The 128532-nt window shown below is 42.3% G+C and overlaps 2 protein-coding genes and 1 long non-coding RNA gene across 3 annotated transcripts; all 3 read right to left on the reverse strand.

Annotated features, from left to right (window-relative positions):
* Window positions 1–23579: 23579 nt before the first annotated feature.
* On the reverse strand, window positions 23580–89789 carry DCDC2C (doublecortin domain containing 2C). Its single transcript, XM_054971160.1, has 15 exons — window positions 89491–89789; window positions 84695–84746; window positions 81033–81109; window positions 72047–72178; window positions 71299–71436; window positions 66407–66455; window positions 57426–57482; window positions 55748–55859; window positions 46629–46729; window positions 44569–44631; window positions 42166–42207; window positions 38086–38146; window positions 27947–27999; window positions 26673–26772; window positions 23580–23677 (listed from the first exon to the last, which is right to left on the reverse strand). The coding sequence occupies exons 1-15, from the start codon at window positions 89787–89789 to the stop codon at window positions 23580–23582; spliced, it is 1434 nt and encodes a 477-aa protein (XP_054827135.1).
* On the reverse strand, window positions 26689–46679 carry LOC129337966 (uncharacterized). Its single transcript, XR_008597869.1, has 6 exons — window positions 46629–46679; window positions 44569–44631; window positions 42166–42207; window positions 38086–38146; window positions 27947–27999; window positions 26689–26772 (listed from the first exon to the last, which is right to left on the reverse strand). It is a non-coding gene; the product is annotated as an uncharacterized LOC129337966 (long non-coding RNA).
* A 2400-nt stretch (window positions 89790–92189) lies between the features above and the next one.
* On the reverse strand, window positions 92190–116438 carry ALLC (allantoicase). Its single transcript, XM_054993745.1, has 12 exons — window positions 116379–116438; window positions 114835–114974; window positions 113196–113246; window positions 111068–111155; window positions 106883–107008; window positions 104847–104926; window positions 103152–103284; window positions 100120–100275; window positions 96330–96403; window positions 93785–93893; window positions 93281–93408; window positions 92190–92537 (listed from the first exon to the last, which is right to left on the reverse strand). Exons 2-12 carry the CDS (start codon window positions 114922–114924, stop codon window positions 92385–92387), a joined length of 1188 nt encoding a protein of 395 aa, XP_054849720.1. The 5' UTR covers window positions 114925–114974; window positions 116379–116438; the 3' UTR covers window positions 92190–92384.
* Window positions 116439–128532: the final 12094 nt, after the last annotated feature.

Consider the following 128532-nt stretch of genomic DNA (forward strand, 5'->3'; position numbering starts at 1 on the left):
TAAACATTTCCCTCAGATTGGTTTTATTTTTTCTTGCTTGATGGGATTTTGGTTGGGGCTAATCTGAAATGTTTGTTTTGTCTGTGACTGAGCGAGATATCTTGTCATTAAGTAGGTGATGATGTATCTGGCCCTCACCACAAACTGACAGAGTTATCAGTCACACAATGGCCAGTGTTTCAACTGGATTTGAGTGAAACACACACATCACTGAGCAAGGACTCCTGTGTGTTACACGTTAGCAGTTCTATCCTCATCAAGATTAATTGACCGTTTGCAGAACAGACTGTAAAAAATGGAAAATATATCCCATTTGCCTTTATACTTTTATACTGGTAGCTGCTCTTTAATCTGTAATTGGTGACTCATATGTTTATTTTTTTCTCCCACACTAATTTAATATTATCAGAATGTGACCTACTTAATGAATATGAGGAATGTTCTGTTTTATCACATAAATTCTCTAGGGAACTTCCAGCCGTTCCCCAAACTAGTTTTCAGTACTTAGCTTTCCCTTAAAGGTTTGCACTTGGAATGGAATTGCTATACTGCATGATAGCTGTAAGGAACCAAAAGATTCCTCAAAGAACAAATAGGGAACTTGGGGTAGAGGAGAAATAATACACGAAATGTCTTTACTGTAGCTTTTAAGCAGAGGAATGACATCAGCTCACTCTTTTATTTTCTTGTGTCCAGATTAAACAATATATGTGATCACATGCCCTAAACACATTTTAGTATTTGTGTGAAACTCCTGAAGTTTCTTCTGCAGTAACAATAGTATGATAGCCTAGATCAGCAGTGGAGGATTACAATATACCACTTTAAGCATTCTAATAATAACATAATAATAACATTTTATTTATATACCGCCCTTCAGAACAACTTAATCCCCACTCAGAGTGGTTTACAAAGTATGTTATTATTATCCCCACAACTACAATCACCCTGTGAGTTGCGTGGGGTTGAGAGAGCTCTGGAAGAGCTGTGACTGACCCAAGGTCACCCAGCTGGCTTCAAGTGGAGTGGGGAATCAAACCCAGTTCTCCAAATTAGAGTCCTACAGCTCTTAACCACTACACCAAACTGGCTCTGCATATATGGTTACGCCACAGACGTTGGATAAGATGCATGGAATCTGTATTAATGGTACCAATTTTGTGGCTGGGATAATGGCTCTGGCAGCCATCATATCTAAGCTACTTAATGCCATGGGGGGGGGGGGCAGAAAAGACCAGAATGGGTTAGGAGAAAGAATACCAGCAGATGCAGGAAAAGAGAAGGAAAGGGTTCTAGAACAAAGCAGACGATAGGAGGAGAGGGAGCCAACTAGGACCTGGAAAAAATGGTAAATTTAAAATGTCATACTGTAAATTATAAATGGTTCCTAAGATTATCTATCTGAGTTATTTTTGCAAGAGGTAACTCAAGCCTAAAGCCATGTTTTCAAAAGGTGGTCTGGGATCCAAAAGTAGGTTGCAACTCTCTCATAGATGGGTCCCAAGGCCAAGGTTGATGAGGAGCAGCAACATGAGCCAGGAAAGGAGTCTCTTGGAAGCTCAGTGGCAAATTTGGACTGGCTTCTGCATAATGTGCAAAATTATCATGGATTACAGCTTGCTGCTCAGTAATTCTATATATGCATTAATACTAAATATGGAAAATATAAATTTGTTCAGTAATAACTGCTATGAGATTCCTTGACAGTGGAGCATCAGCTGGTTGTACAGCTGCTGAACCAGAGAAAGTCAGTTTCTAATTGACAAATCTCATTGAACTTGATGGCCCCACTTTTCCCATAGGAAAGACTCAGAACTTCATTCTCTCCAAGTGGGACTACGGGATCCTGGGGAATCCTGGCTCTATACCTCTACCATAGTGATTGGTGACTTCTCTGGAGTCCCTGAACTGCTTGGAACTTGAGTATGGCATGGAGAGTGGGGGGAGTCTTCTAATGAGGTTCCATCCCACTGTAATGTGGATGCAAACCTGGTCCTAACAGTATAGACATCCTTCCTTTGAACTTAAAGGAGCATTTTGACTTCAAGGCAACCATGTGAAGCAGTTCAAGGTTGAGAGACAGTGACTTCCTCAAGATCACCAAGTTGAGAGGTGATCTGAACTTCGCTTTTCCACAAATTCCAACCCTACGAGCTTTGTTTTTGCTCAGTACTGGACTGCTCACTTTTACATCACTGTGGAGATCATTCAATTAATACAGAAATATACCATCAGCAGACGCTAGAAGCTGGACAGTATGGCACTTAGACTGCAGTCTCATGGTAATTTCCTATGCTAATCCAGAAGTTAGGCAAAACAGGTATCTAAAACATTTCCTTATGCTGTCAGACAATATATGTTTTTGTTTTAATGAGTGTCTGATGAAGGTCTGTTTACAGTATTAGGAGTGTGCAATCCAGGTCTGGGGTTTGGACAAAAAGCCAGATTTTAGCCAATCCAGCAAAACCCAGCTTTGCTGGATCAAATTAGAGAATCCCAGACCAAGACCCCCAGATAAATCCAGGTTAATCCTGATAAATCCAGGAATTGCAGCTTCAGGTTCTTGGCTGGCTGTTTCCCCTGATATCTCCCATATTTTTTCAAGAGGGAAGGGGGAGGAGTGAGGCACAGGCAGGAGGGAGGGGGAGTGAGTGGCCAATCCATGCAGGAGCTCTCCTTGTCTACCTGACTTCTATGTGTGACACTGATTCAGTTGGGCTAAATTGCAGCAGTGTCCCTAGCTTCAGTTTAGTTTGGATGGAATTCTCTGGTTTGACATGATTCTCTAGTTTGATGTTGGTCCCCTTATTTCCCTTTGGTTCTGGGGGGATTCTATTCCCTCCTTTCAGTTTGGTTGTGGTGGACTTGATGATTCTCTGGTGTGATGTGTTGGTTCCCTTGTTTCTCTTTCGTTCTGGAGGGATTCTATTCCCTTCTTTCAATTTGGTTGTGGTGAAATTGATGATTCTCTGGTGTGATGTGTTGGTTCCCTTGCTGCACTTTGGTTCTGTTGGGCTTTTTCTGAGTTGAGCTTACATTTGGGAGTGTGCCTCTGGCCAGTGACAACCTTGTGTGTTTTGGCCTGAGAGCCTGCTTTGACTTTTCCCCCCATCATAGGAAACAATGGATAGTGCTTGGAGGCACCTTGTTCAGGGGCCCACAGAACTGGTTCCCTTCCTGAAACTTGGAAAGTCTTTAGAAGACAGTCATGAGTAGGCTCCTTGCAAATTTGTTGGAGTTGGCTTGAAAAATGAAACACCCCCCCTCCGAAACCCCTGAGATAGGTTTCCCCATAATAAGTAGATGAACTGGATCAGAGACTCTTTTCCAGATTTCAAGAAAACCCTGGATCCTTGAAACCCAGATTTTGATTTTGCAAATTTGGGGGGAGGGGGGGTACACACCCCTAGACAGTATATTAAACGTTGGTTTATTGGGATGTGTGTCAAGCTATTAGTTCATATATTTCAGTATTATTGACTCTGATTGACCATAGCTCTCCTGGGCCTCAGGTAGAGAAAGGACTTTCTTCAACACCTACTACCCAAAATTCTTTAACAAGACACACCGGAATTTGAACTGAGACATTCTGCATGCAAAGTACTTAGTCATAGCATGCATTTTATCACTAGGCAGTTTGAAAGCATGATGTGCAATTGTCTCGTTTTGCCATTTGGAATGGGGGGCAGTTGGGGGCAAACTGAACATGCTCACATTTGTAAACTGCAGTGAACAATGCCCTGAATGAACATCAATTCCGCTGACAACTACTCCTTTGCTTGAAGAGCAGGAATTGGCATGCTTTGCCATTATATGCTGTCATTTTTTGAAATAACAGTGTAGGAATCCCAGCCCTAGCTGTCATGCATAGGGTTCCCAGATGCCCACTAGTGGCGGGAAAGCTCCCAGGGATTTGCCCTCTTGACCAACGATTGCCCAGTGATTGGCAGGAGGTGGCAAGCTCCCAGAGGATACCTTCCACAGGCAGGCACCTCAGGAATGCATGCTCTGTGTGTGTGCTCCCAACAGGTGTGGCAACATCACTTCCGGAAGTGACATCATGGCGCCGGCCATGGGAGCATTCCTGTGCTTTGTTTGGGGCTGATTTGGGCATGGGCCAATCCCAATCCCACAGAGCGTGGGACTGCTCACACAGCCAGTGCAGTGATGTCACTTCTGGAAGTGACATCACAACAGCCCTGGGCAAAGAAGATCCTTGTGGATGGCACGAGGTGTCAGGTGTCCCTCCCCTCCCAGCAGGAGGTGAGAAGGACCTGGCAACCCTAGTCATGCATCAGGGCCTAATTTGGCTAAACTGCCTTCGCTTGGCCTGAGGACGGCAGGGGTTGGGTATCACCCTAACGCACCTCTTCACTAGCTCTGCTCCTTTCTGAGCTGGGAGCCAGAGCCAACCTGTCCTCTTTGGGCTCCTCCCTCAAGCCTTTAGAAAATCCTAGCCAAGCCTGAAACATGCCCAATGGCCTCCCTCTACCCAGAAGCCATATGGGGGTGTGGCTGAGCCTGTGAGGGACCAGTAATGCCTCCTGAGCCATTTTTGCCTCATTACTCATCTTCCCTGCCCCCAGGAACAAGCTTCCAAAGAGCTGATTATCAGACAGCTAGCTGTCAAAGGGTCCACGGATAGTGGGTACCTGACTCTTAAACAGCCAGATGCCATTGATCAACTGGCTGGTGTGCAGCTCTTTACCACTTGCCTCAGTCACTATACTGGGCCTGGTGGATGCCGGGCTTGACCCTGTAGGAGGATGAGAAGGAAGGCAGCATGGTGTTGTTTCTATCACCCCCTGACAAACTCACTCAATTTAGGTTACATTCGGAGATATGTTAATTTTTGAACATGATTCTTTGAGGGGAAATATATTTAATGCACAGGTGATAGCTTATGAAAGCTCTATTTTTTGAGTTTATTACTTAAAAGTCAGTCTCTAAGCTATATTTTTATATAGGCACACATACACATTCTCTTGGCTTCCTGGATTTAAAAAACCTGAGCATAAATCTCTGTGTATATTGGTTCATGCAAATTGTTTGGCAAACTCTAACATAAAATGTTTGTGTGGGGGGTTTCTCTTGCTTATCCTTCTACATACCATGCTATTGCTTAGAAAAAGCATGCAGAACTTCCCACTGCAACTCAATTTCACAGCTATCAACACTTCAAAACACTTTAATATGCCAGAGTAAGCCATAATTTCAAAATCCATTTCAGAAATCATTGGTAAGCATTCTGATAAATTATTTTCTCTGGAACCAGATTTTCTTGCCCCATTTCTTTGGATCTCGCAGCAATTACTGCTGCATGGTAGAAAGTATTAGGCTGCTCCAGAGAGAATTGCTAGCTGGTGTGCATTGCTTTCAATAATAATAATGAATTGTTAAAATAAAATGGTAAATCAATTATAACTGCCACCAGAAAGTAGTCCTATTTTTAGAACAAGTTCATCAGAACAAGTTCACTGTGGTCATCTTTGAAAGCCCTGGTTCAGGTGCCCTCACCTTCTAGGACTGGTGGGTGGCAACCTGGAAAACAGGGTTAACATACCTGTAACTTATGTTCATCGAGTTCTTCTGTGCTGACACACATGGGGACTGCGCAGGCGCAGGCCAGCCGCCGGAGAATTTTCTAGAGCTTCCAAGGCTCCGAAGGGGCCGTTTGTCGCGCGCCTCAGTGACCGTCTTCCCGCCCAAACGGTCACGTGATCCTACAGCGACCAACGGCCCCTTCCCTCAGTTCTCCTTTGCCGCCGCTTGACCAACACACCTCAGCCATAACACCTTAAAAACACCAATATCCGTTACAGCCATCACAGTATTGTGCATTGGAGTTCACAGCGGGGTAGGAGGGAGGGTTGTGTGTCAGCACAGAAGAACTCGATGAACATAAGTTACAGGTATGTTAACCCTGTTTTCATCTTCGTTCTTCTGTGCCTCCACACATGGGAGTGTACCAAGCTTCACACAATAAGGAAGGCGGGGGTGAAGTCCAACACAATTTTATTGAACAAACAAGAACAACAATAAATAGATATGCATATATACATCTATGTAAAAAACTGTGTAAGGACACATAAATATTCAATATTTACATATATACACACCCCCAGGTACATATATACACACTTTCACTCAAGGGTACCCAGCAGGTACGCCAAGAAAGTCATTCCAAAACTCCCTCAGGAAAAAAGGGAGTGTAAGACAGCCTTAGCCACAGATACATCTTGCTCCGCATTGACATCAACGGCGTAATGCCTGACAAAGGTGTCTGCAGAGGACCATGTGGCGGCTTTACAAATGTTAACCAGGGGCACCCCCCTGAGGAGTGCCGAAGAGGATGCTTGGGACCGCGTGGAGTGGGCTCTGACATGAAGCGGGCAAGCCACCCCTGCCAGGGAATAGGCCTTGCTAACGGCCGCCACAATCCACCTAGACAGGGTCTGTGAGGAAGCCCTGTTACCCTTGTCCTTGGCCCCAAAACATACAAACAGGTGAGGACAGGTGCGGAATTCCTTTGTCCTATCCAGGTAATAGGCTAGGGCCCTCTTCAAGTCTAGAGAATGAAGGGCCTTTTCCCCCTTAGAGGAAGGTTGAGGAAAGAATGCAGGTAGTGAGATATCCTGCGAGAGGTGGAAGGCGGACACCACCTTGGGCAGGAACCCGAGGCAGGGACGCAGGACCACCTTGTTGGGATGAAACACAAGAAAGGGAGGGTCAGACCGCAGTGCAGACAGCTCACTGACCCTTCTGGCCGATGTGACGGCCACCAAGAATGCTACCTTGTAGGACAGCATATCCAAGGGGCATGTAGCCATTGGTTCAAATGGAGGCAACATGAGACGTGAGAGCACCAAGGACAGTGACCACTGAGGCACTGGCGCCGACACAGGTGGGTAAAGATTGTACATGCCCTTTAGGAACTGGCGGGATTGTGGGTGAGAAAACACCGTAGCACCCTCAACTCGGGTGTGAGCAGCTGATATCGCTGCCAGGTGGACCTTGAGGGAGGAAACCTTCAAGCCCAGGCCACGCAAGTGGCACAAATACTCGAACACAACCCCCAAGGGACTGTTGTCAGGCACCACTCCTCTGGCAAGTGCCCAGAGCTCAAACCTGCGCCACTTGGCCGCATAAGCGCGCCTAGTGGATGGCCGACGAGCATTCAGGAGGACCCTCTGTACCTCGTCAGTAAAGCCTATTGGGGAGGAACGATCCGCCAAGCCGTTAGGTGTAGCTTCCTGGGATCGTGGTGGACTAGGCTCCCGTTTAGGAGAAGGTCTTGCCGAGGGGGCAGACTCACATACGTCCGTTGGGACATTCGCAGGAGCTTCGGGAACCAAACCTGCCGTGGCCAGAAGGGGGCCACCAGGATGCAGTCCGTCCCGTCCTCCTCTATCTTGCACAGGACCCTGGGAATCAAGGGGAACGGAGGAAACATGTAGTGCAAGCCCTGCGTCCACGTAAACTGGAAGGCATCCCCAATAGAGAGGGGGTCGCTCCCTGCCCTGGAACAGAACGTGTGGGCCTTGGTGGTCGCCGCAGTGGCGAACACGTCTATCACTGGATGACCCCACATCCGGAAGATCGGCCCAACGCACTCTTCGTTCAGTTCCCACTCGTGGTCTAATAAAGGGGCCCTGCTGAGGGCATCTGCCCGGGCATTGTCTGACCCAGCCACGTGTATAGCACGGAGCGACACGCCGTTCTTGATAGCCCACTACCAAGTGAGTGTGGCCTCCCGGCACAGGGCCATGGACACTGTGCCCCCCTGCTGATTCACGTAGTACATGGCAGTCGTGTTGTCCGTCTGCACCAAGACCTGACGATTTCTCAGCAGTGCTGTAAGAGACACAAGTGCGAAACGAATGGCCCTTAGTTCAAGCACATTGATATGGAGGGTCTTTTCCCTGTCAGACCAGACATCTTGCACAGACACATCACCACAGTAAGCCCCCCATCCCAACAGAGAGGCATCAGTGGTAACCGTGATGTCATGGTGTTGATACCCGAAAGGGGTCCCTCTAAACAAGTTGTCATCAGACAGCCACTAGTCCAAGGAGGAGAGGATGACCCTCGGGATAGAGAATTTGAGGGACGGAGGGTGCAGCAGAGCATCATACCTCCGCACAAACCAGTTCTGGAGAGAGCGCATACGCAGCCTAGCGAAAGGCACCACAGAGGTGGCCGCTGCCATATGCCCTAGTAAGCACTGGATAGTGCGCACAGACTGGAACCGGTTCCTTTTAAACATGGACACTAGACCCTTTAGGGACCGAGCCCTCTCCAAGGGGAGCAGGGCCTTACCCTCCACAGAGTCTAAAAGTGCACCAATGTAGGACACCTTGCAGCTGGGCACCAGCTTGGATTTCTCCAAGTTCACCAGGAGCCCCAGGCGTTGGCAAGTGCTAAGTACCAAGCCAATGTCCTGCACCAGCCTAGACTCCGATTCAGCCACGATGAGCCAGTCATCGAGGTACGGAAAGATGGTACAGCCCTCTTCCCGTAGGAAGGAAACCACAGGGGCCACACATTTAGTGAACACTCGTGGGGCAGTGGACAGGCCAAAGGGGAGCACCTTATACCGGAAAACCCTTTGCCGGTAAACAAAACTCAGGTACTTCCTGTGCTCCTTCCGTATGCCCACGTGAAAGTATGCGTCTTTTAAGTCAAGAACCGCAAACCAATCCCCTTGCTTCAGTAAGGCGATCACCGCCGCCACCGTAACCATTTTGAATTTGGTCACCTTGAGGAAGGCATTAAGGCCCCTCAGATCTAAAATGGGACGTAAGCCCCCATCCTTCTTAGGGACCAGGAAGAACCTAGAGAAGAAACCCTTTACAGAGTCCTCATAGGGTAATTCTTCCACAGCACCCTTGGCCAAGAGCGACACGATCTCCGCATCCAGCTCGGCCATAGTGTTATTGACAGCTGTCAGGGGTGAACTGCATCTAGGCAGCTCAACGAACTCCAGCCCGTATCCCAGTTCAACAATAGTTAAGACCCATGAGTCAGATGTTATTGACTCCCACTCAGAGAGGAGTGGACTAAGTCTGTCCGAAAAGTTCGGGGATACGGCTGGCGCGACCCGTCAGTACTGCCTCCCGGCGCCCTGCTGGTCTTTCTGCTGGGCCGGTTGCTGTGCCTGACGAGGCTTGAAGGGCCGACGCCTCCTCTGCTGTTGTGCGGGAGGGTAAGGCCGCTGCTGGTAGGCAGGATACTGATGGTAGCCCGGCCGCTGCTGTTGGTATCTGCCCTGGTAGTGGTAAGGGCCAGACCGGGGAGCGTACCGTGACCTGGAGGAGGGCTTGTCCGCTGGAGCCAGACCCAAAGACCGCGCCGTCTGCCGGTCCTCCTTCTTTTTCTTCAGGGTCTCGTCGGTCGATTTGGAGAACAGCGAGTCCCCCTCAAATGGCATGCTCTCCACCCTGGAACGTACCTCTTGGGACAGGGCCGTAGACCGCAACCAGGAGTGGCGCCTGAGGACCACCGCCGACGCCATACCTCTAGCAGCAGTGTCAGCAGCGTGGCTCCCAGCGTTCATCTGCTGCTTAGACAGCCTCACAGCCTCCGTCTGCAGCAGGGACACCACAGCCTTCTGCTCAGGAGGGAGGTCTCGTGTATAGGATGCCAACTTCTCCCAGAGGTACAGCTGGTACCCTGCCATGATGGTCTGGTAGTTGGCAATCCTCAGACCCAGGGAAGAAACAATGTACTGGCGCCTGCCCATGGCATCCAGCTTCTTGCCCTCCTTATCGGCAGGCACCGAGGAGTGACCCGATCGCCGGGGGTTGAACTCCTCTGTGACCAAGGAGGAAGGTGGAGGGTGCTTCACCAGCGCCGGCCAGGTACCCTGCTTGATTTTGTAGAGCTGCTCAATCCTCTTGGATGTTGGAGGCTGATCACAGGGCACCTGCCATACCTTCTCCACGATTTCCTCGATACCCTCGAGCATGGGGAAGCCAACGTACGCCGGATTGTCCCCGTAAATGCGTTTGAGGAGCTTGTCCTTGGTCTGGGGGACTGCCGAAGAGATGTCCATCTCGAGAGCCTTGGCCATCCTAGCCATCTGGTCGGCGTAGATGCGGAGGTCCTCGAATGGCGAGTCCGCCGATGGCACTAGCTCCTCAGCCGGCGATGGTTCGGACCAGGATTCCGACTGGTAGCCGCCAAAGCTCCCCACTTCCTCCTCATCGGAACCGAGCTGGGATTCCGGAACCTGGAGCGGAGGGGGAGCCCACGCCGACCTCGATGTCGAAGGCCTCGGTTCCGACACGGAGAAGCCCGCAGGTGCCCCTTCCCATTGGCAACGGTATGGCGAGGGGAGGTAGGAAGCCTGTCGATGCCTGGACGCAGCGGACCGGACAGATCGGACACTGTCCCCGGAACCATGCTGCTCACGACCGACCGGAGGTGGAGACGGACGGGCAGGCGACGGACGGCTCCGACGAGGGGACGGGCTCGGTTCCAGCCTCGGCGACCGAAGGGGAAGCGATGGTCGGCTCCGACGGCGCGGACTCGGCTCCGGTCCCGAGGAGAATTCTGCGGGCACCGTCTCGAAGGCCATCGGATCCGGCACCGGCACAGAGATGTCTTCTGGCTCCGGGGAGCCCAGATGAGGGGAAGGCGTGTGAGGAAGCACGATGACCTCCTCCTGAGGAGCGGGACGCGGCGACCGGTGATGCTTGGTCTTCTTCTTCTTCTTCGCTGGTTCCGAAGAAGACCTCGGAACCGACGCGCTCCTCGCCTTCGAAGGGGACCTCGGCTTCGACCTCTTCGCCTTGATCGGAATCGAACCGGTCGTCGGTTCCGACCGGGGACTCGGTACCAGGACCCTCGGTTCCGAAGCTGGTCTCGGATCCGACCTGGTAGATGACGCGCTACGGGGCGGCCGCACCGGTCCCTGCGCTGGAGAGGCCGCTCTCGACGCCGAGGCACTCGGGGGCAGCGGTTTCGACCCCGACCTCGCGGAGGCCACTGAGCCAGCTCTTGATTGCCGTTCGGCAGAGGGGCTAGGGCCGGCCTTGGACGGACGTAACGGGGTTCCCTCCGACATGACCTTCTGCCACAGCGAGGAATTTAGCCGGGCCTTGCGATCCTGCCGGGCCTTGCTGGTGAAACCCTGGCAGATCCTACAGGCCGAGACATTGTGGGTCTCCCCCAAGCAAAAAAGGCACAAATCATGGCCATCGGATTTGGCCATCTTAGTGTGGCATTTTAGGCAATGCTTGAAGAGAGCCGTAGAGGCCATCTTCAGGGGCACGCGAAAGAAGGGTCAAAAACAGTCCGAGTCAAATTACCGAGTCCACGTCAAAGTCCAAAGCGAGATCCAAAGAATAGTCGAGGTCACGAAGTCCGAAGTCAAAAGCCAAGCAATCAGTTAGAGAAAGGCACGAAGCACAAAAGCACAGAGCAATGAAGCTCACGTTCTCTCCAAGCAGCGGCAAGAAGAGAACTGAGGGAAGGGGCCGTTGGTCGCTGTAGGATCACGTGACCGTTTGGGCGGGAAGACGGTCGCTGAGGCGCGCGACAAACGGCCCCTTCGGAGCCTTGGAAGCTCTAGAAAATTCTCCGGCGGCTGGCCTGCGCCTGCGCAGTCCCCATGTGTGGAGGCACAGAAGAACGAAGATGAAGAGGGCCTTCTCAGTGGTGGCACCAAAATTCTGAAACTCTCCCTAGGGAGATTTGCCTGCTCCATTGTCCCCGCCCTGTCCCCATATCAGCTCTTTCCTCTCCTAGTCACCTGAAGGCCTTTTTAAAATTAGAAATCGAATCCGCATTTTCCTCGCCTTGGGGTATAAGAGACATAATTGGGGTGTAGCCTAAAAGTAGACCCATCCAAATTTGTCAAAATTAATTTCTTAGTACCACTCTAAAATTTTGGGACAAAGAGAGGAAATACCTTGCTCCTGACATTTCCCCCTTATCATCCTTCCTTGGCCAGTTTTGGTTTCTACCTGCCAGAGACATGAACTCTTTTCCTTTACTGAGAGCTCTCCACCTTTCTAGACTCTCTGACATAACTAAAAGGGGCATTCTTCTAGGGAAAAAAGCATATGGAAACTAATTCCTCTATCAGACTACCATGGTTCCAGTACCTACAGACGAAACACCTCCTAAACAACCCTAAGATGAGATCTAACCTTCTACGCAGCCTTACCAGTTTTAAATCTCTCTTGAAATTGCCCAAACTACCCAGAAAAGGCCTTATTTCCTTAATATATAACTCTCTTCTTTCTAAAGACACAGCTGCACAACTGCCTTACCAACATAAATGACACAAGGACCTTTCTATAGCTTTGACAGACTCTCAATGGGACTTAATCTGGCAAGGCAAAACCTTACAATCTAAAGCTATTAATGTTAGATTACTGTGTTTTAAGCTTATGTCAAGGTGGTATCTAACCCCTATTCAGCTCCGCCACATCAAGCCAAATTCTCTACCATTGTACTGGAGACACTGCAGTTAGATCGGTAGCTATTTTCATTGTTGGTGGCAATGTCCTAAAGTGCAATCATTTTGGAAGCTGATTGTTTCTCATGTCAAATCTATAACTAGTTATACTGTTCCTTTACAACCTGAGTTAATACTTTTGGGTCTTTGGGAGGACCCCGCCATCCCTAACATAAGAAAACTGCTAAACTCTGTTATGCTTTCTGCAGCTAAAGTCTTGATCACTACATCTTGGGAGAATGACAAATTGCCAACTATATCAATGTGGAAAAAGAAACTGTGGGACTTTTTTTATTATGGACAAGGTCTCAAGCAGTCTACAAACCATAGAAAATCTGTCATTTCAGTCAACATTTCTGGAACAGTAGTTGCCGTTCTTAGATTACTTTAATAACTTTGATCAGTCTAAACCTTATGACTCATCCATAAATTATTCCTTTGTGCTCTTTTAGAATGTTAATGTATGTTTAATTCTCTTGATATCAAAGTTCATAGACCTAGCAGCTGTTTGATTGTTCCATGACAAGTTTACATGTTTTTTCTTGGTGATTGTTACTGTTATTTCAGAAAAAAACGTTCTACAAATAATTTTTTTAAAAAAAAATAGAAATTGAATATGGTTAATTGCTTTTTTTAAAAAAAACTGAAGTCCTGGTGGTATGGGATGGGTATGAATATTGATGGAGGACCAGTGAAGGGAAACTATGGAGAAACCTGCCACGTGGAAGCCCCATTGTCACTGCGCTTTATCAGCCGCTGCCATAGCAACAAGGAAACTACAGAAGCCTGTCCCCATGTAGAAAACACTAAATATGAGAAAGCAAAATTAATTTTTTTCCTTATGTAAATGCTGTCCTCTCATTCTGGACCTTGTGAACCGTCAAAGGATTTTGTACAATAAACTATTCACCTACCTGTTCAAGGCAAGTATAATACTATCTAGTTGAAGAACTTGCCACACACTAAGAGAGCAACCGTAAACATCTCTACTCAGAAGTAATCCCTATGTCATGCAATAGGGTTTACAACCAGAAAAATACCTTCCAGCTTGCAGCCTAAAATACCACCCATGGCATGACACAAAGCAAAGCTGTTACAAACCTTTAAGAAGTGTGTATTTCACACAAAAATCACTCTGCCTATTTTACTATTAAACAAATATACTAAATTTCTTAGTTCTCTTCTTCTTATAAGTATTAAGAGTATTAACAAGGGGCAGAAAAGAATGACTAGACACCTTAATAAAGCAACATGTAGTAATGATGTAAATAGGAGGTATCAACTGGGAGGGACCCACTAACCCAGCGTGCTGAATCCTTCTGCTCCATGTCAGCATAGTCAACTGAACCCTAAAACAGAACAAATCAAATGTGGAGCAGTGTCCGGCGACACCAGCCTTTTGTCCACCCCCTCCCCCGCAGCAGCAGACACCCCCCTTTAGGCCCTGCAGCACAGCCTCTGGCAGTACCTCAGTTGCAGGAGCCCCTGCAGGCCTCCAGGCCTCGCTCACCCTTAGGCCAGTTGCAGCCGATGCCCAGGCACAACTCTGAGGAACAGCCTGCAGCCACTCAGCAGACTCACCTGTCTCCTGCAGTTGCCCAGATGGCTCCACTTCATCCTGGCTCACAGGAGGTTGCCATCAGCACAAGCCAGGCAGGCGCAGGCCCCAAGATGCCAAGGGAGCCACTAGGGAGAGTTCAGAAGCAGCAGGGGCGAGCCAGGCAGAGAGCAGACCAAATGCCACACCACCCTAGGTGGGGATGGAGGAGGTGGAGCCAGGAGACTACAGAGTCTACCCAGCCCTCTTATCAGATAGGTGGGGAGCAGGGCCAGTCAGGGAGACTGGGTGGCGATTGGGGGCAGAGCCAGGGAGGTGGGGCAAGGGAGGCCTTTAAATTCAGGTTCCTGTGAAGTCCAAGGAGGATTTTTTGGGGAGAGACAGCTGGAGCGTGCTACTACTTCGAGGGCAGGAGAAAGAACAAGGTAGTGCAACCCCCTTCCCTGCCCATCTGAGGCCGGAGGACACGTGCCTGGAGAGCTGGTAGGATGGCAGGCCATCAGGAGAGGGCGCCAGTGAGGCAGGAGCCTCACAAACAGTAACCAGAATCTTCCAGTGGCTTTCTTTTAATGTTACCTCACATTTAAGTGACCCCAGGTTAAGTAACTTAATCGTGCCCCAAAATGTGCTAAAATTTTCTGATGGATATTGTTTTTATTTATTAAAATACATCTACCCCTGCCTTTCAGAGCCTACTATCTATAAAATATCAATGCAAACTCGGATTAGGCCAGTGACCCAGACTTTGAGGGCTCAGAGAAAGAGCCTGAGAACCAGAAGGGTCAGGACGAGCCTGGTGCTGCAGAAGCACCAGCTGACCCCAAACCAGAGACCACTTCGCCAGAGCATGCAAGTGAGGCATCGGCTGACCATAATCCAGCAGGACCCATGACCACCCACCAGAGCCTGCACACAAGTCCAAGATGCCTACCACAGAGATCACCACTAGGGCTAGGGTTGCCAGGACCTTTTCCCCTCCTGGTGGGAGGGGGGTCCTGACACTCATCTTTTTTGATGTCTTTCTGGGATGGCATGATGTCACTTTCGAGAAGTGATGTCATTGAGAGGGGTCTGGGAACGCTCCTGCACTTCACAGTGGGCCAATTTGGGCCACAAATGGGTTTGGGGTCCAAATTGGCCAGCTGCAAAGAGCAGGATTGTTCCTGGGGCAGAGTGATGATGTCAGCCCTGACAATGATGTCATCATGCTGCCCTGGGAGACCTATTCCTCTACCTTTCTCTATCACCAGCTAGGTGACTGGTGGCAGAAGGCAGAAGGTGGGAGTGGGGAATCCGCTGCACCCACTGGGGGATCTGGGATCCCTAACTGGGGCCCTACCAGGCAGGACATGAACTGGGGCTCATAGCCCTTCTGGATCACCTCCCACACAACTGGAACAGCAGCAGCAAAGGACCCAGGCAGAGGTGGCGCAAAGGAGGCAAAGTGTGAGGCAAGCAGTGTGTCACTTCCCTGAAAAATCAGAACAAGACACTGAGGGAGGTACCTCCTCGCAAGTCAGAGTGAAACAGCCTCCTGAGCTCCAACACCTGTTGACAAATGCAGCTGAGCCAGATCACTCCTCAGCTTAATGAAGCTGAGGCTCGAGAGAATGGCGTTGACAGATCAACTAGTCCACTAGGCACAAGCCTGTGCCCCAGCATTCAGCACCAGTCTCAGAGGCCAGCTCCAGCTCCTCCTGTCTCAAAGACCAGCCGGCCAAGTGCCTGATAGACGCCTGAGGAGACTAAGCGCAGGACAGTTTAAACAATTAAAGTATGTGTAACAAGGGACTCCTTAAAACACAAAGTGTCTGAAAGAATAAATCTGTTTTTACAACTTCCAGAACAACCACTAGCAAAGACACCAATGGAGTGTCAATGTGGAGGGAATTCCATAATCTTGGTGCCGCCACTGAAAAGGCATTGTTACTCATCACGGAAAGCAGGGTTTTATTAGATATTAATAGCCAACAGGTCCATACTGGAGAAGGCGGGCCCTTCAGATACCCTGACTTCAAAGTGTTCAGTGGTTTCAAGGTCAAGATCAACACTTTGAATTGCTTAGAAAACTGGAAGACGATGTAGTTTGCCCTAAAGAGGAGAAACGTGATTCCACTAAATGAAGTTTCCAAATACTTTTCTAGAAAATACTTTTCTAGGGCAGCTCCCCACCCAGAGAACATTGCAATAACCTCCTCCGGAAGTTACTAGGGTACATTCCACAAGATTAAACAGCTCCAGGATGGGTTGTTGCAGCTCCATAGGACCATGCAAATGCAAGGCTGGGTCTAGATGTACCCCAAGTTGTGAGCCAGACTCAACAGGGGAAACAAAATCCTGTCTAAAATAGGTTGAACTGCACAACTTTGCTTGAAAGTACCCCAAACCACACCTGTCTGGTCTATATTAAGCTTCTATTTGTTCAGCTGGATCAAGCTTTACTGTATTTATTCACTGGTCCAAACAATTCTCTGCCTCCTTAGAATCAAATGAAAATGAAAGCTACAGTTGGATGTAATTAGCATATTCATTACCTGAAGCCCAAATCTCATGACTGTTAGCTTAAAGCTACCTTGCTCAGCAGAAGGGGGAGATTACTTTAGGAACAATAAAGCACCTACAAGGCTTGTTGCTTTAGAAAAGAAATGGATGTCCTTTGTTATTAAGGAATTCCACACTATGATAGGAAAAAAAGAACAGGCATTCCAGTAATCTATCAGCTAAGATGCAGAGAGATGTTCAGAGCACATGTTGCCCTCAGGGAGATTAGACAAAGGAGCAGGAAGAGGAAGAAGGCAGCAGGAAGGAAGGCATTTTCTAAGAACGGCTATCTGAGTAAACAAAGAGACAGTACCAAGAGGAAGGATGCAAAGGATGCTGACTTGTCAACATTACTACCACTACTGTCCCCTCTGGAATATTGGTGTGCTTGGTACAGACATCACTCAATCCTTCCAACACTGAGAACTTCTTTTAATGGTTCTGAATAGATATTTAACAGCAGAGAAGACAAAATGAGACTATATAATGCCAAAGGCAAACATCAGATGGAAGAACAGCAGTTCTCTAGCACCTCCTTCTGGATCCTAGACTCTGTCCTGCACCTGGTTAGCTGGACTCCTTAGGATTTGGTCAATCACTTGGCTAGCTGGCCTCCATAGCAAGAACATCCTGGTCTTGCAGCCGTAGGCATCCTGGTCTTGCAGCTGTAATGGAGAGCCAAGCTGTAAAACCAGTATGCCTACATTTCCCATCAAAACTTGAGGGAAGCTGACAAGTGGCCAGCCTTGGCTCTCAGTGTTTTGAGTCTGCTGAGAATTCGTGCTCTGTCAGCCTAGCACTTCACCTCCTTTGCTCCACTTCTACCTGGGCCTTCTGCCGCTGCCATTCCTGCAACGTTGGAAGCGATCCTGAGGCGCTATGGACCCAGGTTTGTGTCCTGCCTGGCAGGGGTCTAATGGTGATCTCTGGGGCAGGTGGCTACTTGCTTGCAGGCTCTGGTAGGGTGGTCTCTGGCACCGCTGGGGCATGGTCAACCAGTGCCTCGCTTGCAGGATCCAGCAGAATGGTTGCCAGTGCTGCTGTCATGTGGCCAGCTGGTGACTCTGCATCACCAGGCCCTTCCTGACCCTGCTGGTCCTCAGGTCCTGACCCTATTGGTCCTTTAAGGCAAAATATGGTTGCTCTTACCTATAAGTAATGTTTGTCAAGTATTTTTCTATGCAGGCACACACGGGAACTGCATGTGCACAGGGCTGCTGCACGTTCCAAAAGCTGATTAGCTCACCCTTTAGTGAGCTAAAATGGGGGGGGGGCTCCTTCCCTGAGGGTGCCACAGAGAAGAGGACCAAAAATCAGAATCCAGAGGGTTCGCAGAAGGGACGGAGGGAGGGATTTGTGCTTGCACAGAACACTTGATGAATGTTACACTAAGTGCATGTTTTCTGTGCACTCCCACATGGGAGAGTGGCAAGATCGCTGACCAGAAGAGGTGGATGTGAAGCTCTCAATGATATAGGCTATGGACAACCACTTTCTCCACAGGAGAGTCACTACCTGAGTCCACATCAATGACATGGTGTCTGATGAACGTAGTTGAGGCAGATCAGGTAGCTGCTCTGCAGACATCCAACAAAGTGAATCCACTTCAGAAGGCACAGGGTGAGGCTTAGGCTCTTGTACAGGGGTCCTCAATGTGGTGCCCAGGGGCACTGAAGTACTCATCAATGCCTTTCTTGGTGCCCACCATTTTTAGAAAGTGAGTGGAGTCAGGTGGGGCACTTAACCAGCATGGCTTCTGTCTGGCCACTTGAGATTTGATTAGCTGGACAGATTAAAATAACATTGTTTCAGCAGCAGCTGCCCACCAGTGTTGGTTTTATTCTTTCTCATTCTTCTTTCCCAGTATATTTTAAAATATTATCCCTCTTCTCACATGTAGTCTTCCTTTGTGTCTGTGGCTGTACCTGGGCAGCCATTTTGTGGCTGGCTCCAACTCCTGAGGCAGCCATTTTGTGGTTGCACCCACCACCTTGTGTCAGAATTCCAAAGGTGCCCACAAGCTAAAGAACTTTGGGGAGCCCTGCTATAATAGAATGAGCTGTGACCCCTAAGGGGCAGACAATGTTAGCTTCCTCATAACACACAAGGATGAGTAACACAATCCAGTAAGGTGATGTCTGGATAGAAATTTAGTTTCACCATTCTGGATACGACTTTAATTAAATGGAAACAGCAAATTCCGGGTGTATTCCCAGCACGTTTGTTTTGTTTTGCACACCCCTAGTAGAAACTTCATCAGATCTCTTGACTATCTTCCTTGTTTCCTTTTAAACAAATCTACAAATAATGGGTTAACTCCCTACTTCAATTTTTGTTGACAGAATAGGAATTTTACACATTCCCTACTCCTGCTGCTACCTAGGGGTGCGCACCCGAAAAATCTGAAGCAGAAAATAGATCAGAAAAGCCTGAAATCCGAAGCGGCATGCTGCTTCAGATTCAGGTTTCGGAGTCACTTCGGAATGCTCCGGAAAGATTTGAAGCATTCTGAAGTGACAGGGGAGGGGGAGTTCCACCTCACCCTTAAACTCCCATCCCCACCCTTAAACTCCATCTCCCCACCACATTTACCTGATGGGTGGAACGCTGGAACCACTGCTGCGCTGGCCGGCAGAGAAGGCTTTCCCCGCCGCTACGGCTTGCTGGTTCAGCCAGTGGCCATGTGGACGGAAGGCCTTCCCCACCACCGCTGTGCCTGCTGCGCAGCTGCAGCGGCCAGCACAGCCGGCAGAGAGGGCCCTTTAAACTTCAGCTGGGAGGCGGGGGGGAATTCCCCCCCGAAGCATTCTGAAGCAAGCCGAATTGCTTCGGAAATCCCGAATCTTTCCGAATCTGAAACCCAAAGCGCACAACCCTGCTCCTACCCACTGAGCCAAGTGAAATGGTTCCGTCCTCCAGGAACAGCATTTCAGATTTCACATTTCAGCTGTGATGGGAGTCTATATGAAAATATAGTCTATTTGAAGTATTTAACAAATTCTGTTAAACACCATATTACCTAGATAAGTGCCTGGCCTTCTCTGTCTGCCCACTCACTTTCTGTTAGCGATATACATAAACTCTTTAGGATGACACCCAGCTTTTTCTGTTGATGGACAGCCGGCCAGACACGGCCCCAGACAATCTGGCCAGAGCTCTGGAGGCTGTGACGGCATGGTTGAAACAGAGCAGGCTGAAATTGAACCCAGTGAAGACGGAGGTCCTGCAGCTGGGACGGGGGCTGCCAGATGTTGGGATCCAGCTCCCTGCCCTGGATGGGACACCACTGGCAACTTTGCCAGTGGTGAAGAGTCTGGGCGTGCTCCTGGATGCCTTCCTATCGATGGAGGCCCAGGTCACAGCGGTTGCCAAGTCTGCATTTTTCCATCTTCGTCAGATCAGGCAACTTGTTCCCTACCTGACGCCCCAGGACCTGGCTACAGTGATCCATGCAACGGTCACCTCCAGGCTAGATTACTGTAACTCACTCTACTCTGGGCTACCCCTGGGCCTAATCCGGAAACTACAACTGGTTCAGAATGTGGCAGCGCGGGTCCTGACTGGTATATCTTACCAGTCACATATCACACCTGTCCTGCGCCAGCTGCACTGGCTTCTGGTTGAATTCCGAATCAGGTTCAAGGTGTTGGTTCTTACCTTTAAAGCCCTGAGCGGGTTGGGACCGGCATATCTTCGGGACCGCCTCTTCCTGTACGCTCCCTGGAGACTGCTTCGATCAGCGGATAAATGTTTACTGGTGGTCCCCGGCCCAAAAGAAGCCCGCCTTGCTTCAACCAGGGCCAGGGCCTTTTCAGTTCTGGCCCCAGCCTGGTGGAATGCTCTGTCAATGGACAGCGGGACATATTATCGTTCCACTCGGGCCTGTAAGACAGAGCTGTTCCGCCAGACGTTCGGTGGTTGAAAGGGGCGGTGCCATGTCGGCCTCCCACCTTTGGGGTGGGGGAGGGTTCTCCCCACAATTGCACTTGGTTAATTTATTTCATTATTGTTTTGTATATTGATTTTAGTATTTTTTTTTATTTTTATCGATTTTAAACTGTTCACCGCCCAGAGCCCCTGGGATGGGCGGTATATAAATTGAAATAAAAATAAATAAATGTGAAGTTTTCCAGTGTTACCTTTCTCATTACCTCCTCTCTTGCTAAATTTTTCTTCCTGTTTTTTTTTTTAACCTATGGTCCCCAAGTTCCTGTTTTTTAATTGCATTGCCTCCTTTGGCTATGCCACCACTGGGTTTTCTATCCCCCTGGGTGCAACTAGACATAACATGAGAATGATACGACTGGTTTCTCAGCACTTTGAATTTAATTTAAAAGAAGCAAGGGGGTATTTGGATCAGGGTCATGGCGCTGGTTGTCCCGTTTAAGTGCCTTTTCCATAGTAAAAATTGCCCCCTCCAAGAAGCTATTAGCCCTTGTAAGGAAAAGAAACAGACTCACTATCTTTCCCCCCTACTGAGCTAATAGTAATTAGTAGTCATTGTACTGATTTCTGTCCAAGAAATGGTACAATGGGATTTATTAATTCTCTCATATCCCTGAAACAGCACCTTAACCCCGATCCAAATCAAGGTCTCTATGTGACAGCTTTTAAGTAACACTGAAGGTGCAAAGGGAACCCATTATGGAACTCTCACATCTTAGTCTAGTTGTATCCTTTGCTTTTAGGCCTCCTGTGATATTTTTCCCATTCCTGTTTCCAAACCTAATCCTCTCTCTTCCTTCTTCTCTGAAGGTTTTCCTAGTCTCAATTACATTTCACTTTCCCCCATAAGAACTGGAATCATTCCATGGGCATTTAGAATGTTGGTAAACATTCCATGGCAATTCAAGCTCTCTTTTAGTACCCCAAAATTGGAAGGGCATCTCTGTTTTCTACTTTAGAATGGCAAGACACACAAAGTTAATTTTGAACCTGAAATGTAGACATATCAGGGAAGCACATACCCTAGTGTTACTGTTGTATATGATATGCAACAAAGGTAATCTCTTACAAGCAAGCAGATAACAGAAAGTGCAGAACATCTGAGTTGCAAGACTTCACTTTGCTTGACATAGAAAAATCCCATTTTGCATTTCCTGGCAAAAGTTTTCACCAATGCATGTGTTACTCCAAAACTCACCCTGTTTACAGACTTCATATACTTGTAACTGTCAAAATCCTATGGCTGCCAGAGGTTACACATCAGAAAAGCCTATGGATTTTTCTCTCTACTTTAATACCATCAATGAAGAACTGGATTACAGGAAGTTTTAAGTCTGCCTCTTCCTTCTAGGCACATCGAAAGAACAGGGGGAATGAAACACACGGGCATTCGCCAGATACCAAAGACATTGTCACAGAGCGCTTGAAGAAGAAACAGTTCTAAAAGCGATTCCAAATCTGCAAACTTGGTGTGTTAGTTCTCATCCAGAATTTCCCTGGCTCTACATCAAATATTTGCATTTCATGAAAGCGCAATTAATGGTTCAACACTAATGTGCTATTTAAAAGAAGGCATGAAGGAAAATACTAAACCTTATCATTAAGGAAAATGTGTGTAGGAACAGATCTATATTCTATGTACAAAACAAGAGATAATTCATGTTACTTTCACACAAGTCTGTCTCCTACTGATATGAATGCAGGGCTGCTACCACACTTCAGATCCAGTTTAGTAATTACATTTAGCAGCAAATGTGTTTTCTTATCAGGCTTGGGGTTTTTTTCCCTTCCTTTTTTAACTTGGTAAATTATGTTTTGTTGACCCCAGATCAAGGCTGGTATTTTTAATTCAACTGAGGTGAAATTCCATCATTTACAGAGAATTTAGTTTACCTTAAAAATACAGCTTACCTTTTCTGCTTTGTTATGAGTTGTGTCAAACTGGATTGTTTCTAAAACATTATTCTGTTCTCTAGAAAGGTCATCCAATCATGGCAAAGGGATAGGCATGTGATTTTGTTTGGTTGTTTGAATGTTATTACTTCATTCTACCAAATTTAATCATCAAACTTATTCATCTCGTGAGACGGCAATTTTCCTGAAAGTGCAATTATATTTCACAGCAGGCCTGCTGATTAGGCAGACAGAGAGAAATAATTCATCAGGAAATTACAAAAAAAAAATAATCATCAACAACTTGTACAGTTAAAATCACTATATGTGGCAGTTTCACTAAATAATATAAAATCTTGATCCTCACCAAACTTAATAGGGAGCATGTACACATTCACCCACAAATAAGCAGCACATAACCCATAATTAAAGTTTACATTTCCAATTGAACTAGAATGATGTTATTAAAATCTTCTTTTAAATGATGGAGTAGAAGATATCGCCGACGGTAAACATGTTGTTTCACGGACTGCAATGTTAAAATCCTAAAAACAGAAAAAAATGACATAATGTAGATTACTGCTAGTTAATATTATTACAGTTATAATCAGTATAACCAATTTCCATATAGTATATCTTGGATGCTTCAGTGGTCAGGAGTATCTGTCTATACCCATCATAATTGTTTTTTAGGCTTTGATCATTGTTGCAGATATAAGAGAACATATCTGTATGGGGAAGGCAATGCCAAGGGCTAGTTGTCTGGTATTCAATATCTATCAACATAGGAATAAATTTCTATGGGTTGCATCCAAATAAGTCCTTGTGCAAGCAGAAGGCACTTCTGCTCAGCAAAGACAGGAGGCAGGTCTACAATTGCTGCAAACTGCCCCTCCAGCTGCAGCGTCCCACACCACATCCCAGACCATTCTTAGGACTGGCTGTTCAAAGGGCAAGGGGACGGAGAGGTGGAGAAAAGCCTTACCACAAGCAGTGCCCCACTTACGGTCCTTAAATCCAACCCACTGTTATTTAAATGTGAATTTAGAAAATGAAATCTAGCTAATTTTTGCAAATTGTGTGGTATATACGTGAAAGAGGGTGAATCTATACCAAATAACAGTCTTACAATATACCTTAATAATCACAGATGCCAAAATGAGCAAAATAATCCCTTCAGTAATAATCATTTTCATCGAAAAATTCCCTTTGTTTAATCAACAAACGGTCTCTCCGCTTCACTGCATCTTGTTTTTTCCTTTCTTCTCTCATGCCTACAAAATCAGGTATGTATTTTTCAAATACTAAAGCAAATTCTATACATTTTCTACAGTGTCATTCTTCTCTGAACTTGTATAAACACAGCTTGATATAAACTTTATTGATTCAACTTGATTAAAATGGATGAAGTTGTAAAAAATAAAATACTGGCATATCCTATCACTAAATAAAAGAAGTCAAATATCTATTTTACTATACCTTTCCAAATGATGCATTATGGTTCCATAGGAGACTTACAAATGTCCAAAACAGTGTTTCTAGGGGATCAGAACCAAATTGTGCGAGTTCCTTCTAACACTTGATTCAGTTTGAGATCAGTATTTACTTTACACAAGTATTGTTGCTTCTATTTTGCAGATGTGCAATTTGAATACTAGAACTCCTTCCTTAATACAGGGTTTACAGGAGGCTAAGCAATTTGAGATATCAAGGCAATGGATTTTAGAGTACGTGGCTGTTCACTTTAGCTGGAGCAGCTTCTAGAATTATGAACACTCAACACTGCAAAATATCAGGCCTCTCTCTGCAATCATTTAGGCACCCAGAAAATAAGAAAAAACACAGAAAAATCTGAATTAACTTCATTTTCCTGCAGATTGCAATATTTACTTATCTCTTCTTTCAAAGGGTTCAGGGAGATGTTCAAGGGCCTATCCCATTCTACCATCAAAACAATACTGTGCATTAGGTCAGGCTGAGAGAGAGTTGCTGACCACAGATCCTCAGGGAAAACAGCTAAATTTTACAAGGTAGAGAAAGCCTTTGAAAATGTGAACTCTGTGTCAAGTTCCCTCCCCACTCTCTGTAATATTCCAGTACAGCTTATTCTATGAGCAGAACCACAAGTGACAAAAGGCACAGATTGGACACTTGTCTGCTTCCCTCAAGTTTTGATGGGAAATGTAGGCAGCTTGGCGGAATGTTGGACAACTGACAGTTGAAAAGTCCATTGGATAGCAGTCAGAGAGCCAAGCTGCGAGACCAGGACGCCTACATTTCCCATCAAAACTTGAGGGAAGCAGACAAGTGTCCAATCCTGTGCCTTTTGTCACTTGTGGTTCTGCTCTATGTCAAAAGGCTATGGGTGCCCTAATCTGCCTTCTGCATTACAGGCTGTCATGAGGGGGGCAGAGAAACGCCTGTTCTCATGAAATCAAGCTATGGGGTATTATGTGACACTAAGGGGTCAGAACTCAACACAGCACTGATGTTTTCAACAGCAGCCCTGTCTGCATCTCTCGTGGTGTGTTTCTGTCCCAAGAACATTATGATTAAGTAGGAATTTAAATCTAGGTTTTCATGATCCAAGCCCACCATTGTGTCTAATATATCAGGCTCTCGACAAAGAGGTTTGAATAAAGTTTGGCATAATTTTATTGATATTTCTAACCTATAAACAGCAGCAACCTCTAATTTTCATTCAGTATCTTATTTCATTTGCCACATACCCTCCAGCATGTTCAACAAATGAGGCAGAATCCTACAACTGACAGCTCATTCATTACAAAATGCTAATTCATTCCCAGGTTATTGTCTGTACTTTTTGCTGAATATGTTAGTGTTCCTGTGAGGGGAGGGGGAAATATGATCTCATAATTACAGATACTATCACAGCACACATTGATAAGGATGTTTTGGGCAGCTTAAAGAACAGGCCTCGCTCTATGTAGATCTATGTATTCTTGTCATAAATATGTTTACATCAAAGTCCCCCACATTTTAGTGGGACCGAGTCTTTAGGATAGCAGTCTTTGGGTACACTTTACACCACACATTTTAGTGGGACCGAGTCTTTAGGATAGCAGTCTTTGGGTACACTTTACACCACACCTTGGTTGCACCAAAAGTATTTTTTAAAATGTAACCTTCCTCATGTTCTAGAAAATCAAATGAAATTAATAACACATCTGATCCGATATAGGGACATACTGGATCTTATTGAGGGTAAAAAAGACATGGTTATCTGGATGGATTGAGTTTTATACATAATCTCATTCCTAGCAATGACATAATCATCACTTCTGAGGTTTCTGGCCTAAGGCAAGCCTGAAATTTTTCTGGAATGCAGTGGGAAAAAACCAAACAAAAATAAGGGATTGTAATCAAAAGCTTTAGGCAACTCTACTGGTGTGATGTTACTGCTATGCACTTGCAATATAAACAATATAATACTGCTTGCAATATAAACAAAGTAATAATACATAGGACTTATCCTGCTAACTTCTATAATTATACCTTTCCAGTATCAGAAATAATTGAAAGCACAATGCATTTCCTCATTACATTCATGATACCCCATTATCTACCTAGAGCTAATCAACCAAGAAATTAAATCTACATGCAAAAGGGAGTGTAAATAGGTTGTCATTCTTAGTATATGACTTGGCAATTCTAACACAGCAATGAGATCTTGCATATTATAAATTTAAATTACTCTCGCATCTTCCCCTTAGCCTTTCTATCTGATTACTCATCATAACAGAGAAATTTATGGGAATGAAATTTTTTTAAAGTCTACACAAAAATTGGTGGTGATGGAAAGTGCCATCAAGTCATAGCTGACTTAAGGTCACCCCTGCTGGGGTTTTCAAGACAAGAGGCTAACAGAAGTTGTTAGCCATTGCCTGCCCCTGCAACCGTTGTTTTCGTTGGCGGCCTCTCATCCAATGACTAACCAAGGCTGACCCTACTTCGTTTCCGAGATCTGATAAAATCAGGCTTGCCTGGGCTATCCAGGTCAGGGATGCAGAAAACACCTGTGCCAAAATATAAGACAGTATATTCTGAGAGCTCATTTCTTACACCGCTGTTCTGCTTAAAACACTAGAAATAAAATAAGAACAAAAATGGGGGGTGGGGGCGGATGAATGCATTGCTTCTGTTTCTCAGAGTTCAAAGATGGCTCTCATTAAGTTCTATGGGAGTAAACATTAGAATCAGCAGACATGTATCAATGCCCCAACTGCTTTAACAAATGTCACAACTCACCATTCTGGCTGATGCCCTGAACATTTTTAGCCACCTTCTGCATCGGCTGTAATTGCTGCATGTTGGGAGAGCCCTCGTGTTGATCACTAAGTTCCTCCTCCTTCTCAAATTAGAGACATAAAATTTCCAGAAATGTTGAAGCCATGAGAAAAAAATATGTGATTGGGGGGGGGGGGAATGAAATTTTTTAATGAAAAATGAAATATTTATCAAAATACATGTAAAACTTAATTTCCTATCAAAGCTAATCTTGCTTAACTGCTTTAACAACATAAAATACGCATCATCTATCTTAGCATCTTAAATCGTACTATTTGGCATATTTATGGAATTTAAAAGAATAAATCCTTTTGTTTTCTACAAGCAAAATTGTCAATATACCCAATACTAGAGAAAGCAATGAAAATTGCTACATTCTATGCTATCTTAATACATGTAACTTAATTTCTACCCTCGGCAAGATAGGGGGGGGGGGTTAAAGGTAGAAAATAAATTTTGTAGTAAAGAAATGGAAGTGTATTATTTGGACACAAACATTCTCTACCAGCAGTTTTGGATATCAAGTTAAACTCTGTAACTCTAGAAAAAAATGAACTCTTTAATAATGTATTAGCATTAAACAAATTATAGCATATTAATTGTTGCTAAAATTATTCAAATTAAGGAGAGTGAGCCACGGCTCAGTAGTAGAGCATCTACTTGACAAGCAGAAGGTCTCAGACTCAATTCCTGGCATTTCAAGTGGGGAAAAAAGACTTAGGCAATACGAAAAGACTTCTACCTAAAACCCTGGAGAACTGCTGTCAATCTGAGTAGACAATACTGAATGATGGACCCATGGTCTGATTCGGCATAAGGTGGCATCATGTTATCATGTAAACAATGAACATTTCTCTTAAAGAATGTTGTATATGTCTACAATACATAATTACCATTAATGCCATAGGTTGTCTTACAGAAATGTCTTCACAGTACCCAGTCTGAATGAGTAAAATTTTGTCTTTCAAAGCATTTTACTCATTCCAAAAGGAAAAAAATATATAGTGCTTCTCAGTGCTCTCCCAAATTCCCCAATTTTTCCACTGAGAACATTGGGGGGAGGGAATTCTGTATTTTTCCAGTTTTTCTCCCTAGACTTCCCATCTCTACGAGTGATGGTATGTCATCTCTTTGCATCTACTGGGAATCGATGCCATCCATGGCTTCCCCATTTCCTTATCATCAGTTCTTGGAAGACATCTGAGGAACTTCAACAGCAGAGAACTGTCACTGACCTTGCCAATGTTGCTAACACGTGCTTTTATAATCTTGGATTCCGTTTCTTCATCTGTGGAGAAAAAAATGCAAGGGCATACATGAGAGGCACTCAAAGCCAAAAGGTAGAAATAGTTAAACAAACACTGAGAAGCCACAAGGAGCCACAACAATATTGTAACAAAGTACAAAAGAAATTTAGTCATGTAAGGTGTATACATCAAGTACATTCAAGTAAATATAACATAAGAACATTCATTCATAATAAAGTGACTAGGTGCTTAACACAAGACCACTTGCCTCAACGGATTCTTCCAGTGAATTGAACATTTGCAAATTAATTGAGTCCTTTCATCTATAGTCTCATAATTCACTGGAGAAAATGGTCACAGTTGACCCATCATTGAGGAATCCCTATACAGCTCCAAGTTGGGAAGGGCGGTGCGCGAGATGAAGGGCGCACTATGGAGAATCCAGTCACACTGGGTAACAGGCTGTACCGTCCAACAAGCATCCGGATTAAACAGCTTGTTTCATGGTGGTCCTTTCATCAGGGACGGTGTAATAACAACCCTGGTGTGTTTTCCAAACTGGCAACAAATCTATCCCCTCTCTGGTGCCTAGATTCAGCGCACTCAAAGGAATGGTCGTGAATCAAACCCCACCAATAGTTAGCAATAGTTAAACGGCAGAAAGATGCAAGGCTCGAAAACCCTCACAACTCAGGTTCAGGTACCCCAAGGACGGGTCTGTAATGAGCAACAGCTGGATACTGGTCAGAAATGTCAACCCCTGAAGTCCACGTGAACACTTCATAGATTCCGATATGAAACGGGACAACATGAACACATAGCTAGGTTCTGAAATATCTGAACATGTTATGACAAGCACTCATGATCAGTAGCCAAAAAGAGTTGCAGGATACATAGCTGTCTCGGTTATAAAGGTAGAAATGAGAAATTTCTATCAGCTGATTCACATTTATGCTGTGCCATTGTAGTGATATATTCTTTTGGCATGGTGCAATGTAATAAACCAAACATGCTGCCTCTTTCTCAAGGAAACCAAAATGCAGACTGTGCAGTAGTGAAGATACTGGAACCATTGCTTTAATTGCCCTGGGGCTGTTACATATTCTGCAGTGCACACTGCACATTTCCTTAGCTGCTGAAGCCACTTTTATTGCCTATCACCACTGAATCCAAGTTAGTAACAATCTCACAATCATCTCTCTTGAATTCTTGTTTTTTCTAAGTATTCTTTGCATTGTCCAGCAACCAAACAGGAACACCACATCACTTAACATCCCTTCCTTCCTTGTGGCACAGACTTAGCAAACAGCCAATCGTTCATCAACATGAACAGGGAATTCTAATCCATTTCATTTTGGCGGGAAGGAGATCTGTCCTTCCTGTCAGGATATGATGGCCCAGTATACATCCATTAAGATGAATCACAGGTAGTTGTGCTTATACAGATACTGTTAGCTTGCCACAACTTTTGGGTGTACCGAATATCTGTACAGCAACATAGCCTATGTTTGGAACCTTGTAGATATTCACAACTATATCGGGATGGGAAAAGATGAACACTGAAATGAAGAAGCATGGGATAGTCACAGCACTCTGATTGCTGTGGGATTTCTACAGCTTATTTTGTCTTCCCTTATTTTCCTGGATGGTGTCTGGGCATTTGATAGGTTATCTCACTTTATTAGTTTCCATATCGACAAACCTATCTGCGTTCCTGGAATTCACACCTCAATTCTCTTTTTACAATTATTATTGTCTCCTTTCTTGTGAAGATTTCACCGATCCCCTACTTTTGAATCTCATGTACTGCCTCAGTGGGACAGAAGGTGATAATGGTCCCAGTGTTGTTTGGCTACCAAATCCTTTTGTCATAATGAAATAATGCCGTAAATTAAGGACAAGAGGCAGTGAACAAGTTTTCGCTACTCATATGCCATGGGTATTTGTTGCACTGTGCATGCTGCTGTTGCCTGCTGTTATATTTGTACAATCGGGAGCCTGCAATGCCTTGGCAGGGGGAGGGGATCTCATTTCTCCCTCTATTATTTCCCCATTTCCTCTTCTGCTTCCCTATAAGCACCCATAGCTTCTCCCCTTTTCCTGCCTCTTTCCATCCCACCAACCAGCCAATCTTCCTTTATCACCCTCCTCCCCTGCGTTCAGCTTTCCCTATCCCTGGCAGCCCCTTCCTGGGAAAACTATGGTCCAGTAGCACAAGAGGAAACCCTGCAAGGACTCATTTCTCCCATAGCATCTTACTCACACTATTTCCTCCTTCCCTCCTCCTGGCAACCCCCATATCCTCATCCTTCTCTGCTTCTCATTCACCTAACAACCTTTTATCTACACCCCTCTTCAGCTACATTTATTGTTTATCTCCTTCATATATAACCCACTTTTCTCCATAATGGGGACCCAAAGCAATTTGCATTATTCTCCTTCCAGGGAATAAAATAGAGAACAATCCTGTAAGCAGGTGTGATTGGGAGTGAAAAACCCTGGGAAATTGCCCCCCCCCACTCTGTCCTGGCTTCAAATGAAGGAAGAAGAGACAGAGGCAAACAGCCTGCCCCACCTTTCCAGAAGGAAGAGAGGAGGGATGAAGGAAGAGGCAGCCTGCCTAACCAGTTGGCCTAGTGCCTCTTAGTTACCTTGTGTGAGGTTTGGATTTGGCTGAGTGGGCTATGGTTCAGATCCATGGTGACCCTTATAGCATTGCTGATTTTGCAGAGAAGAGTTAGGATACCAAGCCTGATGCAGATCTGCACATTGCATCCTTTACCTACACACGCAGTAAATTATAAGCAATACCATGAAAGCAGATGACCTATTGCCAGCTGGATTCGTGACAACCATCTACACTTAATACAATAGAAATTTGGAGGGGGTTTTGGCCCAATTTTTAGCTGGCAGAAGTAGTCTGAGCACTGGAAAGCAGTGCCTTTCATTGTCAAACTCTTCCCTGGAGAAGAGTAACATTTTCACAGCATCAGATAAAAAAACTACATCTCTGGAGCTGTTCTCAGATGGGAGAAAAAGGAGTAAGGCAGCCATAACCAAAGGGAATGGCAATTTCAGAGGTCAAGCTCAGTGAAGCTTAAGGCTACTGGGAATAGAACAAGCATCTATTGTTTCACAAAATCGGATGGCAATTAAGCCCTTGCTGAGAGCAACAGAAGAGGTAATTTTGCCTCTCCCTCCCAGAACAAGTCCTGGGCTTATGATAAGCTGCTGAATAACAAGGAGAGTCAATTTCCCTATTCCTTACTAGAGTTAAGAGGAATCAAACTGGAGCTTCTTTAGCTTCATCTTGTTTGCAATTCAACTCACTCAAACTCTCAGTGCTTGGAGTTCACTTCGCATTCAGATACCTACTCCCGCTTTGCTTTGATGCAGGATATGATTTCTCTTTTAACAAAATTTGCTTTTTAGATTTTCAGTTGTACCAGGGCCCTCAGAATTCCTTCCCTGATGGTGCTTTGTCACCAGAGGAGGAATGGGGAGTTAAAATGGCCCAAGAGGAAACCAATGGCCTCTGTGGCATCACAAGCCAGCTCTGCAGAGGCCATGCAGCTCAAACCTGGCCAATAACTGACTTGCCCATCAATCACCACCCGTTTTTGTGTTTAGATTTCTCCCATGTGCTTTCAGTTGTAAGACAGCATTTTCCTTCTGCCTGTGCTCTATAAATACACTGGAATTCTCTTGCACACAAAAATAAGGTTATCAAGATTATTAAGAAAGTCTGCACTGCATTATTTCTCAAATTAACGTCTCTGGTTTTAAAAATTATTTATTCACTAAAAATATTTATGCTACCTCTCTGCAACTATGTACTCAAGGTAGTTTATAATGCATCAAGAATGCAGCTCATAAAACAAATGGCAGCTGATTCAAGCAACCGCACCCCAGAAAATAACCATAAATGTTATATTTAAATGTATGCATTTATTCACTTTACTAAGATTCAAGGCGAATTACAAAATATAAAAAAACACAGTTCAGACACTATAAGACATCCAATGAACAATACAACAGAACTAGAATTACAGAATTAGGTGCAGTTCTGTTGGCAGAGTAAACAAAACATTGTTTAAGGTTTCCTACTCCTATTTAAAGAAATGCTTACTGTTTTGACAATTTTAGCAATCTGCTCCTTAAATTCTTTTTGCCTGCCTTGTTTTCAAATTACATTTGTTTTGCCAGAACCCTGTGCTCTACTCCATTCATCTCATTTGGGAAAACCTACTTTTTGAATGAAGCCTAGCCTTTTATGCTTCCTTGATTTGGGTCTTTAACTATGCAGGCATCCTTTTAGACTCGGTAGTTCCTTTCCTAACTGGAGGTACGCATTCTATCTGGATCTCAGTTAATGGGGTTTTAAACAGTTTCCAAGCATCCTGGAAAGATCTGACTCTTACAGTGCAATCCTAAACAGAGTTACTCCAGTTTAAGCACACTGAAATCAATGGGTTTAGACTGGAGTAACTTTGCTTAGGATTGCACTATTAATTCTCCCTTTTAGCGTCCTTCTCACTAATCCTCTCATTTTGTAAAGTTCCCTCTTTTGAAGTCACATATAATAGTTTTGGATTTAAGGAGCAGCTTTATATTGGCATGAATGCTAACCTTAAAAGCATAGTCACTGTTCCAAAATGGTGCAACAACATGTACATCTTTCACATCTTGTGTCCATTCAGAGCCAAGCCCAGAGTCACTACCCTCTAGTTGGCTCTGTTGCCCACTCTTCCAATGCATAGTAATTTATGGCATTTAGGAACCCTGTTTCTATGGCTCAACCACACATTTGCCCAATTAATGTGAGAGTAGCTGAACATTTCCTGTTTCTGTCACTTCCTTTATTTCCTTCTCCATTTTGATATCTGCCACATGGTTTTCATCAGGCAGGTGATAGTACTCCTACACCTTTAAGTAACCCTTACTGCCCGGTATCTCCATTCTTAGCGATTCCATGGGGGAGTTTATTCCCCTGATGTTTTCTAGCTTAACCTGAAGGCACTGATCATTGCAGTTGGATCAAAGTTAGAAACCTGCAGTAAGTTCTCACCAGAATTAGTTAATGAACAGCAGTTTTTTACCATGTTGTATTTCTTTTCTTCCTTCTTACAAATACATATAATTTAGCTTCCTAGTTGACAAAATGTGTCTTAGCGGCCATGATAGGGACAAAGTTAGCCATTCTCAGAAATGAATAAAACTGATGCAAGACTTGTGTTGAACACCAGATTCTAATACACTTCTGTAACATTTATCAGAAGAAACAAAGAACGTTTAATATTGTTTGAAACAATCTGGATTCATTCTCAAGAGCACATCCACAAATGAGCATTAATGAGAAACTGCTGTATGCTTTTTGTTTAAAATCAAGAGCAAACAAGGGTTCTGCCTATCTTACTGCTGCAGAACATGCACAAGTGAGATCCCTAAATACAGCACAAGTGTTTACTTAGTTATTGCTAGTTGTTTAACATCGTTCCTAATTTTGTTACTCAAAACCTGGTCAGAAATGAAAATGGCAAGACACCCACATCAGAAAAAGAGAGTAAGTTTTGTATTAGAACACATTATAGGAGAATAAAACCTGTTTGGGTTGTGCAGAAGGCCTATAAACACATGGTAGAGAGGCACTGCTCAACCCTTCCTAAGTTTTATGGGGCCATTCACATGCCATAATACTTCCATATCCATTTTGTGATTCTGAATTGTTCTATATGAACATGGCAAAGATGCTATAAACTCAAATGGCCTGAAGGGATGAAAAAGCTTCCCTGAAATAATATGAAAAAGGCAATGAAGTCCAAAGTCCTTCAAATAAAGGTGCAGGTTAGTAGCTCTGCCCTCCCCAAGAATATAAGAGTTACACAATATAATCAAATAGAAGCTATGATTTCAGAATTACCAAGCTATTCAGGTTTCCAAACTGCAGCGGCAATTTCATGTATATCGATTTCACTGCCAGTAAAAACTGTTGATTGTCCACATCACACATTAGAAATTGTGTTTCATAAATATGAACACCTAGGCTGACTGTGTGCATGGCAAAGCTGTTATCAAGTTCATCACATGTCAAAATCCTCATTCAGTTCCAACTTTTAAAAAAACCTGTGAAATCATCCTTGACTGATGATCTGAGTTAGAGGCTGGCTATCAAAACAACCCATGTCCAATGTGAAAACTCAGCCTACATTAATTTAAGCCTCAATTCCACCATGATAACCTGGTCACGGCATGGTAATGGCATACGTTTTCCTACAATACAAGATACCCAGTGTGAAATACATTAAAGCAGGAAAAAAACAAGTTGCTTGTTATTTATTAGGCTGTGTTATCCTCCTGACTTTTTCAGGAATTTCCCTTCAAGTTTCATACCCCCAAAAGCCAAGTAGCCTGCCTCTACCACTCTCCTACATACCCAAAGTGACCATCTGTTTGTCTGAATTCCTGTGTGGTATGTTAATTGGGGGGGGGTCTTAAACAATCCTATTTGGATTATTTAGGTTTCTCTAGTCTGATGTCATGGAGGAATTGAGCTCCTCCAGAATTATCATTCCAAAACATGAAAATGATCTGATTAATGCTCTATTGCCCTAGCTGTCATAGATTATAAAAGAAAATTGAATCCAGGTGAGGCAGTTGAGTGTTGCCAATGTTTTACAGATGAAGCAACTATGCTTGGGTCAAAATTCTATGCTCAGTTATGATATCATCAAAGTCAATAGGATAATGGTCACATATATAGTAAGCATTTTCATACTTTAAAGAGTTGATCAGAAGTTGCTAACTTAATCAGTCCTCTTTCGTGGCTTCATTTATTCCTAAACACCTGTTGTACCTGAATATAATTACACATCTGAATTTTTATTGCCTGAATGATAATCACCAATCAAGCAGACTAATTCAGCTTTTTCCTTTGTAACATATACTGATTTTTATAAAACTACAGTACAAAAAATTATTCTTTGCTAAAAAAGACATTGAACAATCTAATGGAAAATAATGAACTGAACTTGAAAATTATCTTATTGCATTTTAATTTTGAAATGCCTATGCACGATTACAGAAACTAGGGTGGAAACCCACAATCTCAGGGAAGTCTCAAGATAAGACTATAAATCTTTCTAAGATTTCAATAAATATGTATAAATACTTAATAAGTGTAAAGTGACAAGTGCTAACATACATTTAAATACCATCTTACAAAATATCAAAAAGTCTTAAGAATAATTCACAACCCACAATCCATAATAAATAACAATACTCTTACAAAAATGCTATTACAAAAATGAAGGGATGGCCAGTATAGTCCATTCAAGACAGTGCAATGAATATCAATCTAACAGCACATCCGAGTATCTCTTGTTGATTTTTCTCTCTTTTTCTTTATAGATGTGCAGAGCAGAGGTACTGCAAGAGTCTCTTGCAGGTGGAGGGAAAATCATAGGAGAAAAAATCCCGTCACGAACCCAACAAGGGACCAGCTATCAAACTCTTGATTCATATCAAAAAACTTCATCAGGGGTCACGTGCACACGGCCAAGACGTGGGGTGCGCCAAAACTGACACACAGGAGTGTTCCAAGTGTGTCCATGGATGAATAGTGGATTGGGTATGTGACCCCCGATGAAGTTTCCCGGGGAGTTTCTTTTGTTTCTACCTATGCCTGATTACAAGCAAGTCAAAATAAATATCAGAATTTTTCTACCACCTAGTGACAAAGCTCACAGCTATAAAATTGAAAGACTCTGGTTTAAACTTCTTACCATCAAAGATTAATATAATTAGCAATGGTTTCTGAAGCAGTCACAGAGATTAGAAATTGTTACTTTGCTATTGTACATTAGTGAGGTTTTAAAATGTTTTATTATATATAAATATGTACAAATAAGTGCATGTTTTCAAAATTACACAATAAGAAATGAATTATTCAAAATCCAAGTGCAAATGTTTAAATAATATTGGCACAAAAAATAATGGCTTGGATCTTAATCTTGTTTCTGCCTGTACCCAGCCATTACAGAGGTGGTCATCCATTATGGATTGCATTCCTGTATTGCTGGGCATTTTTTTGGCTCACTAAACGACATTGTCTTGCACAAGCAAAGTACCAAACATTGGAGGAATGTGTTCTGTAGTGGGAGACTTCCTTGTCAACTGACAAGTGTGCTGTGCTGCACAAAACAGGATCCAAAACATGACATCTGGATACGAGCATAACTTTGTTCACAAACAGCAAGTTTGCAAAAAAGGACTTTGACCGTACACACCACAGAAGGCTCTTGGGAATATTTTCTGCCTCATCTTCTCCCATCCCCACCCCACAGCAGTCTTCTGTGGCCCACAAAAAGTTCTTCAGGAAGCTTCATGAACAAATTTTATTTATTTACTTCATTTATACCCCGTCTTTCTTTCCAATAGGGACCAAATTGGCTTACATAATTTTCCTCCGTTTTATCCCCACAACAATCCTTTGAGGTAGTGAGGCTAAGACTGTGTGACTGGTCCAAAGTAACCCAGCATACTTCCAACATAGAGTGGGGATCTGAACTTGGGTTTCCTCAGGGCAAGGTTCACTTCAGGAAGAAGGAGAAAATCAGCCAAATTACCTCTCCTCCCTTTTGCGCCACAGGAAGGTTGCTCTGCCACACTTCTGCAGCACAAAAATGGTATGGGGACGATTTTGCCTAATTCCCTCTCCTCACAGCAGTTCCCCCCTGCCCGCTGCAGTATTTTGTCCGTAAGATTTCCTCAACTCCTAGCATCAGCTTTTGAGGCATCGCAGCAGGAAGGGGAGGCAAGAAAGATCCATATTATAGATTCCAAGCTGTGGTCTTTTTATGCATATAGGTAACAGCAGTACAGAGTTTACGGACATCAATTTGCCAGCATTCAGGGAGAGCTATTCTTCTAGTCTACGGCATACAAAACATGCAATGACATTAATTTCATAACTACTTGTGTAAAAAGTAATAAGTAGTACACAGATGTATGAAAGCAAATATAAACTGGAATCTACAGTAGTCTCAAGTTTAGTTTATTTGCTGTTGCCATAAGCCATAACAACAAAGCTTCATAATAAATCAACAAACGTTCATTATTTAAAATTTTTGGAACAAGATAAATAGAAATTATGATAGTCATGGCCACCTATAGAACATTTTTATTTGTTGTTGCAGTTTATAAAATTTGACACAAGTTTGTCCTACCCTTTTCTATATTATCATCACTTTTAAATTAGATCTTAATAGAGCCAGTAAGATTTTTTTCTCTCCGTCTTTACACTTAAAGCATTCTGCATTTTTATTATAATATTTATACGCATGTTCTAACATGTTATAATTGCTTTTAACTTATTATTTGATGACTTATGCATATAAAACTATAAACCTGATATTGAAAATTCAATTCTGATAACAGCATTACCAATCCCTGCCATTTTAGTAAAGTTCAGATTTAAACAAGTTGCTCTGTTAATAAATTATTTAAATATAACAACAACAACGACATTCAATTTATATATTGCCCTTCAAGGTAACTTTACATCCACTCAGAGCAGTTTACAAAGTGTGTTATTATCCTTACGACAATCACCCTGTGAGGTGGGTGGGGCTGTGAAAGCTCCTAGAAGCTGTGACTGACTCAAGGTCACCTAGCTGGCTTCAAGTGGACAAGTGGGGAATCAAACCTGGTTCTCCAGATTAGAGTCATGCCGCTCTTAACCACTACACCAAAAGCATAGTTTTTATAGAACACTCAAAGTGATATATACAGAAGGACAAATTGGGATATTTCTCATTACTCAGAAGTGGCACTCATTTTTTAAAAACTCTGGCAACTCCTCGTTCCAGAGGGTTCTCTGTTCCTCAGAAGTGGCTTTATGGAAGAGCTCAAGAGGCTGCAACAAGAAGGATGGCTCCTAGCAACCTCCTTCTTAGCTTTCCCATACCATATATCTGCTTCTCTATTGCTGGCAGAACAGAAGACTAAAGTAGACAAAGTTTGGGCCTGTCAAACTATGGCAATTCTTACATTCTTCAAAGTAATCCTATCTGTATCACTGCATGTTTATCTCGTAACAAGATATAGCTGAAACAAAAAAGACGGCATACCTTTCTTCTTTGACGGTTTGGATAAGAGCCCTAACATTCTTTTGAAGGAGCCTTTTTTTGCCTGAAACAGAAAACAAGAGTAAGTAGACATTAAAATATTACAGATTGGGACAGAACAAACAAGGTCATCACTATAGAGTCGCCAGATTTAAACAAAGACACACTTTAAGTATATAGGAAAATTCTGATGTGGAATTGTAGAGTTACTCCTAACTACCACCAGAGGAATCATAGATTTTTGCCATGTTCCTCTCCATTCCTTCAGTCCTTCCTGACCCCCAGAAATTAAATTCCTAGTATCATGGGACACATGTGGATTTAGAGCCATGCAGGATGGAAAGTCTTAAGCAGGAACAAGGAAAAATTACCTTTCCTGCCTCTTCCAGCAGCAGAGCTTCACTGGCAGGAGGGCAATTTCATTCCTCTTTCCCTTCCCCAATGCAGGCTATTAATCCACACAGATCTATATTCCTTCCAATAGCAGTATCCTACCATTACTCACTAAACAATAACATAGTCAACTCCAAGCAAATATTCTGGATAGTGCTTTCTTAATAAAGTCAACCAGGATCTTATTTAGATATTTAAAAAAACAGTTTGGTTCAAAAGCTGAGTAATTGTTTCAAATCATGTTTCCTTCTCTGTCTGGACTACATGCAACATCATGGAAACTATGAGACTAAAATGTCAATCGTACTTACTTTCAGCACACTTATTTCACAGTGCTTCTGTGCAAAATAGGCCTATACTGTTCTCTCTCTTGGACTCTACAGCTCAGGTCAGGATGACCCTTATTCTTCTCACATGACCCAAGGTAAGGGAAATCACCACCTTAGAGTCAGGTAGCATTTTCCCCCAAAACAGTTTGGCTATGGATCCTGATAGTGTTTTGCCATCTTCTAGGTATGTACTAAGGGTCACTGGGTGTGTGTGTGGGGGGGGGGGAGGTAATTGTGAATTTCCTGAATTGTGCAAGGGGTTGGACTAGATGACCCTAGAGGTCCCTTCCAGTTCTATGATTCTATGTTTCTTATGATACAACAGGAGAAAAGAACAGCAGCCACCTCCCCAATTGCAGGTATTTAGCATGCACACGTCCAGAAGTATGAGCTCTTAAGCAAGAGCAAAAATGGTCTTGTTCCTTGGCTCTTAGCCCAAAGGCTCTTAGTCTGAAACCTGCAGTAGTCAGCTTACTGACCCATATCATCTCAGATTCATCTATGTTTTCTTTATCTATACCACAGCAAGCTTTGTCTGTGCACTAATCAGACCAGGGGAAATCCTCTTGTTTGTTTTAGACAGGGGAAGCAGCTTAACACATAAGACAGAGGGACACGCGTTCTAAGAATGTGATCAAAAGGTACTTTTTAAAATTGCCAGTTAAGTCATTCCTTAAATACAGATTTTTATATCTAACAGATTTAAATTTGATAAAAAGTAAAACATATTAAAGCAGGCCAAAACAATGCAGTATTCAAATTCTGGTGAAGTACTTCACTTTAAATGTTGTAAGATCTATGCTGAATTTACTGAGGCACCCTTTCTTACAACATGACAAATGACTTATACACATTATGTAATAGCTGAAGACTGTTCTTCAAAGCACAATGACTGATGCAAGGAAGTGAAGGGAGACAACACAGGATTAGAAGTGGTAGAACAATAACAACATTCAATTTATATGCTGCCCGTCAGGACAAGTTAACACTCACGCAGAGCAGTTTACAAAGTATGTTATTGTTATCTCCACAACAATCACCCTGTGAGGTGGGTGGGGCTGAGAGAGCTCTGAAAGAGCTGTGCCTGACCCAAAGGCACCCAGCTAGCTTCAAATGGAGGAGTAGGGAATCAAACCTGGTTCTCCAGATTAGAATCCCGTCGCTCTAAACCACTACACCAAACTGGCTCTCCATATACAAGAGACTGATGAGACTGTGAGCAGAACCACAAGTGACAAAAGGCACAGATTGGACACTTGTCAGCTTCCCTCAAGTTTTGATGGGGAATGTAGGCATCCTAGTCTTGCAGCTTGGCTCTCCGACTGCTGTCCAATGGACTTTTCAACTGTCACTTGTCCAACATTCCGCCAAGCTGCCTACATTTCCCATCAAAACTTGAGGGAAGCTGACAAGTGTCCAATCTGTGCCTTTTGTCACTTGTGGTTCTGCTCTGTGACTCCCTGAAAGCACAGGATCCAGGAGTGTATACGTAAATCCGAACACACTACACTGAAGAGTAAATAATCCTTATCAAATCGTCGCTTCTTGAGATAATGCTATCAGCTTTAAAGCAGTACTGCTTTTCCTTAAACTTTAGCTCAGGCATGCAGGTAAAAGTCCTGGGTTGCAAAGCTGCGCACAGGCTGTCTGCATCCCATTGAGTTCAACCCTGCACCATGTTTCCACAGGTGGAAGGACTTCCGGCCACGAAGCATGGATTTTGTAGTTCCCTCCTCCTGCAGCAGCCTGATATGGCCCTCAAAATCGTGTTCCTGAGGGTTCCCTCTCACACAGCAGGAGGATACAGGAGCCACTATAGGAGGGAGGAAGCTGCAAAATTCATATTCAGCAGGTGGAAGTCCTTGCACCTGTGGAAATGCTGAACTGGATACACTCCATTGTCATTACTGGATCTGTAACTCTACACTGAAAACTGTAGCACAGTGTGACAAAGCTTCCAAAGGCCACCTACAATAATGGCAGGAACATCTCTGAACAGCAATATGAGTACCTAAGAACAATGATCCCCAAAGTGGTGCTGAAGAACACCCCCGTGCCCATTAATGTGGTGACCCCTTCCTTCTTTCCCAAAGGAAAGAGCCAGAGCCAGTTTTCCTTCCTCACAGTGGAGCAGGAGATGCTTCAGAAGAGACCAGGAGGCATCACTTTGACGTCTTTTAAGAACTATTTTTCAGAAATGGCTGCCTCCATCACAGGAGGATACTTGGCTTGGGACTTTCTAACATTTTGTTAGAAATGTTTTGTGAGTGTGTTCAGCCTCTATGGCAGCCATTTGGTGATGGGCCATGTCCATGGCAGAAGTAATTTTGCAGAGATGCTGCTCGGAAGAAGGGCAAGATAAAAATACACTAAAGAAATAACGGTAGCCCAGAACCATATCAAGCAAGTAACTTGAGATATTAGCTTACGGTTGTCATGGGGTCAATGCATAAGAAAATCAATTAGGACATTAAGTTTTGTAAAATCACAACAGGATAGAAAATACTTCACCAAGCAAAATGTACTTGATTGGCAGTTTCAGCATTATTGATTAAAAAGAATTCCTCTAGTGATAGTCATTGTTAAACTTACCAAAATAATAAATTATTGCTATTGATTTTTGCACATATTTGAATCCCACAGCTAGTTTAAGCTATGAGACAGCAGCTAACACTGTGTCTCTAAATATCCAACACGTTTCAATAATTTCCTTTACAGAATGGAAAGCTGTCTTATTTATTTTCAACTACACTTTAGTTCCCGTTTAACCAAAAGTCTGTACTCAGTCCTCAGTCTGTCAGCAGCCTTTGATACACTGGACCACTCTATCCTCTTAAGGGACAAATCCTTAACGACAGCTTTCAAAGTACTTAGGACAGCAACCAATCCCTGCATAAGCAGCCATATGCTGTTATCTCGTGTCTTTATTTTGGGTGTTGGCATGAAATATGTTTTTTTTACGTCATAAACTTGTTCACTGGAACAAATACTATAGTTATACAAACGCATTCACTTTCCACACCACTCAGCTTTTGCCACTTCATGGTTTTTATCCACTGAAAAATCTGGGTATATAATATGCACTTTTATCATATAAATAAGAGTATGGATAAAAAAATGATCCAAGAGGTTCAAATCTCACCTTTGCCCTGAACTCACGAGGCAGTTTTGCAGTGCAATCCTAAGAAGTTATGACCTTTGAAGCCCATTGATTCTATTTAGGATTGCACTGTCAGGCACCCCTCTCTCTCCTACCATCATTTTTAACACGAGGATAAATATATTTTCCCAACTAACATGGCTGTTTTAACGATTACAATAAAAAGAAACAAAAACAAATACTTCACTATGAAATACAGACCGGGTTATCCACATCTTCATAGTGGCCGTCATCGTCCTCTGCCTACATGACGGAAAACCCAACAAACAATTATTATTGCTTCACTTCGCCCGTATCTGAACTTGTAATTAATATGCATAACAATTGCTATGGTTTAAACTTTTCTCATGTGCACAATGAGTACATTAAAACTGGGGGCAGGTGGGTTTCTATTATATCACAAGATCTTCCTTAAGAATATGTTTGCTTCCTACACTTTAGAACAGGATTATTAATAAAAGTACTTTGTTAATAATTAAAGAAAAGAATTAATCAACAAAATTAATAATACTTGTGAATTCAGTTAAAATGACAATCTGACAATCTATGCCAGTCTGGTGTAATGGTTAACAGCAGCAGGACTCTAATCTGGAGAAGCAGGTTTGATTCCCCACTCCTCCACTTGAAGCCAGCTGGGTGACCTTGGGTCAGTCACAGCTCTCCCAGAGCTCTCTCAGCCCCACTCACCTCACAGGGTGATTGTTGTGGGGATAATAATAACACCCTTCATAAACCGCTGAGTGGGCATTAAGTTGTCCTGAAGGGTGGTATATAAATCAAATGTTGTTGTTATCATTGTCATCATCATCATCATCATCATCATCATCATCATCATATTGAACATTCATGTTCAGAGGGCTGATACTGGGTTGGATTCCATGATCTGTCAATGGTCCTCCCCTTCTCTGATGTCCTTTCTAACTTCAGGAAAATTTATTTCCAGAGTTGTGGGAACTTCATGGGTCTAATAGTTACAAAGGTCCAAAGACTACAGTAGGGAGAGGAAAGGAGAGGAAATCATCTTGTCTCTTCTGTCAGTGCAGCTCAACTGACCAACAAGGAAGGGAGTGATTTCACACCCTTCCTTCTCCCCACTGCAGCCTCCCTACTAGCATGATTAGAAATCCATGCAGATCCCACAACCACAGCAATTAACTTGCCCACGTTTGGAAAGGAATGCTGTGGTGACAGCAACACAGGAAAGCTCTGCAATCCTCATGTTCATGGTATCCAGGGTACAACCCATTGTTAATAACAGACATGACACGTCACTTTGTCACAGATACAGCCAGAAATATAGGGGAGCAATTGCTGGATTTGATCAAAAAGATCACAGAGGATGTCCACGCATGCAGGAACAGAGCCAGCTCAGACCCACAGCTAGATACACCACAAAGGGAGTTTAGAGGCCCAGAACAGAACAACCTTGGAGAGGGGAGAGAAACAGAGGAGCAACACAGTTGTATGGCCTTGTGTAGATGAGAACAGCCATCTAACCCACATCAATAGATACTGCATGTTGAGGGCCAGATTCTAAAAGTGCTAAGGGCAGGAACATCTAACTTGATAGAAATAAACATATGATTCAAGGATGGGTATATTGATTGAGAGTCAAAAAAATGGTCATTTGTATAACTTGTAGTTATTATTTTTACATAGACTTCATTAGAATGAAGAATTGGCAAGAATGAAGAATTTTAAGAACACATCTGAAGTACAGATAACCTTGTACAGTGTTCAAAGTTAAGATAATTAGTTATCCAAGAATGTGTTCCCTTAATCAAGAGGCAACTAATGTCAGGAGATGATGCTAAAATCCTATAAATAAGAGAAGCTGAATTGATGAGGAGCTTCTTTTTTGAAGGGGCTCCTTGCTTGTGATCTGCTTATTTGGGAGGGCAAAATACTTTCTTGGACTCAAGTAATTGCTCTGCTTTAATGTTTTATGCAGCAATGAGGGACGGTATAATTTTCTGTTGATTTTGCCAATGTTAAGAACACTGAATAATTACATTCTAATAAAGGCTTAGAATAGAAGCAGAGATTCTGTAATAGTATTTACTTGCGTGCTATACTCAGTTATGAATCTAACACATTATTGAGGTTTCACTCTTGCCAGGCACTGTATGATCTGATATAGGAAAGCTAACTAGATGCTTAGGGCTTCTTAAATGTATGCCTATATCTGAATCAGGCCTGACCAATAGAAGCAAACTGAAGCAAGGGAATGCCTTGTGTTTGGGTACTGCTTGGTTCTGTTCTGTGGTGTTTCTCCACTGGCTGAACCCAGTGTCTGGCTGCTGTGAATGACACTGGTTCTGTTGGGCTAAGTTGCAACAGTGTTGCTTGCTTCCGTTTGATTTGGATGGAACGGAAAAGATTCTTTGATGTGGTGTTGGACTCTTTGTTTCACTTTGGTTCTGGGGGGATTCATTCCTGTCTCTTTTTTTTTTGGTAAAAATTCAGGATTCAGCAAAAAAAAAATGGGGGCATTTAATTGTTAGAACTGATTCTTATTTTTAAAAAACAAGGATATGGGACCAATAATCCATTTTAACTATTGAATAATGTTGTCTAGTAAAGTAAAAACAAAGAGAAGCCAACCTGTTCTTCTACATTCTCTGCAATGGCATAAATATCCTCTTCCTGAACAATCTCAGCTGGAGCCTAGGGTAAAATACATCCAAATTAAAACATAAACAGAACACAAGAAAATACAACAAAAGCCTTCTTTTTTATCACGTCAGCAAAATTAAGAGTCACCTCCCTTTACTTGTTTTACTGAAAACAAACATTAGCCATGTGTAAGAGAGAGAGTGGAAGTCCAAGTATATCTCTGCAACAATGAATCTAAGCACACGATACAGCTGATCAGCTTGTCAAATCAAATTTGAGCTGTACCCATTCAGGCTGCAGGTGGGAGCAGACATGTTGTTACACTTTTTCATACAAAAAAATTAACTTCAGAGAGAAGCCTTGATGTCAAAGGGAATGGTTCTAACCAAGCCTCCCTGTAAATACAAGCTTTCTATCGGCATAATTTTTCCTCCACAAGAGAAAATCCCACTGTGTGAAAACTTCTACCAGCAGTCTTCCAGCAGTCTTGTAAAGACAGACAATTTAACTCATGTACTCTGTGTAAGAACTGGGCCCAAAGTCTCAGTAAGTTGCAATAGTTAGTAAAATTAAACTACATTATCTACATAAGTAAGAAAAACTATAGGTTAGATTCAGCAATCCAAGGGCACAAAAAATAGTACAGAGACAGAGGGAATGAGCATTCACAAGGGGTTGCAGGTAATTTTTAAACAGCTCACAAATTTCTTTGATGAGTCATTATAACAGTATATTTAATCCAGCGCTGTATTCACAAGTGGTCAGCTACAAGCTTATGAAAGCTCAGAAATAGTCAAAGAAGCAGTAAAGTATTATTACTGAACATTTTCCACCCCAAATACCTTTAGGATGCACATTAAGGCAGAAGATTCTGACCTCTTACTAACTCCTCCACCCCCTTATTTGTAAAACCGGTCACTCTGATCTAGCACACATAGTACATTAACACTGGAAGAACAATTGCATGCTAGAACTCTGCCTCTGAAACTTAATCCTTCTTCATATTTGTCTCAATGCTGCACAACTCCTATTTATTTAAAAGCTTTGGGAACAATCAGTAACTTGTTCCCACCCTTAACTCTCATTATAAGAATCGTGTACTTAAATCACGCACTGAAATCCATGGGGTGTAAACTGCTCTCATTTGGCTGGATCGTGCCCATTTTTTAAAAAATCTTGTTGAAAGTAAACATTTATTTACTGTTTCATCATATTGTTACATCAAAACTATTTTTCCCTGTCTCCCTTTCCACAGCAACAGCAGCCCAATTAGCCCAGTTTGGCCTGACTTTGTCAGGGCTGGGAAGCTAAGCAGGGTCACCCACGGTCAGGACTTGGAAGGGAGATCGCAAAGAAAGACTGAGGTTACGAGGAGGAGGAAGGCAACAACAAATCACCTCTGCTCATCTCATCCTTGGAATGCCCCACGGAAGGGGTCACCCGTAAGTCGGTTGCAACTCAACCACACCTCCTTCCCACAGTGCCGCCTCAAAATGATCTCAACGGGGCTCTCTGGATTTCAGTGCAGCATAAGAGGATGTAGCTAGAAGTGAAACTGCACTGTCCAGTATTGTGGTTTTGCTTTCCACTTGTGCAGAGAGCAGTTTGGATCCTAGCCCATGGGAAATGAATACACTTAAATCTGGCAGAACTATTTCCGGTCACTTCTGATTACTTTTTCTTCCTGAGCAGACTGAAACAGAAAGGGAAGTTTTTTAATCCAGTGGTGTTCAGTCACTCCTTGGCTCATAGAGAGCCACATTTGTCATCACACTCAACCTGAAAAACCACATGTATTTGTATCTCTTTGTGAGGCCTGCACCTCATGGAGTTTTGCAGCTTACCTATTCTTCCAGAGGCAGCTGTTTCAAGGTGGGAACCAATTGTCAACCACAAGCCCCACTAGGCAAGGGCCTAACTGACTTTAGGAAACATGTGGCAGATGCCATCTTGGGGAATGGAGCTCAGAAGAACCCCAGGTGGCATGTCAAAGAGTCGCATTACTGTTCTAAGCAAATAAATCAGGAAAAAGAGCTACTTTAATCTACCTTGTCAACAGGTAGATCTACTTGCACTCCTTTGTCTTCTTGAACTTCTTGAGCCCCTTCTGTTTCTTTTCGGTCTTTTACAGCTTTAAAAACACTATGCCCTAAAGAAAGGGATGTCAATTTTTTTCTTTAAAAAAATTTACAATGTTATCCAACATAGTAAAAACCATTGGTGCAAATAAATTCTATACATACATTTAGGCATAACTGAAAAGCAATAATTTGCATATCATTTTAAATGATTGTTTGTACAGAATCATTTGTGTATCATTTTAAATGAAGGGCAGCCTGATGAATTGCATACATTTTAAATTGTTTTATTTTGTCATTACACAACTTCACAGTAATAATAAATTAGAAGGCAGCAGGAAATATCAATTGGTAAACGGAAGCATTAAAATCTGCAAAAACAACGTTGTTTAAATCCAAATCAGTAAAATTACAGCAACTGTCTGTATATCACATAAAATATTCCTTTATACAAAAAAGTTTAGTAAAAGTTGTGCTAGGGATGTTTCCCCAGACAGATTTCTTTTATATTTTTTTGAAATATTAGCTAAAAACCGCCCAGAGATGCAATTATTTGCAATTAGAGCTGCCAACTTTTTGACTTGTCACCCATAATATACTTTTAACAGTAGCTTGAAGTGCCTTCCTGTTCTAACACTTTAAGAACTACAATGCACAGATTCTGATAAGTGTCTCAAATAAAAAACAGCTTTATATTAATTAGTTGTAGATTTTCCGGGCTGTATGGCCATGGTCTTGGCATTGTAGTTCCTGACGTTTCGCCAGCAGCTGTGACTGTCATCTTCAGAGGTGTAGCACCGGAAGACAGAGATCTCTCAGTGTCAATGTGTGGAGAAGATGTTAGTAGGTAATTTATATCTACTCAGGAAGTTGGGTTTGGGCTGAGTCATCCTATGAGTTTCCCAGGGTGTGGAATGCTAATGGGGGGGAAGCCTCACTGTATCCTGAGGAGGTTCTTTTGCATATGGATTGGTGCTTGATATGCTAATCTTAACTGCAGGGCTATTGTAAGATGTAGAGTATTTTGTTAGTCTGGTGTTTTCAGGACTGGAAACCATGCCCTATTCCTTCTTAAACTCTCTTATTTCCTGTTGAAATCGTGCTTATGCTTATGAATTTCAATGGCTTCCCTGTGCAATCTGACAAAGTAGTTGGATGTGTTGTCCAGTATTTTAGTGTCCTGGAATAAGATACTGTGTCCTGTTTGAGTTAGGCTATGTTCAGCCACTGCTGATTTTTCAGGTTGGCCAAGTCTGCAGTGTCTTTCATGTTCTTTTACTCTTCTCTGGATGCTATGCTGTGTGGTCCCAATGTAAACTTGTCCACAGCTGAAGGGTATGCGATATACTCCTGCAGAGGTGAGGGGGTCTCTACTGCCTTTTGCTGATCGTAGCATCTGTTGTATTTTTCTGGTGGGTCTGAATACTGTTTGTAGGTTGTGCTTTTTCATAAGTTTTCCCATCTGATCAGTGATTCCTTTGATATATGGCAAAAACACTTTTCCTGTGGGAGACTGTTTTTCCTTAGTTTTTTTATTTATCCTTGGTTTAATCGCCCTTCTGATTTCATTTCTGGAGTAGCCATTTGCTTGAAATGCGTGGTTTAGATCATTAATTTCCTCGTTGAGAAAGTACGGATCACATATCCGTCTTGCATGGTCTATTAGTGTGTTTATTATGCCTCTTTTCTGTTGAGGGTGGTGATTGAAGTTTTTGCATAAGTACCGATCCGTGTGAGTTGGTTTCCTGTAGGCCTTGTGACCTAATTGAAAGTTTGCTTTGCGGATGACCAAGGTATCTAGAAATGTGAGTTTACCCTCGATTTCTTTTTCCATGGTGAATTGTATGTTCGGGTGGATATTGTTGAGGTGGTTTAAAAACTCCATCAATTCTTCCTCACTATGACTCCAAATGATAAAGTTGTCATCCACAAACCGGAACCAGACTGTAGGTTTGTGGGGTGCTGATTCTAAAGCTGTTTTTCAAAATGTTCCATGTAGAAGTTTGCTATAACCGGGCTGAGATGGCTTCCCATGGCCACCCCATCCATCTGGAAGTAACTGGTTGTCAGACAATGGTGGAATAAGGCTGTTACATCCTCTGGAAAAATCTGATTAATAAGCGTGATTGTCTTTTTTACCGGAACCTTAGTAAAAAGGGATACAACATTAAAACTGACGAGTATGTCCCATGGATTGAGTTTCAGAGGACTGATTTTGTTGATGAAATGTGCTGAATCTTTGATGTAAGATGTGGTTTTTCCAATGTGGTCCTGTAGATTGGCCAGATGTTTAGCTAATTCATATGTCGGTGAACCAATGGCACTCATGATGGGTCGTAGTGGGACTGAATCCTTATGAATTTTAGGGAATCCATATAGTCATAGTGGCTGTGCTTCTGTCTTGCATAGTTTTCTGCGCGTGTTGGGATGAAGTGAGGAATTCCTGATCAGTGCATTTGTTAGCCTGGTGATTTTGCGGGTTGGAGCCTCCTCAGGATACAGTGAAGTTTCCCCCCATTAGCATTCCACACCCTGGGAAACTTTTATAGGATGACTCAGCCCAAATCCATCTTCCTGAGTAGATATAAATTACCTGCTAACATATTTTCCACACATTTACACTGAGAGATCTCTGTCTTTTGGTGCTACACCTCTGAAGATGCCAGTCACAGCTGCTGGCAAAACATCAGGAACTATAATGCCAAGATCACGGCCATACAGCCCGGAAAATCTACAACTAACATTATCCAGCCGTGAAAGCCTTCGACAATATAGCTTTATATTAAACTGCATAAAAACTAAATGGGGTTGAAGAACAAGCTGAGCTGACTCAGGTTGCTTCCAATCACAGTTCTTTTTTTAAAATTTTTTTTTTATTGGATTAGAAATCTCTATAATATCTATTACAATCAATTTCCTTTAAATATTCCAGTTCTAACCCCCTCCCTTTCCCCCCCTTTTGTTGACTTCCAACAGTTTTCCAACCCCTTATCCGTTTTTCCCCCTACTCATTTCAAACTTATTTTATTCTATTAAACATATACTTTCACTCTCTTCTAAGCTTCTATTATAACCCAGTGCTGTCTCTATTCCCTTTCCCACTTAACTTATCGACTAAATGTTACATTCCTGGCATATATTCTTTAATAATAACAGTCATTTGTCTACTTTTGTACTCCATATTCTATCTTATTTCGTCTCGTCAATATGGGGCAAACAATTTGTTCCTTATTCTGCATAACTTTAAGTACTTCTATGAGCATTGTATACATTCACTGTAAGTCAATCAATTTAACTCATACTCTATATGTTGCTCTTTACTTCCTTCTATCTTATATTCATTCTATCTTAATTATATAATTTCTCCATTATACAATTATCTGCCAGAAATAAAATTAGTTAATTTCTATCCTTATAATTCTTATAGTAACACCTCTATTACTTAGTACTATGTATAGTAGTCAAATAAAATATTTGCTTAGAATTTCTCATTTAACTCTCCTCCCCTTGGTAAAGTCACTTCCCTCTTCTTTTGTTGTATTTCAGTAATTTTCAAACTGCCACAGTTCTCCTCCCACCTCCCATTTTTTCACCAAATATTGCTTCAACTTTTCCCAATCCATGTTGAACTGTCCTGGATCAAGGTCTCTCAGTTTCCTTGTCATTTTGTCCATTTCCGCCATGTACAGCAATTTGTAAATCCAGTCCTCGATAGTTGGCACTTCTTGTACTTTCCACTTTTGCGCATACAACAGTCTAGCCGCTGCTGTCATGTAAAATAACAATGTCCTGTATTGTGCCGGAATATCCTCCGTTCCCAAGTTCAGTAGCAGGAGTTTTGGGTTCTTATTAACTTGAAATTGTAAAATCTCACTTATCACTCTTATTATTTCCCCCCAGTACTGCCTAGCTACCTCACAAGTCCACCACATGTGGTACAACGATCCTTCATGCTTTTTACATTTCCAGCATTTATCAGACATGTTCAAATTCCCTAACGCAATTTTCTTTGGCGTCAAATACCAACGATAAATCATTTTATAAACGTTCTCTTTAATGTTAGTGCATGTCGTGATCTTCAATGTATTCTTCCACAAGTATTCCCACGCCTCCATTGTTATTTCTTTATTAAAGTTTATAGCCCACTTCACCATTTGCACTTTAACTGTCTCATCTTCTGTGTACCATTTTAGCAACACTTTGTAAGTCTTAGAGATTTCCTTTTTATCCTCTTGTAAAATTACCTCCTCTAATTCCGAATTCTCCATTCTTACCCCTCCTTTCACACAGTCTGAGTTATAGAGATCTCTAATCTGTCTATATTGAAACCAATCATAGCTTGGAGACAACTCGTCTTGCGTCCTTATTCTTAGTTTGGAAAATTCTATTCGTGTTATCTCCTTATATGTTAAACACTGTTGTTCATTATCGACAGTTCTTGGGTCTATTACTTCATAAGGAACCACCCAGGAGGGAATTCCTTCCTGTAGGTAATCTCTATACTTCTTCCAAATTGTGAAGAGGCTTCTCCGAATGTAATGGTGTAGAAACATAGAGTCTGCTTTTACTTTGTCATACCACAGATATGCATGCCATCCAAATATTTTTTATATCCTTCTAAGGCCAGTAGTTTGCGGTTTTTGAGCGTCATCCAGTCTTTCAGCCACACCAAACAGATTGCATCGTAGTAGAGTCTTAGATTGGGCAGTTGCATTCCCCCTCTCTCTTTTGCGTTTTGTAATACTTTCATTTTCACTCGAGGCTTCTTGCCTGCCCAAACAAAGTCCGATATTTTCCTCTGCCATTTTTCAAACTGCTTAGAGTCCCGAATAATTGGTATTGTTTGTAACAGAAACATCACTCTTGGCAGCACATTCATCTTAACTACTGCAATTCTTCCCAACCATGACAAATTCAATCTATTCCATTTAATCAAATCTTGCTCTATCTGAGTCCACAGTTTCTCATAATTATTCTTGAATAGATCTATATTCTTTGCAGTCAGTTCAATTCCCAAATATTTCACCTTACTTGTTACTTCACAATCTGTTATTTCCGTTAATAACTGTTGTTTTTGTTTGGTCATATTTTTGCATAATATCTTAGACTTCTTTTTATTTACATAGAATCCTGCCAAATCTCCAAATTCCTTGATTTTCTCTATTACCTTTGGCATGTTCTCAATTGGATCTTCCACAATTAACATTATGTCATCCGCAAATGCTCTGACCTTGTAGGAAAAGTCTTTTATTTTTATTCCACGGATGCATTATCTTCTCGAATCTGTATCATCAATATTTCCAAAACCAAAATAAACAACAGTGGAGACAACGGGCAACCTTGTCTTGTACCTTTACCTATAGTCAATTTCTTAGTCACCTCATCATTCACCACAATTGCTGCACTCTGGTCTCTGTAGATTTCTTTCACTGCTCTTATAAATCTTTCCCCCATTTGTAGCTGTTCCATAGTGGCAAACATAAAATCCCAGTTCAAATTGTCAAATGCTTTTTCAGCGTCCACAAAGAAGAAACCAACCTCCTTATAACAACGCTTATCATAGTATTCAATAGCATTTATAACTGTCCTTAAATTGTCTTTAATTTGTCTGTTTGGTAAAAAACCAGCTTGTTCCTCCTCAATAACTTCGGAAAGCCATCCCTTTACTCTTTCCGCCAATATCTTCGCAAAGATTTTATAGTCATTATTAAGTAGTGAAATAGGTCTGTAATTTTTAACATTAGTCAAATCTTGTCCTTCTTTGGGGATCAATGATATATTAGCTTCACTCCAAGTGTCAGGAATCCTCTGATCCCTCAAAACACCATTGATGACTTCTTTTAGGAATGGCACCAGTTCATTGACCATTACCTTGTAAAATTTGGCTGTAAGTCCATCAGGTCCTGGCGCCTTTCCCAGATTTGTTGACTGTATTGCCTTCCTTATCTCTTCCTCCGTTACCTCACTGTTCAGTTTGTCTCTCCATCTTTCCGAAATTACTGGGAGCTTCATTTTCCCCAAGTACGTCGCTATTGAGTCTTTATTCACTTCTTTTTTGTTGTACAGTTTAGCATAAAATTTGTAAAAGGCTCTGCTAATAGCCGTCTGTTCCAGATATACTTTATTGTCCTCACATATTTTATTTATTGTCTTCTTCTCCTTTCTCTTCTTCAGTTGCCACGCCAAATATTTCCCAGGTTTATTTGCACCTTCAAACGACTTTTGGTTCATTCTCTTAAGGTTCCATTCCAGTTCTTTATTATTCATTGCCGTCAACTGCTCTTGTAGGATTTTAATATCCTGGTATATTTTCTTTTTCCCTGGCCTTTTCTTTAATTGTATTTCTTTGGCTTTTATTTTCTCCATAATCTCCTGTCTCTTCTCCTCTTTTTTTTCCCTAGCTCTTCCATTTAAGTCCATTAGTATACCTCTAATTACTGCCTTATAGGTATCCCATACCTTATTAGTTGGTACTTCTCTATTAATGTTGTGTTGTATGAAGAACTTAGTTTCCCTTCTCAACATCTCCATATTTTCTCCCTCTTGTAACAAGTCCTCATTTATTCTCCATCCTTTCCTTTTGGTTCTTTTTCCAAACTTCCACATAATTGGATTATGATCTGAGCCTACCATGGGCATTATTTCTACGTCCTTAGTCCAAAGCGCTAAGTCTTTTGAGGCCCATATCATATCAATTCGTGATAACGTAGAGTGTCTCGCAGAATAAAACGTATATTGTCTGCCTTTAGGATTCTGTCTTCTCCATACATCTTCCAAAATTTCCTGTTGCATTAACACAAAAAAAGTCTTTGGTAGTAATCCTCTTTTCTTTTGTACAGTTGATGATTTTTTGTCCTGTTCCAAGTTTGTAACTCCATTGAAGTCTCCTGCAAGAATTATCTGGTCATAAGAAAGTTCATCTAATTGCTTCCTTAAATCCTCAAAGAAGCTTTCTTTTGCTCCATTAGGTGCATAAATTCCAATCACCAACGCTCTCTTTAAATTCCATGTACATTCCACTGCTAAAAATCTGGCTTCCACATCTCTCATCACTAATTTTGGCTGTAGCTCCTCTTTTATATACAATGCCATTCCCCTTTTTTTCTTTTTTGAGGCCGCTACAAAGTCATTGCCCAATTTGTTCAATTTAAGATATTTTACATCCTGCTTTCTGATATGAGTCTCTTGCAAACACACAATATCACATTTTTGTTTTAATAGCCAGTGGAAAATACTTTTTCTCTTATTCGGTGAGTTAAGTCCATTTACATTCCAAGATAACACTTTACACTCCATATTCATAACCTTGTTGTTGGTAAGTCCTTTTCATTGTCCCTCATAAACTTTTCCATTTCTAATTCAGATCTGATGCGCTTTTTCACTCCTCCAAATTCAAAGGACACTCCTTCTGGTAATTCCCATCTGTACCTTATTTTCATGTCCTTCAGAGTCTGGACTAAGGCTTTGTATTTTTTCCGGTCTAGCAACACCGATCTGGGTAACTCCTTCCACTCACAGTTCTTGCTCCCCTCCCCGCCAGTAGCACATTCACAGCAGCAGTGAGAGCAAAATGGGGAACTGCCTTTGTGTAGAAGCATCCTCAGCAAGCTAAACTACTTCCAGCGCGTGGCAGGTTCTCTGCTGAAATGGCAGCTGATGTGACTAGGCACGTGCAATCTGGATCTTGGATTCAGGAGGAAAAAATAGATTTTTGCCAATCCAGCTTTCCTGAATTAAATCAAAGAATCCCAGATCTGATCCAGGAACTCAGATCCCTGGATAAATATGCGAAATGTGGCTTCAGACTGTGGCTGGCTTCTTCCTGGACTTCTGCTTTTTTCCAAGATGGGAGGGGGAGGAGGGAGGGAGGCAGAGGGAGGAGAAGTGAGGCAAAGAGGGAAGAGTGAGTGGGCAATCTGTGTAGGAGCTCTCCTAGTCTGCCTGGCTTCTGTGAATGACACTGGTTTAGTTGGGCGAAGTTGCAATCATGTCCCTTGCTTCAGTTGGGATGGAATTCTCTGTTTTGACATAATTCTCTGGTTTGATGTTGGTCAAACCAGTTGGGCTAAGTTGCAATCATGTCCCTTGCTTCAGTTTGGCTCTGCTGGGCTTCCTCTTGCATTTGGGAGTGTGCCTTTGGCCACTGACAGCCTTGCTCTGCATGTTTCTGCCTGACATCCTGCTTGGAAACATTTCCTCTATAGGAAACAATGGATAGTGGATAGAGGCACCTTCTTCACAGGCCCAACTGGACCTTGGGGTGGTTTTTAGAGGACCATTAAAAATAGGTGACCTGCAAATTTGGTGGTGTTTCCTTGAAAAATGCCACCCACAGCTCCCCAGATAGCTTTCCCCATAGGGAATAATAGCCAACTAAATTTGGGATTCTCTGATCTGTCTTAATTTTGTTTGGGGGCCCATAAAATTGGGCCCTGGGGTGTCCAATCTTCATGAAACATAGAGGACAGTCAGGAGTAGGCTCCCTCCAAATTTGGTGAAATTAGTTTGAAAAATGATCTCCCCCTCCCCCACCAGAGAGCCCCCAGAGTGATTTTTCTGGCATTGGGCTGGGATGGAGTTGAGGAGTGAAAGAGAAGGTTGATGTTGACGTTGAAGAGAAAACATCTTTTGATCCTGTCTACTTATAATCAATCAAAATACACTATATTTATTAAACTAAAATTTGAACTGATTTTCCGTTTTAAAAAATGAAAGTTTCAATTGTTTTGAGGGACAAAATAACTGTAGTACAAGCATTTCTGGCTTAAGCAACCATTGCATAGAAAAAAAGGAACAAATAGGAGAATAATAAGAACCAACACAAATCAATTATGATGTAGCGTAGAGGTCTGACTGTCAGACTAGGACCTGGGAGACTCAAGTTAAATCACCACTCTGCCATGGAAGTTCACTCAGTAACCATGGTCCAGTCACACTCTCTCAGCCTAACCTACTTCTTAGGGTAAGGAGGAGGGGAAAACAACATAAGCAGCTTTAGGTGCCCACTAGAAAGAAAAGCAGGGTATAAATGAAGTAAAATAAATATGACTACACAGTCTTTATGTACCAGAGACAGTATTTAATGTTACCATCATCAGATGACAGTTCTTTAGGAGCCCTTTCAGGACTTGCCTTCTTGGATCTTGCGTAAAAAACTGAATGTCGATCCCCTTCTCCTTTTTTGGGCGGCTCTACTGGAGACTGCATGAAACACAAGAACATCCAAATGATAGATCTACTTTCTTAAAGAACCAACTGCTAAAATAACATCAGAAAATGAGTGGTAGAAAAGAGCCAGTAGCACCTATAAGACCAACAACATTTGTGGTAGGGTATAAGCTTTTGTGAGCCACAGATTGAGCTGTGAGCCATGAAAGCTCATACCCTACCACAAATTTTGTTAGTTTTATAGGTGCTACTGGAGTCTTTTCTACTGCTACGGACAGACAAACACAGCTACCCATCATGATCTTACTCATGAGTGGTTTCCTTTGGCTGGGATACTATTGGGAAGCAGGGGTTACTGGAGGGGCATTCATGTGGACAAGAAAGTCTGGGTCCTCTTGGTCCTGCCTGTATCAGCACCATTTTCCTTCTCCCAGTCCACTTCAGTGGCCAGGCCAGTATAAACCTCTCTCTACTAATTCTTCAGAATTCTCACCTTTTATTGTCTTTTTTAAAAAGTAGGTCTCTAGCCCCTCTCACTGTGGAAGACATAAGGGTAAAGGCATATTTCCACAATAAAGTGGGCTAGACACTTCTTAAAAATGAAAGCTAGTAATTCAGGGAACATGATAAACAGATTGCTATACCATTATAACTCTGTAACAATCTGTCAATCACAGATTCAAAAAAAAAATCTAAGAGTCCAGTAGCACCTTTAAGACTAACCAACTTTATTGTAGCATAAGCTTTCAAGAATCACAGTTCTCTTCGTCAGATGCATCTGACAAAGAGAACTGTGATTCTCGAAAGCTTATGCTACAATAAAGTTGGTTAGTCTTAAAGGTGCTACTGGACGGTTTTTGATTTTGCTACTACAGACTAACACGGCTAACTCCTCTGAAAAAAAAATCTGAGAGCAGAGGAGGGAGAATGGCTGCTGCAGGAGGTAGGGGCAGGGAAACACAGGGATATATCCCAAGTGGAAGCCCTGTTGCCACTGTGTTGTGCTGACAAGAAGCCACATGGAAACCACAAAAGCCCATCCCCTTGTGGAAAATACCAGATTTCTTAAATTCTTTAGTATGTATTTTTCCACAGATTCTTTTACTTGTACTTCAGTCACTAGATAGTGGTGCCTTAATGTTTCCTTAATGAATCAGTAACTTCAGAAATAATACTGTTACTTTTTAATCATCATTAAGAATGGGATAAAGGCCTACAACTCTTGCCCTTCTATCTTCCAGACCACAAACTCCAAGAGCCAGTCTTAACTGTAATTAACAGAAAAAATCTTAACTGTAGTTGAAGCTAACAAAACAATTCTGCTTTATCAGGATTTAAATTAACTGACTGCCCAACCATAACTGAAAGATAAGTTTCAAATTCTAGTTTAATACTTTTTACCCTTGTGAGACTTGTCCCATTGGACATGCTCAAGTTCAGCCACCTGGGCTAGGAATCCATATTGCTGCATACCTTTAAGTTTGGGGACAGGGGCATTCAACCACTCTGGGCCAATGGGGATCTTACCCACTTCTTCCCCCGTAACCCAAGTACTACCACCACCACCACCCTGCATGTTCTTAATAGGGAGTCAGGTACCTGAACAGGGAGGAGGCGAGGAGATGCCTTGGAACGGCTGGTATGGGTGTCCAGTCTCTTTAAAGGAACAGATAAGAAGTCAATGGGGGGTATACAAGAGAGATGCCAAGCATTTAATTTTATTTGTTACACATCATTAAGCATGATAGGGCATGGTAAGAGAAAGCATCCTCAACTGAGAAAGAGAATAAAGGGGCCAAAAGAGGAGCAGCAGCAGAAAACTGGTTGTAAGAAAGCCTCAAGGAGGAAAGAAGACAGGAAGATGAGAAGGGAGTGGCTGGAACGAAGTTAACCAAAGGCTCACTGCACTAGGAACAGGTGAGGGGCCCTGCAAGAAGTGAGGGGTATCTGTGTAGGCAATGAGGGGATTGGCCAAGCAAACTTGTTAAATAGACAGTTTAAGTGGCAGAACCCCAGCCTAGTTGTCCATGGAGTCCACAAGCTTCAGTGTGCTGCTCTTGCCGGACCCAACAAACAGAGCAATCCTAAGTAGAGTTACTCCCATCAAAGCCCATTGATTTCAATGGGCTTAGACATGTGTAACTCTATTTAGGATTGAGCTGAAAAACAGTGAATTATAGTGTCATTTCAATACTAGAATAAAGGCTGCGGCGGGGTTAGGGTTAGCGTGAGACTGCTTAAGTGTAGTTACATGATGGACACATTGTTATCTGCAGTGCCCTCCCTAAACTGATAGGCTGAATGCCCTAGTCAAATGCTAATTTCTGCCCAGTGACCCTCCAGCAGTCTTCACTTAATCGTGTTAAGGATAATGCCTCTCTTCTGCTTAATACCTGCTCACTCCCTAATATCAGACAAAAGATTTAGTTGCTTACATTCTAGCTTGCAGTTTTCAGTAAGCTCAGCCACACAAGTACATTGTCAAAATGAAAACAATTAAAAATACAATGGTCTGGATCCTACAAATTTGCTAATTATAGCAACGTCCCCAGGCTTAAGATGCCTTTCTTGATGGAAGGGCCTTTTGGGTCTGTGTAAGGCTCCTTACACTACAGGCAAGTGCCTCTGTTAGCAGAACAAATTTAGAGGATCCAACCTCTTAACTGTACAAAAACCAAAACAGCAATTATGAACTAACTGTAGCAAAGCTATCCATTTACCAAAGCTCTAGGTAATGAAAAGGACTTCATCTTTCTTTTAACAGCAAAAATAAATCCAGCCAAATAGGCCACAGTGTATAAAATACTGGGCAACACAACAGAAATGGATTCTGCTCATCATGCATCCAATGGAGGAGGTGTCCAGAACAAGGCATCAACAGATAACTTAAGAAAGCAGCAAAGTTTGTATGGGAAGAGGCACTCCCAGAGGGTCACTGAAGGGGAGAGAATGCTGTTGAACACCGGGCATATTGGTCACCATGGGCAACAAAAGCCAACAAGAATAGAATGCAGTCTTCAGTTCCTATAACAGGGTTCTGAGCAAGAGGATCAAATGGAAGCATGAGAACGAACCAGTCCCCTCAAGAAGCTGTATTAAAAATTCCGAGTATTGGGAAAGGGAGAACCCTTACCTTAGCTGAAAAGCCATGGCCAGTTATTATACAGACTTTTTGCATGAAATTTTACCACATTTTAAAATCTGTAAACTAGCTGAGACACTAGAAATAGAAGCTTTGCAAGAGTCAGCTGGATAAAGTGCTCAGTGAATTTCCACGGAGGAAAGTTCATCATTCCATCTCTAGGCATAATGAAAGTGAAGATGCATGCAAAAGACATTTGGCTGTTTTCCCAAGTGAATCTTATTCATGTGGGAGCCTTAAGTCTCGATCACAGGACACACTTGTGATCTGAACATTTATTAAAATGGAATACTGGCTAACGTATGAACTCTGATGAAGCCTCTTTATGATTTTGATTAATGAAAGGAAATGTTTTACATTTACACAGAGACACTGCCATGTCCTGGAAATTAATGTAAGGTATCAGCTTTGGAGGACACATTCTTCTCTGAACGTTATGTATCTATCTTAATGTATACATTAGAATATTCCATTACGTACTCTTCCCACGTACCAATAAAACAAACACCTCTTAAAATTTCACTTGTGACAGTTTCCATATCACAAATTATTATAAATTATAATTTATTTTAAAAACAACCATCTTATTATGTTCAATTTTGAGCAAAAATATGCATGTAATAAATAAAAGTTTAAAATGCATGTATACTATTTTCATTGCAGTACCTATATTAATATTAACATAGCAACATTGAGATATGAGAATGACATGTAAATAATTCATTCTCTAAATTCTTTTTTTCACTACTGCTTTAGGATTCTACTACTGTACCGCTATGACTTTAATGCCTAGTGCAAAACTGAAATAAGCAGGTAAATAAATCAGGGTGTGATCCAGAAAAATCAGTCTGTGGCATTTATGCTTCACTCCCCATACCAATACAAGTAGGCAATACCAGGCTAACTATGAGCATACTTCGAATCCAGATACAACACAAAGGTCACACAACTATTGTAGCTGCTGTGTTCCTATACTAGTAGCTGATGCAGAATGTGAACTGCCTGGTATTTTGCTTTTAGACAGGCCTGGAATTTGCCCAACCCTTGTTACTTGCTCTGGCATAGAAAGTGGATGTGAACAATACAGTCAATGCTGCAGCACAATTCAGCTTGTAATATGGGAAACGGCATGCAAAAGAGCATCCAGGAAAGGGCAACCATGCATATGAATCACATATACTATAGACAATATAAGCAGCAATCCAAATAATACCGGGAGCAAATCCTGCTGAATAAAATGGGACTGATTTCTGAGTACACTTTCTTGGGATTGCTCCTACATAATTACCTTTGTTCATTATGACTCAACATTTAACAGAGTATACATGTACATACTGCATTCATATACCAAAAAAATGAAGTCAAGGTACCCATTAAAGCCCAATAAATGTATTGTTCCACAGTTGGCTATAAGTCTACTTTATCAGGTGCCTTTTAAGTATCTCTCCATGTTACTACTGTAACAGGCAGCAATTCTTCCAGAATTTGTACACAGATTATTTATGAGCCCACACATATACTCCATAGATGACTTTTGTTCTTCTCATTACAAACTCTTTCTGTAGCAATACTATCCACCTAAACATAATTATCATCTCCGGAAAATCTAATATGTTCACTGTATTGCCACAGTCACACAGTTATTGCAGGTATAAGGACCAACAAGAACCACAATAAAAAGCACACACTTTGGGACTGTATTTGAGTATACTTTTTTCCAAGCTGTCCTCATTCTAGGTGTCAGGTTAGAATAAGCTAAGCAGAGAGACTGCATGTGCAGAAACAGAATTTCGACTTGAGCAAGTAAAGTAGGGATGAGGTAGGACAGAATCATATAAGAATTTCTATTCCCGCTTTCCAGCCACAGTTTAACAAAAAAAAAGTTTTAAATCAACAAAAACAATAAAAAGGCAATTAAAACAAAAGCTAGATCAGAAAACATAACAGAAAAAAATGCATCATCCACTGGGAAAATCTAAATGTCTTAACCTGGCAACTAAAAGTTCTTAAAGTAGACATTGACTGTTTTTAAGTATAGTATTCCAAAACTGGTCTACTACCACCCAAAAAGTTCAAACCCTAATTGTTACACACTTCTCTGAAGTCACAAGCACCTGAAAAAGAGATCTTACAATACTGGCAGGTTCATCCGCCTATAGGGCAACAGAATAGGCACAAAGAAATGTGAGCAGATGGGAAGGAAGCAAGTTTCTTGGCCACTTGTTCTGTTATCTCTGTGTACAATGTTTATTCAAATTTGTTTAGCTTGCCTTCTTTGCTTCCCTTAAATCTGCAATCCAATTCTCACTTATTTGGGTATAAGTCCCACTGAACTGGCAAATGAGGTGGTGGAATGGACTGAACCATTTCAAATTGCTTGTGGAAAAATTCACAGGGTTAATACTTCCCACATAAAAACTCTCTGCAAATAAAAAATAGCCCCTTAGGGAGAATCTACCCTAGCCATTCACATGCTGTACTATTTTGCCCTCCCCTTGCAGTATGAAGTGACAGTGTCCATTCCACCAACTCAGAACCACCTCATTATGCTTCATGTCCAGACCAGGCCTCAGTCCAAGCTTAGTTCTAAAAAAACATGTATATGATCAGACTGCATATTTATTATCTAATTACTAAGCTTTTTTTCAGCAGGAACGCAGTGGAATGGAGTTCGGGCACCTCTTGAAAATGGTCACATGGCCGGTGGCCCCACCCCCGATCTCCAGACAGAGGCGAGTTTAGATTGCCCTCCGTGCTAGCGGTGCAGAGGGCAATCTAAACTCCCCTCTGTCTGGAGTTCAGGGGGCAGGGCCACCGGCCATGTGACCATTTTCTCCTAGGGCAACCCACTGAGTTCCACCACCTCTTTTCCCAGAAAAAAAGGCCTGACTAAGCCCATGATTAGCTAGATATCTTTTTTCCCCAAGGAAGCAAACTGTTGCTTCTCATTCTAAGCACATCTGACAGCAGGGGATATAAATCCAAAGCATACGATTAGCAGACTCTTGACTCCTAACTTCCTTTGTAAGGAAGAGAAAAAACACTTTCACTATTTCTTCATCAAGTACTGTTAATGGAAAGAATCTTCAATAAGGATGCTGTTTACAAATCGCTAAAACTGTCTCTAATTTATGTCAACTGAAGTTCTCTCCACACTAGGATACTGCTGTTCAGTTAATCTTTTTTTGCAATCCGCTGAAAGTATAATTAAAACAATGAGTTTGATCCTGTGATTAGTGGACACAAGGATTGTGGATCTTTCCAGCATCCTTTTTTGAATACAGGGAAGCTTATTCCCAGAGCCGTGAGGACACATGTGGTCTCAGAGCCATTGGGGTCTGGAGGATGTAGAGAGAAGGGGACAAAAATGCTCCCTATTCCATCAACAGATCTACGCTGATGGAAGAGGTAGAAAAGGCAATTTCATCCCCTTCTCCACTGTAGCCTCCCAAGTAGCTATTAGACCACACGGGTACGGCAACTGCAGGCAAAAGTTAGACGGACAGAAATGTGGGAAAGATCCAACACCACCAGTGCCTTCTGCTGACAGACTGCAGGATCCAACTCATTTGTTCCATACAACTCTTAGCCCAATGCTTTATTTCCTTAAAAATTTAGCAATACTCATCCCCACTGGCAAGAATGTAATATATGCTTACTTGGAAATAAGTTCCATTTAGCAAAGGTTTCATCTCACCCTGTACCTGTTCTTTTAAATTTATCTCCTTTGCTCTTCATTGTTCCGTAGTTGCTTCTGTTTCTCAGCTTAACATGCAGGGGCTGCAGCAATACTGAATTGATCCCTCATTTTCCTGATGAAGGGGGGTTTGCAGTAAAAGCCATTATCTTTAAAGATCATAATTGTGCAACTATGAAAAGAAATAAGCAATTGCTTTGATGCAAACAAATGCAGTAACTGAAGCTCTTTCCCTTTTCCAGGAAAAAGAACTGATTAAGGATTGAATGAACACAGTAATTAATTAAGGCGAGAAACAGAATCAATAAAGAGGAAAGGAGGAATAACTTTAAGGGACAGTAGCCCTGAAAAGCCACAACAGTGCTTTGGAAGTCCGCACGGGTTAGGCTAGTCTGCAACTGTGTTTTAAGTAGAGATGGGCACAAACCGAAATACAAACCAAAATTCGGCACAAACCAGGCCAGTTTGTGGTTCGCAAACCAGCAGTTCATCAGAGCCCATTTCTGAAAAACCGCCACAAACTTTAGGCTGATTCATTTTTTGGTTCGTCACTGCAGACAGCCTGGCGCCAATCAATCAGTTTCCTAGGCAACAGGGGATGGACTTTCCGCAGACCTTCTGCTGAGCCGGAAGTGGCCTTCTGCTGGCCCGGAAGTGACATTCTGCTGACCCAGATCTGATGTTTTCACGAACCAAACGAACCAGTTTGCAAACCAGGGCAGGTTCGTGAAAGTTCGTGGTTCGTGAAATGCAATGAACCATGAACCGCACGGTTTGTTTTTTTTCCGGTTCGTGCCCATCTCTAGTTTTAAGTTAAAAAAAAATCACAAATCAGATCTGAAACAGCAAAAAGCAACAGAAAAAAACCCCGAAGTCAGCTGGTTGGCAACAACATCCCTTGATTACCTGATAAAACCTGAGTGAATGAATGCCCATTTCATTCTAAATGAAAAATGTGGAGACAATGTATGCTCAGCCATAACAATTCCAAAACGTTGAAGGTTTTATGTTACTGCTATCCCTGACTGTAGTACATCAGCTCATTTTTTACTTTACCACTGCAGTTTCTGATCCAATTGATTCTGCAGACTTTCTGAGCCCTTTAGAGATTGAGGAAAACCTCATTTCTTCTTCTAAAAAAATGAAGATAATTTTCAGAATTTATTGTGATACCTACTGCTGCACGCTGGCTAATGTTTATGACATAACTAGAACTAAGCATTTCCCCCTCCTCCTCCAATCTCATCTGGGTATAAAAATAGCTTATTTTTAAAAATTACTCTTTCAAAAGCAAGGGAAGTTTCATGCATGTGGGCATGATCCACTAACCCCTGTACACAGTCACATCTTGTAAAGGGCTACAGATGGTATCAAGGGATAGCAAGTCTGGAGTTGTGTGGTGCTGCCACCATATCAAGGGAAAAGAGGTCTGGAGCAGTATAGGGCTACTATATCAGGAAATATAAGAGCCCCATAGGCCAGTTCACCCACTTTACGAACTAGCAAGCAAGGGAAAGTCCCCCAGTTGCTCAATAAAGCTACCACCAGTCCCTTGGTGTTTTCCAAAGCACACGGATGAAGGGACACGCTCTCAGCCTGTAAGGGAATTAAACAAGGCAAAGGCCACTCAGCAAGAATGGTTTTGCAAGATAGTTTTTACAGCAAGATAGTTTTCTGGTAGGTGGTACTCGAGGGTTTACACAAAGGAGGGTTTGATCAACTGGTTTAAAGCTTTGAGACTTCAAAGTTATCAAACCACACAAGAAATATAATAGCTCTAGTTTATTTAAGGTGCAAGGTCATGGTAAAGGCACGAGACAGAATGTGAGGATAAAACAAAAAATATCTATAGCTTTGTAAGCTCTAATTATACATACCAATACATCAACAGAAATAAATCCAAACGTGGTCACAAAGGCAAAAGGCACAGTCTTTAATTAAGAGGCAGAATGGCTAGGCTTCTCAGCAAAGCAAACAGGTGGTCACCTGAGCTTCCATCCAGTCTGAGTCACAAATGAGACCTTTCACAGGACGCACAAACAAAGTCTAGATCTCTGCCTCCAGAGACAAGACTAACCCAAACTAAGTTCCCAGAATCCATTTTGGATCATTGGTTTTTATGCCATTTTGGTGCCTCAGTGGTGCGGGCCCTTACAACCAATCAGGCAGCAAAATGCTGATGTCACTCACAAGAGGTGACTACATGCAAAAAAGGGATGAAACCAAGGCTGCAGTCCTTGGCAACAACCGTCAATCTTGCCAGTGCAAATTAATCAAGAATGTTAATTGGTTCAACACTATACATGGAGGCTCACTCCCTCTAGCAGCAGAGCAGGTAATCTTATCTCCAAGGTCAGAGCAAGTGAAGACTTTGGAGACAGGCTTCCTTCAAACAGCTACTGGCAAGAGAAGCCGGGGGGTGGGGGGTGGGAATTGGGCTAAAGAAATTTTCCTAACAAACAGCTATGCTTCTTGACCAAACCTTTAGGAGACATTGCCTTTGTATAGTTAGAAAAAAACAGTTACTTTCACAATCCTAGTGGCTAAGAATAAGCTATGGACATGGGAAAAGTACCTGGTAGAAACTCAGCTTAGTCTTAAACTTGGGTGGTCTTAGGCAAGTTATGATCTTTCCTAAATGCTGTTTCTTTTTACAATTTTCCATTTCACTTTAAAAAAATCTTTTCCTATTTTCCTTTTTCTTATTACAGATAATTCTAAAGCCAGGCAACTTCTAAATAGTATGATTCACACAGATAAAAGTGGCCCTGAACCAATTATGGCAGAAAACTGGCTTATAAAGTTAAAAATGCATTCGGGTGATAATTGTAAATGATCTCTCTCTCTCTTCCTCCATATTTGCATCTTATCTACTAAAAGAAGCAAAAAAGAAGAAATCAATATTTGAAATGAAACATGATTGTAGTCCCTTGCTCATATTCCATTTTCATGGAGATCTTATTAGAAAATGGACTTTGAGAAAGCCAATCATACAGTGCAGTGGAGAAAATAAAAGAACATGTCTGCTCTAGGCAGAAACAGATTGTTTCCTTTCTCCAGCCATTTAAGATCTTACAGAGATAGGCTCAGAGACAGGCTAAACACAGGAGCTCCCAGAAGGGACTGATCGCTATCCATTGTCTGTCCTCCAGCCACAGTAGCTGAGGGTTGTTCTCCAAATAATCCTATATCCCCCATAGGTGACTCACACCTCTCACTTGCAGATTAAGAACCTAGAATGAAAAGTAACATTTTATATTCAATTGTTAGTGTCAATGGTTGCGACCCAAAGAGGTGCTTGGTACGTCTAGTGGGATTTTTTTTTTATTTTGCTTTTCTTTAACAGGATATTCCTCCTATCACATCACAACCAAACTGTAGAAGTCCTCTCTGACTGAGAAACAGTTTGCCATGGGGCATAGGGACTTGGTCTCTGGCAAGCACAAGGTCAAATGGACGCACAGAATTAGTTCATGGGGTCGCATTCACAACCATTTACAGTTTCTATCATATTGAATATGCAAAGATCAATGAATCTGAACATCAGATGCTGGTGAGACTTTAGACTGGGGTCCAGAGATTGTACTCCATTCCCTGCCTGAATTTGCCAGTTGTTAAATTCTTTTGATGCAGCTGTTGATGCAGACATTTTAAAGACGAAAAGTCAAAATTTAGATCTAGCTAGGTTTCATCTTGTTGGATAAAAACTATGTTTCACATAATTTTTAAATGTCTTCTTACTTTTCTCTTTGGGGACATTGGAGGTTCTGGAGTCCGGTCAGCAAAATTCCTAAAATACAAGATGCAATTTATGTAATTCAAATATTTATCAGTATAAAATGTATTACTTTTTATTATTAAAATTTTATTATTGTTTCTATAATAATATTACAGATTTAAAATACTATAATGAAATACATTACTTCTAAAAGACAATGTACTCTGAAGTTTTGTCTACTTCATATAATAAACATAAAACCAGTATGATAAAGCATATTAATGTTGATACTATGGACTAAAGACTAGCTCTGCCAGATTAGATCAATAATACAGAAAGACTGGTACTCTTTCACCCAAAGCAGGCAGAGCCAGTAGTGCTGTAATATGGAGTATTATCAGAGTATATCATTCTCTGTCGTTCATATATACCATAATTTAGCAGCTGAAGATTTACTAATTGTGATGAACTTGATTGCATTCGCTTGCTTGCTATTTTAACGTGCATTCCCAATAGCTCCAAGCCTCTTCTTAAAGCTGGCAACACAGGATAAGTTGTCAGTCATCATGACAACAAAAACCTAGTGGTTCCCCTTTCCTTCCATTACTCAGACTCAAGTATCTTGGCAGCACTCTAAAACAATTCCCCAGTTCCTGGCCAAGCTGACTTAAAGGTGATAATTCCGTTTTCTTCCTGCTCTGCATTAGCATGCATATATCACAAATTGCCTAATTGCACCATCTTAATAGATAATTTACTACTGAAGACTTGTGGAGCAAGTCAGCTAGAACTGGTGTGGTATAGTTGTTAGAATGTCAAATTATGATCTGGGAGACTTGGGTTCATACCTCCACTCTTATCATGGAAGCTTGCTGGGTGATTTGGGCCAGTCACACACTTTCAGCAGAACCTACCTCAAAGGGTTATTATGAAGATAAAATGGAGGAGAACAACATAAGCTACTCTGGGTTCCCAACTGGGAGAGATGTGGGGTATAAATGAAGTAAATAAATAAATAAATTCAAGACACCTTGGGGCTGAAAATGCCTATAGTTCCCTGCTCTCTCCAACTGTCCCAGTTGCCAAGAAACCAGTACATGCTCTTCTATTAGTGTAATTCCAAACTTGCACCATTCTAATCTCATGGACTTCATTGGGCTTGCAAAGGTGTAACTCTGTTTAGGACTGTATGGTAAGACACTACAGGTTTAAGCCCTGTGTTTGATATTTAGTTTCCATTCTCCACATGATGTATAAAAGCTGAAAAGTCCTTGGTGATACCCAAAAACATGGAAGTACTTATAAAGTTGTTGGCCTAACAAGGAATACCAAATTATCTTGTTTGTTTCTAAAATCATAAATGACACTTGCCACTTAAATATTTGATGAGTATTTCAGGGCATTGCTAGTTTCTTATCCCCTTTGCAACTAGAAATAATCTCACAATATTAGGAAAATCTGTTGTTCATACATTTCTGAGGCAAAATCTTTTTTTTAAATAGGCCTGCTTAGAAAGAGATGAATTCCGAGAGAGAGAGAGAGAGCGAGAGCGAGAGAGAGTCTGAAGCTGCTAATGTTTAGACACCTCTTGGACAGAGTACACATTTTACAAAGTACAAAGGAAAATCAGCAAAGAAAAAAAGAAGTTAATCTACACTGCAATAATTTAAGACACTATATTTTGTAGCTTCAGATATGCGTGAGGCACTGGACCACTCAACCTTCTGATCTGCCTGTCTTTTCTAATGTTGTTAAAGCAGGAAGTGGCTGTGTACAGTTCTGTGCCACCTAATTTCCAAATTTTGTGACAAGGGAGCAGAAATTCCGTATTTATAATCTTATGCAAATTAAGAATATTTGATACCTTCAATTAGGTATGGCATAATTTATTCTCCAGTTACAATTCAAGTTTTCTAAAAACTTGGGGCAAGGAAGGTAGTGACTGAGGGGAGTGGAATGAAAGAATATATACTTCCAAGGGCTTTTTTTCAGTTGGAATGCGGTGGAACCGAGTTCCGGCACCTCTTGAAAATGGTCACATGGCCAGTGACCCCGCCCCTGATCTCCATATCAGGAGGTGGGGCCACTGGCCATGTGACCATTTTCACCAAGGGCAATTTAAACTTTAAAAAACTCCCCCATTGTTCCAGTTGACCCAAAGTGACATCATTGTGTGGTCCTGAGATCCACCACCTCTTTTCCCAGAAAAAAAACCCGGTATACTTCTAAGCTTTTCCATACCATCATGTGTGTGCTAACAAGCTGCTTTATTTTGAAGGCTATGATCCTGAATTTTAAGACAGAGAGCATATTCATAGTTTGGGAAACCCATGAATACATAGAATATATACCTCTCAGATTTTGTTATATATCTGAAAGTGACCTCTGTGTTAGATACATAGCTAATGGAATCAGATTTGATGTCAAGAATTCTGGCAGAAATTCTAAGCACCAATAGAGAAAGAGACAGATAACTCTTACATTTCTTTAAACAAGACCATTTACTACATGAATTGCCATCTTGTCTCCTGTCTCATCTTTATTTCAGTTTCAAAGCAGAGTCTAGATTTAGTTGAAACAAAAGACAACAGCTGAGGCTGCCATTCCACACACTTTTAACTAGCTGAAAATGATAAGATTGTAGGTAGCATAGTCTTGCATAATCCAACCAGTGAAGCAAGCTTCCTAGAATGTTCAGAACTAACGTATGAAAGTTCAGATCACCAAAATTAGGCATTTTTAACACAATCCAGAGTACAAAAAGCCAGTAGCCATTATTTAAAGCAAACAGACGACAGAAAGAATGGATAACCTTTACAGAGAGGTCTATATCAAGATAATAAGGCTTAATGAAAGTATGGGCAGAGCTCCAAGCAGTCAGTCACCTGATGTACCTTAACTTAAGGAATCTGATAAAAAGAGTCTATGGCAGAAGCATTCTAATAAAATGATCTCACTGACCTTCAGGGATGGACATCTTGAGCTAAATCAGAGCAAATGGAAATGCATTAAAGTATGCACTATGACAAGCGTTTCCTGAAAATGAGCTGCCCTTAGCTCTTAACCCCTATAAGTTAGAGGGAAATGAAGAAATTTATAAGAGTGCAGCAGTAAGATCATGTGATATCTATGCCATGACGAACAGCCACAACTTTTGAAAATTAGACTAAGGGATGTACATACTACAAGGATTTGTTCTAAAGTACTTTACAAGAATCCAGCTGGAACATCAGTTTAGAAAGCAGAAACAAAACTCAATTCCACAGCCTAACAAAATAAACCAATGCTGGAAGAATACCAAGAAATGGGGCAAAGAAAGCACATCCGTTCACAGTATCAACTTCATTTTGGTCTCCATGCAGAAGGAAAACTGATCAGATAACTGAGTTTTCATGTGGGATGTATGAAAAGGAGGGAATGACAGAATAGAAAATTAAAAGCATCTGGAAACTGAACTGATTCAAGTCCAGATGTTCCGATTATATTTACCCAAGGACTGAAAGGAAGCTGTTTTGTAAAGAGGTCCTAACCAATATGATGGAAGGCATTAACAGATGCTAAGAAACAGTTTACTAAAATGAGTAAAACATAGTTTGGGTGTAAAAACCTTACACAAGGGAAACTCTGCTTCTCTAATTCTTTCACAGAATGGTTCCTCTTATATTAAAAGGCCTAAAATATGTGTTTACAGGTCTACCTTGGGTTTTGTTGAACAGGTATGTGCTAAGAATTCCATGTCGAAGCTGAACTCTCAGGCAGTTGAAGGGCCCCCGATTCAAACCAGGACCTCTTAAGGCTCTACCCCCAACCCTTTTTTTCCAACCAAAAAAAGCTTTGGAAAACCACTATTCTCCCCCACTTCAGGAAACTTCTAAGTAGCATATCAATACACATGTATCTCAAAGTGCCTAGGTAATTCATCAGTAAAATAAGTATCCCCAAGAGTGAAAAAGCAGCTCCTTGGGACCATTTTAAGTTAGGAAAACAGTGGAGGGCTTAAGCCTGCTTTACCCTGTGGGCTATGGTCCCAATTCAAACTGAATTCCTGCACATGCCTAGGAATTTCAGTTTCAGTTTGGAATTCCAAGTGCACAACTCTTCAACAGGATTGGAGGTGGACCCATAAACAGAATAGCCTTTACTTAGGCCCTTGCCTCTCCATCTGTGTTTTGCTTTCTACGTGGCAAGTTGGAAGGGTTCCCTATTACTTTCCCACAGGGCGCCAGAGTCATAGTGCTGTTTTCTCTACAATACTGAAGCACCCATCAAACATATCTAAATTCTGACAAGTTTTAGGAACATCTGGACAATAGGGGGTATTTGTCATGACTTGGTTAGTTGCCACCACTGATTTCTGAATTTCAATAATTTCTCCATTAGTTTGTAAAATACTATCTTCCATTGCATCTTGACTAACAGTGGCGATAATAGAATTTGTTATAGAAATCATTTTGCCAAGCTTATGCAGATATATTACATAATGCACAGAACAGCAAAGCCAATTGACAGCACTTAAATGGACTGAAAAGGTATGTAAAATAAAGTTCAAGAAAAAAAAATAACATAGCACTGGGGGTAGATAAGAATTGCAAAATTACAACTGTTGCTATGAACCAATAGCATTTCTTTACTTCAACAAACGGCATAATAATTAGAAAATTAGGCCTGTCCAAATACCTTCAAGTTAATAAGGACTCAAACATAACCTACATCTTACTCATTTCAATGACATTTGGGTGCATACTTAACTTTCTTTTCAGTGGGACTTACTTTTGTGGTCATGCCTCAGAACTGCAAACCAAATCAGCAAAACTCTTTACCCTAATAAAATGTTTTTGTGACTCAAGAGCACATTTTCCAGCTTGCCAGCAACAAAACTTCACTTGAGATATGAAGATAAAAAGTCTGAGCTTACCGCCGAATATGTTCTGGAACTTTAGGATTCTGCCAGTAGGGCAAAGACTGAAATTTTTCTTTACTACATGCAACATAAAACTGATTATCTTGTAACTCCTCTGGTCCATGTACAAGCTGGCCATGCAAAGTGTACAGCCTGTGAACAAAACAAACTGAAAATATGTATTATCTTATATATAAATACCTTATAAGCAGAACACAATCATTTCAATATGCAAAATATCATTACATGTTTCAATATTTTTTTAAAAATCATTTAAATATAACTCCAGGAACTCAAAAAGAGGGACATGCACATACAAACAGCTATGTGCAAACCATGGTTCAATGCAAACCATAGTTCCATTGTAAACCATAGTTCAATTCAAATTACGGTTCCATTGTAAACCAGAAGTTGAAATCATGATTGATTTAAACCAGGTTCCATGATACACTCCTACAGTTGGCTGTTAACTGCAGTGTTAATGGCTAAACTGTCATTGAAAGTCTAGCATTTCATTAATACTCAATACTCAAATGTGGTGCGGTGTCTCTGCAAGGAAAACAGAACTATATGTTTATTGTTATAAAAAAGATAGGCATTGTGTGAAAGGATATTTTCTGGTTCCCTTGAAATTTCTTGACATATATAACATTGAAATATTAGGCTATTTTAGTTACCATGGCACTTACACAGAGAGATAATTTAATGTTATAAATCTATTCTATTTTGCTACCTATTTTATGTTTTAGGGTGGATTGCTTACCTCTGAATACCTCCAGAGCGAAGAAGTACTTTTTCATTTATCACTCGAAGGACACAATCCCAATTTGTCAGAGTAAACCTGGGTATGAGAATTTTTATAGGTGCTAACAACATATCTCCATTTGTGAAAACACTGCCAAAGAGACAACAACAAAAAATTTCAACAAGGAATTTATGGAAAATGGAGAGAATATATTAGAAAATCATACTGATAAGATGACGTAATCTGTGACATTAAAGATCTAGCTAGTCAGATGTCACTAATAAGTTTTAAATTTTAACCTGTTATATAAAACATTTAAACTCATCAGACAGTATCATATATTTTTATACATTTCTGCTTGACATGACTAGGGAGCCAAAAGTGAAATATGTCCAGTTGGAAAACCTCAGATACAGCCCTTGAAAATTCAATTACTTTTCTCTCTATACCGACCAAATATGTCCTCACAATTCCCAGAGGAAATAAAGTACAATCCTTTTAAAGAGATAATAGAATCAATTGATTTCTTCACTGAAGCCCATATTAGAAAATGGTTCTTACTCAGCCTACAAGGACATATGGAACCACTTTGGTACTAAAGCTGCAGTCCTAAGTATACTGATGTAGACATTAAGTCCCAGTGAAATCAATGGGACTTACTTCTGACTAAACATGATTAGGACTGGGCTACAAAAAGCCACTCTCTTCAGAAAAATGGAAGTTCAGGTAAATCACAAACCAACATAAGCCTGTTAAAATATCTATACATTTTTGCAATAACGCTATTCTAGGTCCCCAATCATCTTCTGAGTGTGCACCAGGGGCATCTATCATTTCTTCAACAGCTATAACACAACCAAAAGAAGAGCATATATAAGGCAGTCACCTTAAACTTTTAAGGTAAAAAAAAGGCAGGTTAGGGAACATTACTTTTTCTCTTTTTTATCGGTTCTGGCCCCCATACGGCATCAATTTCTCTTCAGAGTTCTACATGCATAGTCAAAATATCCTGATTCACTCTCCAAATGGCTTCCCAGACTTTTTTGCATTCTGCACAAATCTTTCTCCAGCTTTTCTGCAGCTTTTCTCCCTGCACATAAACCCCTGTGGTTTTTTCCCCATCAAAGTCAAACTGGGGATTTTTTGAAGTGCAGAATGCTTACTTCGGTGTGAGGCCTGGCCTTAGCCCTCCCTTTCACCCTCCCCTTTATTCCCCTGCAGACTGATTGGTTGAACAGCAACCATTCATATATTTTCCCTAATTTTTTTTCTTCAAAAAAACTGAATAGCTACTTTGCATCCTTGGCGCCTTAAAGAAGAAAAAATCTTACAACTGCTGGAGGGGGGGGGGGGGAATGCTGCAATATGGCTAACACAAAAACTCTGCAGACAGTCCTAAATCCAACTTGATATTTTAAAGTTCTCACCTGTTTATCCCATACTTTTTAGTTCATTTTTTATTGCCTTAAAAAAATTAAATAGCAACTTTGCAAGGACAATGCCATTAAAAAGAAAAAAAATCCCTTGTAAATTTCCTCAACAATGCATTCGTGATATTGACTTGCTGGAAAAAGAAAGCAGGTTCAGGACCAACAATTTGGACAGGTGTGAATGGGAAGCACTGAATTCACTCAGAATGGATAAGAATATTGTGATAAAGGCAGCTGATAAGGGCGGGGGCATAGTTATACTGGATACCATTCACTATATCCAGGAGGCTAATAGACAGCTTTCTGTCTCCTCAGATTACAAGAAGATTGCTATTAATCCCTTGCCCCATATCCAGAGAATAATTAAGATCGTTCTGGATGAGGGCTTAATGGACAACGAAATAGATAAAAAAACCCATGAAGGCTTGCAAAATAGGAGCCCACGCACCCCATTACTTTATCTGCTGCCAAAGATACATAAAGCAGGCTTCCCACCCCCAGGGAGACCCATCATTTCAGGCTCCAATTCGATACTGGAACCCCTGTCTAATTATCTAGATTACTTTCTCCAGCCTCTTGTGGTCCAAACCGAGGCTTACCTAAGAGATACCATGCACTTGATTTCCATGATAGAACCATTGGTTATTTCCCGCTCAGCATATCTGATGACATTGGACGTAACTTCACTATATACTTCGATTCCCCATGAGGGAGCGAGGATGGTGGTGCAATCAGCCTTATTAACTAGGAGATCACAATGTCCATCTACTCCCTTCCTCCTTAATATCCTTGATACTATATTGGAACGTAACTACTTTAAATTCAATGGGGACTATTACTATCAGGTCAAAGGGGTGGCTATGGGCTGTACCGCCGCCCCTAGCATTGCTAACCTCTATATGGCCCAATTGGAGAAAGACCATATTCTGAATAGGGATTTTAATCCTTATAAGGATCATATTCTGTATTACCGGCGCTACATTGATGACATCATCACAATTGTGGATACACAAGATGTAGCTAGGAACTTTGGCCAGTGGATTAATACCATTAGTGAAGATATTAAGTTTACCTGGCAGGGGAGTGTGGATAATGTTAACTACTTGGACGTGACTATATATAGGATCAATGATCATAAATTGGGTGTACGTCCCCTTAAAAAGACTACAGACAGGTGTTCTTACCTTCATTATACTTCGTTCCATCCTAAACGACTGAGATTTAACATCCCTGTTAGCCAATTTTTAAGACTGAAAAGAAACTCCTCTAACCTGAGGGATTTTTGTGAGAGCAGCACTAAACTTGAGAATGCATTTATAAATAGAGGTTACCCTATGCTTGCAATTTCTGCAGCTAGAGAAAGAGCTGCTAGGACCCCACGGGACAAACTACTCATCCCTAGGACTAAAAGGGGTAACAAACAGATGACGTGGGCAATTGAATATACAGCATTAGCCACTCCAATTTGCAAAATTGTTAGGAAACATTGGCAATTAATTAATAACATTGCGGGCTGTGAAGACAGCCCTGCCATTGGTTTTCGCCGCACTAGGTGCCTTAAAGAGATATTGACCACGTCGGAGTTCAAACAGGAGAGTGAGGTTACCAGTTTGAGTAGACTAGCTCCCTGGGGCCATCACCAACGTGGGGATTGCAATGTATGCTGCCTCATGGTTAAGTTTGAAGAAGTTGTAGAGGGTAGATTAGGCAAATCCAAAGGCTTCTCTACATGTAAAACACCATATGTAGTCTATGTGATTAGATGTAGCTGTCCTTCCATTTACGTGGGCAGCACCACACGCCCCCTCAAAATTAGAATTCAAGAACACATTTCGAGAATTAGGAACAGGGTAGGTGAGGCGCCACTGGTACAACATTACACTGCATGTCAGCACAAATTTCATGAATCTAAGATCACGGTAGTGGATATGATCCAGGAACCTTACACTTTAGATAGCCCCAGAAAGCTGCTCCAATTAGAAACAAAGTGGATATTCAAACTAAAGAGTCTGGCACCATATGGACTCAACAATGAGATTGATTATTCCTGTTTCTTAGGGTAATAAGTCCTAGTGGTTAGATCAGTGTATTTTGCCTCTTTTCATTATGGCCATAGTACAGAGGGTGTTTAGCTATGCAAATTGATTCAATAATATGACTGTTTATTCTGTTTTTTAAGATAGTAAGTCCTAGTGGTTAGATTAGTGTGTTTTGCCTTTTCTCCTAATGGCTGTATCACAGAGAGTATCAAGTCATTCAAACTGAGCCCTTGTTGTATGTTTGTATTCTGATGCTTGTTGGATGATGGATGTAACTGTATCTTTAAGAGATGCTATGTCCTAAAGGGAATCAATTAGCTAGTCAGCTTTTGTATATATTGGAGTCCCCCTTTTGTTGTAATAAATGTCCGTTGCACTGAAATGGTGGTTCATGCCAGTAATGAAAATATCATGTGGTGAGCTGTTCTAATTGAAGACCATTAGGAAGGTGTACAGTGAGTCATATATTTTTAATATGAGATGCAATTTCTGATTGTTTATATGTGATAATATATTTAATACACATTGACTTTATGTCCACAGTCCAATAACTGTGCCCAGGAAGAAGTTGTGTATACGAAACGGGAATGGTATAATATGCAAGCATAATCCCGTCGGCACATCAATATTTTCATTTGATTTGGATTGTGGTCACCCTCCTCTGTGGGACTGTCTGCCTACATTCCTAAGAAGGCTCTACTGCAGCTCTCACCCAGACGTTTCTTTATGAACATTACAAAAACACGGACAAACAACTGTTACCTTGTATAATTGTTACCTTGTATTTATTATAGATTGTATTTATTGTTGACACTTTGCACTTTTGCACCAATATATTGTTATAAAAATCCAAAAATTTTGACTGTATATTCCCGGTATTGTTTCTTGTAGCTTTTAAAAAAATTAAATAGCAACTTTGCAAGGACAATGCCATTAAAAAGAAAAAAAAATCCCTTGTAAATTTCCTCAACAATCAACTGAGGAAACTGACGAGTCCTCAAAGCCTGACCAGTTCTAAAAGCCAGAAGCAGAAAGTGGGTGTTTTTCTAGTGCAGAAATAAAAAACAGAGACCACTTTGGTTGAGCTCCCATGGGGCCAGAACCGATGAATAAAGTGGATCCAGTCCTCATAGACTGAATAACACAAAATGCCTGATGTAAAGTTCACCATATGGAAGAGGCTTTTGGCTTTTATTTCCTACTAGCAACAGCCTGTTGCAGGGAAAAAAACAATGGGCTCTACAAAGCGGAGGGCAGGCAGGCATTCCTTCCTCCTCCGTCACTGATCCCAGGCGGATGAAGGCAGGGGGTGGGTGGACAAGGCCATGCCCTCTGTATCTGATGCCGGCCAAGTGAATGAGGGTGGGTATTGCCACCTGCTCTGTGCCTGATCCCGGCTGGGTGAAGAAGGGACGGGCATTGCCTCCTACTCTACACCTGATTCTGGCTGGGTGAAGGCGGGGGAGGCATTGTTGCCTGCTCCACACCTGATTCCGACAGGCTGAACAGGGGAGGGCGGGCATAGCCTCCTACTCTGCACCTGATCCCAGCGGTGTGAAGGGGGGGGGCAGGCATTGCCTCCTGCTTCGTGCCTGATCCCTGCAGAGTGAAGTTGGGGGCCAGCATTACCTCCTGCTCTGCACCTGTTCCAGGCTGAGGGAAGGGGGATTAGCATTGCCTCATGCTCAGCTACTGATCCCGGTCAGGTGAAATGGCAGGGCATTGTCACCTGCTCCTTGCCTGATCCCAGATGGGTAAAGGGGGGCAGGCACTGCCACCTGCTCTACTCTTGCTACCAGGTGGGTGAAGGCGGGGGCGGGCATTACCACCTCCTCTGCTCCTGATCCCACCTGGTTGATGGTGGGGTGCGGGCATTGCCAACTGCTCTGCTCCTGATCTCGGCTGGGTGATGACGGGGGGCGGGCTTTGCCACCTACTCCATTCCTGATGACAGCTGGTTGAAGATGGAGGGCGGGTATTGCCCTCTGTTCCACAACGTCTAATCACAGCTAAGTAAAGGATGAGCGGACATTGCTACCTGCTCTGCACCTGATCCCAGCTAAGTGAAGGCAACGGGCGAGCACTGTCACCTACTCCACTACTGATCCCAACTGGATGAAGAGGTTCCAGGCATTGCCACCTGCTGCATTCCTGATCCCAGCTAGGCGAATGTGGGGGCGGGCATTGCCACCTGCTCCCTTCCTGATCTCAGCTGGGTGAAGGGCAGGCAGGCATTGCCACCTGCTCCGCTCCCGATCACAGCTGGGTAAAGGCAGAAAACAGGCATTGCCACCTGTTTTGCTTCTTATCCCCACTGGGATAAGGCGGGGTACGTGCATAGCCACCTGCTCCGCTCCTGATCCCAGCTGGGTGAAGGTGGGGGTCAGGCATTGCCACCTGGTCCACTCCTGATCCCAGTGGGTGAAGGGAAGGTGAGCATTGCCATCTGCTCTGCTTCTGATCTCAGCTGGGTGAAGGCGGAGGGTGGGCATTGCCACCTATTCTGTTCCTGATTCCAGCTGGGTGAAGGCGCGGGACAGGCACTGCCACCTGCTCCGTTCCTGATTATTACTATTATTATTTATTAAATTTATAGTCTGGCCTCCCCATGGATGGGCTCAGGGCAGATTACAACATACAGACAAAAACACATTGATAAAATGGTACATTAAATAATGATAAAAGCCAGATTTAACAGCATAAAAACAAACTCTGCACTATGTTCTGACTCTGCACTATGTCCCAGCTGGGTGAAGGCGGGAGACAGGCACTGCCACTTGCTCCGTTCCTGATCCCAGCGGGGTAAAGGCAGGAGGCGGGTTTTGCCACCTGCTCCCCTCCTGATCCCTGCTGGGTGAAGACAGAGAGCGGGTATTGCCACCTGCTCTGCTCCTGATCCCAGCTGGGTGAAGGTAGGAGGCGGGCATTGCTACCTGCTCTGCTCTTGATCCCATCTAGGTGGGGAGCAGTCATTGCTGCCTGCTCCGCATCTGATCCCAGCCTGGGCTTCCCGCCTTTGCACGCTCTCTGGAGTTCTGGCTGCCTCATCTGGGCTTCCCTCCACAGCAGCGCCCTCTGGTGATGCACCAGGGTAGGAAGTGAATTGTCTGGAATACGCTTACCCTTTTTTATAGTAGGATTCTATATGCCCAGCAGCAGCTATCAATACAACTACTGAAGGAGAGAACATAACCAGAAAACATTCCATATTGAGCCTAACTACTCCAACAAGTTAAAGAAAGAAACTGAACATCTATGACTTGCAGGGTTACCATGGGCCAGTCATACACTCAGCTTAACCTACTTCTCAGGGTGGTTGTGAGGATGAAATGGAAAGGAGGAGAAAGATATAAGCTGCTTTGGATCTCCATTGGGGAGGAAGGAGGAGTCTACATTAATTAAAAAATAAATTCAATTAAAATTTCCAATTGCTAGAAGACAACTTTTGGGGGAGATCAGTATGCTTTTTTTAAAAAAAATTAAAGTTTCCATTATATTTGACTTAACTTTTAGAAGTGTTCTAAATCCTTTAAAATACTGGCCTTTGATGGTTGAAGAAGAGTGACAGAGATGAAGAGTTTAGATTCTGTTACATTTTTAGCTGATTTACTCTGATTCCAACTGAATGTTTTATATTCATCTTTCACCTATTAATGTCTGCATCCCAAGCCACAGATAGGTAAGCAGAATGTGGGGACGGTTTATTTTTAGATAGCCAGGGCCACAAATTGGTTAGTTTATAGTGCATTGACTATCTGGATCAGTGACAGAGTATCTGCTTTGTATGCAGAAGGTCCCATGTTTAATCTCCAGCAGCTCCAGTTAAAAGGATCAGGTGGCAGGTGATGTGAAAGACCTCTGCCTAAGATCCTGGAGAGCCGCTGGCAGTCAGAGGAGATAATATTGACCAATGGTTTGACTCTGTATAATGCTACTTCATGTGTATTCAGTTTGGCATCACAGTTCTCAATATCATCTCAACTTTTTACACAAGAGTCAGTTTGCAGGAGTTTGGGTGCTAGTGATGAGTAAAATAAGATTTTTCTCTTGCCTATTTGGGAAATTTCTGAGTGGTTTTATTCATGAATTACTAATACTTACTCTAATCTAAATTTAAATGTCAAAAGTGATGGGATTTCAGCTGATTTCTAATTTACACTGCAATACATTATTCTAAGCATATACACAAAATCTTTATGTGATAATAACATTTATGTAAAATTCATCCTTAGCACAGCAATGTACCACAAATTAAAATATACACATAAATTACTAAATGCATGCTACTTAAAATCAGATTTCAAACCAAATATTTATGTCTTATGGCTTATTTGAAACAATTTTAAATGGGTAGTCAGTTTTCAGAGGATATTTGGAGCCATCTAGTGGAATTCTTAGTATACGGAAATAAAAATACGGATCTTGCACTAAAATGGATTTCATTTATATATGGTCCTAAAATAAATATGAAAAGTGATGGTGCCATAATGTAACAAAACCGAATTATAAAATGAACAAAAACAATTCGTAAGTTTTGTAAGATAGACAAATGTCAAAAAGAAGCATCTCTCAAGGAATTGTTTCAAACTCCCAGAGATATTTTAATAGAATTGAAAAACAACTTGCACAAAGCAATCTAGATCTATAATGAAACAAGAATAGATAATGGAATGTATCATTTCATATACAAGTCTCATTTTCCCATTAGGTGTTTTAGTTCACAGATGACAAACAATGTTCCAGAACTATGTAAATTTGTAGGCTGTACTATCACCACCATCCTTTTTCCTTTGTTAGCTTTTCGATCAATTCAACGCATTATACATGTAAATTCTAGAGCAGGGGTCCCCAACATGGTGCCCAACGCCTTTCCTGGTCCTTGCATGGGGCCAGGTGGGGCTTTTGCCTAGCCACAGATAGGCCGGCAGAATGTGGGGAGGGTTTATTTTTATACAGCCAGGGGCACAATTTGGTTAGTTTATGGTGCACTGACTACCTGGATCAGTGACAGAGTATTTGACTGGCTGTGCAATTTTTTTAAAATATTGCTTTAGCAGCAACTGACACCAAAAATCTTCACTGTGTGATCAAAGATAAGCTGGGTCAGCCATTCTGCGGCTGGCTCCGCCTCCTATGGCAGCCAGTTTGTGGCTGCGCCCACCACAGTTAGCATTCCAAAGGTGCCCAAAGGCTCAAAAAGGTTGGGAACCCGTTCTAGAGAAGTAATGTTAGTCTACTGCAGCTGAGACAGGCTGCTGGTGGCAGCTTAAAGACAGATTTATTGCAGCGTAGGCTTGTGTGAGCCAGAGCCCACTCTGTGAGATGCAAGCTTAGTTGGATAGACAAATATCAAGTAGCAGAATAATCTAATGAAGAATTGTTTCAAATATACTCCTCATACACATAGCAAACTGATTTCTGTAAGTGGCTGGTCACATTTATAAATACTTTTTTAAAATTTCCAATGGACATGTATATCTATGTATACTTTATAAATGCTAGCAATTTAAGAAATCCAGATCACAGTACACTTACTTAATAATGTGTGGCTTATTATACATTGACTGCCATTTGGAAGGTACTTGTATATTACTATGGACTACTGGTCGGATCTGAAAAAAACAACACACATTATGCGATGCAAGGAGTTTTTAAAAATTTCATCCTATGCTAAGGGTATATGAAGACAGATTACATCATTTTAAAGCCACAGTACTTGTTCAACAATCAGTGAATATGACATAATCTACTACAATCTCAAGACTCCAAATTCCCCTCTACTTTATACTACTTATCTCCAGAACAACAGTGTTACAACCAATTTCTTTCAGTGTTACAAAATTAACTTATTTTCAGCATTCTTCTGTCCCTGACACAGTTCAATCAGCAGAGAAGTCATATATGACAATCAGGTCAGTTTTTGTGTGGGTGTATATTAACAACTACCATCACCTTGACAGAAAACACTATCTGGGTAGGGCAAGAAATAGAAGACTCCAAATATTTTATCTGAAAGCTATACCCACATTTGCAAAAGACAGATGACAGTGACTAAGTACTTTTTGACAAAAACAGTATTTTAAAAACTTTAGTTTGAAACCAAATAATCATACATGTACCTAAAATTAGATGTGAAAGGAAGTAATCACTGATTTAATGATTATTTAAAGCTTCAGACTCATTGAAATCCTCATTCCTCATTCAGTTGGAATGTTGAACGCTTATGGAATTTTAGGTTAACAAAAAGAGATTGCTGAAGGTAAGAATTATTTTTAGTTTTCAGCTAACTGGAATCTCTTGAACCCAAACATTCAGTACTGGTATTCTGAAGCTGAGGGAAGTATACAATTGCTTATGTGGAAGGGTAAGGCTTTGTGACTTAGAGCCAAGCTACAAGTGATGCATTACACTTGCCTGGCAAGTGAACAGACTCGCGTGTATTCCTCCCTGTTCACTTGCCATTCACTTGTGCTCTACTTGATCAAATGGAGTGCAAGTGAATGGCAAGTGAACAGGGAGGAATACACGTGAGTCTATTCACTTGCCAGGCAAGTGTAATGCGTCACTTGTAGCTTGGCTCTAAGGTAACAATGCTAATAACAACCACTAACTGGATGAATGGCATGGCAACTTCCAGAAAACACAGGAATAAAAAATTCATTATAGAGACTCATGGATCTATTAAGCAGACCTGAATGACAATTGCTGTACAAAGCTGACTTACACTGAATCAGACCCTTGGTCCATTAAGGTCAGTACTGTCTATTCAGACGGACAACGGCTCTCCACAGTCTCAGGCAGAGGTATTTCACATCTCTTACTACTTATTCACTGGAGATGCCAGAGACTGAGAGCGGGACCACAAGTGATGCCTGACACAGGTTGGACACTAGTCAGCTTCCCTCAAGTTTTGATGGGAAATGTAGGCAACCTGGTCTTGCAGCTTGACTCTCCGACTGCTGTCCAATGGACTTTTCAACTGTCACTTGTCCAACATTCCGCCAAGCTGCCTACATTTCCCATCAAAACTTGAGGGAAGCTGGCAAGTGTCCAACCTGTGTCAGGCGTCACTTGTGGTCCCGCTCTGAACCTTCTGCATTCCAATCTACCACTGACAGTGAAATCCTAAGCAATCTAAGCCCTAAGACTGGAGTAACTTTGGTTAGGATTTCATTGTATGTCTCAGTTCCTACCCAAAAGCCCAGATTCCTTTGGAAGTCGCATATTCTTCATACTCTAAATCAGGAGCTACTTTGGCCAATCTGGTCTCTTTCTTTCCATGACGGACTCTTACAGCATCTTTGTGCCCTAACCAACTTATGGCTGATTCTATGGACCTTTTTTACCTATGGACCAATGGTGAAAAGTTGTACGTTTCTCAAACTGTTAAAATTATTTTCTAGAACCTGCTGCTTTTGACCTGCTTCCACTTGGATTGGGATAAAACTGACTGCTAAAAAAATCTACAAGTATTGGATGGCAGTTGTTTGAAAATCTCAATTATTTCTTCCACAGGGTCATGACAGTTTGAGAACAACTTTTGGTGGATTTATATGTACAGGCACAGGGCAGAATAAAAAAAATATATAAATCTTAATCAATGTATAGGTGGATTGGCAACAAACACTGAATCCACTGGAGAATTTTGTTACATACTGGGGGGAGGACAATTTTTGAGGTTTCCCCCCTCATGGGAGAACTCTGACTCACCCATGCTGTTCCTGGGAGTTCCTAGGAGTAGTATTTTGGGGGCATCTGACTGCAGCAGAAGCAGGGGGGGCGGAATCTGTGTTCCCTTTTCTCTATGGCAACCTTCAACTGGATCCAAGCACGTAGCTTTTATCTTTTTACAACATTATCATGGCAAAAGCATTATTGTCCTGGGCTCTGCAGGCAGACCAGGTCTAGGATCCTCTGAAATAAGGCCTCAGGCTTGGTTGGCTAGGTTTGGGGGTGTAGACTGGAGCTTGGAGAAAGGGGCTGAAGCAGGAGCACAGGGCTTGAACCTAGCGGACCAGTTGATCTGGCCTTTTCATACCTCAGCCTAAATAGGCTGGGAAGTAATCTGGCTCAACTGCATTTGCTGGCAGGTGTTGAGGCTCCTTAGACTGTGCTGTGCCTTGGCCAGGATCCTGTGCAGCAGTACTAGGCTCAGAACCCTGTTCTGGATCAAGGCAGGAGTTGCATGCTGCCAGTCTGGCGCTTCACCTCCTTTGCACTGTCTGAGATGAGGTCTTCTGCCAATGCTGTAGAGCGGGAGCAGGTTCTGAGGGCTACAGGCCTGGGTTTGTGTCCTTCTGACTCGCGGAGGCACAGTGGTTATCTCAGAGGCTGGTTGCAAGGTCTTACTTGCAGGCTCTAGCAGGGTGGCCTCTCGTGCCGCTGGAGCATAGTCTACAGGTGCCTCCGCAGCACCAGGCCCTCCCTGATCCCTCTGGTCCTCCTGTTTCCCTACCCTTGGCTCCTCAGGCTCTTCCTCTGAGCCCAAGTCAGAGTCATTGGGCTGGTCAGAGGGGGTCAAGACAGCGATACATAATAAAATATACAACATACAAAACGGCACCATAAACTCAATTGGTTGAATACTATGCAGAACCAACATAAGAGAACGGAGGAAGCAAATTCCACCCCCACTCCACCATGTCAAAATAAAAGAAGATGCCAAGAATTGGAGACCCACAGGAACGAAAAGCCATGCAACACAAGTGTCTACATCGAGGAAAAGGTGCAAAAAAGCACCCCTTTCTGCTTCTTCTGTCAATTGGCTCTGGAAAAGACAAAGAGGGTTGATTTCTCTTGCCCTGGAATCTCCATTCCAAGGCTCAGAAACAACTACTAAGGAAAAAAGGGGACATACAAAAAATCTGCTTCCACCAGCTTCTCATGCTGAGACTACACAGAACTCAGACCAGTGGTGTGGATCAAAAGGTGCCCTTGGAGTCACACAAGATGAACCTTCTATTCAGAGAAACAGTCTTCCATTAAAGACTCTACCTGTAAACAGAGGATTTCTCCGTAAGTAGAAGGGCACCTTTAGATCCATCTCAATATGTCTAGACTAAGCTAACAGAATAATGGGATGTCAGCCATGCATTGTACTTGTCTTTTTAAATTATCAAGGTACATGATACACTGATAAAACTAAGTAATTGCTTCCGCCTGTCAATAACTGAAAATGGCACTAATTAAATACTCACCAACTCATCCTTCTTCTTTCTTTGAGGTTTTTTTGCTCCTATACCAAAGTAACTGACAAAAAAAAAGGACTGAATTAAACATTTTAAAATTCAATTCAAAATTCAGTTATATGTTTTAAATTACAGAATGCCAGCTGCCCCCTCTCATATTGGAGTTGGATGTACACGGATTCCCTTGGGTGTATCACCAAATGCCCGAAAAACTACCACATTTCAAGACTTCACAGGGAGTCATGGGAGTGTTGCCCCCGGCAAGTAAATACAAACCTGCTGCATGTTAGTAGACGTATCCTGATGATCTGATATGCACATATTTACTCATTTATATTTTATTTTCCTTTCTAACTTGCTAAACTCACCATGTTCAGGTTATTCCTATACATCTATTTCACAGCATCAAAAAAAGTCGCTATACAAGGACTTTAACGCATTTAACTTAGTTTTAGTTCTGAGGAATACACGTTATATTCAACATACGGTTACAGTGTCATTTTCAGCTTTCTAATAAAAGCCAGTCCATGGGGTTTACAGCTCACATAATTATTTCAAGAGTTATTTTGACAGTCCAAAACCCACAGGGGAACTTGTACTAGATTCCATCTTTGGTCCAAATGCATTAAAGAGCAGGAAAATGGATTTAACATTAAATCTTTATCTCATGTGAAGGATTCATAAATAAAAAGGCAAAGGCATCAATTACAATTTGTTCTAGAAAATTTTTATCACTCATAATTCTAACAATTTTATACTGAAGTTTATTTAATTTACATACTGCTATCTCAACCAAGCAAAGGCCATCAAAACAGAAGATTTAAACATCAGTGCATGAATTCAAGTTTCTTGTATGTTTTCAAGACAACATTCTTGAAAATGTGGTTAAATGTGGTGCCAGTTAGTGTGTTGGATTATGATATAGGAGACCCAGTTTTGAATTCTCACTCTATCATGGAAGCCAGTCACATACTCTCAGCCTAAACTACCAAACAAGGTTGTTATGAGCATAAAATGGAGGTGAGGGGGGGTGATATAAACCACCTTGGATCCCCACTGGAGAAAGCAGCAGTATTAATCTTGTAAATTAATAAATAAATTCTCCATTTGTATGAACAAAACACTTGGTTCAAACACTTGACACATAAACATGAATATAACCAAGCTAAACTGCTGTTCAAGATTACATTATCTTGAAAACTGTTTTTTCAGCATCCGAAGTTCATCAGGAACATATGATATGGTAGTACTTTATTAGTACTAGTTTTAGTAAACTTCAACTGAAATGCCATATTCCAGATCACAAAGATTTGTATTTCAATTGAAAGCTCAGTCTCTTCACCTGATCGCCATTTATTTAAATTCTTCTCACAGAACGGCTCTGTCTTTCTGCTATTACAGCATTTTAAGCTACCAAATACTTTTTCTGGAGTATTAAATAAGCAGATGGTGCAAAATGGCCCTATTCTGAACACTACCATTCTAGGAGGCCATGGTATAACATACATCCAAATAAGGTTAATATTCATCTGGATAGTTTTAGGTAGGTAGCCATGTTGGTCTGCAGTAGAACAGCACAATTTGGGTCCAGTGGCACCTTAGAGACCAAATCTTGTTAGCCTCTAACTTGCCACTGGACTCAAATCCTAACATTCATCTGTACTACTTTCAACTTCAGCAGTTTTTTTGAAACTGCAACACCCTTATCATGTTGGAAAACCACTAAACAATGGCCCCTCCTATGAAATAAATACACTTAAATTATATAAAGTATTTAACAAAATAAAACATTTTACATTCCGTTCCACTGGGAGCAATAACATTTAGCTCTGCACATGAAACTTCATGCACTTCAAAAAGTTCCATTTGTAGAATGGCACTTTCCAACCTTCCCTTTCCTCTGCTGCAGCCTGCTGTGATGCCTGAAATTCAGCTCATGTAGTAATCATTCAGACAACAGAAAGGTTCTAGCCCCACTGTGATAATAATAATAATTGTGCTTATTCTAGACAGATTAGTGTCCCGCTCAGAGCAGTGAACAAAGTCAGTTTTATTATTATCCCCACAAATACAGCCGGGGAGCTGGTGCTGAGAGGAGTGGCTTACCTAAGGCCACCTACTGAGTTCATGGCAGTAGTAGGATTCAAACCAGCAAAGTGCTGATTCACAGCCCAATGACTGGATTACTGCAATGTGCTCTGTGTGAGGCTACCCATTGGATAAAAAAAGGGTTCAGAATGCTGTGGCTAGAATACTGAGTTCTTTCAGTGAAAAAGAACAAATAACTCTTATTATTATTTCCAGTTTTCAAATATGAGCCCAAGTTCGAAGTGTTGTTAACCTTTAAAGACAAAAATCAGAGTGAGACTTGGCTCTCTAACAGTGAAATCCTAAGCAACGTTATTCCAGTCTAAGTTCATTAAAATCAATAGGCTTAGACTGGCGTAACCCTGCTTAGGATTTCACTGTAAAGTAATGCCTCCATGTATAAACTTGCTCTCAAGCCCTAAGATCTTCTGGGGTATTTCGAATGGCAACCAGACAAATATATTTTCTATTACTGCCACTGCCCAGAGGAATACTTATCTAAAAAGGCTTACACTTTCCCCATGTTTAGATAACCAACTTTACTTTTTAGGAAGGATTTTACTATTTAATAATTTATTACTGTGACTCTTTTGCCTCCTTTATGTTGTTGTTTAATTAGAACTGTTTACATTTAATTGGATTTTTCATGAGGTATTTTGTTGTAAGCCACTTCTAAGGTCATATTTTTACCCACCCTGGTCCCATATAACTAATACGTTTTGAGCATATAAGACAACATGGGCAATAGTATTTCCTGACATTTTGATGTCTAAGGAATTACAGTAAAAAAAACCAGAATTACAGTAAAAAAAGAGCCAGAGACAGTGTAGTTGATGCCATTGGGTCCTGTAATTGTATTCCCTGGCTCTTACAGCTGCTCATCCTCCAATCTGATATATGCCCTCATGTGCCAACAATGTCCTTCTGCTCTGTACATTGGACAAACCAGCCAACCTCTACGCAAAAGAATAAATGGACACAAATCTGACATTAGAAATGGAAACGTCCAAAAACCAGTGGGAGAACACTTCAATCTACCAGGACATTCCACCAAAGACTTAAAAGTCGCTGTGGTTCAACAGAAACCCTTCAAAAACAAAATCCAACGGGAGGCTGCTGAATTGGAATTCATATGCAAATTTGACTCTGTCAAGCTGGGACTGAATAGAGACTATGAATGGTTATCACATTATCACAGGTAACAGATTTCCTTTACAGAGGCGTGGTCTGGGGGAGCCCAGAGACGCCTGGTGTGGGCTTTGTTTGTCAATTATCTCAGCCTGGGTACGTGTGGGCTTTCGGGGACCACAGTTCTCTTTGTCAGATGCAGCTGGCAGGGAGAGCTGTGGTTATCGAGGGCTTATACTACATAGGAATTGTATACCTTCACTGCGGCAAACTAACACGGCAAACTGACTCCACACCAAAAGGAGATGTTTACATTTACAAGCAAAGGAATGTTTTGATTGCCTTCACACTAATTGCATCCTGTCGTCTTGTGATATGTGTCCCCTTCTTTCCCCTCCCCTCCTCTTCTGTATTTGACCAGTTCGGATCAGGCATCTGATGAAGAGAACTTGATTCTCGAAAGCTTATGCTACAATAAAATAAAATTGGTTAGTCTTAAAGGTGCTACTGGACTCTTTTTGATTTTGCTACTACAGACTAACACGGCTAACTCCTCTGGATCTATAGGTATTATAGGTACTGGTCTCTGCTCAATAACTAGTTTTACTGTGAACTACACTGATAGAATGGCATGCCATGCAATGACAGCTACAGCTACCTGGAAAATCTAGAGATAATGCTTCCCTCCACTCTACCCTGCCACCCCAAAGGAACTGGGAGAGAAAAAAGAGGCAATAAACAGACTCCTGCAGACCACCATACTCTCCTGCAGTTAAGAGAACTGGCTACTCTTTCCTATTGGCCAATTCCTCAGAAAAAAGAGGCATCAAAGGAAGAATATTTTTCTTCATACATCCCTCTATCTCCTCTCATTCTTATCTTTGCAATCTGGCCAAGACAAAAGGACACCGAACAAAGGACACATATCCCACTGACTCTGATCCCTTTCAGCAGTTACAAGAAATCTATAGCAAAGGAAGGAAGAGGGTTGGCAAAAGGGGGAAAAGACAACATCCCAGATGTCTGATCCCTAATAAAGGTTCCCCGGGAGGGGAGGGGGGATGTGTGACAAAGTAGGAAAGCAGGATTTTAGTCCAGTGGCACCTTAGAGACCAACAAGATTTTCAGAGTGTAAGTTTTCAAGATTCAAAGCTCCCTTTTTCTTTTGACTCTTGAAAGCTTATTCCCTTAAAATCTGTTGGTCTCTCAGGTGCCACTGGACTCTAATCCTGCTGTTCTATTGCAAACCACATGGCTGCCTGCCTGAAAGTAGGAGATGTAGCTTGAATCTTAAAATGGTCTAAGTCGACCATTTTAAGATTCATGCTACATCTCCTACTTTCAGGTATGTTTACACATCTGTTGTTTGGGGCATGTTTACACACCTTTAGGATGGCATTTGGATGTGCCATTCAGTATAACCAATGTCTACTAGCCACACTACCTCCCCCTTTCTGCATGGTAGACCAGAAGAAACACAGTATCAAAAGTGGTAGAGTCCACATGGCAGAAGAACAGTGATACACTGAGCAAGTCAGATTTCTGTCAGCCAAGATCCGATTGTACTTGTTCCGTGCTTTCATACTTACTTGAGTTTCTTAAACCTTTCCCTTCCGGCAGCCACATATTTGCCTCCCGACTGCAAGTCAGTCAGTTCATTAACAGCATGCCCTTCTCGGGGTGTGTACACGTTCCTTACCCCAAAAGGTGTTGGCACACCTTCATTGAGCTGGATCATAAAGGCTTCAAAGGTGGGAACGTATCGATGGTTGATCACAAACTTCCTCCCCAAGTAAAAGGCATCACCATTACGGTATACCCAAATTGTCCTGGCTGGAGTCACATCTGTCAGGCTGTATGCAGCTCGAGAGCATGATGCTGCCACCATGCTGAGCACCCCTGATGGAAAGGAGGGCTGGGAAGGGGGGAGGGGACAGGGTACAAAGCACCACGGTGCATGCAAAAACAGGACTAGATTAAAAAATTACACCCTCCCATCCACCCCAACACACAACTGGAGCAGAGAAGGCTTCAGAGACTGCCCAAGCTCCTGCTTAGATGGGACTGCTCCCCTCTCCCTCTACTTCATACTGTCACCCAAAAAAGTGCCCCCAACCCCCGGTCCCCGCCCTTAAATCTTTAGGGACCAGCTCTGCCTCCCCGCCTTAACCTCTCTTCCTATGGCGTGAAGTCACGTGAAGGGGAAGGATTGTGACTTACAGCCAGCAAAATAGCGAGAGGAAAGACGACAGAGCAGTTGCCTTGGAAACCTGCTGGGCAAGGGTGGCAATCAAATCGGGCGGAAAACGGGTTGCCCATCATTGCCCCAGATTCCAACATTCCCTGAAAGCTGGGAGAGATTCCGGACCCTTGAAAGAAAAGGCGGGAAACGATAAGCGCCGCGGCTAGACTCGCGCTCTTCGCGTCATAGTTGACCTCAGTCACCGGCTGCTTCTTTGTCCCTCCCTCTCCCTTTTCCTACTGCACCACCTCCCTAAGCCTGGGACTCCCAAATCCCTTACACTTTCCACGTTAGAACCCGCGCTTCTTCCCCCAAGTTGGCTCCTCACATTTCTCTCCGAGAAAAACAAATCGTCTCAGCTCTTGCCGCCTCTTTCCCATTTTCCCGCTCTTTTCTTGTTCGTGAGTAAAACAGACTTCGAGTTTTCGTCCGTCCCTTTGCTTTCCTCGCCCTACGCAGCACATAATGTATGGTGCCGCCTACCCTCTTCATGAGGAGCTCCTCCTGTCCAGTCCTATGTTTGCAAGCCAAACTGATTGATCGTCGCGCCTACGAGGAAAAATAAAAAGGGATTGACCGGACTGTATGGGGGAGTGGCCGCCACTTTGGTCTGGCATCCCCGGGGTTCTTAGTTTTGCAACAAACTAAGGGCATTGGCGAAAAGGAAACAACGTGAGGGTGGTTCTACCGGTATCGCCTCATGGTTTGTAAATCTTGGAAATCAAAGAATTTAGAAATACTTTCGAGGAACAGAAAGGTGGGAATCTGCCCTTGTGAGAACACTTTTGCTTTTAAAATGCTGTCAGATGCATCAGAGTAAAGCCGCATATCCCCGAAACAGTTTCTACGGGTATACTTCTCTCTTCCTCCGGAGATCTTGTATGTTGCTTTATTGAGTAAGACATAACAGAGCTCCTAAGCAGTCTTCGATCCAGACACTGGCACGAGGCGGGGATGTTCCTGATGGGATCCACAGATGTGTATTTTCGCTGCAATAAGCAGCGGGGATAGAAATGGAATATGGATTTGGGGCCACAATGCCGGGGACAGAGGTAACAATTTGCACCCAAGCCTTTTTGCCCATGGCCTTCCTGGAAAGGAACTACAACTACAGCCACAAAAAGAGGGGCGGGGGCGGAGGGGGGGGTAACTGGTTGGTATGCCCTAACTCGTGAAAGGACGTATACTGTGATTCCATACATTATTAAAATGAAGATCATGAAAAAGAGAAACCCGGAATATCAACTATGCAACATACACCACCAGAAATGTCACTATCCCTTTTATAAAGTGAAAACATGAAATGAGCACACACAGACAGAATCAGAGAAGAAAATGAATAAATTTCAAATATACTATGGTATAAAATCACTCAGATAAATACATTTGCCATCAGTTTTAATACCATTAATATTTCCAGAATCTGTAAACATTTTATTTGCCTCAATCTTAAACATGTTTACAGAGTAAGCCGGATCACTTCTCAAGCCTTATCAAATTTGGTGTAGTGGTTAAGAGTGTGGGACTCTAATCTGGAGAACTGGGTTTGTTTCCCCACTCCTCCACTTGAAGCCAGCTGGGCGACCTTGGGCTAGTCACAGTTCTCTGGAGCTCTCTCAGCCCCACCCACCTCACACGGTGTTTTGTTGTGGGGATAATAATGACATACTTTGTAAACCTCTCTGAGTGGGCATTAAGTTGTCCTGAAGGGCGGTATATAAATCAAATGTTGTTATTATTCCCAATAAATATGCTTAAAGTTGGGTTGTAAGTCTCAAGTAAACAGATTATCATCATACATGGCTATAATGCAACCAAAATAAATATATATATATATTTGTAATGAACAATAGATTTTATGTTTAACATACACTTCTAAATTTTGAAAGCCATTTACAGAGAGAAAAATTACACACCCTTATGTGCTATATGTGGGAGGTTGGGTGAGCATAAATTACTGTGGAATCCCAAAGGTTTTTACAGCTACATGCAATGCCTCTTACCGTTGTTTAATTATAAATAAAGCAACTTCTCAATCAGATAACATATTTGCAAAATGTATTTTATTCATTCAGATAGAGAAATAGGGTGTTGTTGCACATCTATAACTAATTCTTGTGTTTGACCCACTCATGTGGAAAACCATGTACTATTCAATGAATATATACATACAGATTAATGTATTAATTTTGCATATCAATGAAAGTGCAATTTTGCTGGAGCCTTTTTCTCAGAAGGTTTTTACTTGCTCATGTGCGAGGGAGTCCGTGGAAAGCCCCAGAGACGCAGCCTACTTATCCCTCCATCTGGGGCAATAGTCAGTCTCACATGAGTACACACATTGAGCGTTTGTATAGCAGTGGCATCAAAAAAATGTCTTCTATGGGGCTTGAGCTGAAAAAAAAAAGTACATTTGGTGTGTTTAAATAGTGCCTTGTAAAAAAGAAAAACTACTCAAGTATTAGCTGCAACTCATCCAAGTGCCCAAGCACCTTCCAGAAGGAGAATAAGCTGGCCGCACAGAAGCATAAAGCCACCATCAATCAAAAGAGCAAGCAGCCCATAGTAGGGGCTGGTTTTACTCTCACTTTCTTCATGGGCAATTTACTCTCCTCTGGGAACCTTGGTGATCTCGCTCTTTTGCCGGAGCTGCTATGCCTCATGCTGGGTAGGGCAGCCAGAAGGCAGTGAGGAAAGTGGAGGGCACACTGGCTTCTTGCAAAAAGAGAGTTCACAACACAGCTGGCTGGCTCAGAGCCAGCTTCTGCAGTGGGAAGCCTGCCTACTCTTTACTTCCCTCATTGCCTTGCTCTCTCCCTGGCACAAGACAACGTAGGCTTTGCCATGTTACTCCCACCTGAGATGTGAGGTTTCTGCCAGGCACAGAACAAGAAGACAACAGCGCAAGTTAAGAGCACCCAGGTCCAGCAGTGGTGGGGAAGAGACAATTCTACATGCTCAGAGATACTCTGGCAATTTTAAAGGGTGGTGGTGCCCAGGGCGCACAGTAGTCATATGGCTCTTTTGCTTGAAGTTAATAATGAATGTGGCTCTCCATGAATTGCAGAGTGAGTACCACTGGGCTGAAAAGAAAGGAAGGCATTGCTGTTTAGTTGATGCAGGAATGGCAAGCTTACCTTTGTTGTAGGCAGCAAGACACTCCATTTTGTGCCCTGTTTCACGGTCCATTTTTGTGCTATGCAGTCTTTTTCTTCTTGTGCGCTCAAAATACAGGCCTCAAGTGTACAAGTGTCTGGGAAGTTTCCTGACAGTAAAAAATGAATGTGATATAACAATAGCCTTTCAAATAAAGCAAGGCTGTAAGCCACATATTTTTTTGACCTCAGTGAGATTTATTTCCACATAAACGTGCATAGGACCAGGGTTATAAAGAACCCTGTGATATTTGCAAGCCAAAGTATACTTGCTCTTCAGAGAGCTGCTTTTTAGGCATTACATCTTGAAAGGAAAGATGGCAAAATATTTGTTAATTATTTCATTCACTTCATATTTCAACAAAATCTATCCAATGTTTTTGCCACTAACATTTAGTAATATTAATACAATTAATAGTCAGTTATAAAGGTTGAAAATAGAGGGAGTTTATTGGCAGAGCCAAGGAGCTGACAAGAAATACTAACCTTTAAAGTGACTGGTGTCTATTTCTATGTGTGATATTATACCCGAATGCCCCAGTCGAAAGACTGCCCATTCCCTTCCCGGTAAAATGAGGTTTCCTTTGTCATCAGCCTGAAATTGAAAACACAAAATTATTATAGCAGTAATCCCCCCTGCCACCCCAAACTTTCCTAGAGAAGAATTCTCTGGCACCACAGATGCTGTGTCTATGCCTTGAGAAAGCCCTGTCTCCACCCTCCATCTGCACACAGTTCCTCTTCAAATGTGTCACGGGTGGGCAAAAAGGACCTACCAATTTGAAGTTATGCATTTCCAGTGTCTTGTTTAAAATGGGCCACTAGCCGCTAAGTATACAAGTACACCACAGATCCAACGCTCAGATGGGGATTTTTCTGGTTGGCTAACATAGTACATGTGGAGAACCAGGTTTAACAAATCTCTGGATGGAGACAATTTACAAGTACATTTTTCTTTTCTTGACATGGATATCCCAAACTAGCCTTATCTTGTCAGATTTTGGAAGCTAAGTAGAGTTGCCCTTGGTTAGTAATTGGATGGGAGACTACCAAGGAAGACGAAGGTTACTATGCAGAGGCAGGCAAGGGCAAGCCACCTCTGAATGTGTTTTGACTTCTAAGCCCCAGCAGGGGTTGTCGTAACTCAATGGCGCTTTCCAACACCACCAAGTTCTTCTTTACTGCCAGTTACATTAGAATCAAGCCCCACACAACATGCAGCAGAACAGGGGGGCTGCATACCTTGATAATCCCCCTCCCATCCAGCCCTCCTTCTTTTTGCCTTGTGTCCAGTAACTTGCACTGCACCTGGTACATAATTGATTGTATCCATTGTAAGTAGATGGTAAGGCTAAGTTTTTAAAAATGGATTGATTGAGGATTATCTGCTGAAACAAGTAGCTGCCAGTATATTTTTTTAAGTTCAAGTTGATATATTTGAATTGTTTTATGTTTGCCTCCTGAGCAATTTATTATTTTTCTGTAGAAGAAACAGGCAAATCTACCTAAATCACGCTAAAGAAGGCTTATTGAGGACAAAACAGTAAGGATGCAATTTAGAGAATGCTACATCTTGAGGTCAAAAGAACTAACTAACCACCTGGTTCCAATCTGTGTTCATGTCACACTTGACATGAGAATAGGGTTGCTACCTTTTTAACTAGCTGTCCCTTTAGACCAGTTTTATCTGCAAGAAGTTATCCGGTAACGTTATTTAGCTCCATGCCAGGAAAAGCTTCAGTGACTTACTTCTGCGCATTCAACCACTGTTAAAGAGACTTTTTTCCACCTGGACAGTTGGTATCCTTACATTCAGAGGTGGCCAAAAACAGCCTTTTTGTAGCAAGTGCCCTATGGCTGTAACATATGGAATGGCTTATCACATCTTGCCAGATTCATCATATGGTCATGTGATCTTCACATCTCTATTTTCTGCTCCCCTCATGCTCACCCCAAGCCTCTCTTTTTATTTATTTATTTATTTATAGTCCGTTTTTCTCACTGAGACTCAAGATAGATTACACACTGTTAGTCAATACGGTCAACATCCAATAAATAATGCAATAGTGTATGGACTGTAGACATTTGAAAATAAGCAGAAATCTGATAGCTGAAGCAATACGGAAAACAAAGCATAATGATTTGAACGTGACACACTAAACAATGCAGGAATTACTTAGGAGGGGCATATTTACAGCAACAAACAGTACGTAGTAGTCTGCAGTCCCTATACCTTTACCAAAGCATCAATCTGAACCATTTGCTTACAATATAGCCCTATTACCTGTGTAAAAAAAGTTCTCCTGAATAATTCAGTTTTACATAGTTTATGGAGAGCTAGGAGAGAGGGAGCCTTCCTTACCTGATCAGGCAGGCCATTCGATAAGGTGGGGGTCACAACAGAGAATGCACATGTACAGGTGGCACCTGCCGCAGGCCCTGCTCAGATGAGCAAAGCTGCAGTGGCAGACCATAGGGAGAGAGATGGCTCTGCAGATATGAGGGACCAAGGCTGTGAAGGGCTTTGTATGTGTGATAGCCAATGCCAGTAACTGATAGGACTGAGAGAATGGAGTGACTACAGAATGGGAGTGATAAGCGTGCTGCACCAACTGGAGTCTCCAAGTTGACGTTGAGGGGAGGGATATGTAAAGCACATTACAATAGTCTAGTTCCGGTGTTACTGTCACATAGATCCAGCTGGCCAGATTGGCTGTGTCAAGGTAGAGGGCCATCTTCTGGGCTATACTGAGTTGGAAGAAGGCATTTTTTGCAGCTGCAGTAACATGCTTCTGCAGCAGCAATACTGGATGCAGTATAACAGGAAGGCTTTTAACCAAGTCAGCGAGGGTCAACTGAACCCCATCACAAGTAACAGGCTGCAGTGGGAGGAAGAATCAGCAGAAATCCACATACGCACCCATTTGCACGCCTGCCCTACCACTCATGAAAGATTTGGAGACAAGCCAAGATCAACTATACAATAATTATGTTTATAAATCTGACAAGTTATAACTCCTTTGTTTCTTACTTTTAGAACGGGTGGTCTTTCCAGACTTCTTCCTGTCTCCCAGCCATCTTTCATGGATTTTGCTCGTCCTGTTCCTAACCCAATAATACAAAGCTGATAGTTAAGGCAAGTAAATTTAACAGTTAATTATCTGTCCACTAGGCTGTTACTGTTTTTAACTATTCTAGAGGCCATTGGGAGGAGGAAAAGGAATAAGAGGGGCTAGGTCTCCACTTCCTTGCATTGGCCTCCCTGTTCACTGTTGCTGCTTCACAGGATAGCAGAGGAAAAATGAGTGGCTCACCAGTGTTGCATAAATACACAACATCCTTCCAGCACAAAACTGGAAGTGCTGTCATTGTGTTCAGGTGATGGTCTAGGATTCACCCCAAACTCTGGTTTAACCACATGGTTTGGGGCAGATCCTAGAGTATCATCCCAACACAATGGAATCAGTTCCAGTTTTGTACAAGAAGTGAGGTCATGTGATACCAGTGAGCCTGTGTCCACCACCACCCCCAATTTCTCTTTTTTATCAGCTTTCTTCTGAACTTAGAAACAGACACCTGAATAAAAAGAATCTTAATTGATTCTGAGTTTCAGTTTAAACTGATTAATTAACTGAATTTGCATAAGAATAAAACAATAGTTTATTTGAAGGGGGTATGTGAGCTTATGTCATAGCCTGAACGCTCTTAAAACAGTCATTCTCTTTTGTGTGAATATGTTGTCCAAGGATCCATTTCAGTAGTTAATTGGTTCAAAGTTGCAGCCCTAAAATTTAGTGACACTTAATGTCCATATTGCAGACATGTATGAAACCTTTGCTTGATGTACTTCCTGAGAGCTGGGCACCACCCCACGGGATTCTGCCATACAGTTTCCCAGCTACCTGACTACACCGGAGCTCCCAGTAGGGAATAAAAAAGAAAGCAGTTCAAGGGGCTAGAATCTTGGCCTGAGGGTAAACCCACACATGTTTGGATTAATAACTGAGGGATAACAGGGTAAGCTGATAGGAACAAGTAGGTTATTTTTTAAAATGAACAATGTTAATTCAGAAGGAAATACACAACTAGGGTAAATATTAACACTTGCCCAGGAATGGTAGGATGTTAGATTTTACATAGTACACATTTAGGGTTGCCAACCTTCAGGTGGTGACTGAAGATTTCACAGAATTACAACTGATCTTCAGATTACAGAGATCAGTTACCCTGGAGAAAATGACTTATTTGGAAGGTGGACTCTATGGTATTTTACCGTGCTGAGCTCCCTCCCCTCCTAAACCCCGCCCTCCCCAGGCTCTATCCTCAAAATCTCCAGGAATTTCACAACCCAGAACTGGCAACCCTAAGAAAACATTTCTCAGGCAGTTTTATAACATATCAGCACAGCACTCTGCTGCAACGTAGTTACACACTAGACCCACATGCTGGCATCCTATAACATCTCCATTATCCTCGGTTAGGGAAACTTAAAGATCTGATAGTTCCTCAGATCTTTAATTCACCCTCATGTTAGATTATTCCTTCTCTGTCCATCCTTAAAACCTAATTTCTGGCTCATTTAACTTCCCTATGTCCCCCTTTTCTAGTACACAGCTCTTACTGGCTGATTCAGAGCACTGCTCTGACTGGCTGCTGGCTCGAGATCTCTGTCTTTTGGTGCTACACCTCTGAAGATGCCAGTCACAGCTGCTGGCGAAACGTCAGGAACTACAATGCTAAGACCATGGCTATACAGCCCGGAAAATCCACAACAACCATCAGACCTGTTTAGGATTGCTGTTTAAAACACACAATGCCAGCTTCAGATTTTGGGGGGCTCTTGGGTAAGGTGCCCTCAGTAGGCCCCCTTAAAATGATAAAGGCTGAGATGAGAAGCAAGACAGAACCCATATTCTGCCCCCATACACACGCACATAGGAGTGTTAATTTTATTTGCAGAGAGTTTTTACATTGTAGAGTTTTTACATGGAGGCAGGTGTTGTGCTGGTATGCTAAGCTTCCCTAGCTTTTTTGCACAGGTTGCATAATGTGTGTGTGTTAAGTGCCGTCAAGTCACCCCCAACCGATGGCGACCCTGTGAATGAAAGACCTTCAAAACGTCCTATCATTAACAGACTTGTTCAGATCCTGCAAACTGGAGGACATGGCTTCTTTTATTGAGTCAAGCCATCTCGTTTTTGGTCTTCCTCTTTTCCTAGCATTATTGACTTTTCCAGAGAATCTTGTCTTCTCATTATGTGACCAAAGTACAATAGCCTTAGTTTTGTCACTTTAGCTTCTAGGGAGAATTCGGGCTTGATTTGATCTAACAGTCCAGTGTAAATGAGATTCTGCATAAGTGCAAAATCCTATAGTTAGGTAGATTTGCTTCACCAGCATTGCCCTTAAATCAGGTCTCAGACACTGACCTCGAGAAGGCTGGGATGGGAGTTCTTTCTTATCACTCTCATTTGGAAATCTTAGCACAGCAGCATTCTGAAAGCTGCAAGCAGGGCTTTCTTCTTTCCAGGCTCACTGCAAACAAGAGCTGCACAAACAGTTCTCATAATGCAGAAAGCTTTAGCCATAAACAGCACAGGAAGAGCATCTCAGAAGACCATTGGCCTCAAGGGCACTGTACTGTGAAAAGGAGCACAGTTCTAAAATGTACAGTCCCTCTCATACAGAATTACTCCCTTCTTTTTAGAAAGGGAAGCTGACCGTGGACCTGGCTTCCCACTCCTAGGAAGTAGAGAACAACCTTGTAAGTGCTGCCTTCAGAACCCAGTCTTGCCCCTACCTTTTTCAAAGTGGTGAGCCAATAGCATCTGAAGGCTATTCCGTGGAAGGGGGAGAAAGAGGGTTCTGTTCTGCAGCTTTTCTCTGGCTCTCTCCTCACTTAACCCTTCTCAGAAAGCAGATGGGGACAGTCTCAAGAATGGCTCTGTGAATACTCCCACTGTGCTCCTTTGCACAGCACAACATTAACAAGGCAGCTTCTCTTGCAAGGGAGAGAAGCAGAGAGGTCAAGCAGCCCTCTCCCTCCTAGACAGGAAAGTGGGTAGAGGAGGAGATGATTGCTATCCAGTTTGGTGTAGTGGTTAAGAGCGCGGGACTCTAATCTGGAGAACCGGGTTTGATTCCGCACTCCTCCACTTGAAGCCAGCTGGGTGACCTTGGCTCAGTCACAGCTTCTAGGAGCTCTCTCAGCCCCACCCACCTCACAGGGTGTTTTGTTGTGGGGGTAATAATAACATACTTTGTAAACCGCTCTGAGTGGGTGTTAAGCTGTCCTGAAGGGCGGTATATAAATCAAATGTTATTGTTATTATTGTTGTTATTATTATTTCTCCTGGCTTCCCTTACAACTCAGTGATCAAAGGAGCTGGTAGTAGCCTTTTCTGACTGACAAGGAAGAAGAGTTGTTGCTGTATAACACCAAAGAAGACTGTGGAGGTGACCCAGTCGCAGAGATAGCAAGTAAGGTACAATAGGCACTGCCACTACTCTTCCTTGGGCGATGGCCCTTACTGGGGTGCTTGGACCTTGGCAGCTGGCCCAAGAATGCCCCAGGCCTTCCCATTGATTCTAGTATAGCTTAGCCGGGAGCCAAACGTAAGCACCAGCGAAGGGAATGGATATTGTGCTTCATAGATTATGCCCATGAACTACAATGGTGCTTTGAAGGGTTATTTTTTTATGTTAATAGTGGCTCACTGTAAAATCAGAAGTCTGATTTTGAGACATATTTTTATCTTCTGAACTAAATAAAAGCTAAACAAATGATGATTAAAACAAAAAAGTGCAAGTGTTACTCTTACCCAGTATATTTTGGGGATGGCCTAACTGAGCATCGCTATATCCAACGCAGATACCTCCATTCACCATTGCCACCAAATCACTCAAGTCATTCTGCCCAGAAAGTGACCAGTCTCTTGATATTGTGCCATATACTTTTAAACGTGCAATTGCACCATCTACAGAAAAATGCATTTTAATTACAGCTTTACAATAGGGAAAAAGAAAAGATGGCCATCATTTAATCAAACATATTACTACATAAGCATTCACTTCCTACATAATTTAGTGAAATAGTTACATTTAATAATAAAGCATATCACAAAAGTTATATTGCAAATATATTATTACTACTTCAGCTACAGTATCCACAGAAGATATGTTTTACATATCCTAGCCCCAAGACGTTAGAATCTGAACTAAATAGTGGGGAAGATAACAGAGAGATAAGGGTAGTGATGGATGGATATAAGATATGGCTGGGTGTTGCTGGAATCCCATTGCACCTTTGGCCTTCTGGGAGGGCAGGAGGAATGACAACTTCCATTTGAAAATATAAAACTAGTACTTGATCAAATGCCTCTCTAGCACCAAATGGAACACAGAGGATCCTTAAACAGCTGAAAGCAGAAGTAAAATTGCTCAGTTATTATATAAACAAAGGTGTAGATTAAATTTTAGATGTTGCCATTGTAGATTTTCAGTATGATCTCTAGTGCCTCCTCCTTTTTTGAATTCATTTTGAATGTCTGGCATTTCTCATTCCATATATGGTAAAAGTCTTTGTTGTAGAATTTTGAGCATCACTTGGCTTGTGTGGGAAATTAATGCAATCATCTGATAGTTGCTGTGATCTTTTTTTGGAATTGAAATGTAGAGTGAGCATTTCCAGTCTGTGGGCACTGTTTTGTTTTCCATATTTGTTGACATACTTGTTAAGACTGAAATAGCTCTATTAGTATACTACCTACTACTGGTAATTTGTTTCTTTCAATTTCTTTGAGTGCAGCTTTGCTTTCTAAGATTGCAGGTTCTTTGTCAAAACATACTTCTTTGAAGGAATCTATCGCTTTTTCCATTTTGTCTATATAGTTCTTCAGTGTATTGTTTCCATCTTTTCTTTATTTTGTCCTGATCAGATTCTGTATTTCTGTGCTGATCTTTCAGCATCCCAACCCGTGGTTTGAATTTCCCTTTAATTTTCTGGATTTTGTGGGACAGATCTCTTGTTCTTCCTTTTTTGTTGTTTTTCTTCTGTTTCCACTGACTATTGTAATAGTTCTCTTTGACTCTGACTGCAAGTTGTTGAAGGCTGCATTTAGAATTCTGATTCTGTTTCTGTCACCTCTTTTGCTTCTCATCTATCTTTAGCAATTTTAAGAGTTTCATCAGTCATCCGTCTAGGTTTCTTCTTTCTTTTGGCTACAGGAATGGTCTTTGCACGTTCTTCTTTTATAATGTCTCTGGTTTCAGCCCATAGTTCTTCTGGTTCATGATCAGTTACATTTAATAAGGCAAACCTGTTCTTTACATAGTCTTTAAATTCTTCAGGAATGTTATTTAGATTATATTTTGACAACTATGATTCTGTTAGTGTTTCTTTTCAGCTTTATTCTAATTTTTGATATTAATCATTTTATGATCTGTACCACAATCAGCTCCTGGTATTGTTTTAACAGAGGGAACAAAGCTTCTCCATCTGATTATGTCATCTATTTGATTCCTGTATTGCCATCTGGTGATTTCCATGCATAATCATCTGTTTGGTTGCCTGAAGCCTGTGTCTGCAATGAATAAGTTGTTGGCGTCACAGAATTCTATGAGTTGTTCTCCTTCCTAATTTCATAATCCTAGTCCAATTTTTCCAACAGTTTTGATTCTGCTTTATCTCCTACTTTTGCATTCAAGTCACCTATGGTTATCAGTGCATCTTGTTTAGACATATGATCAATTTCTTCTTGGACACTTGAGTAAAAGCTTGCAATTTCTTCCTCTTCAGCATCTATAGATGGGGTGTAAACTTGAAAGATAGTAATGTTGGTAGGCCTTCCATGAAGTCAGACTTTGAATGCCCACTATATTCTTTTGTTCTTTTTTAACACCTTTTTGTCAGTGACCTTAGCTACCATTGACCTTAAATAAATCTCACAAAAATACTTTAAAATAGAAAATACTGTGTCAGCAGAGTATTGCAAGCTTCAAGATTGCACCAGACCAGACCAGACTTTCTGGATGCAGCACTTTTGACCTTCTCTGAGAGGACAGAATATGGGAGTGGCAAGTTCAGTCTTGCCTATGTCAACAAGACCAAAGTTTCCATTGCAATGCTGCAATTACAGAACATTAATATTAACTCCGAAATTTTTTGTGCCAAAGAATAGCTGGAAAGAATACCATTTTGAAATAGGACATTGATTAGCATGGATTGGTGAACGTACCATTGCAATAAGCAATCTTTTACAGAGAATCAGGGTGAAAAGTACTGGGAAATGAGAGAGGAGTGAATTAATGCTGACTCTTTGTTGCTGGTTTATTAGTAGAACTATAAGGTATAGTCACCATCCACAGGCACTAACAATGAAACCTTAAACTGAGGTACGCTTTTCTAAGCCCATTGACCTCAGTGGACTTAGAAGAGTGTAACTCTGTTTAAGAGTGCACTATAATCCTCATAATTTTATTACAGCTGAGAAAAATCCTCATCGGTTCTCACAATTATTAACAGCTCCCTAAATCACTCTGTTCCGGTCCAAATACTATTCTGTGTCACTGTTTAGCATAAGGCACTTCTGAAGGTTATTTTTTGTTTATCAGAAGTTTCAGTTCTCCTAAACAAACGAAGATAATGAGCTGCTCAGTTGTCCCAAATAGACACACATGAAGATGTGTGCACACACAGATATTGAGTTCAAGAAAAATAAACACTAACTTAAGCCTTCTAGCTAGATATATAGTTTTCTAATGCTGCTCCTCATGGGTGCTGGCAGCAGGAGAAATAAGAAGGAACAGAAGCAATCCTATAAAATACATCTTTGTTGCATACATTTTATCTTACCTGGATATATGTTGAGCCTTATATGAGTCCATTTTTGGTTTGAAGTAACAAAAAAATAGTTGTGGCCAGTGTCAAGATTTCCTGATTTTACCTCTGACATAGGGACCAAGGAAGCCCATTCACTTGACCTCATCTGAAGACATATATTAGTTAGTTGTTTGCTTTCAGGTCAGAGATAATTTTGCTTAAATTTGTCTATAGAACCTCAGTTTAAATATCACAAAATATTTCTGTACAGTTTGGCTTTCAGTGTTGCCAGAAAGTATTTTTTTGCCTGAATGTCTCAGGTAGAACTTAAGATGAAGTAGCATTTTAAAGATTTCAAAACAATTATTAAAAGCAATATTTTATAAATCCATGTACAGTATACACCCCCAGTCACCCGAAAGGACTACCATATATTAAAGACAAAATCTTTTTTTAAAAAATTAGTTTGTCCTTGGACAGCAAAAACAGGAACAAAGGTCTATTTTTTTTATTAGCCAGATTTTGTACCCAACGTAGCAATAATTTTTAAAAAGCAATCCAAGGAGAAGCTAAAATACTACAGACCCATAATTCTAAAATCTATGCCACGAAACTGGTAGAAATTGGTGAGTTGATAGGAAACATTATTAAATCTTAAATTGATTACCATATTGAAGAACATGCCTTGCATGAAAAGAATCAGTATGGCTTTTGTAAAGGGAAGCCCTTAGCTAATCTTCTAGGATTTTTTAAAAATGTCGAAAGTGATGATCTGATATGCCAAGTCATTACAGCATACATGTCAGTTGCAGAGTGCTTCCTGTCTTTTTGTTGCATTCTAGAGGAATTCCAAACACCCATCACTTGTGGCCTTTTCACACATACAGGATTATCTAACTGCCAAACTCATTAGAAGTGGAGTTCAGGCAGGAGAATGCTTACATTGCTGTTTCTGCCTTGCTTCCCCACTCCCTGAATTCAAACAAATGATGGAGATGATACCTTTTTTCCCCAGTCTTCTTTAACAGCAATGTTGCACAGCTCAGAGCCAAGCTACAAGTGACGCCTGACACAGGTTGGACACTTGTCAGCTTCCCTCAAGTTTTGATGGGAAATGTAGGCATCCTGGTCTTGCAGCTATAATGGAGAGCCAAGCCGTAAAACCAGGATGCCTACATTTCCCATCAAAACTTGAGAGAAGCTGGCAAGTGTCCAACCTGTGTAAGGCATCACTTGTAGCTTGGCTCTCAGTTGCACCACTCAGTGTGCATTCCTGGGAAAGTAAAAGCTGGCACCAAATTCAGCAAGGAGCAACAGGGATAAAGGTCAGGGTTCAAAAAGAAAGTAGAAAGAGAATGAAGGAAGAAAAAGATGGACTGCCAAAGGTCATGGATGAAGGAAGCAAAAAAAGACGGGATAAATGAGACACAAGAGTGCAGAGAGAAAGAGAGTCTCAAGTGTGCTTTGGCGCTGAAAAGACATAATAGGCCTCTACCATTCTTGGTGCTGCTAGTTGCTCCCTCTGTGCTGTCCAGGCTCTCAGCCCCACTCAGTTGTAACTCTGCAGTGGCCAAGGCATGCTTTCAGTCCCTACCCCTTCCCCATGATCAAAAGTGAGGATAGCCAAACAAATGCACCCTTAAGTATTTCATTCAACATAGTAATTTTTGTATGAAAAACTCAGCTTGATTTGTTATCTGGTGTTTTTCTTGGATGGGTTTACAGTACCTCTTCAACAGCTTTGAACTCTTCTTCTGAAGCTGCAGTTCCTATCCTGTTGCCTCTTGGTGGCAGTATTTGTATTTCCTCTGCAAGGACAACATGCCAAACAGAAACATAATAAATAATTCCAACAGATCCAGACTGTTATCCGTGGAAGGTTTAGAATCACTATTTTAGCCATAGGATATTGTACTGGAGGCAAGATATGTACCAGACTGTACTGTACTGTACTGTAGAGCTAAGAAAAATCATCTCTTGGTTAGATGCAATGGATGAATGTCTTTTCACATTTAAGACCTAACACACCTGACTGCCGTATCTGGGGTTGGGAATGTACAGTAAGAAAATGCAGCATCTGTGAGCAATACTTAAGTGCAGTGGACAGAATGCTAGAAAGGCTGAGGAGAACTGGGTTCAAATTCTTCAGCCAGTCACTCTCTTTCAGCTTAACCTACTTCACTGGGTTGTGGTGAGGACAATCATATGGTGGAGAAACAATGTGTGTTCTGCTGGGCTCACTGGAGGATGAATTAATTAAATAGGTAAATAAATAACTTAAGAGGTGCAAGGAGGATCCATGGGTCAGTAGCAGAACACATATATGATATGAAGAATGTCCCAGTTTCTATCCCTGGCATCTCCAGTTAAAGTGTCTTAGGGATGCAGTTTTGGGGGGAAACCCTTTTCTACCTGAGACCTTGGACAGCTGCTGCCAGTCCAATATTGAGTTGGATGGGTTTAACTCAGTATAATGCAACATTCTGTGGGTGTTCAAGTTTATAGAAGAATGCCAAAGCAAAACTTGCCTAAGTGCTCTTCAGTAAATACAGGTACATGATGTTTCCAGCATTGCCATTCCAACACTGCAACTGCTAATACGCAGAAGATTCTTGTAGAATCTTGTCATATGAGGCCCAGGTTTGCAAAGAGCACTGTGTGACAATAGGGGGATCAAAGGAATGTTGTATATTCAAAGCTCATCCCAGCTATTGCATTTGTTTCTTTGCAGACATGCTGTACAGTACCAGCAGAGTGTGGCAACTACTTGCATAGAAACAGTCTGGAAGATGAATTATGAAAAATCTCTGTAATGGCATGCCAACCTCCACTGCCTGTACCAGCACTCAGATCTCCTGAAGACAATCCAAAAAGGACTCCTTTACCCCTTTCCCTTGCCCACAGCTAACCAATTGATATGTCTTGTCCTTTCCACAAATTTCATTTATTTCTGCCCATAGGCTCTAAAAGAACAATCACTCACACCAGGTTATGGGAAACATGCAGGGCTCATTTCAAGGGGGAACACACAGGAACGCAGTTCCGGCAGTTCCCCAAAGAGGTCACGTCAGGTGGCCCCGCCCACCTGACTCGCAGCCATTTTGGGCCTGTTTCGGCCTGGATTGGGACTGAAATGGCCCAGATTGGGCCTCTGATGGGTGGTGGATCACTCTCCTGCTACTCAGTGGCCTGCTCCTGACCATTTGGGGCCCCTTTTCAGACATTTTGGGTCCAATTTTGGCCCTGAATGGCCAGGATTGGGTCCAAAACAGCCAGAACAGGGGATGTGGCATATGCAAATCAGTTATACTAATGACACTTCCGGTGATGGCAAGAGGCGTGGCATATGCTAATGAGTAATGCTAATGAGTCATACTAATGAGTTCCTCCAGCTCTTTTTCTACAAAATGACCCCTGGAAACGTGTGTGTTCACATTGTGCTTTCATTGGGACCCCTTTTCTGTTGCTTTCCTTGTTCTCCATAATAACACCAGGCCTTCTGTCTTTCTTACAGTTGCCAATACTGGTTTGAGAAATTCCTGGAAAATTCAGAACAGTTCCTGAAGAGAGCAGAGGTTGGGGAGGGAGCGTAGTGGGGATGTGATGCCGTAGAGTCCACCCTCCAAAACTGCCATTTCCTCCAGGGAACTGATCTCTGTAGTCTGGAAAGCAGTTATAATTCCAGGAGAATTCCAAATCCCACCTTGAGGTTAGTAATCCTAGTCCCTCTATGGAAATTCTAAACTTCTTTTTTTCTTAGTTACCTTCTTTTAAATAAGCGGCTTGGATTGATATCCGAGGAGCACAGTTTCCGGCAAGATAAGATGTGTCTGCCTCAAACCCATAAATAATTCCTGGCACTCCCAGTTGAATGATGCACCAATCATGCCCTAAAAGACAAAGGCACGCCTAATTCTTTAAAAATATAACCAACATGAATATATCTTCAGGAAAAAGAATGTATTAATATGAATGATGTAGAACTAAAAAGACATGTGGGAGCTGGATATTGAGATCATTATAATTCTTGTGCTGAAATATCTACAGTAGTTACCCATCTTTTTCTGATTACAATTTCTGGTTCTTATCCATAAGGCCCTAAATGGCTTTGGGCTTCCTCTTGTACTTTCCATTCCACCACTTAAGATTCTCTTCTCAAGCCCTGCTGTCTGTGCCTCTGCCTGCAAAGGTAAGACGGATGGGCAACTGGAAACAGTTCTCAGTAGTAACCCCTCATCTCTGGAATGCCTTCTTCCTTGAAGATTGCCTGGTGCCAAATTTACTCTCTTTTAGATGCTAGGCCAAAACATTTTTCTTTACTCAGGCTTTTAACTGGGGGATTCCATCATGGTAAGCCTCCAGGCCTTGTCTGATGTTGGTATTTTATGCTGTTTTTTGACATCACAATAAGCTGTTTTATTCAGTTTGCCGCTGGTATTTTTTATTGTACTTAACGTTGTAGCCTGCCTTTCTTTTAAAATACAACATTACCAACAATAGTAATAATTTATTTGCATGCCATATTTATTCATTAATGATACCACGGCCAAGCTCACCTATAATAATAATTAATTGTATGCTGATGGACCTAATACAAGCAGTGATTTCTTATGTGTTTGCTATAAGCAGTTCACAATTGCTTAGTAACTTTGAGAAACTGTGGTTGGTTACATTGAGTATTGAAAGCAAGACTTCAGAGCTTTGTCTCAGAAGATAAAAGTATAATAGCATTGTTTGTTTGCCAGATTCAGTCAGAAAAGAATTCTTCAAAGGTAACATAGTCAAGACAATGGTTTATTCTGTAGTGTCACACATGCACAAATGTGATATGAGCTGACTTTGCACTAAAAAGGTGGCGTGTACTGAAATTTCTAACTGCGACATATAGTATGAACCCAGGGCTTTTTTTCTGGGAAAAGAGGTGGTGGAACTCAGTGGGCTGCCCTCGGAGAAAATGGTCACATGGTTGGTGGTCCTGCCCCCTGATCTCCAGATAGAGGGGAGTTTAGATTACCCTCCGCACCGCTGAGCAGCGCGGAAACTCCCCTCTGTCTGGAGATCAGGGAGTGGGGCCACCAACCATGTGACCATTTTCAAGAGTTTCTGGAACTCCGTTCCCCCGCGTTCCAGCTGAAAAAAAGCCCTGGTATGAACCAATCATATTGTTATTAAATACACTGATATTGTGATGTCAAAAAACTATAAAAACTCTGCTGCTCAAGGGAGGAGCCAGAGGGAAACAATTTTGGGGGGCTTCTAAGGCCTACTTTCCCTCCCGCTGTTGCAACAACAAAATAAATCTAACCCTCTTCTTGCTTGTGGCCTCCAGTGTCTTATTGGGTGGGGCACTGGAGGAGATAGCCTTTTTCAGGCATAATATTAATTTATAGTTTTTGCCAAATACAACACGTGTAATCAAATCCTGGACAACCTGAAGATGGAAAAGCCAACATGGACCACATCTATTGGGTACTTTATGGTGGCTTGTATACATATTAGGCATTAAGGGAACAATCATACCAATTGCTACTCATGCAACTCTCCTCAGTTTCAAAACATAATACATTGAGCAGGAAGGTATCCCCAAGGGTCACCTAGACCATTGCACAATGCAAGAAGTTCACACAGCTACCTCTCCCCCTACTTAAATGGAAGCAGCATTTGGCAGATGTGCTCAGACAGTAAGCTTTTCATACGATGTTCATGTGAAGAAATGCCCTCCACCCAAAATTTCACCCCAGTGATTCAGTCACTGCGGACTCTCTCTGTCCATGGAAAAGAGTCCTGCTGCAGAATTATAGCTGGTGGGGAGGGGAGGGGAGGGGGGTTGGAGATAATAGCCAGAGCACTCAAGCTCTTACAGTGAAATCCAAAGCAGAGTTACTCCAGTCTAAGACCATTGAAATTAATTGGCTTAGACTGGAGTAACTCTTCTTAGGATTTCAGTTATGCTAATAGTTTGCTACCCCTCCCCCTGCTAGTAAGTCACACATAGAGCCATAAAGGTGAGAAGACTAAAAGGATAGGAAACTCTTCCTTTGGGACAGAAAGGCCATCCCAAAGGAGAGGGGAGAAAGAGGTTAAAAAACTTTGGATACAGAGGAGAGGTCACCCATTCAGCAGTTCTTCTTCAGATGTGCCAAATCCATGGTAACTAAGATTTTACCAAAGGACTTCATTTTGTCTATGATGCACGAGACAATAGAATGAAATCCCAACCTGGATATCTTACTATATAATTGAGTAAGCGTATTTCAGACAACTCACTTTATACCGTGGTGCACCACCAGAGGGCGGTGCCATGAAGGGAAGCCTAGGCAAGGCACCATGTCCCTCCAGAAAAAGTGCCATGGTGGGAAGTCCAGGCCGGGAGCAGGTGGCAATGCCCGCCTCCCGCCTTCACCCAGCTGGTATTAGGAGTGAGGCAAGTGGCAATGGCCACCCCCTGCCTTCACCCAGCTGGTATTAGGAGCAGAGCAGTTGGCAATGCCAACCCCCCAACTTAACCCAGTTGGTATTAGGAGCGGAGCAGGTGGCAATGCCCACCCCCACCTTAACCCTGTTGGTATTAGGAGCGGGGCAGGTGGCAAAGCCCACCCCTCGCCTTAACCCAGTTGGTATTAGGAGTGGAGAAGGTGGCAAGTCCTCCCCCTGCCTTAACCCAGTTGGTATTAGGAGTGGAGCAGGTGGCAATAGCCACCCCCCACCATCACCCATTTTGGATCAGGAGTGGAGCAGGTGGCAATGCCCAACTCACGCCTTCACCTGGCTGGGATCAGGCGCAGAGCAGGAGGCAGTGCCATTCTCTTCACCCAGCTGGGATAAAGAGCAGAGCAGGTAGCAATGCCCACCCTCTTCAACCTACCGGAATAAGCCACTGAGCAGGCTGCAGTGCCCACCCTGTCTTCACACTGCTGGAGTCTGGAGCCAAGCATGCAGCAAAGCCTACTCCCCCTTCAACCTGCTGGAATCAGGAGCAGAGCAGGTGGCAATGCCCATACCCCCTTCACCCAGCTGGGATCAGGAGCAGAGCAGGTAGTAAAGCCCACCACCCATCTTCAGCTGTCATGCTCAGGCGCAGAGCAGGAGGCAATGCCTGTTCCTCCCTTCACCCAGCAGGGAGCAGGTGGCAATGCCCACCCTCCTTCAGCCAGCGGGATGTCTCAGAGCATTCGGCAATGTCTGCCCCCCTTCACCCAGACATAGTCAGGTGCAGAACAGAAGGCAATGTCCCCCTTTACCCGACATGTATCATGAATGGAGCGGGTAGCAAAGCCCACCACCCCTTCACATGGCCTAGATCAGACAGATCAAGTGTGGAGCAGATGACAATGCCCACCCCTCTCCTTCACCAGCTGGAATCAGTGACAGAGGAGGAGCAAATGCCTGCCTGCCCACCCTCCCCTTTCTAGAGCCCATTGTATTTTTCCCCACAATGGGCTTTGTTGCTAGTCTAAGATAATTATGAACTCTAACTTACTGCCACTTCAGGTAAAGCTTGCCTGTCTTAAAAATTCAGCATCATTTAGGAAATACCTAGTATAGGAACAGAAGACTGCCTGTTTTTAACCTCTTCTTTGCTCTCTTGCCAGGCCCAAATTGCATAAATAGAACATGTGTATTCTTTTATTCATTTATTAAACTTTTTTGTATCTTAAACGCCATGCATCTGATCCCTGGGGAAAAAAACCAGCTCGTTCAGTCTTGCTGTTGGAGAGGGGCAGTGGAGAAACTCCAGAGCATGAGACCTCCAAAGTGCAAAGTTGTGACTGATCACCCCTGTGCTTGTTTGTAAATGCTTCTAAGAGTGTTTGGTGGCAGATGGTGGTTATTTAGATTACAATTGGCACCTTTGCATACAGTTGTGAGAATGAGTCAGCTCACACACAGTTATACATGAAAACTCTGAAACTGTCTACAGCAGTCTGGTTACTAAAACAGAAGCTTACCTGCAATTCGTTTCCTTCTGGTCTCCCATCCATCTCTCCACTTTCCACAGTCAGTGAAAAGATCTGCGTGAGAGACTGGTCTCTGTTTCTACATGAACATAAAATCAAGATAGATCAACAGACGTCTTGCATTATAACAGCTTCCATTATATGCAAATAACTTCGCAGGCTTTCAAGTAATTAGTAATAATTTTTTTGTGTATTAGAGAACAGATTAGGAGGTTCTTAACAAGCATTTTCTTATTTGGAGATCAAATCCCATCCAATGAAAGTTATGTAACGTCCCATTGAAATTAATGGAACCTCAAAGTACTTAAATTTGTAAGTAGTAGCATTAAAACAGAAATGTTCCGTTTCATCACAGCACTCCTTTACATAGCAAAACATTTCAATATGGAAACCGGTATGCAAGATAAACAATATTCTCTGAACATAAATAGAAAGACTGTGATAAATAATGCACAAATCACTACAGTTTCTCATGTGAAAATGGTTTATAACACATTTTGAAAAGGGCTGCCATTTTTGTGATTAGCATGAATGGGCCTAATCCTTGCGGTTTGGGGTGACAGGTGACTGGGGACCTAATAAAAGGAGTTGCATGTATTGCTTAATGGCTTCAGCATTCTCAATGTGGCGCATACCGGAGTTTCTGAGTGGAACAAAAAGACAGACATGATTGCAGTTTGAATTTGGGAGAGGATCTGGGTTCCGGAACAGGCTGGATTAATCAGCTGTAGGCAGCCCACTGCAAGCAGTCGCAGCAGAGCTGGAGGAGCAGCAAGTGAGAAGGCAATGGTACTATGGAGGCAAGCTCTATGCTGTGGCAGGAGAACAAGTGAGAGGCTAAACTCAAAAAAAAAAAAACCCTTCAAGCTGCTGCCACCATTAACTCTGCAGTTCAGCAAGCCTCCCCCACTCCCGCTTCAAGAAAGGGATTCTCCATTGGGATTCTCTGGTTTGACATTGGTTCCCTTGGTTCTCTCTGATTCTGTTGGGTAGGGTTGCCAGTCCCCCACTGGAGGTGGGGGATCCCCTGCTCCCACCCTCTACCCTTGCCCCTGTTTACCTGGCCAGCAAGGGAACACATCTGGAATGCACTGCCGGGCTGCGCAGCACACTCCCACGTGCTGCAGTAGGCACATTTTGGGTTTAGCATGTGGCCTGCGTGATGACATCACTTCCCAGAAGTGACATCATCATGCAAGCCAGGAATGTGCGTGAGGGCAGCAATCAGGTAAGTGCCAGGTCTCCAGCATCCTGCCTGGGGGGTAAGGGGACCTGGCAATCCTACTGTTGGGCTTTGTTAGTTCAACATGCATTATCAATGGGACTCACATTTGGGACTAGCTTTTGGCCAGGGGTTAACTTTGCTAAAAGTATCCCTTTGCCTGGAAAGCCTTGGAAATGTTTCCCCCATTGGAAACAATAGAATGTGGCTCAGGCTGGCTTTTTCAGGGGCCCATAGAATTGGACCTCAAGGTCCAATCTTCCTGAAACTTTGAAGATCTTTAGTGGACAGGAAGGAGTAGGTTCCCTGAAATTTGGTGCTGTTTTCTTGAAATATGCCCCCCAAGCTCCCTGGACAGTTTTCCCCATAGGGAAAAATGGCTGGATAAATTCAGGATTATGTAACCTGGATTAGAGAATCTGACCCAGATTTCAAGGATACTGAATTTTGCGGGGGGGGAGGGGTATCTTTGAAATCCAGATCCAGATCACCTAGATTTGTATATGTGTGTGTGTGCATGCCCCTATAATAGAGTGTGTGTGTGTGTATGTGCACGTGTGTGCGTGTACGCACACCCCTATAATAGTATGCTTGTGTGGTAAGAGTTAAACACCTGTGCCATGGATCAGTGGTTGTGTTGTCTGCTGTAGGAGTTCCTTTACTTCAACTGTGTTCTTGGCTTATAAATTGTAAATAAACATTGCAAAGATACCATAACGATCACATGCTGTCTCTCATCCAAAGAAAGTCCTCACATGGAAGCGGGGAGCATCAAACAGTAAGAAATGTATTCTGCAGCAAAACCTGAACATGAAACTAGCTTAAGTTTTTCTTAGTGTTAGCCTTTACCACAATCCCATTTATAATCCAAACAAGGGCTATATGAACTTTGCCTACCTTTAAAAGATTTTCTGCAGGAGCAAAAAAGTCATCAGTTGAAAATAAAACCTTTATAAATTAGAACAGATCATAAGAATTAATTATAACTGCCATGTACATATTACTACTGATTTTATTCTTTATACTTAAAATAATAACAACAATGCTGTCAAGTAAGTAGGCATTAGCATTATATTGCCTACGTTTCTTTTCCATGTAAATCTCTGGCCTTTAAAATGATCTAGCATCAGGCTTCTTCTTTTCCTCATCAGAATCCATTTTACTAATGACCCCAAATACATTTTATGGGACAGGTCCTATCTGGCATGAGTGGAGCAGCATTACAGGAGGGGAAATTTTCCTTTCTCCCCCTCCTCATGCAGCCTGCTATGCTCTCAGGAGGCAGTGGCCCTCCAGGAACAGCAGTGTGCGGGGTAGGGAGCATAGTGAATGTCTGAAGCAGCAGGGGGAATCGCCAAAAATTGACCCCCTACCCTTTCAAGGGTAAGGGCCAAGCTAGATGTGCTGGTTCTTAAAGAGTTGGGCCTACCTCAGGTTTCCGCAGCCATACATCACTGTAGTTAAAAAGTAAACAGCTGTTAAAAATAAAAGAGAGCCCAAATGGCCTCAGAATGCCTCAGACCATTTCCCTATGTCACAATAGCATGAGAGGAGTTTTTCTGCCTGTTTTTCCTCATGTTGAGCAGAAAAAACAGGGTGGGGGGACTCCCTCCCCTGCTAATTTGACAGGAGGAAACAGCTTGAGGAGAGAGGGAGGAGTCCCTTCTCCCCTCGCAGACACATTCTGAGGCCATTTAGGGTCTCCTTTATTTTTAACAACTCCCCAAACCTGCTGTGTAGCTGCATATCTAGCTTGCCCTCAGTGTGCCTTCCACAAGTGGAAAAGGAGGTCAGAGTCTATGTGTTTAACAATATCCTTCAGGGATGTGGGTCTGAATGAGTGGCTCAGAATTTTCTGCTAAGAACTCCCATAATAAATATGATGGTAAGGACATAACTGGTTCTTTCACTACCACAAAACAATATCCCTTAGTATGCAACTAAATTGTTGTGTTAACCTCCCTGGACTCATTACTAACAACACCAAAAACGGGGGCATGATTCTTACCTAGATGAGTACAGCACCTACTCACAAAGGGATCGCCATAGGGACTAATGGAGGCTTTCGTTCCCTTCCTTTCCACCCAGATCCCAGGAAATGGCATTTTAAAAGTCTATTGCTTGGGAAAATAGCATAGGAGAAGACCAGTGCCTCTTCTTTCACACACACACTATGCTCCCAATACAAATTGGGCCCCTGCAAATCTTTAAAATGTTGTTCCCTGTCACTGCTGTGTGGCTACAAAGAACCCTGATCCTAGTCATTACATGTAGTTTGGCTCTAAATATATATTAAGGCTAAGTCTGAAAAAGGCCCGCCTGAGCAATGTAGTCACTGTTGCTCAGGTAGACTTTTTCCTGGCTTGGTTTTAAATGTGTTAGCGTTTTTAATGTTTTAATATATCAGTTTTCTGGTTACTTTTAAATCTGTTTTTATTGTAAACCACTTTGAAAAATGAGGAAAAGTGGGGTAGAAATGTAGTAAATTTAATAAGCAAGTTGTGCGTAGGAGTAAGACAGAACCCAATGAATTTACCTTTCCTCCTACTGTTTCACATGCCAGGTCATTCAGATGTAGAAAGTCAGGTAAAATGTGAGACTTCCCTTCTTTCAGATGAATTGACATCTTTCTTCAAAGGACACGACAGAAATAATTGTTCTCCCTCCCTCTCTCTTCTGAAAAAGAAGAGAAAGGCCACTGTTATCTTTTTATCCCTACAATGTTATAGTTCTCTGGCTTCTTAAAAGCATACCACCATTTCTAATGGCTCAAAAGTTAATATAATCTATGGTCCATCTTATAAACCTTTTACCTCTCTTCTCCTCTTTGTGATATTCTGTTGCTCTTTAACTATAGGAATTTCAACGTGTAATTTGAATAAGCATAAGTAATGTTCTGTAAGAACAGCATTTTGGCAGTGTGTGAACTGTGTGTTGGAAAGTGTCTGGTTCAAAACACGCACCGGATATGTGAGGCTTTACGCTAGCCACTGCAGCTCAGTCCCAGCCCATCCCTGCACACTGCAAGGTAGGGCTAATCATGCTGACTTACCATACAGAGCCATTGTAAGGATTGTGACGACAGTACACAACGAAGGCTTGGATTCCACCAAACATTTCTACTGATGAAAGGATTTGATAGTGTCACCCCTTTTCCACTGCAGCCCAAAATGCCTCCCCAAATGCTGCTCCTAAGGGACTGGGGATCCCCCAGGAAAAGCATGAAGCGGGGATCAGAGGTCTCAGGAAGAGGACAAAATTGGAGAATATGTAAAAAAAAACTCCTTTTGTTAGCAGATGTCCTCTTCAGGATCCAACCTGAAGCATCTTAGGCACTCTGAAGTGCTATAGAAATGCCAAAAGTTGTATTTCTCTCTACATTCTATCCCACTCCCCGCCCCCCAAAAAAGAGAGAGCTCAGATCACAATGAGGCAGTAGCAACAAGTATGTTTTCTCAAAAATACATACAAAATAATGTAATGTGATTAAAAATAAGACCTAATATCAGTGAGACTGGCCAAGGTTAATGAGTACTTGCCCAGGAGATACTCCACTAGTTGGTTTTCAGGATCCTTCTCTTCTTCGCTGAGAAATTATCTGGCCAATTTGTTGTACCTTACGTTATATTTTCTCTATTACCCGATAACAAAACTGTAAATTAGTGATGCTCATCCTGTGGACAGCTATAGGCAGGCAGCTGAGAACTCAGACTTGGCAATATTGCCTTCCAAAGGTCAGCCATTTGAGGAATAACAAATTGCACTTCTATAGGAGCTAGTTCAACACACATCAGCACACATTCAATTGTAAAAGCTGTTGGCATATATCCTAATCACAGGCACTAGAATCATCATCATTTGAGATGTGATAAACAGTAATTGCTGGATGCTACAAGCCAAAAAAGAAATAAAACAGTTACACATGGTTGAGTGTTAACTTATGCCACCCTGAACTCCTAGAAGGAACTTTTCATAATTCACTTGCAAAGCAGAAAATCATGATTGTCTTAATACTTCAATCTGAAAAATATCTTTGTTATAACATTACAGGAGAAATATATTAAAATCAATTAATCTTACTCTGTTGGTAGTTTCACTGCAGGGCAACGCTGAAGAATCAGCAGTGTGAAGAGATTAATGTTTTAAAGAGACTGTGTGTGGAGTCCAAAATAAGCAAGTTACACAACCAGGAGACAATCATTACATGATATTGATTCTGCAAGAGATCGCTATCTTCCTGTCTAAATGTCCCCTTTTCTTATACAAAACAAAAAATATGTAAGGAATTTGCATCCCTTGAATATGCACAGGTGCAGTTCAGTAATATTTTGACTTAAGAAGTGCACCTTGAACTAACTAAATCTCCATGAACCATGCTGTTTGTGATTTTTGAACACACATTTCCATCTGAACTCTTGTATCCATTCAAGTTGTTCCTGGCACTGTGTCTGAAATAGACAGAAGCTCTGCTGTTAGCACAAAAGCCACAGAACAGTCATTCCTTAGTAGCCTGGTCCTACTAGGTCATTCCTTAGGGGCATGGCCGAAATCCTGTAGTAATTACTGCATGACAGTCTGTATCACTATCCTATGCTATCTACTGAAACAGAAGGCATGGGTTACTTTATTGTACTGGTTTATGTTAGTGAGTAGCTAGGACCAGTGAGTAGCTAGTACTAGCTTCAGAGGGGTGACAATTGCCTGATCCACCAGAACTGCAAGGATCCATGGTCCACATGATGCTGTTATCCTCCCTTTAGAAAGAAGATCGAAAATGGAATGAGAAAATCTAACTTCTACCTGTATCCTCCACCTTTTTTTTTCAGGTTAAGGAGTGCTGCTAGTCAATCAATATACCATGCTCATCTTCTGTTTGTACAGTCTCGAGGCCATACAGGCTCAGAATCAGATCCAGATGATTTGACACCTCAGATGACCTTTAAAATACTTACACACACAACTGATTCCAGTGACCGCTACATACCTTTCGCATATTGTTATAGATATAGCTAAAAATCTAAGGGAACTATTGCTGGATTTGACCATGAAGATCATAGAAGATGTCTTTGTACACAGAAACAAGGCTAACCGGGCCCCACAGCTACACATGCCAAGAATGGAGTCTGGAGGCTTAGGGCCAGACTACAAGTGACGAATAGCACAGGTTGGACACTTGTCAGCTTCCCTCAAGTTTTGATGGAAATGTAGGCAGCTTGGCGGAATGTTGGACAAGTGACAGTTGAAAAGTCCATTGGACAGCAGTCGGAGAGCCAAGCTGCAAGACTAGGATGCCTGCATTTCCCATCAAAACTTGAGGGAAGCTGACAAGTGTCCAACCTGTGTCATTTGTCACTTGTAGCTTGGCCCTCAGAACAGAACAACCTTGGAGAACAGTATGAAACAAAGTAGTAACACAGTTGCATGGCCTTATATAGATTAGAAGAGCCATCTAACCAATATCAATAGGTATTGTGTTGAAACCCAGGTGCAGAGAGCATGTCAGACTGGCAGGATTATGTGACTTCACAGAAGTGAAGATATGATTCAAGGACCGATGTATTGGTTGAGGGCCAAAAGATATTCATATGTATGAGAAACTTGTAATCCCTGATTTTACATAGACTTTGTTAAGATAAAAGATAGCAAGACTGAACTAATAGATGAGTGATTCCGCACATGTTGGATAATGCACTTCCAATCCTCTTTATAGATCATTTGGAACGGATTTTTTTGTGTGCAGAACAAAAAATCCACTTCAAATGATTGATAAAGTGCATTGAAAGTGCATTATCCAACATGTGCGGAATCAGCCGATGTTTCAAATATAGGTAACCTTGTACAATGTTTGAAGTTATAATTAGTTAGCCAAGAATGTGAACTCTTATCAAGCACAACAGTTAGTTATTGTTAGGAGATGGTTCTGAAACCTTAAGAGAAGTTGAATTGATTGGGACTTCTTCCTAAAAGGGGCTTCTTGGTGTGACTTGCTTATCTGTGAGTAAGATACTTCCTTGGACTCATGTAATTGCTCTCCTTTAATGATCTGTCTAGTTCTGATGGATGGTATGATTTCCTGTTGATTGAGCTAATATTAAGATTGCGGGATAATCATGCTTTAATAAAGGCTTAGAATAGAAGCAGTGATTCTATAATTGATTTACTTGTGTACAGTACCTAGTAACAGAGGAGTTAGCCGTGTTAGTCTGTAGTAGCAAAATCAAAAAGAGTCCAGTAGCACCTTTAAGACTAACCAACTTTATTGTAGCATAAGCTTTTGAGAATCACAGTTCTCTTCATCAAATGCATCAGAACTTCGTCAGAACTGTGATTCTTGAAAGCTTATGCTACAATAAAGTTGGTTAGTCTTAAAGGTGCTACTGGACTCTTTTTGATTTTAGTACCTAGTAATGAACCTAAAATGTTACCTCTTGCCAGAAGTTAAATTATTTTATATAAGAACGCTTACTAGATGCTTTGAGCTTTTTAACTGCATGCCTACATCTGAATCAGGCCTGATCAAAGTCATCCAGAACAATATGAGGAGGGTCAATTGTCTTTATTGCTTTTTCACCTATTCAGTAGCATCCATTCCTATGCTGAGGATGATGTGAGTCAAGTGAGGAGAGAGAGAGAGAGAGAGAATAATAGTGAGAAGGACAATTCTACTTAAACCACATTTCTGTTTCCCACTCACACAGCCATTAAGTGAAGTGTATCGCATGTGTGTGGCAAAATCCAGCAGCCACACAAAACCAGAGTGACTCTTGGGAAAGGGCAGGCTGGTGTGGGGGGAATCCTGTATGTGTGAAAGGTTCTAACCTGGTGGCTACTCAGTGAGAGCCTGTTTGTACTTGAAAGCACTAAGGGGAAATGAAGTCAAAATCTGAAGCCACAACTAGCATAAATTTATGTGCCTCGGCCATATAACAATCGGTACATAAATAAATCATTTTTGTTATTTTTATAAACCTCTTGCTTCAGTGATCTCTGAGTTCTTTTCACTCACCACAAAGCTTACCTCACAGCAGAGAACCCAAAGCCTTTACACTCGTTACTGTAAGAACATGTAGCAAACGAGGGGAAGGTTTACATTTCAAAAAAAGCCTAGTTCTTCAGAATTATAGGAGGTTGTGTGGGTTTCCTCAGCTGAAAGAAAAAGGCTGTCAGTTATCCTTACATGATTTGTCCACGATCTTCTTATTAAACCATAATATCCATCTTCCCTCTAAGCAGCAGTTGTTTCATAACAATAAAGTGGGCCACACTGCAAATTTTTGGGGAGTAGAATATAAAGCAGAATATAAAGAACTAAGGAATGGTAGGAATGTACTTGTGCTTTAAAAAAAATCTCGATAGCGCATTTTTATCTTGCTCCTCCTTTGAGGAGCTCCGAGCAACTGACATAGTTCTCCTGTCTTTGGTTTTATTCTCACAACAACCCCATAAGAAAGGTTAGTCAGAGAGAATGACTGCGTCGAGGTCACCCAGTGAGCTTTGTTGATGAGCAGGCTATTTACAGGAGTCTTTTGAGGCATCATTCAGCATCCTAATACAATGGCTTTCAACACTTTTAGGTTTGAGGAATACTTGTAACATGCCATGATATTCTGTAGAATCCCAACCCTTTCTCCCTACCACCCCACCAGTTTAAAAAAGTGTTTAAAACAGTAGTGATTTATTTAACCAATAGAACAAAGGCAAAATTTGTACTAATTGATTACTATAAATTGAAGAATGTGAAATGTAGGAGGAGGGAGGTTGTAAAATTTCACAGAACCCCCAGAAGATGCTAATGGAATCCAAGGCTTCAACACAATCCTGGCTGAAGCACTCTGCATTAACCATTACACCACAGTGGCTGTATATTTTTCACCATCTCCATCTAGAAATAAACTGAAAAGTTTAATACAAACAAAACTCTGTGGGAAGCTAGCTAAGAGCAATTAAAAGTCAAAGCCACCGTCTGGATGAAATATCAAGTCAATTATACCCTCCATTGCCTGTTCTAAATGAAATATGGCTAAACTAAACAGCTTCTCACACTGGATTTCTTTTTAATTCTTCTTTTCCAAGCTACACCTATGCATAATAATGGGACTTATTTAATGCCTCTTCTTCAGACTATTTGCCTTTAATTCCTCCTTGTTTTCATTATGTCCTCAGTAATAAGCCTTGTGTCAGCAACCAGTTGTGCATACCCCAACAGATCTTATGAATAGGTACAAATAGTACCTCCTAAACTTGTTTTAAATCGTAGGAGAAACCACTTCACAACTATCTGTAAAGATCAGATGCCTTTAAAAATGCTGTTGTAGCATAGTGGTTAAGGGGTTGGATTGTGACTCAGCACTTTGCTGGTTTGACTCCCACTACTGCCATGAATTCTGCAGGTGGCCTTGGTGGTAAGCCACTCCCCTCTTAGCCCCAGCTCTCCAGCTGTATTGTGGTGATCATGACAATACTGACTTCATTCATCGCTCTGAGTGGGGCACTAATCTCTCTAGAAGAGTGGTATGTAAGCACTTTTGTTGTTAAATTAATTCCTTCAACCCCCTCTCCAAAGCCCTTTTATCACAACAATGAAATATAGCAAGGAAATCAGTTAACCAAATTCTTTTGCTCTCATCCTCTTGTCATGTTGCTCTCATCTTCCTCTTGTTATATTGCACTTCTTCCATACACTTCTTTGGATAGTTTATAGAAAAGCAGAGTGGGAGAAAGTTATAAGTAATTCAACTGAAAAGGGCTGCAGCACACTGGCTCTCATGGGATCATCACAAACTAAACTTACATAGAGATCAAATGGTACGGTCTCCGCTTCTGAATCGCCTGATACTTCCTCAGAAACAATATCTTTCAATAGAGGCGGAGCACAAGGGTAGACAAATTAATCCATGCTTGCAGTCCTTTTTTTCTGCCGGAACATGCCAGAATGGTGTTATGGCAGCTCTGCAAAGTAGTCACGTGTTCAGGTGGCCCTGACCAGCTTGCAAGGGAAAATCCCCTCCACCAGCTGAAGAGCAGGGGTTAAAAGAGCTCCTTTCTGCTTGGCAAGCTGTGGGAAAGAAGCTCTTTAATCCACTCTCTTCAGCTGGTCAGGGGAAGCCCCAAAAGGGGCTTTAAACTTCAGTTGAGAGGAAGGGGATCCCCCCCTCCCAGCTGAAGCCTTCCTTCCTCCGTTCCTTCTTTCCATGTCTTTCCCTGTTTTCTTCTTTCCCTCCCTCCCTCCGTTTCTCTTTCCTTCTTTCTATGTTCCTTCATTCTTTCCTTCCTACCTCCCTTCCTTTCTCTTTCCTTCTTTCAATGTCTTTCTTTTCCTTCCTTCCTTTCTCCTGGGGGGCAGCCGCACTGTGTGCAATGATGTCACTTCCCATAAGTGACATCATCACGCAGTTCCAGGAGCACATGTAGTGACAGAGGCACCACCTCCTGCCGAGAGTTGCCCTGAATGAGAGTTCCCCCACCTCTTTCCCCAGAAAAAAAAGCCCTGCATACTTGTAAAAATTAACTTAAAGGGCATAAGCCTTGGGGACCCTATTTGGGTGGGAAGGCAGCTTATAAATGTTGTAAATAAATAAATACCTTTTCATGTATCTAGACTGCACATTCAAGAGCCAGCTGAGTGATTCTGTGGCCCTGGGCAAAAGCCCAAGATGAAGCTGCAGAATCCCTGCCACCCCCATCCCGCCAAGATCACCCCAGGCCCAAGAAGTGGAGGCCTCCCTGTGCAAGGTGTGCTTCTGCATCCTCCCCTGACCCAGCTGCCCAAACCCCAAAGGGGACTGGCAGTGGCCAGAGCCTTGGAGGAGGTGTGCACGAGCAGCAGTGGGAGGCTGCTCTTCTTTTGGGGGTGAGGCCATAGGTGACCAAGGAAACTCCAGCCCGGGGCAGCTGCCTGGGATGCCCTGTAACTAAGACCACTCCTGCACATATTGTCTCACCACTTAAGCCATTTTGAGTCATGGTGATTATGGCAGTCTTACCTCCTTCCTATGGAAGAATGTGCTGTGTGTGATCCTTTTGATATGCATGGTTGCCATCTTGTATGAACAGGGTGATACACATGTTCCAGCTTTAGTACATGCAAGAGGGGAAAATGTTTTTATTATTATTATTCATACCGAATGGCAACTGCACATGTAGAGATGACTGTGTGTAGCATGCCTCCCGCTGAGATTGGAGCACCAAACCTGTAGCAACTGAAAAGGGCTTGACTTATAGCTAAACATGAGAAAGCCTCCATTCCTCCACATTAAGTGGTTGGCAGAGAGGACGGTGGTACATGTAGTCTTTCTGCCAAGAGCACGAGAAATTAATCCGTCTCTCTATCATCACTCCAACTGTTGGTATCCAGTTCTTCCATATCTATATCAAGTTCAGATGTATAGTAGTAGGTTGTCTTAAGGATAACACGCCTGTCTCCTACTGTAGAAATCATCAATAAGCTGAAATTCTAGAAGGAGCCAAGATGTAGAAGTATGCCTAAGGCAATGTTCATAACATGCTCCTGGCCTCTGAAAATAGAACGTTTTTAAAAATCTGAAATGCTAGCAATGAGCACATTCATTTAGTGTACTTACTAAGGACAGCCTCTCTTCCTATGATCTGCCATGGCAGCTTCACTCACCTGAATAGGGCTGTCTTCAGGTACCTCCCTGCAAATGGAGAAATCAACAGCTGTCTATACATGCACATTCTATGTTGGGGAGCCCACCTTATAGAAGATCCTGCCTGAAGAGGTCAGGATCAGGAAAGCTCCCATTCTCCTAGCTTTCCACAAACTAGGGACGCATGTATGCCCAATGTATGGAATACAGTCCATACAACATATGTATAATAACATGCATATAAATACAAAGTTCGTCTTTCAAAATGTACAGTTCCAACGGGTTGTTTCTTCTTTCTTGCAGGCAAACCTGCCAATGAAGGGCGAAGAGGGTCCGACGGGAGCCAGAAGGTTGATAAGGAAGCTCCTAGGCTGTTGGCAACGGGTGCGCTAGCAATTCAGACAGCCCGTTTCGTGGTGTATTGCTTTGTCAAGCCATTCCTCTACTGCATCATCTTCCCCAAACAGCATTTTAACCAGCATTGGTAAGTTTCTTCCTGAGTTTCTTTCCATGCATTGGGGCTACATGCATGCAGATGGATAGTCCCTAGTATTTTTGGAGTATATATATTGGAATACTTAACTTGCACTTTTTGCACTCATTGCATTGGCACTTTCCTTAAATTTGCATTATTGTTATTATCTATCAGGTTTCTGTAGACCATTTGGTCCTTGTTTGGCAATATTTCTGTATCATGTTTAATTTCTTGTGCTTTGTTTCAGAATTTTTTGGGTTCTGCATCAGGTTTCTGCTTTCTTATGCTTTCTTTCACCATTATTTTAGGTCTGTATCAGAGTTCTGCTGGTTTTCAAATTTTCTGCTATCCAATACCCCTAATGATTATTGAAAGTCTCAGCTGTACATTATATTGATTTTTACTGTGAAATCTACCTTCATTCTTAGTGAAAAAGGTGGATTACAATTAATGTAAATGAATAAATTCAATTAGTCTAAAATAGTGCCCGATATAAGAAAGTGTTGTTTAAGATTGTCACCTTTTTAGCTGATAAGACTCTTGCCTGACAACAGAAAGCAAGCAGCCAAAACATTTCCAAACTGGGAAACGCTTCAGCTAGTAGATTTCTGCGTGTCCCGTGACTTTGAATAGCCTAAAACTCTTCACAGAAAACAAACTGGCAAATTGAGCCCATTACAGTCCTCTTAATCTTTACCGGACATCATTACCTTCAGTCTCAAGTAAGCATGCCAGTTGTTAGTTTTTGTTTTGTGGTGCATATTACAGAGGAGAAGCCTCTTGAAATCCCTGCTTGATTAGAAGAAAATTAGCAGCTGAAATTTTGTCACTTCGTTGCTATGCTTACAGCAATTTCCCCTCTTAAGGGAACTCTGACTTGTGAAAGCTCACACCCTGGAAATCTAGGACCCGAATCTTGCTCTTCTACTACAGGCCAACACGGCTACCCACCTGAAACTATCTTCCTCTCTTACATTTCTGTTTGTCCTGTTAAAAGTACAGGAGCCATGTTAAAAGCACAGCAAAATTTAAGGCCATTTCATATAGTACGGTATGCAGAGATAACTTCTGCACTTTTTCTGCATAGATATGGTGATCAGGTAGTCAGTGGGGTGGATCCAACGTCCCAGGAACATTCCCGTAATAGAAGAGATAAGTTGGAGGAAGGCTTCAGACTCTACCCATCCTGATGTACACAATCTGTACACAGCAAGGGAGGAAATCCCACTTGTGTCACATGTCAAATCTTACAGCATTGAAGCTTCAGTCCCAGTGAAAGGCAAAATCCCAGGTTGCCAAAGCATTGTTTCCTGCTCATTGCATCGTAATCCCACTAGATGGCAGCAGGATATCACAGAGGTAAACCATACACACGCACCAACAAGCCAAAGTAATCAGATGGTGTTTTTATTTCACAGCTAATTCATCGAAGACGTTTGTTGCATGCATGGTGAGGCATGTTCTGGATGGAAAAGGAAACAGATATTATTCGGCGAGGGTGGATGTGAACTGGAAAGCTGCAGTAGGCCCAAAGTCTCCTTGTGCATGCCCACCCTATTTGCAGATGTGTGAATGCAGATAATTCAGATATGAGTATTGATTGCACCAAGATGGTGCAAAACCCACCTGCCACACAACATGAAGAAGAGCAACCCAAGTTGCTTGCCTGTCTTGTGAATATCAGTACAGCAGAGCCAGTGTGGTGTACTAGTTAGAGTAGTACTTGAGGCAGCTAGGACCTGAGGCACCTGGGCTCAAATCCCCACTCGGTTGTAAAGCTCACGGGTAGGGGTGTGCAAGCCAAAAATTTTCGGCTATAGCCGAAAGTAGAAAGCCGAAAGAAGATTCTCTATCGTTAAAGCCGAAAGCCGAAACAAGAATCTCTTTCGGCTTTCGACTTTCGGGATTCTTTCGGCATTCTTTCGGCATTCTTTCGGCTTTTTTCTATGGGAAAATGCCTCCGTCTTCCAGGACGCCTGGAGGAGGCATTTTCCCACCGAATAAGCCCAAAATTGGTGGGGACCTTCCTCTAACCCTTCTCTAACAACCACCCAAGTTTCAGACAGATTGAACTTTGGGGGGCCATGTTATGGCCCCCCAAAGCAGGTCCCCCCATCCTCCCATAAGAAAGCGAAGGAGCAGCATATTGTTAGCATGCTGCTGCTCATCTTTCTTCATTATTTCCTATGGGGAAAAAATGAAGAGGCAGGCTTCCTTTGCCAGGGGTGGCATTTTGCATGCAAAATGCCCCCTTACCCTTAGAGGCCCTTCTCCCACCCCTCCTCCCACCCCCCACCAAGGCTCAGCCTGCTCCCACTTGGGGGGGCCATTTCATGGCCTCCCCAAGTAGGTGCTCTAATCTCTACCACTGACAGCTGGGGGAGGCTTGTGTTGCCAGGGGTGGCATTTTGCATGCAAAATGCCCCCAAGCCCTCAGGGGCCCTTCTCCCACCCTTCCCCCCACCCCCCACCCAGGCTCAGACTGCTCCCACTTGGGGGGGGCATTTCATGGCCTCCCCAAGTAGGTGCTCTTTTCTCTACCACTGACAGCTGGGGAAGGCTTGTCTTGCCAGGGGTGGCATTTTGCATGCAAAATGCCCCCCAGCCCTCTGGGGCCCTTCTCCCACCCTTCCTCCCACCCCCCACCAAGGCTCAGACTGCTCCCACTTGGGGGGGGGCATTTCATGGCCTCCCCAAGTAGGTCCTCTCAGCCCCTAAAGTCCACCCCTTACAGCCCCACACAAACCCAATTCCCCTCCAGCTGCCACACACAGACCCAAATCCCCACATTAGCCCCTCACAGACCCAAATCCACCCCCACCTGCCCCACACCCATAACCCCAGGAACAGGCTGGCAAAGGCCAGCCCTCTCCCTTTGTTCCCTATGCTGGGAACTTCTAAACTCTCTTTCCCTGGGCAATTCTGCACAGCCCAGGGGTGCCACAATGGTGGGCACACTTCTGAGTGCCAGCTGGTCCCTGTGAAAGAGCACCTGAACCACAGACACCCTCCCTCAAATTCCCCCACCACCTACAGAGATGGCTGGCCAGCCAGCCCCATTGTTCCCTATGATGGGAACCAACTGCACAACAAAGAATAAAAAAAGAACAACACAAAATAAAGTTTTAAATTTTTTTTCTCCCTTCCAAAGTACAAGTAGGCAAAGCATTATGACACATTACACCAGCAGTCCCCCACACAGAAAAATAACACAACTCACTTAACATCAGAGAATCACAAAGCACGATTCCTGTCAAAAACACTTTATTTCTTGAACAGCTTTAGGTTACACAGCAGGGGGGAACACCAAAGGGCATGGCAGCACTATCTTACACAAAAATAACACAACTCACTTAACATCAGAGAATCACAAAGCACAATTCCTGTCAAAAACACTTTATTTCTTGAACAGCTTTAGGCTACACAGCAGGGGGGGAACACCAAAGGGCATGGAAGCAGTATCTTACACAAAAATAACACAACTCACTTCACATTAAAGAATCACCCCAAAAAATTGCTGTCAAAAGCACTTTATTTCTGTAACTGCTTTAGGTTACACAGTAGGAAGGCACCACAGAGCAGGAAAGCAGTGTACTACACAAAAATAACACAACTCACTTCACATCAGAGAATCACACAAACACAATTGCTGTCAAAAACGGTGAAGTGGGTTGTATTATTTTTTGTAGTACATTGCTATCATGCCCTGTTGTGCCCTCCTACTGTGTAACCTAAAGCTGTTCAAGAAATAAAGTGTTTTTGACAGGAATTGTGCTTTGTGATTCTCTGATGTTAAGTGAGTTGTGTTATTTTTGTGTAAGATAGTGCTGCCATGCCCTTTGGTGTTCCCCCCTGCTGTGTAACCTAAAGCTGTTCAAGAAATAAAGTGTTTTTGACAGGAATCATGCTTTGTGATTCTCTGATGTTAAGTGAGTTGTGTAATTTTTCTGTGTGGGGGACTGCTGGTGTAATGTGTCATAATGCTTTGCCTACTTGTACTTTGGAAGGGAGAAAAAAAATTTAAAACTTTATTTTGTGTTGTTCTTTTTTTATTCTTTGTTGTGCAGTTGGTTCCCATCATAGGGAACAATGGGGCTGGCTGGCCAGCCATCTCTGTAGGTGGTGGGGGAATTTGAGGGAGGGTGTGTGTTGGTTCAGGTGCTCTTTCACAGGGACCAGCTGGCACTCAGAAGTGTGCCCACCATTGTGGCACCCCTGGGCTGTGCAGAATTGCCCAGGGAAAGAGAGTTTAGAAGTTCCCAGCATAGGGAACAAAGGGAGAGGGCTGGCCTTTGCCAGCCTGTTCCTGGGGTTATGGGTGTGGGGCAGGTGGGGGTGGATTTGGGTCTGTGAGGGGCTAATGTGGGGATTTGGGTCTGTGTGTGGCAGCTGGGGGGAATTGGGTTTGTGTGGGGCTGTAAGGGGTGGACTTAGGGGCTGAGAGGACCTACTTGGGGAGGCCATGAAATGCCCCCCCCCAAGTGGGAGCAGTCTGAGCCTTGGTGGGGGGTGGGAGGAAGGGTGGGAGAAGGGCCCCAGAGGGCTGGGGGGCATTTTGCATGCAAAATGCCACCCCTGGCAAGACAAGCCTCCCCCAGCTGTCAGTGGTAGAGATTAGAGCACCTACTTGGGGAGGCCATGAAATGCCCCCCCCCAAGTGGGAGCAGGCTGAGCCTTGGTGGGGGGTGGGAGGAGGGGTGGGAGAAGGGCCCCTGAGGGTAAGGGGGCATTTTGCATGCAAAATGCCACCCCTGGCAAAGGAAGCCTGCCTCTTCATTTTTTCCCCATAGGAAATAATGAAGAAAGATGAGCAGCAGCATGCTAACAATATGCTGCTCCTTCGCTTTCTTATGGGAGGATGGGGGGACCTGCTTTGGGGGGCCATAACATGGCCCCCCAAAGTTCAATCTGTCTGAAACTTGGGTGGTTGTTAGAGAAGGGTTAGAGGAAGGTCCCCACCAATTTTGGGCTTATTCGGTGGGAAAATGCCTCCCCCAGACGTCCGGGAAGACGGAGGCATTTTCCCATTGAAAAGCCGAAAGAAAGCCGAAAGAATCCCGAAACGTTTCGGCTTTTTTCTTTCGGCTACCCGAAACGTTTCGGCATTCCCCGAAACGTTTCGGCATTCCCCGAAAGAAGCCGAAACACTTTT

The sequence above is a fragment of the Eublepharis macularius genome, chromosome 1 (genome assembly GCF_028583425.1).
Source record: "Eublepharis macularius isolate TG4126 chromosome 1, MPM_Emac_v1.0, whole genome shotgun sequence".
NCBI classification, from domain to species: domain Eukaryota; kingdom Metazoa; phylum Chordata; class Lepidosauria; order Squamata; family Eublepharidae; genus Eublepharis; species Eublepharis macularius.

Coding starts and splice junctions, on each gene's coding strand:
- DCDC2C (XM_054971160.1), bottom strand. CDS start 89,789: ATGGTGGCAGCATCATGCTCTCGAGCTGCATACAGCCTGACAGATGTG. Junction 81,110..84,694: donor GAAAGAAGAAGGATGAGTTG/GTGAGTATTTAA, acceptor TGTTTTTTTCAG/ATCCGACCAGTAGTCCATAG. Junction 66,456..71,298: donor GTTCCAGAACATATTCGGCG/GTAAGCTCAGAC, acceptor CTTGTATTTTAG/GAATTTTGCTGACCGGACTC.
- ALLC (XM_054993745.1), bottom strand. CDS start 114,924: ATGTCAATTCATCTGAAAGAAGGGAAGTCTCACATTTTACCTGACTTT. Junction 113,247..114,834: donor GTGAAACAGTAGGAGGAAAG/GTAAATTCATTG, acceptor TAATTTATAAAG/GTTTTATTTTCAACTGATGA. Junction 93,894..96,329: donor AAAGACCACCCGTTCTAAAA/GTAAGAAACAAA, acceptor TTTCAATTTCAG/GCTGATGACAAAGGAAACCT.